At 41.0% G+C, this 114655-nt stretch overlaps 3 protein-coding genes across 6 annotated transcripts; 1 reads left to right on the forward strand and 2 right to left on the reverse strand.

Moving 5' to 3' along the window:
• Positions 1-51984: 51984 nt before the first annotated feature.
• FAS (Fas cell surface death receptor) lies at positions 51985-66956 on the reverse strand. The gene is made up of 9 exons (XM_086467046.1): positions 66926-66956; positions 59028-59193; positions 58311-58445; positions 54902-55013; positions 54397-54461; positions 53940-54017; positions 53730-53803; positions 53218-53242; positions 51985-52434 (listed from the first exon to the last, which is right to left on the reverse strand). The coding sequence occupies exons 1-9, from the start codon at positions 66953-66955 to the stop codon at positions 52019-52021; spliced, it is 1101 nt and encodes a 366-aa protein (XP_086323172.1). The 5' UTR covers position 66956; the 3' UTR covers positions 51985-52018.
• Positions 66957-85425: 18469 nt separating this feature from the next.
• ACTA2 (actin alpha 2, smooth muscle) lies at positions 85426-92168 on the forward strand. Of its 4 annotated transcripts, XM_009950157.2 has the most exons (8): positions 85426-85554; positions 87283-87411; positions 88734-88844; positions 89319-89403; positions 89495-89656; positions 89893-90084; positions 91051-91232; positions 92025-92168. In XM_009950157.2, the coding sequence occupies exons 1-8, from the start codon at positions 85426-85428 to the stop codon at positions 92166-92168; spliced, it is 1134 nt and encodes a 377-aa protein (XP_009948459.1). The 4 variants fall into 4 exon arrangements, with proteins under 4 accessions (XP_009948459.1, XP_086323559.1, XP_086323558.1 ...); XM_086467433.1 differs by lacking the exon at positions 89893-90084; XM_086467432.1 differs by lacking the exon at positions 88734-88844.
• A 2062-nt stretch (positions 92169-94230) lies between these two features.
• Positions 94231-105303, reverse strand: STAMBPL1 (STAM binding protein like 1). Its single transcript, XM_009950159.2, has 10 exons — positions 105220-105303; positions 104104-104321; positions 102623-102698; positions 101119-101214; positions 99431-99785; positions 98681-98805; positions 97677-97814; positions 96918-97030; positions 95222-95321; positions 94231-94287 (listed from the first exon to the last, which is right to left on the reverse strand). Exons 1-10 carry the CDS (start codon positions 105301-105303, stop codon positions 94231-94233), a joined length of 1362 nt encoding a protein of 453 aa, XP_009948461.1.
• Positions 105304-114655: the final 9352 nt, after the last annotated feature.

The following is a 114655-nucleotide window of genomic DNA, read 5'->3' on the forward strand; positions in this document are numbered from 1 at the left end:
TTGACTGGGAAACCAGCTGAGCCATGGTGGACATGGAGCCAAAGGAAATCACAAATGGGGAGTGGAACTGAGCATAATGCAGAAGGTACGGAGGTTGAAGTAGCAGGGCTGTACGATGTGACTGATGGAGTGGAAGGAAGATGGCTTAAGGTGAGCTGCTTGATCACTGATGAGGCTGGGGAGGAGGCTTGTAACAGTTGGTTACAATTGCTTACTGCTAAATTGCCTAAGATAACTTGTCATTATGACATAGACACCCACAAGAAGGAAAATGAAAGTACACTGCCATGGTGAGTAATTTCTGAGAGCTCATAGAAGCTTTTTCTCACTTAGAGGTTAGTGATGTGCTCCTTATCAACTCTACTTAATTAGAAATGTTCCTCTTACATTAAAAACTTAAAAGGGGAGTACTAAAAAATTGTCAAAGAAAATGGATCAGCACCATCCTCTCATTTGTCCTTTATGCTAAAAATTTAAGTTCCTTGCCACCATAAAGCTCTGCCTAATAGTTTGTGGAGAAAACTTCTGATACTTTTCAATCTTCATGTTATGAGAAATAGGGCTTTTTATGTCTCCTCACTAATGTATTGTTACATAAATCACTATAAGACAACAGCAGATCTTGGGTGGTACCTAGCATGAGGCCCAGGTCTGCCAGGCAACTTCTCAAAAGAAGTAGCAGAAGATTTCTGTAAGGAATCTGCTTTCCAGGTGAGCTTGGAAACATTGATAAGGAAAACTGACAAATTACTAATAATGAGATGACTCATTTTCCAAAAATCAGTTGACACTGGCTGATAACAAACATAGCAACAGGATCAGGAAATTAACTGGTTTTCTTGGGTCAGTCTACTTACAACATTACTGCTGATACTCAAACAGTGATACAAGACATAAATTTCCAAACTTCTATGGGAAAAAACATCCTACTGTTCCCACTCCCTAATCAGATCGTTTGCATCCTCACCCAAAATCCAGCTCTCAACCCACTGTCTGTATATGTTGACTTTTACAATTTTTTTATTTTATTTTATTTTTCAACAAATAGAACAGCAAATCCTAAGTGAATCAGTATGTACCTGTGAAAGTGGATTGGCACAACCATCTTTTTTTATAGACTTCTGAAAATCTGGGTCAGAGTGTATTCAAATTCTGACTGATGTAATCACTTCTGGTGACAGAAAGTCTAATAGAGTAAAGCTGTTTGTACTTGAATGTCAAAGCAAATGCTTCACATACCGACGGTTGTGATGTCCTCCCTGCCCCCTGTTCCTTCAGGAGCAGCACAATAATGAAGTCTGTGACACAATGTCTTCATTGTGCAAATGACTCTTGGCTCTTTGTCTTTTTATTCATGCACACAGATGAAGAGGCTTCTTGGTTTTCCAGCAGATGGTGAACTGCATCTGCTGAAGATGCAGTTCATTCGGAAGGGTGGAGGAATGAATGTTTGTATATGGTGGAGGTATCCCCAGTCCTTTTGATTATGGCACTATGGGCATTCACGTGGTGTGTTCAGCCTCGTTTAACTTGCCTTCTGTTTCTATAACTACAAACATTTCAGGCCCTAAAACCCATGAGCTGTCTGAGGTTGGCACAGGGACTAGAGCTCCCCAAGGTCTATGGGTGCTGTTTGAAGCTAGTCCTGCTGTGAGCAGGAGGTCGAACAATGTGATCTCCAGAACTCCCTACCAGGCTCCAGAATTATGTGGTTTCCAGTGCTGGTCTGTGCCAGGCTCTGCTGCTCCCTGAAGGAGTTGGGTGGCTTCTGAATTTTCCCCAGTTCTCTGCTGCCCCCCAGTATTTTTCACCCTTACCAGTGCTCAGCCTTCACAGTTGGAGGCGGAGCAATGAACCCCAGCAGGACCCCCTCCCAAGTGCAGAGACTTCTACATTACTTTCTGCTAGCAGGCAGAAGAACATTTTTTTTTTTTTAACCTTGGCGGTGTTGTTCAGAGTTACAAAACTGGTTTGTAGTGCTCCCTAAGACGAGTCCTGACCCCCTTCTCCCTGTTCCCATTGTGATGTGGTGCAGTGGCACCACTCTTCCTCCTTTTTGGTGATGTAGCTGAAGTCACCTCTGCTGGTTGCCTTTCCCCAGCATCTGCTGCAGGATCGCTGACCCTTTGAGCTTGTTTGCAGCCTGTCAGCAGAACATGTGTAAGGCAGGAAGTGCAGTCATCTCGATGGGAAAGTGCTTGTTGCGGAGCTCTGAATCACTTCGTGGGGCTGCTGGCGTGCTTTCCTTTCTTCGCCGCAAGCGCTGGAGCTCCTGACACACACTCAGCCAGGAAGGGGCCCTGCCAGCAGCTGGGGTGCCTCAGTGCAGGGGCCTGCTCCAAGTCCCCAGATGCCCTGGGAGGTTGTCACGGCTTTGGCCGCTCCTGTGCGATGGGTGGGAGCGGGGCTGAGTGCTGGGGATACTGGGAACTGAGCTGGAAGGAGAGCAGCTAGCAGTTGTGTGTGAAATCCGCACTGTGCTGGGATTCAGCACTCGCAGCCTGTTGCTGCTGGGCATGCTGTCACTCTGTTTATTATCATAGTGTCTAGGAACTGTGCTTATGGATTAAGACCTCTATTGTGACTGGAACAGTGTAAACATATGGTACCTACAACATCCTCTCTTCTTCTCACACCCCCTCCAATACAGTGTACACACTGACTGTAGAGCATAGGCTAATAGGAAGGTCCAAGCAGTTGGAAGGAGATAGGGAGGCAATTTTGGTCACAACTGTCAGCTGTGTACTGTGGCAAAAAGGATTGTGTATCCTTGGAAAAGGGTAGCAAAATGCTTTTGCTTAATTGGAGCTCCTTACAAGTGTGAGTTTTAGTGAGAGATGCCTTCCTGAGACAAACAGTGGTGATGAATAGGCTGACTGGTACTCAGAGCTAATTTTTCCCTGTGGATGGATAGACAGGCAGAAATCAGAAAGGCCTTGAAAAGGAAGATAAAGAGCTTCAATTTTGTGTGAGGGCCAACAGTGGAAGGATGTGATGGAGAAAAGATGAGTGCTTTCTAGGTGGATTGGAGCAGGACAAGACTGTGCTTGGTAAATCCTGAGAAAAGGATGTTGCAATATTGGACATAAGAACATGGATAGGAACTTTGGCTGGCTGGCTGGGGTAGGAGATGTCTTAGACATGTTGTGACTTGGCTGAGGGTTGAACCTGAAGACCTGAAGAGAAGCCAGTCTCTGAGACTCTTCCCTTGATTTTGGGTAGACAAAAGGCATAGCTTCAAGTGAGGAGACAGGAGAATAAGAGGGATTTAAAGCTTTACTGAGGATGCAAATACAGCAATATTATTTCTGCTTTTTTGGCAACACTTTGCAACCGACATCTGAACTTCATTATTCCTTTCACAATTATTCATTATTTTCAAGCCCAAACCAGCCATTTGGTGAGCTACTTAGTGATGGTTTCTTCTCTTTGTTGTCAAAAGCAGAAGTCTAGTAATTAACGTACTTGTTCTAATTATTTTTACTGATGCTGCCCTTTTGTAGTGTGAAAACAAACACCTTCTGTGACATCTAATGTTGTATGACTGATGAGCTGGAGTGTTTACATGGGGTTAGTTGGAATTGGTTGCTAGCTCTGACAAGGATACAGGGGAAAAATAGGAGATTGGTTTAGATTAAAAGTTAAGCATGTCTGGATAAAAGTAAACAGTTGGATTGCAGCTCTTACTTTACAAGAGGTTTTTTTATAGCTCTTCATTGAATGTTCTTACCCATGGTCTGCATTACAGTTCCTTGGCACTCTAGCATGGCGCGTTCTTAGGGGATTTTATTAGGAGCTTGCTTTTTAACTCATTTCCCTTTTCCATTATACATTAACTCCCTTTTCAGTTTTATGTATATTAGATTACAGCTTGTCAACAAACTTCTGTTATCTTTCTAAGTGGTCTGGTAAAATTATGAGGACAGATAACAACACTTAGAGGTAGAGGATAGAACTGGCTATTGGGGTGTGCCTTGTATATAAAGGAAAAGGAATAAGGAATGGAAGGAAGGTATACAAAAGGTCAGATCTGCTGAAAATAGACTGCGGTTACAATACTGACTCGTAGGAATATAGAAAATGACAAGGACTTAGTATATAGGTGGACTGAGCAGGCTAGTTTTTTTACAAATGTTTCAGTGTTTTTCACTGAGTATAAAGTGAAAAGCTGGGGGAAAAGATAAGCAGAGATCATGGAGTGTGACATGAGTTTAGAGAAAGCAGTGGAAGTCATAAGATGGAGAGAGTGCTGAACTACACTGGAGCATCTGGTCCCCAGTAATGAACAAAACCAAAATTAAATGTACCCTTGTGTACCCCCAAAACTCTGAAGAAGGAGGCATGGTGTTTATTTGCAGTACTGAGGCACCACTTGCCAAGTCTAAAGAAAGTATTTTTTTTCAAGGGTTAGATTTATCACATTTTTTCCCTATGTGTGATCTGGACAAATATAATGACAGTGAAAGTGATTAGAAGGTTAAAATGTACCTTGGGTTATCTGTAGTTTACAAGATACCAGTCAAGGCTAAGATGAATCAGTGCTGAATGATTCAACGACCCTTTCACTGGCTTCCTAGAGGGGCTCAGTTTCTCTTTAGCAAGGGTTTGTCTTCATCATACGCTGCTGGGTAGATGATAGCGTCTCATGGACAAACATACTGTTACAGGAAACTGTCTGTTCTGCAGGAAACTTGGAGGGAATTCTCTTACATTAAGCAGATTGTCTGTACCTCGTGTGTTGGCGTACCCAGCATCATCTCCACCGCATACACCAGAGGCAAATACATCAATCCTTGGGTTTCATTTTGAGGAAATTACTGTGATTTTATTAAACACTTTCAAATATTTTTTCAATGTTTTGGAACCTAAGTGTTATATTTGAAGACGGTTTGGTGAAAGCATAGAAGTAGGTCTTGCAGCCCTGGAATTTTTTTTTCACTTTAATAATGGGTTTGCATGTTTGTGTGCCAGATGCATTAGAAACTTCTAGAGTTCTGACAGATGGAAATGTAACTGGAGGCCTTTAGTGCTGGGATGTTACACTGCAGTTTGGAAATTCTCCCATATGAGAAAACCCCTTCTATGCCCCATGAGAAAGTCTGGCAACTGAAGTATGTGCTGGTGTTGCAGGTGGATCAACTCATGGGGTAGCAGCACATGTGAGTTTTAATGGGATAAAGCCAAAAAACATCTGTTCACCCATAGGTGAGTTGAAACATTTTCTTTTTTTCTCCTTTCAGCTGGCATGCAGATGCCAGGCAGGAAATTAATTCCTCATGGCCCTGAATTCAGTAGCCACAGGAGGTGGCTCCTGTCCTTGGATGACATGTGGGTTAGTCCAGTCACAATACAAGCAAGGACAATGACATGAGGGAATAAAATAAGGCAACATATTTCCTCCTTTCCTGTGCTGGAGACTGGACCTTGTCAGAGCAACGACATGACCACACTTTAGGCAGTCCCATGGGGGATTCCCCTTGCCTGCCATGTCTGAGTGGCTGGTAAGTAGGGAGGGACAGACCCCCCGCACCGCTGTGGCTGGGGGCTCTGCTTTCGTTTAGCCTTCTGAGTCTGAACCTGATTTTACAGTTGGAACCTGATTTTACTGATCAGAATTAGACCCAGAGTGTATGATTTTTGCTTAATGATGATGAAATTGTCCCATTATGTGCAAAGCACATAAAAAAGATTGAATTTTGATTTGATCAGATTTATGAGAGGGTTCAGTTCCTATGCAGAACAATGTACTGAAATACAAAGCTACAAAATTAAAAATATAAATAAGAAGCAGATCACAATGGTAAAAGCTGAAATTAAAATACAATAAAAAAAATCAAAGTATGTTTAACACTGATACTTGAACAGTGTGCCTTTACCTACAAAAATACAGGTTGTAAGTAGTCATTTGCTATAGAGGTTGGCAAATTCCTGAATAGAGGCTCTAACCTTTGACAGCTAAGCAACTACAAGGAACAATAAAACTTTGCATTACCTGTTTTTATTATAAGCTAAATGGGAGAAATTAGAGCCAAACTATCAGTGTAATTTTTTTTTTCAGTTTGACTTTAGGGTGAGCTTGACTAGAGAGAAAGTACTGTCTGGTTGGTTTCCTCTGACAGTGTAGCTTCTCTTATACTGAAAGGAGAAAATATCTTTTAAAGGAAAATATGAGCATAAACCCATGAAACCTGATATGGGAACTTTAGCAGGTATAGCACATAAAGCCATTTCTTCTCTTTTGGTTTTACACTGACTGGAGTACTTACTTGCCGTACTGCTTTTATGGTGCATTTCCTGGTATGGTTTTCAGTGCAAAAGCTATAGGAGGTTTTTTTTAAGAAAAATTTCCCAGTAGTAAATTTGTGTTTGTTTTTTGTTTTTTTTTTTTTTTTAAAAAAAGTAAGTTCTTCTGACCTACATTTGCAGATAGAATATGTGGTATGAAACAGTCAGAAATGGCTATAGCATGAGTGGAATTTCACAGCCTGGTGCCCCTCTGGTAAGCCCAACTCCTCATGGTTTGCATTTGTGCTTTGGCACCAGAGCATCTCAGGAAGCATGGTATATGAAATGAGCTGCCTTGGCGATGCAAATGTTCTCTGCTTCCTTGTCCTGCATTGTGGAAGGTATGTTTTGTAATTGAGCTAATTTCCTCCCCCCCCCCCCCCCCCCTTTGTTTTAGTGTTAATTTTTAGTGTTAATAGGTTCTGGGTTTATGGTTTAATAGGTTAGGATAGTGTTAATAGGTTCTGGGAGGAGAGGTCAGAATTGTTTTGCTATGAGGACAGTGCTATGGTGAGATCTGTGAAGATTTCTAGTGTGTGGGATTGAATTTTCCAATCTCAGGCAAGCAGCCAAAAAGGCCTTAGCTCCTATGTACACAGTAATGTAGACAGCTCTTGGACAACTCCTGGTAGGTCAAGGAACCTGAAATCTAAAGGTCAGTGCAGTTTAGAACATGGTTTTGAATTAATTGCCTGCAAAAGGCCTGAGCTTTAATCTTGACTTACCTATACTTTATTCATGACATGTATACTGTTAAGTTTCCATTTTGCCTTGCATTATTCAAAATCGTCAACCACTTGTCTCAAAATAAAGGCTCCACTTATGGAAGACAGGAGTGTGTCTCAGAGAAGTGATCAGTGCTTGATATATGTCAATGCCTTTCTGGTTTTAGGCCACTGGCACGCAGTGGACCATTAATAAGATGAGTCAAGTGGAGCATTGCATATAGGTAGTTATCCCTAGAGGTTACAAGTCAAAACTGTCTTCTGTTCCTCACTTTTCCCACTTTGTTCCAGCTCATCCTATGCCTGCTTCTTCCAAGCAATAGCCCCTCCCTTTTGCAGAACCAATGGCCGTATGGGCTATATGGGGTTTCTTGCAGGTCTTCTGCAGCGGTGTAATGGAGAAGGACCCAGGCCCTTCCCAGCTGTGCTTCCCCTCGCTGATGGCAACAGAAGGGTGAGAGGCCATGGATCAGGGGCCCTTGGCAGTCCAAAAGTTGAAAATGCCAGACCCTACTTCTCATATCAAATGCTGCTTTTTTATCAAGGGAAGGTGATTTAATATTGCAAGAGTCAGCTTGGAAGTTAACAAAGGCATTAAACTGCTGTCAGAAAGCTCATTATATGGTCTTTTACCTAGATGAATTATTTTATGTGCTGCTATTCTATGAAAACCCTGTGTCGGTGGAGAATCTAATAAAAATTGTTGGTCTGCAGTCTAGTTTTTAGCAGCATACACAGCCAAAAAATAGGCCAAATAGACAGAAAAAGGGAAGTGTGAAGTGACCTGCATGTGCATAGCAACAGATCTCCTTGACAGAACAAAGCATCCCATGGTAACAAGTTTATTCTAACTTTTCCTTTTGTTAAATTAAACTTCTTCCTTCTGCTATTTGTACCTTCATGTGCTTGCAAATAAGGATTTGTGGAAGATGCTTGTGTTTCTGTTTATATGAAAATGAAGTGTATGCTTTAGTTGCCCATTGATAGCAAGATGCCTGGGGTGAAGTTAGACCCAAGCAGTCCAACAGAGAAAGGATGCAGGAAGTCAAGCCCTGCTAGAAGAGAGGGGTTCAGGGGTTTGTATTAGTGTAAGCAGTGAGCAAAACCTGAGGAAAATCTGAGAGGGAACACCATAGAATCATAGAATAATTTGGGTTGGAAGGGACCTTTAAAGAGCATCTAGTCCAACCCCCCTGCAGTGAGCAGGGACCTCTTCAGCTAGATCACGTTGTTCAGAGCCTTGTCCAATCTGACCTTGAGTATTTCCAGGGATGGGGATTCTATCACCTTTCTGGGCAGCCTGTTCCAGTGTTTTACCACCCTCATTGTAAAAAAAAATTCTTCCTTATATCCAGTCTGAATCTACCCTCTTTTAGTTTGAAAATGTTACTCCTTGTCCTATAGCAACAGGCCCTGCTAAAAGGTCTGACTGCATCTTTTTTATAGGCCCCTTTAAGTACTGAAATGTTGCAATAAGTTCTTCCCAGAGCCTTCTCTTCTCCAACCCAAACTCTCTCAGCCTTTCCTCACAGGAGAGGTGTTCTGTCCCTCTGATCATTTCTGTGGCCCTCCTCTGGACCTGCTCCAACTGGTCCATGCCTGTCTTGTGCTGAGAACTCCAGAGCTGGATGCAGTACTGCAGGTGGGGTCTCATCAGAGTGGAGTACAGGAGGAGAATCACCTTCCTTAACCTGCTGGCCATGCTTCTTTCAATGCAGCCCAGGATACGGTTGGCCTTCTGGGCTGTGAGTGCACATTGCTGGCTCATGTATAGCTTCTAATCCACTATTAATTGCCACTGGGTTATTTGGTCTGAGAAGAGCAGCTTGGGAAATGGAAGTGAAGCTTGAGGGGAGGAAATTTGGAAGCATTCCTGTTGGAAATGGTGTTTACCAATCTCATGGCTGCAACCCTAATCCGTCTCCTGGGATTTAAAAACATACACCTTGTAGGAAGACACCACAGGCAAAGTGTAGCACACAGAAGCAAACAAGACTGGTGTAATTGTACCAGTCCCCAACTTCAAAGGGGTCTTTCCAATTCCAGAGACTTCCCTTGTTTTTCAGTCTTTGTTACATACAGCATGTAAAAACGTAACTGAAGCTGCTTTTTCCTCTTTCAATTCTGTTTTTCCCGTTTTGACCTGATGCATATCAGATCATTCTAGCTTTTGGGAACGCATTTAATTAAAAAAAAAAGAAATGCACACTTTTCTTTCAAGAATACAAATAGTTCTGCTTAGTAATAATTTTTTTCCAAATTAAGCATTCATTTTCAAAATCTACAGGGGGTAAAAAGCGAGCTTCACACATTTCCCACCTTGAAGTTATTGTTTTAGAAAATTTCCCCTTAGTGTACGAACTAAGATCTTCATTATCTCTTATCTTTAGGGTTTTGGGAAAAAATAAAATTAATGCAGAAATAACCCTTTCAGACTAAATATTTTTAAATTTCCAGAGGAGATTAGCAATAATGTAGTTGCTGAAATCACAATATCTCACAAGTAAGGTCACAACTAAAGAATGCAAACCCAACAAGCCCTACTTCCCAAAGGCTGTTTTAATTTAAGAGAATGCTCTTGCTTTCATATCAGATTTCAGATATGTATAAAATAAAGGATATTGCACTCTGCAACTGAAATAAAACCCCTGAATGCCCATTATTTTGGAGAATATCACCTATTCCAGTACCAAAATTACTTCTGTTCCATACAAATCTATTGTTCCTTCAGCTTTGATATCAGTAATTGCTTGTTTGAAGAATTGTGAAACATTTTACCATACTCTCACAGAATAACTCCTAGAGGAATGTACTGTTGTGGAGGAGCAACTCTTTTATGATCGTATGTGATGGCAACCTGAGTCCTCCTTTTGCATCTCGTGCAAATTCTTGGCCGTGGAAGACTGAGAAATTTAAACTGAAAAAAATCCAGTTTGTCTCAGCACAAAGGGATTAACTATTCCTTAGCTCAAGCTCAATGAGTAGAGCTAGATCTTGTAATGATTTATTCAGTTGACTTCATTCTTTTCCAGCTCACAAAATCTTCTGGTTTGTGTTTTATTTTTTATTATTACTGCCAGTATTAGTGCAATGCCAGGAAATTGTAACTATGGAGGAGGATTCTGTTTTGGCCACAGCACAGAGAAAAAGGTCCCTGCCTCACAAAGCTTGCAGTTTAAGTATAAAATAGGACGAGTGTCTGGAGGACCTATGTGCACAGACAATAGGGCAGTAATGATCGCTAAGAGGAACTGTGGTCGCTATATGCCAAATTGTTTTCAAGATTCTGTAAGTATCACAACAAGGGAAGGTTTTAAAGTTTCAGGTACCTGAAAGAGAATAGTAATTTTCATTTTGCAAATATTGAGAGATACTCCAAGTTTCAGGTGCAAAGTGGATATAAACACAAAGGCAGAAGTTTAAAAATGTAAAATGTAATTATTAGGCAACAAGCATCACTGTCAGTGAAAGCTAGTATTATATGAGTGATGGTGAGTACAAATGGATTGTGTTATGAAAAATCTTGAAGGTGAGGATCAATACTCTGATGTACTACAGTGAAGGAAAGATGCAAAGAGGATTGAAATTCAGAGGAAAGACATTAACTTTGAAATAGCATATAGGCTATGTATGAAAAGGTCAAGAAAGTTCTCTTTAAAGAGAAAGACATTACAGTGGCGAGATGATTACTTGAAGAACAAGTCTTAGATATGTAAAAGGTTAAGGAAGAATATATCTTGGTGGTGGTGTATGAGAAGAGTTGGCAAGACTTAGGCATAATCTCAATATGAGGACTTAAGGGCAAACCAATGCCAGAAATAGTGTCATGAATGTTCTAGGGTGTCTTGGTTTGAAAGACAGGTGTCTGCAGAGGAAGGCAGGAGCCTCCCTTGAAATGGAAAATGCAACCTCCTTCCCTCCAAATTATTATAATTTTGAAATTAATGGGCCTTCAGACAAAGATATGGGGAATAGGAATAACAGTTCTTTACTAATATATATATATATATATATAACACAAGGCAGGGAAAAAAAAAACAACCCACTGGTTTACACTGACAGAGTCAGAAATACAACCTGCCACCCTGTTAGGGTGGCAGTAGCAGTCCGATAAGATGGTGGCTGCAGTCCTCCTGAAGCGATGGATGTAGTTCTGTTGAAGCAGTGATCTTGTAAAAGGGTCTGGTCTTCCTCCGAAGGTCCAGTGGTAGGTAGGTAGCTCTTGTCCTCTGGAACTCCAGTGGGGAGGAAAGCTCCTCTGGGAATCAAGTGGAAGAAGGCTGCTAGGGTGTTCGAGATCTCAGTTTTTATTTGGCATGGACTGCTTGGCTCCTTCCCCCCCCCCCCCCCCCCCCCCCCCGGGCGGAGCATCTCACAATGGGATGGGGAGTCGTGAGGCAGTTCCTTGATGGGCCATTAACACAAGATAGTCCAGAGGGGGGAGGCAGGGAGCACCGCCCCACCTGGTCTCAACAGCTCCTGAAGATGGTAATAGAATACTTTTTCTTTTTTCCTTTTGGCACATTTTACACTGTAACCCAGGACATAGGGTTGGCAATGCATCTTAGCCATTATGCCTGAGAAAAAAGATGACAGATATTTAGAAGGGAATTATAAGCCTTTTTTAGATTCTGCTGAGCTTGAGATGTTGTCTTAACATCTATAAGAAGATGCTTGACACATGGAGGAAAGTTTTTGTTGGGACAGAAGTACCTGGTGCTTAGTGGTAGACCTGTAAACTGCCCAGAGATGGGAGCTGAGTTTGTAAATCGTATGGTTTACTAGAGATAAGGTATAAATGGAGAAGTCGGAAGGATTGTATATTTATAAGATTGGAAAATGGCTGACACTCAAGAAGGATAGGATTAAATATTGGTTCTTAGGTTACTTATAGCCTGGGAGGAGCTTGTTTTGAGCGCCAAGATTGGAGAAGAGGTAGGATGGCAAGGGAAGAAGCTACTTCCAGGTAGTCGTTGCACAGAATACACCCAATGAATTTGAAGGTGAAAGGCAGAAGGAAGCCAGGGATGTGCTTGGACATTGTTGATACTGGAGAAGTGAGGGCATGTTGGAGTCTTCAGAGGAAATATCCAGAAATAATTGGGAGAAAAGGGAAGTTACATGACTATACCTGGAACAGATCAAGGGACATGCTCGAAAGGGAATGATGGGAGCAAGTGAAGTAAGCAGGAGAGATCAAAAGAGAAACTTTGGCTCTTTCTGTTGCATGTAAATTAGAGGGCTTTGTGCTAGGATATTGAACTTCGTGAAAGTAAGTATGTGTAAATAGAATTTGTGTGGGTCAATTTATCTGGGGTTCAGCAGTTAAAAATTCATGTATGCAATTGTTTTGTGTGCAACATGGACATCTTATATATGCTTCTGGATCTGAAAAGATTAGTATCTTGCCTGTTACTTTCACAGGAACCTAGCTGTAAGGGGTTAGTTGCAAAGTTTAGTTTCTACACATAGAAATCTGATTACCAGTACTCCTGTTATAGCCAAGGGGACATGGCACCTACAAGGCTCCTGCTCTGAATGAGCCTCTTCAGAGGAATCTGTGAAAGCAATCTTGTGAGGTTGCTTGTCAGACTTCACAAATACTTTCCAAAATTCGCTCTTGTATACTCAGTAAAAAAAAATTATACTACATGATTTAAACTGTGTCTGAATATAGAAGCACCAATAAATAGTTTGCTGAGAGAGGTTCACATTATGTATGAAACTTCTTGAGCAATTTGGCTTAGACTGACCCAATCCTGAACTCAAACACAATGAAAGAATAGTCTTAAAACAAAAATGAAAGAGGAGAATTAAAATCCAAACTCGCTTTCACTATTGGGTTCAGGAAGGATGGAGATGATGGATTGAGCTAATTGCTTGAACTAATTTCAGCAAGGAAGAAGGGAAGGAAGCCAATCAGACCACAAATTAATTTAACTGTCATAAAAATGAGTAACAAAGTTTGTAGGAAGTTGTGTTTATCTTTCTCTAGACCAGCCAAAGTTGTTGGAAAATTACACACCTGCAATCTGGTGGGGTTTTTTTGTTTTTTTTTGTTTTTTTGTTTTTAGCAATATTGAATGGCCTAATAAAATATAATACCTGTCACAATGGGGTTTTCAATCTCATAGCATGTTCAAACCCCAGATACGTAATGTGGGGTTGGTATGAAATAAAGCTTTTTTTTTTCTTCAAGCATTGAAATAACTATTAGTCTGAAGCAATGTTTAACTTTATCAAAATAACATGAAAACCTAGAACCCAAGGTTTTGCTTACTTTTTAATAGCTTTGGGACTCTTAACAGTGTTTTTTGTCTCTAGAAAACATTCTTGATTTTTTTTTTTTTTTTTGGTTGAAACTATTCATGGTTTTGATTAAATTGGTTGTTGGTTTCAGTTGTCACAAAAAAAATGCTATTTGGGGGCTTTGTTTTTTATATTTTGGGATACTAACACTTCGACTTATCTGTAGTTTCAGACCTAGAACAAAGGCACCTTTGCAACACTTCTAGATCAGGCATAGGATGGATTTCAGTCAGATTTAATTTTAAAATTAATTTTATTTATATTTTACTATATTGTTTCTAATAATATTTAATGTATTAATATAACCTATAAATAAATTCTTATAGTAATTTTATTAATGCAAACATGTATCGTAAATTAATATTGTAGCTTGTAATATTAAATTAATATTTCAATTTATTTTCATTTCATTCTTAACATACTGAGAATTATCTTACTGGTAACTAAACTTAGTGAAAGCAGAAAACATCAAAGGGATGTTTTAGAGCTTAACTCCTGAAAAACGTCAGAAGAGATTTATAAAATTGTTGTTACTGTCCCAGCTACTGCAGGTAAAGAAACAAAAAGCAATACAAATGCCCTTAAAGAAAAAAAAGACTCTCAGAAATGACATTTTCTTTATTTCATTAATGACTTGACAGAAAGCTTTCTGGCATACATGTTCTTTCATTTACTCATTTTCTTTCAAGTGCAGTACAAAAGCTTGGCTCAGCAAATATAATGGGAAAATGTAATCAGCAATGTGAACCTTAATGAGGAAGTGCAATTATTGTCATACAAATTCTGAGTAGCATTTCTTCAGCCTTATGAACAAGACACTGTGCTTATGTCATATGACTAAAGTTAACATTGACATCATCGTATGAGCTAGCTCCTTTCCTGTCCCATCTCTTATCTCTAAGTGCACCCCTGAATGCCATTACATTATGTGTTCCTAGAAGACCCTGCCCGATTCCTACTGGTATAGCTTTCCCCTCTCAAGTATGTCTTGCTCACATGAGGAGAAAGCCTGTGCTGCCTGTAAAGATAGGCTTTGAACCTGTACCAATGGGAAAGTGTGGTTTACATTAAGTTTGATGGCCAGCCGGGATATCTATGATAGACCTAGGGATAGTGTGTTGTTTGGGAATAGGCTTAGTGTTTGAGGCAGCTGGAGATGGTGAGGAAGGTTTACTGGTGAAACAAAGAGGTGACTGACTGCTTCAGAAAGTATTATTTAGGTCTGGTAATGACTGAAGTGCTTAATCTCTGGTTAAGGAGATGAGTAAATTAGGGCTGTGGTTGACAGTTGAAGAAACTTAGGCTCAGAGAGGATGTTTGATGCTTCATGATTAAGGTCAACCTTAACTGCCTTAGTTAACTCTGGAGTATTGAGTTGCCCTTACCTTATACAGCTGGACTGAGTTTTCTTCTATCCTTCTGTGGATTTTCAAAATGCAGAGTTTTTTTTCTAGACCATTTAAGCTCCAGCTTTGTCTTACTATTATGTTTGTCTTACTATTATGTTTGTCTTCTATCAGCCTTACCGTTTCTTGGATTTCACAATTTCACCAACAGAGTCTCTGTATATTTGTGGGATATGGGTAGTAGTTATATTTTTTCACTTGCAGAAGGAGCTGTGCAGGTGGCAAATAATCCAATGAGTATATGCCTGTGTGGGAGCGAAGTAAGAGGTTGTCAGTATACGGGAGCTGACATAATTCATCACAAGGGTAGTTTCCTCATTTGTGCAAGTCATCAGAGATGATTGTAATCTCTATAGCCAAGACTCTTGAAGGAACATCTAATAGGTGGTTTTACTTCCACAGTGGATGAACTGTTTTTCTGATGTTGAAGTAAGGCTCCAAGGAATTTTTCAGTCATTTTGAGGATTTTCAGGAATAATTTGAAATAATTTGAGTAATGATGAGAACCAGTCTGGCTAGATACAATGTGGTAGAATCTGTCTCTAATTCCAAATTCATTCTCTTCACGTGCAATTTGTTCTTTTGAAAATAAGGGCAGTGGTTAATTTTATATGAAAGGGCAAACCTATTTGCAAAATACGTTTTGTTTTGTTTTGTTTTTTCCCAGTTCACACAATAAAGCACAAATTAATTTCTGCACAGGTTAGAGCGGACCCTCCTTCTCTCAATGGATTTCTTTCTGTTGGAGAGCTTGTACCAGCTTTGCCTGAAGTCAGGTTCAGTCTTTGCTGACATGAACAGGGAATAGGCTGAGCAGCAATGTCTCTTCTTTCTGCATTCCAGAAAATGCTCATTTCCAATATTGAACTGACTTGATATTAATATGTAAAAATTATTTTCATGCTATATTTCGGTTAAAAGAATTGATGCTTGCAACTTTCAGAAAACACAAGCATCTTGCCTAAAACTGCAATTTTAGTCCTACCAAGTGAATGCCCTAGCAAACATTTTTATTATTCTGATTATACCCTCTCTGCATGAGGCTTAGTTATAATTATGGGAAATCAGGGACTATTTCTGCTGTGGAAGCATAACAATAACTTCTGTTAGTGTTTTTAAATCTGTTTCAAAAATGTAGGTATGAATGATACTTGACTTTCAAATATCACATTAATCAAGTCTTTATATGCTAGGAAGCTCCTGGTTGACAGAGGCAGCCAAAATCTTTTTAGTAGGGTAGGCCAATCTGAATGTTCCTGCTCAGAGAAAGCTGGAGGCTTCCAAATTAATTTTTCTAGTAGTAGCAGCAAAAAGAGGATCAGCAGAAGAGGAAAAAGGGAAGGAAGGCTGGGAGCAGGCAAGTAGTGTTTATGTTGAAAGAAAAAGGAAGCTGGGAGAGGGAAAGGGCTTTGCAAGGAGGTTCTGAGAGTGAGATGAAGAATTAATAGTAAAGTCAATTTTGGATGAAGACAATATTATCGTTTATTTTTTCTCTCTCGCTTTTCTCTCCTTTCATGCAGTCTGCCCTGTGCCTTAAGGTTCACTTGCTGCTACCAGCACTTGCAAACCTGTGTAGTCCCTGCATCTGCCTAGTGCCACCACCATTCCAAGTAGCAGTGACCACACATGATTTCTCCTGTTCTCTGCATCTATTTTGAGGGTTGCCTTAGAGGACTAACATTCTTGGTCAGCACCAGTGCGAATGAAATGTATGGATTGTGATATATAGGAGGTCAGACTATGTGGCTTAATGAGAACAAACATCTCAAGCAGTCAGGAATCAAAATGATTGAATGTTGCATTCAAGTCCTGGATCCATTCCCTTACAGAGAAGGGCGTAGGATGCCATGAATATGAATCATCTTCTTTCTGTGAGATTCACAAGTAAAAAGTTCATGACCTTTTGTTTATCTAGTTCAAAAGAAAATGAGTGCAGGAAAGAAACATTTTAGCTTTGGAAGAAACATGATAGTTCCAACTTTGACTCAGGCTTCAGATCTGGACTACTGACAAGTTTCTGATAGAGCTGGCCTTATGCATTGTTGGTTATATCAAAACCAACTGTAAATCAGAGAAACCCAGAATAGAAATGTCTTTCTGTACAGATAATTTCAATCCCTTATTTAACATAGTGTCTTTGAATTACATGGACCTCTTCCCTAAGCAGGGAAAGAGTTACCACAAAAGTGCATTCAGGCAAGTGCAGTGACAGCAGAGCTGGAAGAAACTCCACAAAAGGTGAAGAAGGTGTGTTTTGAGAATATATCATCAGAGCTGTGTTCACCCGAATGGTGAGTGCACAGTTATCTGTATGTGTCACCTGGGCTGCTTGGTACATGCTATATGTAAAGTACTTCTTTTCTCTCTTAAAGATAGAATCATAGAATGCATTGGGCTGGAAGGGGCCCACAAAGGTCGTCTATTCCAACCCCCCTGCAGTGAGCAGGGACATCTTTAGTTAGATCAGGTTGCCCAGAGGCCCATCAAGCCTGATCTTGAATGTCTCCAGGGATGGGGCCTCCACCTCCTCTCTGGGCAAACTGTTTCAGTGCTTTACCACTCTTATGGTAAAGAACTTCTTCCTAATATCCAATCTAAATCTACCTGTTTCTAGTTTAAAACCATTGCCCCTTTTCCTATCACTATGTGCCCTTATAAACAGTCCCTCCCCAGCTTTCCTGTAGGCCCCCCTCAGGTACTGGAAGGCTGCTATAAGGTCTCCCTGGAGTCTTCTCTTCTCCAGGCTGAAAAACCCCAACGGTCTCAGCCTGTCTTCATAGGGAAGGTGCCCCAGCCCCCTGATCATTTTTGTGGCCCTCCTCTGGACCCACTCCAACATGTCCATGTCCTTCTTATATTGAGGGCTCCAGAGCTGGACGCAGTACTCCAGGTGGGATCTCAGTCATTCTCTGACTGTTTAGAAGGCTAGTAACTGAAGAGGAACAAGTTTCTTTCAATCTATTAGAGACTAAATATGTGCCTTTTGGAAGAAGAGAAAGATGTGAGCTTTGCCGTGTGCTGCTTGAAACCTGACCTATTCACACCTTCAGCAGAGGTCTGTACAACTTATACCTACGCATGTCCTTGCGAGGACAGTGGCTGTCTAACTGTGGATCTGTCTGACTTCTTTTCCAGAAAGACTTGGAAATTGTTTCATTTACTGTGTCGAAATTTGTGCCACTAGCAATAGGTGAACACTTCCTTCAAGGAAGACAGTATTTCTTGAACTAAACAGATTTTTGTGGAAAGCTCTACTGCCAAGGAACCCATGAACAGTGAGAAGTGTGTGTATCTTGGAAATGTTTCAGTTTCCTACAAGGAGAACCTAGGGCATTCTTCAGAAAATTAACAAGCACTTGACCTCCAAAGTCCTTCTGAGGGTGAAACAAGTGAATTAGATTTCCTGCTCTTGTAGCCCAAGCAAAAAATTTCAAGCGTTTCTTCAGACTTCTGAAATTTAGTTAATCATTAGATATGCCATGCAAATAGACTGTAAAGTAGTATTGAGAAGGCCATTTTGAAAATGCTCTTTGAGCAATGCTCTGTTCCAGCTGGAGTCACATGGTAAAATTCTCATTGAGTTTAATGGGAGCTCATTTTTCAGCTTCATCTCTGTAGAATACACAGTAACTATTTCACAGAAAATAATTGGGTAAGTCAATTATTGGGACTTTTTTTTTAGGTTGATTTTGAAGTTAGGGGCGTTTTTTAAGCATTAGGGAGACCCATCAGGCCATAGCTTCTGAGCTACACTGCAGTCATTCAAGCAGTTAAACTTTTTGGTCTGTCTCTTGGCACCTCTTTGGCCTCATGTTTCCATTCTGGGAGCAACATGTGAGAGGATAGGCACTTGTTCAGGGTATTTTAAGCCTCTTCCAACATGGGCAATGGAAACTACAGCAATGAACATCCAGTACAGTGATCTGATTAAGTGCTCTCCTTTGTTCCCATGCAGGAGCAAGCACACTAGTTTAAGCTAGGCATGGATTAAGTTCCCAGTGCCACTTATCCCTAAGATAATGGAGAAGCACTTCTGCAGCTGGGTGCCAGTTTTACTTTGGCCTCTTGGTGGACATTGTGTATGTTGCCTTTCAGCTAGGACTCACAGGCGGACTCTTTCCTTGTTAGGGCATAACAATAATGGACCAAACAGCTTTGGGACCTCACCCTGGCCTTTCCTTGTGCCAAACATGCAGTGGAAACTGGGTGGATTGGAATGCGAGAGTTACTTCTGCTTCTGGGAATTAAAGAGCATGAGTTCAATGACATGGTAGATCTTTCTGTTTTTCATGAATATATGAAAGTAACCCACAGGAGCTTGATTTAGAGGCATATTAGGCTGGGGATAAAAGACAGGACAATGCTACTTATTTATGCTATGACTACGTTTGGCACTATACCATATAGGTCAGTTCCTGCAGTTTTAATATTTTTATTCTTGGCTTTGAGAAAAGTATAACAGAAGTTCTCAACACCCTGCTGCCATAAATTTTTTGGGAGCTATTCAAAAGGCTATTCAAATTGCCCTTTTTTTTTTTTTTTTTTTTTTTTTTTTTAATTAAATGAAGGGTGAGCAATGTTTTGTTAATATGTTCCTTTGAAAGGAAAGGCAATGTGTAGTGTGGGCAGCAAGCTTTTCCCCCTCTTGGTTCTGGAGTAGCAATTTACTTCAAAATAATCATCTGTGCAGAGAACAATTTATTAGAAAATAATCCTGGATGGTAAAGAGTTCCTTAGTTTTGCAATTTCCTAGTGATGAGTATGTTGTTACTATTGCTATCAGTACTTTATTAGCAATCACTTCCTGAAGACATTGTATTCGTATGCTTAATCTCAGTTAAAATATTATTCATGTGTATTTGTTTCCCATAGAATTTCTTCTACCCTTAAAGTTACCTCATGGACATAAGGACTCTGCAGACTCCATCAGAGGCCGTCAGAATGGGCAAGAGTAAGTCTTGAGGAAGACTGAAAGCATATGTACTGATCGCACACATATATACTTCAGTTTTTAGCACGTTCCATTTTGTCCTACTTGGCAACATCAAAAGCTTTTGGCATTGATAGTATCCCATTTAAGAGTCTCACAGTGGCAGATGACATGGCTGATGTCTTTATTTGACTTCCAGGTGATATTCTAGATATGATCATAAAAACATGCTTTGTCAGAGTTTTACTTCCCTATTCTGTTTCTTAAGGAAATTACAGGCCTGATGACATTTAGGATATGTACAAGACCTGTAGTTTTAGATCCAGGCTCATGGTCTCAGGTGTGTCTTAGTAGCATCCTTTCTTCTATTTGTTTTCCTCTTGACAAAACTTTGATGCAGCCTGCCACTTTTTCTCAGAAATGTCTAGTGTCAGGCTATAATGTTGTCTAAGTTACCTACAGTGTTACTTAATTTTAGTTGATGATGCAAAATCTTGTATTAATTTTCTTGTGGTCCTTGCAGACTGGTTTTGGAAGCTCATTTTCTCTGTTGGCTCTCTGGTGATACTGTTGTTGCAAGTATGATGAGTGTATTCAAGACTAATACATGATTTTTAAGTAGGAGATTTATGGTATTAATGGTTTCAGGCAAGCCGATAACCATGAGTTTCAGTGGACAGACTGTTATGTAAATACAGGAAAAGCTAAACTTTAATGTATTTTCCTATAAAGGCAACGTTTACTGACAAATTGGGTGTCTTTATTTAAATTATAGAGTATATGGATTGCAAACAAACATTTTTGAGCAAGTCCTGCATGAAACTGACCTATGCTGCGACTAAACATTTTAACTTATTAAATAATCATGTAGTTCCTATTTCTATAATGAAGCTTTCCCGAAAGCACAAGAAGTGCTTGGGAAAGTTGTAGCCAACTCCACATATGAACTCCAACTGTGCATTTCAAAGCTGCTTTTTCAGAAACGTTGTTCTTTTATTATACAGTTCAATAACCCTTGGTTTCCAACTTATTGGAACAGTTGCTTCATTTCCAAACTCTCTCCTACTCATTTGAATGCATGCTTCTCCACTGTGTATAGTAGAGATGACCAGTTTCAAGTTTGAAGTGGTCTTTTGAGAGGTTACGCACTCTCTCAAAGCAAGTTAAAGGGTAAAGTCAGGAATGAGAAGGCAGAGGCAGGGAGGTATTTTAAGAGGATAATTGATTTACAGTGGTATCAGCTTGCAGAGGCATCTGAGAATTTCAGGTGTTCGTTACAGTGTGCTGAAAATCCATGGTGTCATTTATCAAGCAAGTTGAGAGTAAGAATAAAGTTTTTTTTCTATAGTGGTACTCACTGATATGACCAGAAAGGTGACGCATGTGCTGTCCTGATGTGCCAACCAGCTCCACTCTGACAGCAGTGGGCATCTCCTGGGGCTCTGTGTCAGCAGGGACATCCAAAACTTTAGGGTTCTTTTGCGAGGAACAGCAAAATAAGTAGGATCTAACCACAGAAAACACTTGTGTGGTGGTCAGCCCAGTATAAACAACATTTGGGGACAGCTGTAAGTCAGTGTTGAATTAAATTTCATTTGAGAAGTGAATGCTATAAAGTCAGAGAAATTTGTGTGCATTTGTAGTCTTCAAAGATTCAACATGCTCCCACTGGTTTCTTCCACAACTTATTAAATGTTACTGAGTCTGAGCTAAGACAGAACAATTTGGCAAGTAAGTCTTGAGACTCAGAAAATAAGATTAATTTGGTTTCAGTTTTCACTGTACAGAACCCAACACCCTTTGTTTTTAAGATTAAATAATTCTGATAAGAAAAAGAAGTTTCCATGACACACGTTAATCTCTGATAGATTCTCTGTATCACTCGCACTTGTAGTATGTATATTTATTTTCTTCACTAAATATAACCAAGCCATTACTTGCTGCAAAAAATTGGTCTTTCACTAAGAAGACTTTTATTTACTTACGGGAAGAAGCTAGGCTTGAAAGACTATGTTTTCCAGAACCAGACAAGGTAAAAAGCCCTTGATCTGTCCAGATGTTTCCTCTAGGGACATGCCCTTCTCTTTGGGATCGCAACATGTTTGGTGAGTCATTAAGTTGTCTCTTTCAGTGTTCATGCCTTTGTTAAACTATTAAAGGTTTCCTTTTTGGTGAGAGCTGAGCAACTGGAAAGTACAGAGGAGAGTTATCTTTTGAAGTCAGGATAAGCGTTTATTCTCATAAGGTTATTAATGAGATGTTTCCTCATGTGAAGTATTAGCAATCTAGCATTTCCTTAGCTGGAGTATTCACTGTCTGTGCATCTGACACCAACTTTCAGGAGTTCAATCCACTTCTCAGGTGTCAGATTTTGTGTCTAGCATTAAGCCTTTAGGTCTTTCTCTATTCCTCGTCTCTCAGCTTCTACAGCTAAAATAAATGCACGTAATCCTTACAAGTTTTTTTTCAAGAAAATGATACTGTGTAGTTTTTTTTTTTTTTAAACTTAAACTGCTGTAACTTCTCTTCTACCCTTCCCTTCAGAGCAGCTTCCTAGAGAAACAAGATTTCTATGTTCTTTATGTGGTCCTTACAGGCATCTTCCTTCAATTGAGTAGGTCCAAATGGTCAAAGACATTCTGTCCATGCCTGTGTTCTGCCTGAGCTGGCCAGGCCCAGAGCAACTAAAAACATTGGGTGATCTTGAGACTGATGCTTCATTTCCATATTGCTGATTTAGGTAGTTTGCACTAAGCCCACTATTCTGTTGCAAAACATGTATCTGTATGGCAGGCAATGCTGGGGTGTTTTTAGGAAATTTGTAGAAATGATCCTGAAATATCTTGCTTGATGTCAGTCACAAAACATAACTTTAATAATAGATGACATAAATGGGGGCCAAACAAGACCATCTGATGTAATTATATAAAATCTTTTTGGGAAAAATGAATGGTACTAGAGCTAGCCTCAAGTCATACAACATGAGCATAACTGTCACCTTGAGCTAGGCTTTGGTAGTTTTTGTATCTGTGTATGACTGTCTGAAGCATTCACTGTGAACCAGTGCCTGGCAAAAAAATTGGAGTTCCTTATGGGGTAATTTTGGGAGTGGAGCATCCACCTACCACCTCAAAATAGCACTTTGATATTACAGAAAATGCCAGTGTTGCTGTTTCGGGAAGGGAATCTTGCTTTTGTATGAGATGGCAGTGAAACATGGCACCAGGACACTATCACTCTCCCACTGAGCTTTAATAAATGGTAACCCCTTCTAAATGGAAAGCAACCCTCCCATGTTCTTCCCCGTGCTCTATGATATGGAGGGAGCCACAAGGCTAAAAGCCTCTGTAAAGTTTGTCTCTCTGCAAATGCAAACTGAGGAGTAATGTGATTGAAACCCTGGTAAGGGTTATGCTATGAATGTGGAAAGAAGGGATATTTTGTCAGCCAGTAAGCACTGGAAAGTGGGAGAGAACTCAGATGCACACTGGAACCCTTGAACTATCTAACTGGGCTCCTGTGAACAGTAAGAGCAAAAAGCAAGCATGAACACCTGGAAGCAGGATCAGCCAGTTCATTTTACTCTTTAGAGGAAGCTGGACTGTGGTAAGCCTAGCTGGATGCTTCATTGCATTGCAGAGATCTATTTTTGATTTCAGTAATGGCAGGGATGTCCAGTGGTGAGAACACATAGACTTTTGGATATAAAAAGAAAAACTTGTGTGGCTGCAAGTGGGGATTGGACTAGCTGAAGCAGGCTGTAACTCCTCTTTTTCTTCCAGGAAATACTTTTATCAGATCATTTACTTTGTGGTAGATCACATGTTTTATTTTCAAGGTGTTTGTTTTTAAACATGTAAAGTGGTAACACAGTCAAAAAGGGATGGAACATATTAAGAATAGGATTATTTCTCAAAGGAGTTTAAAATTACTTTTGAATGTTGAAATTAGTTCTGCAATTTTCTTTAATTTTATCTGAAGGGTTTCTTTCTTGCTATGAATCTGTAGCAGATAAAACAAGTTGACTGAAAATAGTGATAAGATTAGATGAAATGTGTTTCAATTTGTATTTTTTTTTTTTAAGAAACATGTACATAACAGCTCTAAGTTTTCCTCACGTGTCAGATTCTCCCTTCTGCACAGGCATCAACAGAGAATAGGTAATATAAATAAATAAAATCAAACAGCTCTGAGCCTTATGCCAACCTGCATGCCCTAACACATGGAAAAGAATGTGAGAGCATTCTTCTTAGCTTATAAGGGATTCCCATTTGTTGAAACTGAATAGGTGAATGGAAATTTTGCTAATAAGAATAGTTATCTACCCACATGTCCCCCCAGCAGTGCCAGGACCGGAAGACCTGCTTGTATTAGGCTTGTTTCTACTAGCTGATGTTAGGTGGTTGAAACTGAAGTAGGCCTGTGGACTTTCACCAAGTGAAATATAATTGTTTTGTACTTCGATGTGTACTTCTGTTAGCATTTGGAGATATTTTCCATTCCACCAGTGAGGTGCTCCAGAACTTACCCATGCCCCCCGATGGCACTTTGCATGGCTCTAAAGGTGCAGGGTGGTTATTTGGCAGACAAATTCTCTTTTCTTATTATGAAAAATAGTGAAGCTTTTCAAATAGCTTGCTGATGCCAAATTCTGCCTTCCTTGTTCTGTATTAGTCCCCAAAAGGTTTCTTGAGTCACTAAATAGCACCATGAGCTGTAGTTATAATACCATTTGGAAGGTTTTTATAGGTGAGTCTGTAAGCCTGAAGATACTGCAGAAGAAACTCCTCAAATTAATTAGTTGCTATTTAACCATTTCGGTTCATGTCATATATATGCTGGCAGCATTTCTTTTAGGAGTGTCTATTTGAATAAAATATAAAAAGTGCATGGTAACTAGTGCTGATGCTCAGTCATTGACTTTGGCCACATCTAGTGTAAGAGGACCAAGGCTGTACCACATGCAGTGTGCATGGTAAAGCCAACTGATATGGCAAATTGCAACAGCATTCCTCAAGGAAGGCTTTCACGGTGAACAACTACTGGAATAATAATATGAACCAGAGGTTTTTCAGAACTTGACTGGATGAGGCCCTGAGCAACTTGATCTGACTTTGAAGCTGGCCCTGTCTTGAGCAGGGAGTTGGAGTAGCTGACCTCCAGAGGTCCTCTCCAACTTCACTGATTTTATCCACACATTAATTGATCTTTTAACTGGTTAACTTCTTCAATGGTTTCATGAGATCTAATGGATGAAATAGTAGGAAGCTACAGAAGTGTTGTCTGTGTGGGAAAAAATCCCCCCTGTCATCAGCATACTTAACTGTAATGATGGAAGCACTTTTATAGGTAGTTGAAAGAGATTCTATTCAGCCCGTTAAAATCACTTTTTGTAACAGGCATAATAGACAATAATTTTCTTGTTTAAGACAGGCACTTGCTCCTTTTTTTTTTTTTTTTTTCCCCCTAGAGTATCCACTCAATTTTCAGACTCTTTAAATTAAAAACAAGTTTGGACATATGATTTTATTTTTTCTTGCCAGGAATATGTGAACAAGATCAAGTAGGCTTTTCTTTTTTCCTGGAAATGACAGGATGTCCTCCAATTGTTAAACTCGCTTCTAGACTACAATTTAGCCACATTTTTTACATTGTACTAACAATTCTCATGCACTTTTGATGATGCTTTCTACTATTTTCTTTTGAATACTAGCTATGTACTGCTTACTTGTAAAGCATCTGATCATCCAGTAAATCCTGCATTGCTGCAGCAAACTGATCATAGTGTTGTTTAATTCTATGATCTTTTTTTTTTTTTTTTTTTTTTCTGGTATCTGCTTGTAAACTTCTGACTTTACCGATTTCATCTGCAGAATTCTTCTCATCTGAGCTGAATACACACTTGTATCCACTGCTCAGATCCTCTTTTTGTATTTTCTTCACATCAGTGAGAAGGAAAGTAGGAAAGAAGAACTGAAGACTAAGACTCATAAGCTTAGTTTAAATTCAAGTCATAATGAACTATAAAACTATTTCTAAGCAGATTTTCTTCTAAGACGTTGTGTAACTGGCCTTGTGAGAATGGAGGAAGGAGTAGGTTTCAGATGTTTGTGATTTTACTGAGGCTTGTGATGCTGTTCAGATAAGCAACTCAGGGAAACATGGTGTAGATTAGTATAGGATGGATAAAGTGGAAGAATCTGGTGCTTCATGAGCCTGTCTTGTGTCTGATAGCATTCTCAGTAAATTGAGGTACAGTAGAATTCAAAATGATCTTGACAAACTGAAGAAATGGTCTGATAAAAAAAGGCTGTGATTTTAAAACAAATCAAGCAGTCTGTCACAGGTTTTGTTGGGGAGCAAATGGTTAAGCAGCAGAAAAAGGACTGAGTGGGTGAAAACATGAAAATGCGTCAACAGTGCTGCTACTCTGCAAATGACAAATCCTGTGTCATATAAACAAAGAGCTTAGCTTTTAGGGTATAACAAAGTTTTCCACTTGACATTAGCAAAATGTTAGGTGCAGTGCTGTGTGTAGTTGGAGCAGTATGGCTTTAGAAGGATGTAGACAGACGAGATAATTCAGAGAAGCGGGACAGCACTAAGAAATCTTCTCGGGTACATGATCTATGAGGAAAGATGGAAAAAACTTGCACTCTGGAGTTGCTTAATCAAAAAGGAAGATTAAGGGGAGACCTATTGGCCTTCAAAAGCATAAAGGGCTGTTTCAAAGATAGAAGCAATGACCTTTTTTTTTTTTTTTTCCATATACCTATAGTAAATAGGATAGAAATAGTGAGTTTTAACTGCAATAAAGCAAGATTTGGTCAGACATCAGGGAAACAGTGTGTATTAGGAAAATGTATGAGGGTAAGGATCATGAAATGCTGGAAGATGATTCTCAGGAGGGCTTTCAGTCACCATCATCAGAAAGAGCAGTTCAGAGATATCCACTCCCTACTGTGTCCATGTGTTTACCCCCATCCTTTTGTCCTTTGGGCTCTTTCAGTTCAGTTCTTGGTGAACTGCTCATTATATGCCTCTGTATAAAAGGAAAACCTGTGTAAACTGTAAATAGAATTACTAGTAAACCAGGAAAGTTAGTAGTTCCATTTCAGATAAGGAAAGTCCAAGTGGGCTGGAAGACAGCCCAACTGTGTTACATGAGTGCTAGTGTGTTCTAGGTAAACAAATTTGATATAACGTGGAAAGATTGAAGCAATGGTCTCTTGTGAATTTAAGTAATTTTCTCTACTGGCTGGGTTTTGCAGGTTTCTTGTGCTATTTCTCTGCATTTATAATCTCTTACTCAGTTGCTAGAAATGCACTGCTGGTTAATGATGCATAACTGTGTCTCTCCTCTTACATAATGTGTATTTGCTTTTGAATATGAACAGGGACATAGCTGGACAACAAGCCCTAAAATCTTGGGACATTCCCTGTTCTCTTTTGTGACTGTTTCTGAAACCTCATTTTATTACCAGTGTAGTAAAGAGATGGGAATTTTTCAGCTGCTTTTTTTTAAGCCTGTCAGTTCCCAGCAGTGTCAAGTGCAGTCTGTCTGACCTTCCTCTTATTTAAATACTGTAAACTGTCTCTGCTGAAAGCTGGAAATGTCTTCTGATTTCTTTTGAGAAAATTATTAGGGGTTCTACACTCTAATGTCAAAAAGGACTGTGTGGTTGACCATTTGCTGTCATAATTGCTGTGTGACATGAAGCTTTTACAGCTTGCACTGAGATCAGACTTCAACACTTCATCTCTGCAGACCACACACCAAAACCAGTTGTACTTCAGCAAGAATATATACACAGAATATACACGTATCTGTGCAAACATGTGTGACATACTATTAATTAAGGACATCAAGGGCCTGGTCAGAAACAACATCCAAAATCCTGTACACTTTGCACACAGCTTTACACGGGATACATGTTCTCTTGCCAAACTATGCAACACTGCAAAATGGACAGCTTTGCTTCTGGTATAAACTTTAAAAAGTAAAAATCCTGAGCCAGTCCCTCATGAAAGTCATTGCACAAAATCTGTTCCAAATACTTTAATGTCCAGTGTTCTTTAAGATCGGGAGGATAAAACTGAGAACAGTTAAAGACAGTGGATTAAGTCCTGTAATAGACAAACAGAAGGGATAAATTTACATTAGGGACTGAGAATGAGTTTGCAATGCTGAAACTACTCTGATGATACCTTCTTTCAGGTGGTCTCTTGTCCTTGTGCATCAGACCAGAGCCTCAAATGTCAGCAGAGGATGACCTTTGAATCTGTAACAAGCATGTTGCTTTTCTAATCAAAAATGTCCCATGTTTGGGCCACTGACAAATAGCTCAGCACTAGTTTTGTAAAATAAAAGATCAAAATTTTATGAAGGTCTCTTGTGGCTGAGCATGCTTGGTCCTTTCTGACTCATAAGGTCAAGGGTCTGTGAGCCAGTTCCCTGTGCTTGATTTTAATGCTGAGAAGTCAAGAGCCAGACCAGATGGTGCAGAGGCAAAAGACAGGAGTGGGATGAAGAGACTTTAAGGCTGCAGTTGGTGGGAAGAAAAGAAACATTCTCTTTCACTTTTTTAATCTCTGTTTTTGAAATGTGTTTCAGTGCATCCTGAGAGAGCCTGGGTGTTATACACCAGTCTGTGAAAAATATTGTCTGGAGCTTATGTCGTGAAACACACTCAGAGTGTGATACAGCATATTTTAAATATTGTGGGGAAGTCACCCCAAACTAACTGTTGTGTTTTAACCCCAGCCAGTAGCTAAGCCCCACACAGCTGCTCGCTTACTCTCCCTCTGGTGGGATAGGGGAGAGAACTGGAAGGGTAAAAGTGAGAAAACTCATGTGTTGAGATAAAGACAGTTCAATAGGTAAAGCAAAAGCTGCAAGTGCAAGCAAATCAAAACAAGGAATTCATTCACCGCTTCCCATTGGCAGGCAGGTGTTCAGCCTTCTCCAGCAAAGCAGAGCTCCATCGTGCGTAACAGCTACTTCGGAAGACAGATGCCACAACTCTGAACATCCCCCCCATTCCTCCCCCAGTTTTATAGGCTGAGTGTGACATCATATGGTAAGGAATACCCCTTTGGTTAGTTGGGGTCAGCTGTCCCAGCTGTGTCCCCTCCCAATTTCTTGTGTACCCCCAGTCTACTTGCTGGTGGGGTGAGAAGCAGAAAAGGTCTTGACTCTGTAAGCACTGCTCAGCAGTGATGAGAACATCCCTGAATTATCAACACTGTTTCCAGCACAAATCCAAAACGTAGCCCATACTAATTATTATGAAGAAAATTAACTCTGTCCCAGCCAAAACCAGCACACTAATGATCACCCTGAGCTGGTTGGTTGCACCTGGTCTCAGTCAAGGGCAATATACTTTAGTACCATTTAAAAGACAAATCATCGGGTTATCAGAACAAGGATTTTCTGATTCCCGCAGTAATTTCTGTAAAAACTACAGAATTCTGTCAATCTTGGATGTGATGAACAAATGTCCTTTTACCTGCATTTTGTCTTTAATCTGACCTTAGTTCAGCATTGGTTTGAGGTGACTCAGAGTTTATAGTTTATCCAACAGTGAGGATTTCCTCATCCATCTGTTTCAGGAACTGATGAGCTGGGACAAGGCCTTGTCACAACAACTACCACTTTCTCTAGTGCATTCTCCAGCCTACCCCAAGGGTAGCCTTGTGAATAACTGGTGGCCTGGGATGTCCTGGAAACTCCTCAGTATGCACCTCACTGCTGGTATGTGTGCTTCAACAGCAAGGACTGCAGAGCCCTTCTCACTGCTCACAGCTAGATGGGTCAGATCAACAATTTCTGAACTTTTAAGTTCTTGATTTAACAACCCCAGTATTTCTTTTAGACCTATGTGTCACGTTCTAAGTCATCTTTCTTTGCTTTGATAAGAACAGCTAATTATAAATTTTACCCTCTCTCTGCTCTCCTTGTCTTTCTTTCTTGTTCACCTCCATCACAATTTTATAGCCTTATTCTTCTAATTTTTGGTAAAATAATAAGTTTAGTCTGTCTCAAAAAGCTTAACTGAGACACAGGAACTTAGGTATCTAGACCTTCACTGAAATCACTTAGATGTTTGGCAGCTAAATAGTAATTTGGTGTTTATGTAAATATCTCTGTGGACTTGGCACTTGAATGCCAAAGTGGAGCATAATAGGTGGATATATTTTCACTGTCTTTGCTTGCTACCTAGATCCTCTCATTGCCCCGAAATTATATTAAAAAAATATTAATTCTGGGGCAACTACCACAAGTCGCCATTCTCTGCATCACAAAATGGGACTATGGCAGAAGATGAGTGAAGATGCTGTGGTAATGCTCCTAATGTTACTAGGAGATATACTGACCAATTAACTAAATACCATGAGTTCAGTCATCCGTCTGCTTTGTTGTATTGTATCAGAGAATTGAAACAATAGAAACACCTTTATGAAACTGGCTGAGGTAGAAGAACAAGCCCTTCTATTTGACCAAGAGAGGACATCAGACAGGAACATCCTGTTTGTGAGGCTCTGTGGCTTTGAGAGATACATGTGAAAGGCAGAAGTGTCACAGTAGAAGGACTGTTCTGATGCCTGTGGCAGCATTCCTGGCAAACCCAGGCATTCCCTTTTGGAATTCCTTTGTGGTATGGGAGGTTAAATCAGCATAAAATACCCAAGATCTCATCTGCAACTCGTTTCCTGGAAGGATAAACGGAACACTCACTGAATGGTTGATTGGCTTGCCAAAATTGAGAAAGAGTAGCTAGAAGAAGATGTGGCAGGATCTGCATACCATGGAGGAAGTCCAGAGATCAGTAAGGATGTGCTCTTATGAGTGCTTATAACATCTGTGCATGGCAGATCTGCCAGTTGAAAAGTTTTGAGACAGTTTAACGTGTGGTTGTAGTTGTATCTGAGTTCCTTTGGCCCAATGAGTATGGTCATATAACAATGATTTTGTGCTGGCATGAGTTAGACCTGTGTTGTGTCGTAGATTTCCTGGTGTATAATCTGTTCCCTTGTGAAGATTTTGGGGCAGTTTTCTTAGCTGTTCAGCCTTCTGTTTCTCAGATCAGTTACTGTCTCGGGAGGTAGCTTTTCTAAGTAATGTCAGAGCTAGTCACTATTTGCATCTTGTCACTAGTGTTGTCCTTTAGCTTCCTACCAAGAACTACCAAGGAATGCTGCAGCAAGCCTTGCAGCATGGATCTTGGCTTGGCTAAGCTTCTGCCAGCCTCTGCACAGAGTGAAATGTGCTACAGGCCATTGGCTTCCTTCAGCATTAGGCTGTATGCAGTGTAGGGAGATTGCAGAACTACCATGCTGGATTAAATCACAGATGAAGTCTTGATGATGCTCAGACACAAGGCATGTCTTGCAGCCTGCTGTTCGTCCACCAGATCATGGATCCTGTTGTGTTAGAGTGTGTGCTGGAGGGGTTGGGACCATGGAGGAGAGATAAGTACAGGTCTTGGAGAGGTGAAGAGATAACTGCTCCAGGGGTCATCTTATCACTGCACTACATCTCACACAGCCTTCAACATTGTCTTGCCCCATTCTGCTCCCATTCAATGCTTTTGTGCAAGGCCTCAGGGCACTTGTCATGTGGTTGTGACTCATGGCAGCCAAAGAATGATTCGATACTCGGTCACTGACAGGTGGCTTCCAGTCAATTCTCTGTGGCTCTACATTAGCCACTAGTGGTCATGCAGCTTTGGCTGAGGATGTCAGTACTCCTGAAATGAGAAAACAAAACCTGTCACTTTCTCCCTATTGGCTCTCCATACTACTAATTTGCTCAAAGTGCTGCAGTTCTCTGTTTAGGCTATCTTTTGTGGTGGCTGGCACTTACTGAACTGTTGTGAGCAGTGCTGATCCTCCGTGAAGTAAGTCTGGGGGAAAGTGAATGCTGCTTTTCTGGAACATGCATGATTTCATTGTAGCTTTAGCAGTACTGTGGTCCTTTGCCTGGACCTCTTGTGTGAGTAGGATGGGCTGATAAAAGGTGATCCAAGCAGTAAGGGAGTCAGATGCAATGAAGAAAGAAGGTTCCACAAGTATCTTTTAGCAGGCTAGCTTAATGCAGCACCTATTCATGTCAGGACTTGCCCAAGACAAGAGCAGATGGATCCAGGCCTTGTGAAGAGGGAAGTGTCCCCAGAGGGTTAACAAGGAAGCCTGCTGTCCTGGTATATACTGCACCCTTGTCATAAACTACTGATCAGTAAACTATTCCTGGGGCTGTGCCTGTGTTGTATCTGCATCTCTTCCCAAAAAAGATAATCCACCTGGCAGTGGAAGCCAGCAGCGTGCAACTGGAGGAGTATGTGCAGCAGGGAGGAAGGCTGCTGGGAAGGCATGGTGAGAGGTATGGCTCTGGGACCTGCTCCAGAGGTGGGACAGAAGCGAAATCTGGGACCAGAGTGTAGTGTGAGGTCAGGCTGGGAGTTGTCACAGAGAATGTGGCACTGCTCTAGTGGCTTAGCAAGCACAAAGAGGCTCAGGCTAGGACAGGGGAGCAGCAGCACTCTGCATGAGCTGTTTCTAGCTGTAAACCTAAATAGGTGGGAAGGACAAGATTTTTACTGGCCAGATAGCAGTTTACACTGCCCTTTAGGTATCTCCTGGAATTACTGGGGAACTGAGGTTAATCTGACTCCCAAAAGCCCTGTGGGGCTTTATCTATGAGGGATTTCTCCTTCCCTCCCAGTTCTCCCCCATACATCCTCCCCCCTGAGTGCAGAAAAGCACTAGGATTCTCCTGTGAAGTCCTTGCGGCCTCTTCGGGACATACAGTTCCTCTCAGGATGTGGATAATCTCCCAGGAATACAGGCAAGATGCCTTCCCCTGTATGCAGCCATTCCTGGTATCCCATGCTGTCCTGCACCCCAACCCCACCTTGGGCTCTGCTCTCTGCCAGCCCCCTTTGGAGCACATGTTAAGCTACCTGTGTGACACTACATCTCACTGAGGCCCTCAGCCTCAGAGGTGTCCTGCGATGGTGCTAACAGGTCTGTCAGCTCCACTGGCTTCCTGTGTGGGGCTCATGGTGTGGGATGAGACCTAGGAGATAAATAAGCCTCTGCAGTGCAGAGGGAGAGCTTCTGGCTTGGGGCTGTTATGCTGTCACATTGGCATGCTGGACACAAAACCAGGGGCTGGAGAGAGACGGAGGCAAGTAACTCATAAAGTCACAGTTGAAGAAGAAATCTGAGACCAAGATCTGGGTGTAGATGGCTAGAAATTGGGTGAAAAATTGAAATGGAAAACACAGGGCATAAACCTGTGTTTAAAGAAGAGCAGAAGGCACCAGAGGGAAATAATGGGTTGATGGAAATACATGCAGGATAGCCACTGATCACATGGGCAGCACCTGCTACTATAAATCCTGGGGGCACAGCTGCAAACCGGCAAAACTTTTTGGAGATGTTGGGATGTTTCTAGAAAGGATCAATCGTTGGTTTGACCTGCCTGTGGCATGCCTGATCTGGCAATAGAAGGCCACAGCTGGCTCTTGCATATAGTTGAGCTGGAGCCTGAGGCTGTGGCTTTACAGCAGGAAGTTCTGAATGTCATATCAGCAAAGATGTTCTTGCTTCAGCTTCAGACCCCAGGCACCTTCAGCGTGTTGCTGCTCTTTCAGGAGCATTGGTCCAAGTGTTTGCCCAGGTTTCCTGTGAGCCGCCTCAGGAAGTTGATCTGCCCTGGAAAAACAACTATAGGGAAAAAAGAAAAAGGGTCATCTTTATTTTTTCTAAAGTCAAATCTGTTCCTTGATATGGTCTGTCATGGCAGCAGGGGCCAGTGTGCCATGAGTAAGTGGCTGACAGGCCTGAGCAGGACTCCTTTAAGGCACTATTGCTGCCAAAGCCTTGTGTTACAAAACCATAATATGAATTTTCCTACAGATGCCAGAATGACCATGGTATGGTGGTGGATAACCACGCTGCTTCTTTATTTTTACTAGATCATTATAATGAACTTTCTCCTTCCCAGAGACTTCCTTACAGGCACAAAAGAGCTCATTATATATTTGATTAGTTACTGAATGGCAGAGCAGAAAATGTAGAGGAAGACAGGAGCCTGACAAACTGAAAGAAGTTTTCTAAAGAGTGCAATCCAAGATTTCTCATACAATGTGTGACTCTTCCATAATGCTGTCATGTTCAAAATAAAGAACCCTTAAACAATCTTCTGCTTGCATAAGGAACTTGTACTGCCCTGAAAATTTTGTGATCTTCATTATATTCAGATTATGAGAAAGCTCTGTGTTTAGAGAAGCTCTGTGTTTACAGAAGCTCCTTCAAAAGCAAACACTTCTAGAACTAGCTTTACTTTTTACCAATTACTTTTGTTATATTTTGGTAATCTTTGTCTAAACAGAATTATCTTAGTGACTAATACAGTTGTCCGCTATCTACCCACTCCCTTTTCCCAATAGCTTCCTACCCAGCCTTTGGCCACTTTCAAGAAAATATGGTGGTAGCATAATAATCTTAAAGACCGCAAGATTTTCCAGGTGTGAAAACACTGTACAGTGAATAACTGGTTTTGACTTCCTGTACTGATGATGTGCCCCCTATCCCCAGATAAACAGCGAAAGGGCTGAATGCTCCTGTGGGCATGACTGTCAAAAGTGTTGCACAAGCAGCAGAGTTAATGGCACGCCAGTCTTGCGGACTCATGGCTTGTGCCTGGATTCCCCAATGTCTAATCTAAGTGGCATCTACACTGGAGCCCTTTCTTCACTATAAAATGTCCTTTATCCTTTTCTGTTTTTCTGCAACGTGGAGAACATATTTTCTTTGGCTGATATCGTATTGTCATATTTGCTTGAAATTGGTCAGAGAGTGTGAAGCCATGGGGAAAAGGAGGCAACAGCATGAAAGACAGACAAGCAGCTGTAACACTGGCAGTGATCACATAAACCTTTATCTTGAATGTGACAGTTTTAATGCACTGTGATGGGAGGAAAGGGAAGCAGAGTGGAGCGGAGGAAGTGATTCAGGGGAATTCTCTGGCCCATGCAAAGCCTGTGTTGGATAGCTTTCTCCACCGAAACGGACAGCGGCATCTGCGAGCTGCCTACCTGTGGCAGTGGCTCAGTAGTCCTTGTCAGAAACCTCTTCAGTAGGTTGCAGCTGCGGTCTGCAGGAACAGCTGCCCCAGCCATGGAAGTGGCACAGGGTATTCTGCCTTTCTGCTCCCGGGGAGGCCCCCAGGTATTGAGGAGCTCTCATCTGCAGGACAGCAGGAACCCTTAAATCTTTGTTGCTATATGGAGGAGGGAGTGTTGGTGATGGAAAAGTCTGCTGACTTTTCCCTCTATCTCTTTCCAGGAATCAAGAAGCTAAAGGTCACTCCACAGAATTTCTCCATCCCCAGAAGCCCTTGCCTTGGGAATGCAGCCACAGGATCGATCCCTTTGTGAGTGTAAGCACAATCATTCTTAACATCTGTTCTCTCTTATCTCTATGTTTTCCTTTGAGATTAAAAAGCCTATTGCTGGTATTTGGCGGGATTTAATCCGGGTAGAGTGGAAGAAGCCAGGCTTCATCCTTTTATATAACTCTAGCCTAGCCCTAGGGTCAACTCTGAAGCCATAGGAACTCTGCTGGCTTCTCTTCATAACTGGTTCCAGTCCTCTGTGTGGCTTATTGGGCGTGTGTGAGATTAGTAAAATGAAACTCCGATGAAAAGATTTCTGATGGTGGTAACTGAAAAGTCAATGTAATGTGTAGAAATCATTTCCTATTCCATTAAGGTTTTTTGAGTAGTTTTTCTTAGTATCTGTTTGCTTCTCTACTATATGATCTATCACCCCTTGTCTTGTAAGTGTGCATTTCTATGCACAGCAGATACGTGGAGACCTCCATGGACCAGGAACAGCACACAGAGCATTTGCCAAGACCACAGGCGCATTCCCTTTGGAAAGGCTGAATAGAAATTGAGGGGAAGTTTCACCATTTGGTGTTAGAACAACAGCCGATGCCTAATGAATTTTTTGTTGGCAAATTGGCAGCTGTATCACCCTTACGTAAAATTGTTGATGTTGTTGACAGATAAGTTAGACAGCATAAATGGCATCCTTGAAGAAAAATACCTGTGGCTCTTTTCATAATTTGAATAGTATGTCCAGAGCGACTTGCTGAGACAAAATTTTGGAAAGAAAAGTAAGCAAGATTAAAAATTAAGGAGCCTGCCAACTACAGGCACCCTGTTGCCTGTGCTAGTATTTGCAGACTCTTAAAGATCCTGGCTGCACAATAGCTTCAGGAAGGTCTAAAGGTAAAGTTCTGGCCTGTGCCTTTCAGGTATGCAATACAAAACTTCAGGCTCGGTGGGCTATGGGCTGTGTAAGCCCAATTAGTGATGTTCTGGGAGCTGAAGGACACTTAAGTGTAGTTCAGTAGAATTGGGTGTTTATGTTAAGTGGTGGCTGATTTATGGTTCAGAATAAAACCTAAGTGTTTCATTGTATTGTCTACTGTGCAAATGGACTTCCCTACCCAATGGCTATGCTCTCCTTAGAGCCAGAACTGAGGGGATCCTCACCAATGCAAAACTGGGAATTATTTTTTTTTTTTGGCTTTTGGCAAGATAGGGGAGATGAAAATTTCTTTTCCACAGGCTTTTGAATATTTTGTGAAAATTAGTAACATTTAAGGCATATTCTTAAAACAATGATTCTTCACTAAAAAGGTTTTAATTTTGCTTATAATTAGTGAGGGTAGATCTGATCTGTTTCTACTTCCAGAGAACCTACTGGAATTACTCCCATTGAATTCCAGGTATACAAGATCAGACTCGCCTGGCTGTTTGTTGCAGAGTGAAGAATGCTTGTTTTTCCTGATGAGACTTCCTGGTCAGGTGATTTTATTTGAGAAAACGTATTTTCCAGTCACAATTCTATTTGAATCTGTTAATTTGCTATGGCAAAGTTCCTAAGTAGCCCCTGCTGCTTCCTGATCTTTGACCAAATGTTCTAATAGTTTCCCTATTACCAGTAAGCAAACACAGAATTTTGGATGATACTAACTTTGTAACAAGGATTATGTTTGTTCGGGTTTTTTCGGTTGGTTGGTTTAATTTTCCCCCTCAGGGACTGTTCTTACAATATATGAGTTTCATATGAGAGAAAAAAATAACACATAAGATGAATTGCTACATTAATCAACACATAAAAAAAATCATTATGTTAGTATACTATGAAAACCTTGTTCTTAAGAGAGTCTCTGAGATGGGAAAATACCTCTACAACATGAAGTTCCAAGCCCTTGTGACTGCTTATTGCAGCTTTTGCAGGGATCACCAGGTTTGATCTGTTCATCATGGTGTTAAGAACTAGAGTGTTCTCAAAGTGGCTGGACAGAAGACCTAGATTCTGATGATTTAGGTAGGTGCCAGCCCACAGGTTTAAGCAATATGGGCAGCAAGTCTTCTTGTGCATCAGTGTGGATGTATTGAATTTGGCAGAGCTTTTCCCATTTAATCAGCTGGGAATTCAGATTCTTCCAAATTTTGAAAACTTTGAATTACTTCTTACTTGATGGCTGGGAAACCCTTAGTGATTTCACTGTGAGCTAAAACTACAAGTGAGAGTAGAATTTGCATATAAGTAATTATTTTTGTAATCACTAAGTATGATTTTTTTTTTTTTTTTTCCAGTGATGTCTACGTAGTTTTGTTCTTCCAAGCTCTATATGTATGGAGGTAGGTCCACTGCCCAGTTGGCAACCACAGACCCTCTGGGTCAGCAAGGCAAAAAGCTGTGTTTTGAGGTACACAGTAGCTGTCTGTGATCCTCGAGAAAATGTTGGTACCCCAGTTTCTGGTGGGAGGACAACTCCAGCCTGAAGTGCAAGGAAAGCTAGAGGGACTTGGTGGAAACGGCATCTGTGGTACAGGGTTTTGTTGGCAGCTCCTCGCTGAGTCACTGAACCAGAGCTGCATGGGTGCGGCAGTGCCAGGCCAGTGCCCAGCACCTTCACAGTGAGCGGCCTTGTCCAGGGCTTGCTGTGCTAAGGGCTCCGGCAGCATCTCTGGGTGCATGGCATCCAGGGCCAGGGAGCTGGCACACCCTGCAAGAAGATTAAAGAAGTCTTGCTTAGCATTTGATGGGAGGAAATAAAGCAACTGTTCCCTGATTTTGAACAGCCTTATGCAAGGTCAGTTTAAAATAAAACAAAAATAACTTCCTGTAATATTGAGATGACACTCTGCTGCTGTGTGTTAATGTTTGTATTTGAACCTGTCTTTAAGAGAGCTCAGACTAAGGAAGCAAGGGATGCAACCTGTGCATAGTTTTATGGTGGTCAGAAAAAGATCTGCATGCCACTGCAATAAAACTTTTGCTTAGGATGAGAATTCAAAGTGGAGAAAACAGACAAACGGAGCAAGCAAATGACAAGCAAGCAGCCAGACAAAACCAAACCACTTCCATATAAACAGTCCTGGAAACTGTGGCCAGTGTGTCATGCCAAGTTTAGAGGAAAAGGCAGCACATGAGACCTTCACACACTGGTTCTATGCGCAATGTCTTACTTCTCTTTCTTTTTTGGCCACATCAAGTGGAATATCTGGCGGCGGAAGAACCTGTACGACCAGTGCTGCGGAATACGGAGACAATGATAAAACCCTGCTTGGGAGGGGAAGTGAGAAGTGGTGGAGTGGGAAGATGGAGGGACTTAATTAGCTCTAGTTAGAGTGACCAGACGTTTGGCTTTTAAGGGGCAGAGAGGGAAGACACTTCTTGTGCCTTTTTAAGGAAGGGGAAGATGTGCTGCTGGGTCATATGAGCACTGGAGGAGCTTGGGCTGAGATCCCTATCTTCCCCTGTCATGAAATAATGATGGATGCAGGATAAACATGCCTGATGCTGCTGCTTAATGGGTGAACACTCTGTACCTTGTTGGCAAAATGAGAACACACAGCATCCCAGAGCTGTTTGTCAGGACAGCAGAGCAGTCTATATACTTTAGATTTGCCCCAGTCAAGGGGTATAGCTGATCCTCCTTTTTGCAGTAGCCTATCCATTTCTACAGCATCTCTGTTAGCTATTGCCACAGAAACAGGTCACAATCAGTCATCATCTTTTGCTATTTACTCAAGTAATTTTCTCCCTGTCTCTGTTTCCAGTATGCTAGCTCTGTCCCTGTTTCCACTGATGCCACCAAATTCAGCTGCGTCACAGACATATCCTGTCTTTTATTTCATCTCACTGGTGTTAGCCTTGTTGCTCCCACTTAGTGCAGACCTCTTAAGACTGCTTTACTGAGAAGGCAGGAAACGAGATAGTATGACACTGTGGAAACATGCTATTGTTTCTTCTCCAGCAACACCCCTCTGGAGAACAGTGCTGGGAATAAGCTCTCCTTGTGGAGTGTTTTTGGGAGATGCATTGGTGGTGTATGTCATGGTAAATTTGCCAGGCGCAGAGAGTCACTGCCTTTCTCTGGGGGGAGAGAGCAAAGAGGCACACTAGACTGTCACAGTGGAAAAGCAAACATCTAGAAATGCTCTGCAAAGGTGCTTGAAATCTGTGTGATTTCCCTCAGTAAGGGTGGATGCTATGGGAGGAAGCAAGTGCTGGAAGCAATGTGTCCTGAAAGGCTGGACTTTGAACCCTTCTGCTAACTAGGAGAGAAAGTGGTCCCACAGCTTTTCTGTCCTAGTTACTGTCCTCGAATATACCTGTGATAGAGGAGCATGAATGAAGAATCTCAAGGAAAGGCTGATAAAATTCCTCTTCTTCCAGGGGAAGTCTGGCAGGATCAGTGGAAAGTTTCTGTGCAGACCAGGATCCTTGGCAAGATGCACAGCTGCCAGGTGAGAAGCAGATGCCCTCAAGACCAGGCAAAGCATTCGACAGTCTTCCTGTTTGCCCCAGGTATGTATTACCAGGTTGTGGGAACAAAGCTGGGAACTGTCATCTTGTCTGTCATCCTGAAAGGTACATGCTGGTTTCCATGATAAAAAAAAAGATGGGCATATATTGGATAGGAGGGGCTAAGGAGCTCAGGGGGGGCAAGTTCAAGCTATTTCTGTCAGCAGAACAATTCTTTGGCTCAGCTGCTGTGTGCTGTCAGGTTACTCCTGAGGAAGAAGGTGGCTGGCAGTACCTTGCACCAATTACTCTCGCAGTGGCAGCTTGTTCCTTGCTGGTGTCCTCCTGAGCATGCACACGCTTCACTGGATGGCTGCACCATACCTGAACAGTAGCTCCAGTGCTTTCTAGGAGCATCATGTTGACTGTGTGTGCATTGCACACCCAGTCTGTGGGTATGTATGCATGCAACAAATCCAGTTTTCTGCAAGAGCAGCAGACATGGTGTTCTTGCAGAAATAGCCTGTGCTGTTCCCAGCACAGCCAATGCAGTAGTGTGACGAAGGAGAGCTGTGTATGTGGCTTACCAGAGGGGGCCAAGGGAACTGGCTGGGCACTGCTGTGCTATGCAGTGATGTACAGGGCCGTTGGTCCTGCTCACCCAAGAGAGGTGTGGCAAGGAAACTGAGGACTGGGCAGCTGCACCTTGGGGAAAAGGCACAAGGCTAGCATAGGACTTTGAGGGCTTTAAGGTACAACTGAATCTATGACCACTGATTAACATTGGCCAAAAAAGCTTAGATGTTCTGGTGTATTTCTGTCCTCAATACTGGGGATGCTAGGGGCCATGACAGAAGTCCAAGTACAACCCAAGAAAAGAGAGAACCTGGTAATTAAGAATAGGTAGTTGAAGGACAGGGAGAAAGATATGTGGCCATATATGCACTTTGGCTATTGTTTTTCACACCTTCATTTAACAGTGAAGGAGGAAAAACAAATTTTTACAGCTGTAGCCTATGTGGAGCTGCTGTCACATTGTTTGTTGTGCAAAAATTTTATATTCCACTTGAAGTGGTATGGCTGCGACTGTTTAAACACTCTGGCGTTCTGAAAGACAGTAAAATCCTTATGCTGTTTCATTATTGTTTTTAAACTTCAAAAATGGAAAAACTGAATATTGACATCTATCTAATTAATAACAGCAAAACCCAAATATGCCTTTCTATTTAAATTTAGGTCCTAGAATTGGTTTGGGTCAACATCTCATTAAGTATCAAACTTGTATCCTTTCTCCTTCTATATTAGGTAATAGGAAGTTCTCTTCCTGTGATTTACCATGATGCAACACACTGTAACCATTGGTTTGGGCTTTTTCCTACACATCTCAAAACCAGAGTCATCTTCAGTTCTGTATTTTCATTCTTTCCACACACAGATGGAACTGAAAGTTTCTGCAGCCATTGCATAATGCCACAGGCAGCCATAAGGTGCTACCAGCTGTCTGGAAGATCTAGTTTGAGTCCTGTGGTAAGGAAACATTATCCTATTAAAATTTCACTCTAATGTACACTGGTAGAAAGTAAAAGTTATTCTGTTGGAATGAATGAGTTATGCCAGCCATCTAAATGTGAGGAAAATTCAATCTATTAATTTCCAAAGGACTCTTCTAATAAGCTTAGGCTTGACTTGACGCCTATTGCAAACAAGGAAGCACTTTCTTTGACTATAGCTAGGACTTGAGATCCTGAAATCTCTCACTTAGCTGTAAGAAGCCAAACACCAAAATGCTCAATGCAATCCTTATACTCAGCTTGGGGAAGGTATTAGTGTAGATATACAGGAGACTTTCCCAGAGGAAGTTGTCCGGCTCTGATGTTAAGCTAAGTTGGGTAATGTCCATCAGTAAACTTGGGGTGCTTACTGGGGGGGGGGGGTTGTAGTGTGGCGCTTGCATAAACTCTTGGTTCTGTTTAGTCAGCACTTCCAAGCTGCACCTTGCTTAGTTTAGTGTGCTTAGTATTATGAATTTCCAATAATCTAATTTAGATTATGGTTTTATTTTAGCGACAAGGTATTTTAAAAAGAGTTTCCTCTGGCACTAAGCAGTGTTCTTCCTGGAGTTCCTAACTACACACATCCTGAAACCTGCTTTGAATGACAGTGCTTGAATTTGTGTGGTTAGTGAAGGGGTTCTTTCCTAGGAGGCTGACCATTTGTTACTGATCTTCAAATGAAAACTTCAATTTTGTATCTAAAGATATTTCTATTTAGTTCATTTGTTGTTCTGTCTCATTTATTATTATTGTCTACTGTGCTGTGCTGTTGCCAGCAGAGTAATGATATATGGTGGAGCAGGGTGTGTTGGCTACCGTGGGGGCACAGCAGCTGAGGCAGGGTATGCCAGGAGTTATGTCTTAACAAGTCGGCACCTATTTTGACTGCCTGCAAGATCCCGACAGCAGAGGAGTTGATTAATTATGATGATTCAGAAAGAGCTGCAGTTACAAAGAGCATGAGAGTTGTGTTAAAGTTAAATTTTAAAAACTAATTCCAGGAAAGAACTGATTTTAGACAAGTCACAATTACATTAATTTTTCTAGTGGTGGTCTGGCTGTATCTTGTAACCAAATACTGAGAAAATGGGTAAAGCAGCAAAGATGTCACAGCACGGGGCAGGGGTTCAAGGACTCTGTTAGCACAAAATGTTAACATCTTGTTCTTGTAATTTTGAAGTCGTAACTCCTAAGACATTTCCAGTCATTTAATGATCCTATAATAGTTAAGAAATGCATTTAGGACCCGACACAATAACAGAAAAAGGCATTCATTTAAAGAAATAAACTGTGTATTTGTGGCCTTGTTACAATCAGGATGAGGCAGGAAAGAGGGGATTCCTTAGCAGACCCTTAGCATGACAGCAGAATAAAGGAAACAGATGCACAGATCTCTTTTAGATCGTGTATCTAAACTAGGTAAATACATCCTGATGAAAGCAATGTTTCCCCTGGAAATGAAATCCAAAGCATTGTAATGCCCAATGATTTTTACAGAGCCCAACTCCATGGGGCTTCTCACAGAGCAATATTTATAAGATATGTGAAAAAAGAGCCAGAATAGGCCAAGGTCTGGTTGTGACAGCAAACTTGGTCATGTGTAAAACACCTTCGCACTTGCAAAAGGTGCCTGGTCACAGGCCAAGGAAATAAATTTCAGCCATTATATTTTTGCCTACTGTTTGTGTAACTAAAGGCCTAACTGCATAATTTTTTTTTTCCTTAGCTGAGGTGGTAATGAATATAAGAGACTTAGCAGAATTAGACTGAAAATTTTTGAGCACAAGATTTTGAAAAAGAATCCTGGATTAGATATTATACACCCCTAAGCATAGATACTGCCACCTGAGGGAGAGTCAGAAGTCCCTACTTGTTTAATTCTGGATTGCAATGTACACAGAATTGTTTGCATCTGAAAATACACTCCTACTTTGGGGACTAATTAGCAAGTTCCAAAGACAGATAACCAAAGCAAAATTCAAGGGTAACTGAATCAGCATGCTTAATCATGCTAATGTGATCATGCAGAAAAGTAGAAAAAAGTGTTCTTTTCATTTTTGTATGCTTGTCATCGTGAAGATGATGCGCCCTTCAATGAGAGGCTGAATAAACTGCTTCTGTGTAGCCTAAAGGAGTAAAAAAGATGAGATGGGAAGCGTGGTAATAATATTCAGATATGTGAAAGACTATTTTAAAAAGGAAGGGAACAATCTCTTCTCTGTCTCATTGTGGGTGTGACAAGATGACTGAAAATACACCAAGGGTTCATTTTTGATATTAAGACAAACTTTCGAGAGTTTTTGAAGAGTAGAGGTCGTGAAACATCAGTATGAATTACCTACTGACTCTTGGAGTCTCCATCTCTGAGATAGGACAAAAACATATTAATTAATCCTGCTTCAGGGCAAAGGACTGGAATAAATGACCTTTCAAAATATCTTCTAGTCTTATGAGTCTCAAAGTAAGCAGTAGCTTTTAAAGCAGAAGCGATGTGCATCTATTTTAAGGTGGCTGGAATTTCCAACCCTTTCTTTTTAAAACGAACTCTCTCTGGAGTCCATTTTTCAACAGAAAAATTCTTGGGTTTTATCTTAGCTGGAAGACTTAATTTCCTGTTTGATATCATAAACAGTACTGTATTCTCAAAGAAGAAAGTCCCAGATACCTTATTAGGAGAAAAGAATGAAACAAAACAAAAATCCCAAAAGACAGCTTAGTGTGACAAAGTAAAAAACTTTGTAGTGTAACTTCGCCTTCACAGCATGTTATTTGCTCTTGCTACCTCCTGCAATCTAACTCAAATTAGTCCCACAGAAGAATTTGGGCACCTGGTATCTCAGTAGATGCCAGCGTCTACAAGTGAGTTCTCAGTGCTGAGCTGCTGAGCCCCTGTGCATTAGTTGGATTCACAAACTAGACAATTCCTTGGCTGCCTTTCCTGTGGCATGTGCTCCACTAGATAACTCATGTGAATAGCCTAATAGTTTAGGCATCCCCTGGAACAGAGATAATTAATTTCAAACTTACATAGCAATGAATATTTAATTGCACACAGTGGAACAGCTTCAATAAGAGTGATCCGGAAAGGGGTGCCCTCAAACAGCCCAGACACATGCTTCTGGGAGATGGGAGACTTGCATGCAATTTTCTGCTCCAGAGCAAAGAAGGGGACTCCACCCAGGTTCTGCCACATCTCCTGTGTATGTTAACATCTGCTGTGCAATTGGCATGGGCTTAGAGTGGAAGAAGGAGGAAGATCATCTGACTCATTTCTGTGTTTGATAGTGTGGCAAGACACCAAAGAGATAGGCATCATTCCATTTTAAGTTATGCCTTTAGCTCCAAGAAGGCTGTTCTTATATTTTTAGATTTAAGAAGTCTGCTTTGCTTTATGGCTTTGTCATGGACTCCCCTGTAGACTTAGCTATACTAAGGTTGCCTGTAAGTCTGACCAGACTTCTCAAGTAGTGAGTATAAGCTCATGACTGATTAGATCTTCAGGTGGAATGTTGCTTCGAAAAGAAAATTTATTCCTGCTTTCTAGTGATAATAGTTTGCCCCTTTGATCCCAATCGCTAACTTGAAACCAAGTAGAGCAGGATTTCACTTGAAGCCCTATTTATAGCTACTTGCAGCTTCTAATGCTTTCTTTTCTTTGCTGAAATTTTCTGGACCTGGTTGCTGTCCAAACATAATGCATTGATTTAATATAACCAACAATATTTTCAGTCACATTTGGAAGAAGAGTTTCCTCCATTTAAGTAAAAAATGAACACATGACTTTCTTTGGAATAGATCCACAGCTGAGAGAAGAAAGTAGGAAACCAGTATTTCTTTCTGAGAAATGCTTTTGCACGTTCTGTTGGTAGTTGGTTTGGACGTGAATGAGTTGGGGAATGTTGAAAACTGCATTTCCTGGAGCATCTGAGCATTTTTATCAGGATGTATGTAGGAATGTCTTTGGAGGAGGGTGGAGGAAGCTGGTGTCTGAAGATTGACTCCAGCCCTTTCACAGAACAAAGCTTTTATCTTGTGTCCAGTCCCCAAATTCCAGCTCATGAATTTACTCATCTGTTTTCATTTACAAATAAAAAGAAAGCCTAAAAACTTGCGCTGACAGCAAGTTAATAGAGCCTTACAGTTGTAAAGGCAAGCAATGATGAGAGGACAAATCACCCCACTAATTTTCTATACATCTCCTTGGCTCTCCCCTACAATGAATATTCCCTGGGCCACCAGGCAAATGTAACTCTGTCCTGCAGTCCATAGGGGCATTGAGCCCCAAGTACCTTGTAGCGGGGCCACAGGTCAGGAATCTTTGGCAGCACCTGTTAGTGTAACTGTTCAACCAACCACTTAACCCAGGCTTCCTAAGGGATGCCTAAGAGTACTGGCCCATGCAACCTATTATTATTTAAGTTGCACTGAATAACATTGCTCATTAATCTTCTTACAGCATCTTTACGGGCTGCTCTTCGGAAGTTCCTTACAGCAGCATGCCTGATGTCAGGGAAGGCTTTTGAGTGCTGTAGGGAGATCTGAATAAAGCTCCTACAACAAAGACAGACATCTCAGGAAAGACATCTCAGTAAATGAGCTGTGTACCTTGCACAGCTAGTTGCTGATTTGCTGTTTGCTAGAGATACACAAATAGAGCAAACTGAAAGCATAATACATGGAGTACTTTGCAAGCTCTGCTGTCTCATAGTACAGGATTATATATTTTCAAGCACTTATAGTTGTTCCGGTTTTTCTGATTTTGTAAGATTAAAAAAATCTTGGCGGCAAGCTTCCTCAGGTGGCTATTCCCAACATTTCTATAGCTAGAACAGAAGTCAAAACTGCATTTAATGTATACTTAAAATTATAGGCTAACTTACAAAACTGGAAGAGAAAGAAGACAAGACCATTACAATAGCATGTTGTAGCAATTAAGGGTATTATTCATAAGCCAGTTCCTTCAGAAAGCCTTTAAGCTGTCCCCACCCACTCCATCTCCTCCCCCATCTTCACCAGTTGCTTTTTCACTTGATTATGGTGATACAAAGACTACATTTCAGAGGGCCAAATTTCGGCACAGCCACCCTGTCTCTCCTAGACTTTCACAGCCACTGCTAATGCCTGCCTTTGATTGGTATCTTGGTAGTTGCATAGGTAACAATCAAGTAAGGTCTAACTCTCAACTGTATTTTTATATGTGAACATTTATTAAGGCTTTACTGCAATGCACATTCATGTTGGCACAGGTGATGTTGCACGTACTTCAGCAACAGTGCCAATTCCAGATTTGAGTGTTCAGTTTGCAACCCAAATGACTTGTTATTACACAGGTTTTTTCCATGTGGTATTAAACTTAAAACTGGTGATGCCAAGTCATCAGCTGTGCCGCAGCAGAGTTTGGCATTGCAGCGTGGGACTTTCTTGAGCTGCTTAATCCTAGTGCTAGTTGAAGGGAGTCAGGCTGTGCTCATCCTCTGATGGCAAATCTGAGGAGCCTTACAAAAGCTGTCACACAGCGTTTTATGACATTGTAGGTCTCAGCTCTAGCAGGGCAAGGCTTCGTGCCTTTGTCATAGCCCGTCTGCTGCTTGCTTCGTGTGCAAGCTCATTTATAAGATGTCCTTCCACTTCATCCCCCGGAGAGCGAGCCAGCCGGAGGGGGCGGAGGGGAGGGAGCTCTTGCGGTCTGTCCGTTCTCGCCAAGCCAGGCTGGGGGTGCGCACGGGGACCGCGGGGAGGGGACACGCGTGGGGCTGCGCGGACGCAGGCTGCCACCTGCTGAGCAGACGCAGGGACAGGCGGTCTGCAGCGCTTGGTGGGCGCTTGCTCTGAACAGAGGCAGGCTCTGGCTCTCGCCTGCCTTCTCCCCCCACAAAAACAAGCACCCACCCACCCCCAGGGTGGTTGTTCAAAGTTTAAACAACTTTAAAAGAATTTAAATCTGAAGAGCTTTGATTGAGAGGTTCAAAAATACTGAATTATTTAGTGACCGCTATCCATCCCTGGATAAATGAGGGGCCACTGTGGTATAAACTTAGTTGCCTCCCTATCCCCAAAGTACAGGAATAGGTGTCATCCTCATGTCTTAGAGACAGACCTTGAACCTCAAGACCCTTTGAGATCGGCCTGGATCACGGCTGTCCTTCCCCATGAACTGCAGTGACAACTGTGGACCCCTCCCAGGGCAGCAGAGGTGCCAGGGCACAGCCAGCCCCAGCAGGGACTGGGACGGAAGCTGGCTTGCCAGAGGCCTGACTATGCATCAGAGCAACTTGAGGAGTGTTGTAAAATGTTCCCTGCATCTTCAGCTATCCTAGAGACATGTCTGGAGAGGGATCTTCGTATAGTATGAAGGAAGGACCAGGAAAAGAGCAAGAAAGAGAACATAAATCTTCAGATATTGATAATCTGGAAAATGTGTCAATCCCATTAGTGACTGTAGGATAAACATGCAGTAAATGAAACTGGGTACTTCTGCCTCATCATTTCTTGTTCGTATCCCAATGACACACATACGGTATATTTAACTTCTCCTGTGAACAGCCAGTCGTATGGACAGCACTGCAGGAAGATGTATCGGAGGCAGGGTCAGTGACCTTTGTGTCCTGCGTGCCCCTGGGGTATGGGACGCTGAGTGCTGTCCCTCCAAGGAGTGCACCTTCAGCTCTCTCCTGCCACTGTTTTCCATCACCAACTCTTTTCCTGTGTTTGTTCAGGACCCTTTTTTTAGCATTCCTGCCATCACAGACATTTTTTGCTGATTCCCTGCCAGGCTGCTTGCTATGAAAATATCACTTTGTCACAGTTGCTGGTTTATTAGGAGAGCGAGAGACCTCTGTGTAAAGCTATGGGAAAGGGCCCTCAAGCACTCTATCTGCCTTAAAAGTCTTGCTTTCGGTTTGGAAAGGAACTTGAACTAAAACCACCAAAAAGCTACCCAGAAAACACTGATTCTTTGTTAAGTTTTGTGATTGTTCCCACATCCCTCATAATTCTCAACCGCAGCTCTGTACTAGAGGCTAGATACAAATGGCGGGCATTTTTCCTCCTGCTAGCAGTGGGATAGCAGGAATGCGAGCTTCCCTTTCAAGTCTAGAATCAAAGTATTGACAAACAGTAAGAGAGGAAAGAGTTTTGAGGTCGTATCTTCCCTCAAAACAAGAAAACTGTCGAACTGCAATGCTTTTCCCAGTACAGTTTTATTCTTCTCACAAAACTCATTTGTATTGTTTTCCTTTCTTCTCTTCCATACAGGAAATCAGCCTACAGCTATCTCACACTTTAATATGCTTGTCGTGCTATCTGTGCAGAAACATTTCAGACTCTTTGTACACAGAACTTCATTTCTCAACCATGTCTTTTCAAGAACTGGCAGCCTGCAGGGTAACTTTTAAAATACTTTATTTCATATTGCAGCAATCCTGTATATTAGAGCTGTCTTGAACCTCTCCTGCTTTCTTCTGGTGCCACACTGTAATAACGATCTTATTTCTGTCTTCTTGTGGGGGTTTGGTTTGCTTGCAGGGCATCAGGAACTATTCCGCAGTTTGCAGTGTGGGTGAGCGGATGGGGTGAGGGGGCACAGCAAAACAGTCTGTAGAATTTCTGAACGGACCCCTTGCTCGTGTGGTCACTTTTGATTTGCAGGGGACTTGAAGGAAGATCATCCTTCTGGCCTTTTATTTCTGTGTTCCTGTTCTTCTATTGTTGTTATTTTTAAATAACAATTGTTCTGGGTTTACTATTTAAATAACAAATGTGTTTGGCAAAGTTTTGGCTGCCTGAAGAGGGAGCTTCCCCTTCGTAATCTGCTTTTCAAAATGTGCCCAGTCATTCCCTGAGCAAGTTTCTGTTTCAGTTTCCCCTTTTCTGATGCTGGGTTTCCATAAAACAGGAAACATTTGGTTTTCAAAGCAATTTCTGTTGCTTTCATTTTTTCTTTTTTATTTATTTCCCCTGCCTAAAACTGAGAAAAGAGTTATTTTACGCTGCTTGTGACACAGCCTTGTCATCTGGGAGAAAGAGGCTGGTCATGGCAAGTGTGCAAAGTGCAGAGACTAGAGTAAAGATACTGGAACTATACTTCAGCTAAGGCGGTGGCAGTCACCTTGCTTATTAGTGTGAGACCCTGCGTGGACTTTTCTTCTAAGAATGAAAGTTCAGAGTGAAAGGTGAAACAGTGCTAATATAAACTGCCTGGGACAATTTTCCTATGCAGCCCTAGTTTGAAAATGAGGCCAGAAGCAGGAGGCAGTGGAAAGCTGGGTGTCTTACCATGGGGCAGCACAACTTTCAGTCTGTGGTCTGGGTACTTTAAGCTTGATCAGAGTGCTCTACACTGCACTGTAGACATATATGCATTCGTTTGGAAAACCAGCTGCGCAAAAAATCAATCTTATTTGATGCACAGTGTTCCAGTTAAGGAAAAAAAAAATTACGCTGTATGTTAACCACTACAGTTAATGGCAGTCTGGGTTCAGCCTTGCAGATGTCTCCTAAGGAGACTATGACTCACTGTTTGAGGACTTTTTTTTTTAACCATCCTCATTATACTGAGGTTGGGGAATTCCGGTGTGATGAAAGAAAAATGTCTCATTCTATTTCACTGCCATGAATTTATGAGGTTTGTTGCCTCCATTTTAATATCTGACTCGTCCAGATCAGTCATACCAACTGACCCACTGAAGCCCTGAGAGGTGGAAAACCTTCATTTCTGGTGGCCAGATGCCTTACTCTGAGAGATAAAGCCAGAAACCAAGAAAAGCCGAAGTTCAAGTCAAGCACCTGCCAACATGCCTTTAAGCTACATTCATGCCTTCCTGGGGCGGGGGTGGGGGGAGTGGGGGGGGATGGTACACGGCTTGTGGGAGCATGGAGCTTTCCTTCCTTCCTGTCCTGGCTATGTTTCTATGTAACTGCAGCCTAGGAAAGATGGCACAGCCTGCACTGCACTGCCATGCTGCTTTTCTAAAAGGCAGGTATTTTATTCTCATATGCATACAGAGCCTGGCCAAAACATGGCAATGAACAACGCACATGGCAACACAGATGGCACAGACACAAGTCATCTATACAATGCTATGCCTTAATCAGTCCACAGGTGCACAAGTCTGGTGCATGGCTATTAAACCATCCAGCTACAGCAGCCTGAAGGTTTTCCTTTGAAAAGCAGTACACTGTGGGGATTTTGGCAGTCTGTTAGTGGCAAGCTGACTGATGAGATGCTTAGAAAATGCAGAAAAGTTAGAAGCAGGAGGCTCCAAAGTGGAGTGGAAGGATTTTCCCAGTGCTTAGCATCTATGTGGTGCTTGAGACCTGTGGAAAAGCTGTACAACATAAACTGGGTCTGGGCTTGGCAACAAAACATGCTCTCTGTCCTTCTGACCTTTGATGGGTCAAGACTACGAAAGGCTTAAAATTTTTGAAGGTAATCTAAGTCCTGCCTTTCCTTTCAAGCTCCTACTTAATGCCATACACTGATTTCTAGCAGTTTTCAAGGGCCCTCACACTGCCCTCCCAGGGACCTCACTTCTAGCAATGTGACCTTTTGGAGCAACCCCACATGGCTGTGGGCACCCGGTGTTGCAGGGGGGCTGATTGCCAGCACCTAGCACCTTGCTGCCAGACCTGCCTTGCCCACACCCCCGTGGCCAGGTGGCAGCAATTAGACCCAGCCCCACACCACCGGCACACTATGGCTGGCAGGTGGGAGCAAGCCCAGGGAGGTGTCCTCATGTTTTGACTGAGTCTTGACACTGGCAGGAGATTCTCTCCAGGCAGCTGATGACAGAGCCAAAGAAGGAGTTCATCCTGCTTATGGCGTGACCTGGAAAAATCAAACCTTTCTCCTGAGGTCTCCTCTTCTGGTGAAAGATTTTGTGAGATTTTTGCATAAACAGGTGTGTAAGTGGGAAAGGCCTCACAGCAAAGCAGCCAGCACTACTGGGTCTTTGAATTTAGGAGCTGAGCCCTCTGCACTCTGTGGTGGAAGAAAGGTAAGGTGTGGGTTTTTTCATGAGATTGATCTCCCTTTCTGTGTTTTACTAACTGGAGTAAAAGAAAACCTAAAAATGACATCTATAGGTTGCATAATAAGAAGGGGAAATGGAAGTCATGCACTATGTGGATTTTTCTTTTTTTTATAATGACAATGATGTTTTCATTGTAACAGTTCCTGTAGTAGAAAACCTAGCTGCATTCTTGTTTATGGAGACTTCATAGCTTCTGCAGGCTGCCTTCCAAAAATCATGGTTCTGCTGTGCTGCTTCAGCTCCTGATTCTTTGAAGGGTTTTAACATTAGAAAAGGCTTGCAATCATTGCAGAGAACAAGGGAAATAATAATTTTTATTTAGCACTGGGAGCTTTTGCATAGAAAACTTACACGTACATACACACGTATAAATACACACACATATACAAAACTCTGTATACACACGCATAGAGGTGCTTTTATACAAGGGAGAAATCCTATTTATGACAGAGTAGAATTTAATTACACAGCAACACCTATATTCAAAACTAATCAGGTGTATATGTTATAATTCTTTTTGTTCAAGTATTCTTCCTGGTACACTTTATAGACTCTTAACAAGAGTTTTCACATTGAAAAATGCAACATCCTACAATTTTAATGTAAGCAAAACATTACATCAGTTAATTAATGCAGGACCATACATTTAGACTAAACCTTTTCTTCAAATAATGGCGGCTACTTTCTTCTCGTATAGCTGGATTCTTGTATTGTATGTTTTAGTAAACAGGCCATAAAACTTCTCCAAGTTCTTAACAATGAAAAAAATCTTAAACTTTTTTTCAAGGAGAAATATTGCTACAAAAATCATAATTATTCCTTGTTTGTATTATAACTTCCTTGAATCAATCAGAACTGCCAATGGCATTTAAAAGCTTTGTTATTTATATTATTAGAAAAATACTAATTCAGTTAGAAATAATTTTCAAATGTCTCTGCTATGTCTCTTCCAAACTACCAGAGTCAGTTTTACTTAGCATAGCGCTATCATTGTAAGAGTTTCTGCCTTCCTCAGTGCAGGTTTTGCTTAGCTCAGTGTCATAATTATAAGACTGTCCCCCTTCCTGATGGCTGGAAACAGCTGCCTTCATCTTTTCCTCAATTTTGTCACTTGCAGCGCACATCTTAAACTCTCTTAGGCTGCTGATTAGGGTTCCATAGGCTCCTTTTATCCCATGTCTTTGATACCAGACTTGAAACAACTTAATCTTCTGTTCAGATGTATCACTACAATAATCCCGAACAATTTGATCTATGACAGGTTCTGGTACTTTGTGATTACGAACAAATGTCTTGACTTCTTGGAGTGTCATCTCTTCTACAATACCAGCAATATGGCTGCTCAGGTCAACATCTAGAAGCATAAAAGGAAATTGATGCTCTTGGCACTTATATCTTACTGGTTTTTACCACCTGCGCTCAGGTTCATATCCACAACAAATGAAGTTTCAGGTATTCATGACTCAGTATGTTTTATAAGTGATTTTTTACAATACATAGCAGGTCTGCTTTTACATGTTCCTTCCAAATGCTAAGTAATTTGAATATTTGGAGTTGCATCCATATTGCTTTCTATTACTTGAAATATAATCATAGTTCCCTCTGTAACATATTCTGTCCTTCTCTAACATTAAAGTCTGGTCATCCCTCATTTACCTGTTTTGCTCAAAATAGGGTTGGGAAAGGTCCTGGAACAGGACAGGTCTTTTGTTGCTTATGTTCTTTTCCTATTGGGTGTTACTACTGTGGATTTTTCCTTGAACATAAGGCAGGTTTGTGTTTCTGTGATCCCACTGTTGGATGTGGGACTATGCCATTATCATAATTATCCATGATACTAGAAATCCAGCTTGCTGACTTCTAGTGTCTGTACACATGCAGAACAGAAATTTACCTCCTGTCAATTAGTAATTGCTTTCTATACAACAAAAACCCCTCCTGAGGCAAAGCTGTCATGATACCACTAAATGCCTTAATAAGCACAATACAAACTGGCATTTCTTTAATAAGTGTTCACTGTTGTGCTAGAATGACAGCTCTAGGCTGTGCGCAAAAATACCCTTTTTTTTAGTGTAGGATTCACATGTCTGTATTTTTTTTTCTTCTACTGAATTTTGAGAAATTACTTGTCTCTTACCTGTGTTTATGAGAGGTATGTTCTCCTGAAAAGAGAAGCAACACAGAAATGAGTACAAACACGTTTTGTAAAATGCTAACCTTGTATAAGAGGATAAACACATTTCATGACACTTGACGTCTGTAATTTTATTTTAGTTTTCTATGTTTTATGATCAAGGGAATCAGATTATCCAGACAGACCTCTTTTGACTTGGGTAAGATTGAGGAATCAGCCCACAATTGCTGTTGCCTAAAAGTATGCATGGGGACAGGTACCCTGGGTCAGTGGAGGCCCAATGATTCATGAAGTTTTGATCTTGTTTATGTAACTTAAGAATCATGTCAACAAATCCTGAAGAAATAATTCAGGTTTTCTCTTACTTCTCCCAAAAGAGTCCTCATGGTGAAATTTACTTCATTAATGTCAATGAAGAGATACATGCACATGCTTGAGGAGTCCCAATGTAATTTAAATGGAAAAAGTTCCTTGCATGAAGCTGTGTTTTTTGTGATCTAAGCAACAATACTTACATAAGAAGCCTTTGTTTTGGGGAGTGCTTCACCTAGGTTCTCCTTGCTAGTACGACCCCTCTGTTTTCTCTTCCCTGAAAAAAAAAAAAGGCATTTTTAAAATCCAAGACAGACACTATTTCTCCTCTAGACTCCAAGAATATAAAATTACAGCTGAGTATGCAGCTGAATATCTTATTCAGAATATAACAAGAATAAGGAATCACTTACACCAGAATATTGCTCCACCTAGTGCTAGCAGGGCTAATGCAACTATCAAAGCAGTGGCCCACGGCGACACTCCTGTTCCTGTTGGAACATTGGAAACACTACATAAAAGGTGAGCCAAGAAATGCGATATAGCAACACACTAAATTTTAAACAAGATTGTGTCACATTATAAAAGCCTTTCTGTTGTCTCCTAATGGCACAAGCTACCTATTTGTTAGTCTTACCTATTCCTAAGGTTTGCTCTTATCTTTACCTCTAAAAAGGATTAATAGCTCCTACATCTGCACAGTGGTCAAGGGAAAAGAGCCATCATGCTCCACAGATCAGTACAGGGTCAAGTAGATAGGATGCCCTACATTGTCAGGAATCACTATGGGCCATTGTGTAGAACAGTACAATTTCTATAGCCTCTCAAAACACAGCAGATGCTAGACCATGCTAGGTTTTAAAATGGTACCTTTCATTCCGCACACAGTGTCTGAAGTTGAAGTACATTGTTTTTCAATTATGCCATGTTCACATCTGCAGAAAACATGAAAAAATTAATTAGGGGATTTGTTTCTCTCTTCATAACTTGTCAAGAGAGCAAATCAAAATCTTCTAATCCTTTTTATCAGCTAAATATTTCCTACATATAAAGATGTTGGAGTTTGGAATTCAACAGGTATGAAAATTGTATGGAAAGGTATGGGAGTGGAAAAAGGTATGGAAATGATTTTCTAGATGAAATGGTAGATCATACAAAGACAACAGGAAAGCTCAGACACTTAATTACATTTTTTGAAAAGTATATACAGTCTCGGTGGTTATATACTCTGCGTACTTTTGGAAAGCCTGCACGGATGCAAGTTAAGTTGACTGTGCTAAGTCAGTTCAACAAGCTAAGTGCAAACGAAAACTAGTATGTTTTCCCTCAGTTTGTATTAATAATCTCATATTTAACAATGAAGGCATAAACTTACATGGTACATCGATAGCAATGGCTGCATGGCACAGAAGAATTGCAAAAATGGTTCTTTGTACAGGAGCATTTTGTGTTCTGTGCTGGGGTACAGTTCTTTGCAACCTCCAAACCTGCAATAAATTTCTTAAAGTTTGTTAGTTTGAAAAGGTAGGCCTTAAAAGCAGCCCATCTGATCACAAGCTCTTGTCCTCAAACTCACGTGCTTTTAGCTCTATCACTGCTAGCACTGGTGAGGCTTAATTGTAAGAACCACATAGCTTTCATAGGGAGCCCTGTTGCCGGACTACTGGAAATATGGAGATGGCAGAGACCTCTGCTGGCCAAGAGCTCAAAAAACTGATCACAAGATAAAGTACTTGCTAGAAGAGAGCTCATTTGGCACTGCCAAATGTTGTCAGCTGCTTTTTCCCATTCAGAAGTGTAAAGCCAAAGGAAACTCAGAAGATCACATAAGCCTGTCTCCCTGCTTGGTGTCAGAGACAGCTTCTTTACTCTCCCTGACAGACAACAAGTTTTATTTCTTCTCGGGGACCTCCAATGATGAGGAATTCCACTCTCTCTTTTTAGCTGACATATTCCCTGCTTAAGTATCAAAACAAGTGAATTAGTTTTCTCCTATCCTCAGTGTATGTGATGAAGCTATCTCCATCTATGAAAAACTATTTCTGCATTAAATATTGCTGCAAATAACTACCTACTATGAAAGATATTTTCATAGGCATAGAGGAATAGAAGTGAATTTCTGAGTTATCACATCCAGTGCCCTGCAGTAACAGGAAACCATGTTATCTTTAAAAATTTGATGAAGATCTGCTATGAAACCAGTGCTGAAACCATTATGGAGCAGACCGTCTTGAATGCCATCACATGCCACATACAGGCCAAACAGATGATCAGGCCCAGCCAGCATGGGTTTATGGAAGGCAGGTTCTGCTTGACTAACCTGATCTCCTTCTATGACAAGATGACTCTCTTGGTGGATGAGGAAAAGGCTGTGGATGTTGTTTACCTAGATTTTAGTAAAGACTTTGACACCATTTTCCACAGCATTCTCCTGGCTGCTTGTGGCTTGGACAGATGTACTCTTTGCTGTGTAAAACCTGGATGGCTAGGCCCAAAGAGTGTCGGTGAATGGAGTTCAATCCAGCTGGTGGCTGGTCACAAGTGGTGTTCCCCAGGGCTGAGTATTTGGGACAGCTCTGTTTAATATCTTTATCAGTGATCTGGATGAGGGGATCGAGTGCTCCCTCAGTAAGTCTGCAGATGACACCAAGTTGGGTGGAAGTGTTGATCTACTTGAAGGTAGAAAGTCTCTTCAGAAGGATTTGGACAGGCTAGATCAATGGGCTGAGGCCAATTGTATGAGGTTTAACAAGACCAACTGCTGGGTCACAACAACAACATGCAGTGCTACAGGCTTGGGGAAGAGTGGCTGGAAAGCTGCCCAGTGGAAAAGCACTTGGGGATGAGGGTCGACAGGCAGCTGAATATGAGCCAGCAGTGTGCCCAGGTGGCCAAAAAGGACAATAGCATCCTGGCTTGTATCAGAAATAGTGTGGCCAGCAAGACTAAGGAAGGGATTGTCCCCTTGTACTCAGCACTGGTGAGGGTGCACCTCAAATACTGAGTGCAGTTTTGGGCCCCTCACTACAAGAAAGACATTGAGGTGCTTCTGGAGCACGTCCAGAGAAGGGCAACGAAGCTGGTGAAGGGTCTGGAGAACAAGCCTTATGAGGAGTGGCTGAGGGAACTGGGGTTGTTTAGCCTGGAGAAAAGGAGGTTGAGAGGAGACCTTATTGCTCTCTACAACTACCTGAAAGGAGGTTGTAGTGAGGTGGGTGTTGGTCTCTTCTCCCAAGTAACTAGCGATAGGACAAGAGGAAATGGCCTCAAGTTGCACCAGGAGAGGTTTAGATTGAATGTTGGGAAGAATTTCTTCACTGAATGCGTTGTCAAGCATTGGAACAGGCTGCCCAGGGAAGTGGCGGAGATATGTAGATGTGGTGCTTAGGGACACGGTTTAGTGGTGGCCTTGGCAGTGCTAGATTAACAGTTGGACTTGATGATCTTAAAGATCTTTTCCTACCTAAAGAATTCTATGATTCTATAAATATCAAACATGAATGATCCTAAGAATGGTTCTCATGGCACTTCAGTGGTAATTTTCATCCTGCCTAATGTTTTCTACTGACTTCTCTTCAACTACATTATTGTCCATAGGATAATGTGACTAGTCATCCCATTCGTCTTTTTTTTTTTTTTTTTTTTTTTCCCCTTCAGTTTAACTAACAGTTTGCTTTGCGGCACTATTCAAAATACTGAATTGTTTTGTTGTACTCAACTTCATTACCCATCCAAAAATGGTTATTATAGCAGCTAATGAGCAGAAAAAATTCTATGCATATGGAGGTGTTACAGAAATGGAAAAGCACTAAAGATTGATATTGCAGCAGGTGACCCGAGTACAACCATATTGAGTTAAGAGCTGTCTCTCTTCTCACCGAACTTGATTTTGGATATGAGGAATGCAGAACTATCATTCCCTAAATCCAAGTATACTAGAACTACAGGACATCTGGTAGAACCGGTAGGAGATAATTTTAATGGATTAAAATGAAAAAAAAAAATCTATGATGGGTATTTCTGCAACAGGTAGTGACATTCTGGAACCTGGTGTCCCCCAGCAGGTTCATGCACAAAGGGCTCATAAAGAGACACTAAAATGACTAGGTAGGAATGGACCTTCTGATGTCCTTTCCCACAACTGTGGATGCTGGTAGACTTTGCAGGGAACAGACCACAGAAATCAGACATGTTGGTTTGTGTTTTCTCTAAATAGCATCTCTTGCCTCCGCTGCTGAGTGCAGAATAGTGGGGTAGGTGGATTGCCAGTCTGACCCAGTAGGGCATGCCTCAGTCTCATAATTTGACCTTATATCCCACACAGTATCTTCAGTGTGTAAAATATATCTCTCTATCAGCTCCAGCAATTTTAAATAATATTATTGATTACATGAAAGATTACTAAAGAAACCATTGGGAATTCTCCCATGTCTGGGAGAATTACAACACCCCTCTTCTTTTAAATAGAGGACAAAGAAGAGAGAGCTTTTCTTCTTTGACTCTAACCAGTTGGTACAGGATCTGCTTTGCAAGGACTTCTTTGGCTAAGTAAATGTGGATACAAGGAGAAATAATGGACCAACATAGCTTGTTTTTCTTCCTTTGTGCTTGACCACAGGGAATTGAAGGACAAACTTATGACTTTGTCATAAATTCCTTCATGTACTACCACTAAAATATTTTAATCAGCATGCTACCCATTATTCAGGGATTGTGGAGAATTTTCAGTCAAATCCTGTATCAAGAAAGAGTAATTGCTAGAGTTGCTATTTCTATAGATGTACCAAATACACTGTCACATGAAGAGCATCTCAAACACTTGTCCAATTCATTGGCATGATCTATGTACTCCTTTCCATTTTTACATGGAACACAGTGTTTGGCAAGATTGGTTGGGCACTCGACATTTTTAACAAAACCTGTAGAGACAGAAAAACAAGAATTAAGATTTGCAATACCTTTGGACAGAAGCCATCAGCTCTAAGACCTATGTCAGACTTTTTTTTTTATTCCCTAGAACTTTTTGATTTACAGATATGAACAGAATCTATATTCTTTACATTTATGCACTTCAGGAATGTTGTACACATAAGATTTGATTATCCTCCCTCTTCCTCTAATTTACGACTGAAGGAGAACACACCAAACACCTGTACAGACAAAACTGGAAAACCCTTTCAATATATGGAGACTTGTAGGCAAAAGCCTGTGCTTGCACTTTTTTAACCTTTTTCTAAGATGTGTATGTAATTCTTGGCTCTTTTGTGACAAGCTTGTTATGTGAGAACTGCTATCTGTAGTGAAAGGTTATTGGTGCACTGAGCTCAAGAAGTACTTTTGAAGTGTCTGATGTCCTGTAATAGAGAAAGATACAACTACAATGAAGCATTGCATCCAGGAAAACACAGCATGCCACTTAGTTATCCCAGAAGATGATAGTCGTGCACTTTGTGGTTTCCAATCTTAATGACTTTTTAACACAGTCTTGTAATGATACTCACCTTGTTCACATTTCTTGCAACATTGAACACCTAAATTGTATTCATCCAGGCTACACTTAACTTCCCTCTTAGCAATGATCCTCCTTGTAATTAATTTATTGTACACTGTGTGTATTGGAGCTTCAGTATCATTTTTGCACTGTGTTTCGATAATTAAGGCAACCACCTAAAAGAGAGGAACAGCAAGTTTTACAAACAAACTGCCAAGGACTGTAAGTGTGTTTTACTACTAGCACGAAGTTACACCAGTACTGTTACTCTATTGCTAAACATACTGATGTTCACCCCCTTATTAAAATTGTTCATTACTTCAGAAGTGTTAATGGACAATGAAGACACATACTAGATTTAATGCTATTAACACTACCAGTACTGATCGCTTGAACGTTAATGATTGAGAACCGGTCCATACATCTGAGTTGTAACAGATGACCTCACATGCCTAATTATAGTGCAAAGCAAAGGAACTTCCATTATTTTCTTGAACAGCTTTCTCTGCCTCAGATCACTGTACCTAAATCCGATGTTTCTTAGCCAGTAATAATAATCTTCCATACAGAACTTCCTTAATTCAAATGATATCTTTCTTAATTTCTTGCCACCCTACTGTTGCTTGCAAACTAAACAGTGTTAATGCATCTCTGAAGAAAAAAAAATGAAATGTTTTAATCTCTGCCAAAAATACCTGATTTCTAAAATTATCTTCTCACTTTGTTTCTCCATTCAATTATTTTTCATTTTCGTAGGCGTTGCCTATATATTCCTCAAAGAAGTATTACTCTCCTTTCAAATTAATTTATACCCTGATCCATTTCTTTGAATGCACTGTCAAGTTAAATTGCATAGTGCTTTTTTTTTTTTTTTTTTTTTCTCCTGTTACTGGTCAGTAGTAACTTTACTAGCTGTCACGTCCCACCTCTTTTCATGATAATAAGAAAGCACTGTGGACCAGAGGCCAAATCATTCTGGTTTTCTGTTTTGGGATTAAGGTGGGAGAATGAGAAGGACAGATCTGCTATAGTTTGTATTCCTCTTGGCCATGGTTTGTGGAGAATTCTGTATATACTTTGCATACACTAAGTATGAGATATCTATATAATGGAGCTACATAATGCTTCTTGGCCGGAGAACTAGATTCCCTCCTAGAAATACTATTACACAGGACAGCCTGCCTTTTCTTAACCCAGTTTCTGCTGATAGTTTGGAGCGATTTGAACACTTTCACTGTTTATTTTACTTGTGTGTTACTAACTATTTGTGTGGACCTGTAACAAAAAATTAAGACAGTCCTTGTCTTGAAGAGTTTGAAGTCCTAACACCTGAGCTCCGCATTCACTGTTCTTGCTCCTCTTTAATTAAAAAAAATACTGTTTCATATTTTACAAAAGATTCAGATATATAGTGTGTGGGATACTGAGGAAGGGGGTGAAAACGATGCCAGGGAAGAAACGGAGCAATGCCGTTGTCCTTGGCAAAATGAAAGAACAGGCCAAGTTGTGAGGGAGAGGGACAGCAGTGTACCTTTTTCAGAAAGGAGATTAGTGGGGAATGAGGTGCGATACAACCGAACTGCCAAATCCTCATACCAACGGCACACTGCACGGACTGATCCGCAAGGCCTACTGATCACAGATTAACTCACATTTTAAATTGGCATGCAAAATACCTCGACTAGAATAATTTCTTTTTAATTTTGTCTTTGAACTTTGAAAGAGGTTAATTCTGAATAGTTGGTTATCTTTGAACACTTTTGAATTGCAGCTTAATACAAATTTGACTGTATCTATTAATGTTAGCAACAAGTGACATACATGTTCAAGGAATTCTCTAATAATTTGAGGACTGCTTGTTTTTATTGCTATACTTTTTTTTTTTTTTTCCTGCCAGAAGGTGATATTTAATTGCTGATTAATTCAGTCTTCATGATTTTGTGTGAAACTGCTTGGATGCTGACTGTAGCTTTAGTTAGATGCAGAAAACTCTTTAATTATCTTAAATATTAACTTACTGAAAAATGGGTTTGGATTTCAAACTGGGCTCTCAGGTGAAGGAATTTTTATCTGTGGCTAATTAACTGAAGTAACCAATATGACGACTGTCTGCTCACTTCTAAAAGTAGCCACTTCTTTTGATCCTCTAGTCTATTCAGAGACAGGAGGGTGAAAAGCATTTTTTTTTTTTTCTTCTTAGCAGCCATCTGTTTTAAAGTTTATATAATATTAGTTACTAGACTGAAATTAAGAAGGCCTTTATTTACGCCTGGAGAAGAAGCTTCAGCTGCTAAAAAGCAGTTTAGCACTTGAGAAACTGTGGGTATGGTTGCTCAGCCCATAACTTCCCCGTTCAGCACTCTGACTCTTTTCCTTTGCTGTCAAAGCTTTGAGGGAGCTCTTCCCTGAATCCCAATGTAATGATGTTAAAAGGTTAAAGTTAATGTAAGGCTTTAACAGAAGCTGTCAAATGGATGTGCCAAATTAGTGACTTGTTTTCTTTTTGCTTGGGAGAACCGTCTCACTAAAAATGAGATAGAAAGTCCGATTAAAAAATCATTACTAAAATGTAGTCAGGGATGTGTATGTCCAGTCTGGTTTGGATTTCCCTGAAGCAAGGTGAAGCCCTGCACCTTCATCACTCCTCTGTTGCTCCTCTGCCATGTGTTGGGCTGGGCTAAGGGAGGGGGCAGTCACAGGACAAAGCTGGGGGCAACATGCATTGCCCTGGCCCTCAGAACTGGAGGATCATGACATCCTGACCAGCCTGCCTGCCAGGAGGCCCTGGCCAGCAGAAGGGTCTGGAAGTGAGGTAGTTGTCAGGGTAGGGAGGCCCTGAGGCAGTGTGATGGATCTTTGGCCACTCCAGGAAAGCCAATGGCACCAGAAGGCTTCCAGCCCAGAAGGTACGTGGTGTGGCTGGGGCACGAGCAGGCCAACGCAAACACCGCTCATGGCAGGAGGAAGTTGGTGGGGAAATGACTCCTTCATCTCCCCACGCTGACGGAGGAACTGTGACTCATTGGGGCGAGGTAGGAGCATGGCATCAGCCCTGCCACCCGCTCCCTGCCGCGCTCAAAGGCCACAGATGACACTCTGATGAACCTGCTCTGGCTTGAGGATGCTCGCCCTGCTGCGAAGGCTCGGCTCCCTCCTCCTCGCCTGCCCTCACAGCCACTCCTGGCAAAGCTCTGCACCCACAGGGACACCCTGCGTCCTGCTTTTGGCACCCAAATCTCCCCTTTTTAGACCAGAGAAGTCAAGCCACTCTACTGGGCAACAGTAAAGAGAAGAGGGAGAGTGAAAATTACCACAGCCCTAACGCAACCACAAATGGCACTTGGGCACAGCAGAGAAACTGCACATCACTGGCAAAGCATAGAGCACACACCAAGAAAGAAAATGTCCAGAGAGTCTTGCAGAAAATGGAATATAATGAAAGAAGGAAATGTTTTTCTAAATTATTAATATCAGTAAAACTTAGGTAATTTTTTTTTTGCATGTTTGTTTACTGAATGCCTGCAATCACAGTGCGTGCACAGACACAGCCTTCCCTCACATGAATTAACATCTCCATCTCTTGCTTACGCTTTTATACAAACAAGCTATGCTGATACAGTGAGGGAGGACAGAAAAGTAACACTTTTGGATGGAAGTCCTCTGGTACTGCTCTTGGAGATGAACTTCCTGGTATACTTATAAGAAGTGGGGATCACTTCTCAGAATTTGACACTTAAGCAACACCACACACCTACATCAGTTCTGCTGCCAGGGACGTCTTGCACTGCCTTCCCGTACAAGGAATAATGAGAAAACTGGAGATTTTTCAAAGCAATGCCCAAATTTTTTTCAAACTTTTTTTTTTTCTCCTCCTGGATATGCACCTTCTTAAAAGTAATCCATTTGCTATATAAAAATTTTGGTGTGTCTTACAGGAAATTAAAGTCATTAGTCATTTAGCTTCCTGCACACACCTTAATTGCTTTCCTTGTCACTGAGCAGCAGAGTGCTAGTAACGGAAAGGAAGCTCTTTAGGGGCTTTTACATAGCCAGGGGTGATAGGTACTTTTCTGTGATGTGTACATTCAAACAGCAGCTGTATGTTTTTGGGCTAAAATGACTCACAGAGGCTCTCTTCTACCTTTCTTATCTTAACCTAGAAAAAGAGTCATCATATCTAAACTGAAAACTTAGATTGAACTAAGCAGTCAATGAAAATAAAATCAATCATTCAGGGATAACTAGCCTTAGCAGAATGCATAAAATTACCATGAGTCCAAATTTTTTGGTTTCTATCCTTTTGCATAGCTCAGGCCTGTAAGAGGGCTTTCTACCTCTTCCCTCTCCTCCATTCCTAAAGAGTCCTCCAAAATGCTTTCACCAACAGACATCTCCTAAGGAGACTTATAAAACCTGTTTTCAGCTGTGTTCCTTAGGGCAGAGTGACAGCAACATAGTTCTCTGAAAACTCTTGTCTTTGGCTACAGGCCTCTGATTCTTCTTGTATCCGAGTATTCTTCATAAAGTGTCAGATTCCTTCAACTGAAAAGTGTCAGCAGACCTACGTCATGGGGATGTAATCTCAGCTTTGGAAGTGTGTGAATGTGTTACTTGCGTACAAGACTTTTTAAAGCTTTATAACTTTTTAACCCTGAGGAAAAAAAAAATTGTCTCTGCTTTCTCCTGTTATTTTTATGATACATTTTATTTTTAGCAAACCACTTCTCCCATTTCTAATCCACACATATCTATGGATGAGAAGGCTGGTGGCTTCAGAACTTAGTGGCCTTTTTTTCCCACTCCACACTTGTTACACGGGGCAACGTGCATGAGATCATCAGGGGCTTTCTAAGTGTTAAAAAGGGGGAGAGGGGATTTTTCTTGCTTTTTTGCTTAGTGGGAGCTGAGAAAAACTTTAACATATTTTCTGAGTTTTGATTTACTTCTGGTACTTTTGACAAGTAGTTGCTAGATTTAGCTCCACTTTAACACAGTTTTCTTTGTAATTAATCTCCCTCGAAAAGCCTGTTAGGATGGCTTTTTCAAAGAGTAAGTAACTTTACAATGCTTGTTAAGAGGATTCTCTACTCCAATTCTCTCCAGTATAATTTTTTCCCCATCTTCCCCCACCCTGCCCCACTAAGGCAGAAGTTGATAGTTAGCACCAAATTAACCACTAAAAGCAGTATTTCATGTTCTAAAATCTTTTATGAGAAGGACAAAAAGAATCCAGTTCCATTTTCTGAAGCCAAGCAATGGGAGTTGGTATCTCCCCACAACTAGAAGCAATTTGAAGTCAGATGCCTGTCTTCAGTGCTTGTGAGAGTAAGAAGCCTCAGTTACTGTCCAATGTCTTAAAACAGTCACTATCCAAATTCAATCCATTACTGTTTCACACCTCAGCTGACTCACATGCAAATTATAGCAATATATTGGGGGGCGGGGTATGTATGGTTGGTCACTTTGCTTGTTTGGTTTTGATTTTGGTGTTTTTAGGAGTACTGTACTAGTAAACACCTGATAAATACCATACAATTTTGGGAAGTTGGAGCAATATTAACAGCTCCCACCTCACTTTGATGATGTGGTGGCTAAGGATGAATAACAGCTGGACAGTGTAGAAATTTAGCAGCTTTCCCCCTTTTCTTTCTGTAACGCAATAAAGTTTTCTTGGCACTTTTTCTTTGTTCAGGGAGTTGCCTGAAATATAAAGGCAGTTAACTGTGGAAATGTGAGCAGACAAATGTTTCTAGAATTGAAGCCCTTTTACTTCTCACTTGAGTCTTGGGTCATCCCATGACTTTATGGCTGTTTATACGTATTACACGTTTAAATGCATACATTAGTTCTCTGGGAAATGAGAAAGAAGGGCCAGTGCAGTAATGTAGGAGTCTTTTCAAAAATAGGTCTTCTAAATTTCCAGAAAACAGCCTGCTCTGTAGTCATATCAGATAATTACAAAATATTTAGGTAACACTTGGCTCTCTTAAGATAGTCTCCTCCTTTAGAGTGTGTCTCTGAGTGGTATGTGGTTTTGCGGCTTGTTTTACAAGGTAAAGTTAGATGTTTTCTAACTGCATAGGCCACTGCTATTTTGCATGACTATCCCTGCAACTGCTTCTACTGTAGTGCAACATGGAGTTCTTTGCAAAATTGAAGTCTCACTCAACAAACTACTTTCATGTTCTGGTTTAATTAAATTAGTACGCCAAATGCTGCCTAGGTTTACTGGTTTGTAAGTAGTGGAACAACATGGTAACAAAATAAAAAAACCCCAAATTTTTTAAAAATAGAAAGTATGTGGGTGCGCTACAGTCTTTCTAAGGGGTTACTGAAATTTGGAAACAAGTGGAAAATAAGAATAGAAATTATATTTATTCTCTGGGAGCAGTGTGGTAAGAGAAAGTATTTTTTTAATCTTAATTTATATTCTGCATAGTTCCAAGATACTGAGGTAGGCTGACATTTCTGCCAGTTGTTTGCTGCTCCTGTACAAGAATAGACAATACACACTTCTGTCAGCAGATGAAAATCTTTCTTTGTATTTAACCCCTCTCTGGTGCTTTGGGCAAGGGCAGGGGCATGGATATAACCCTCTGAATCACTTTAAGTAGTTTACTACCTGTTACATAGTAAAACAGATCAGAATTTGAGTAAGTTTCAGCTTAACACCTGATTTTTAACCTGTCAAACCCCAAAGCAGAGTGCATTCATCAGCAACAAAACCACACTGTGAAGAGATTTTGAGTGTCATCTCCAGTGAGGTCTCTCTGAAATAGGTGAGAATTGGGAAAGCAATGTATATCGCATCCATGCTTCCAGGCCGGTCAGGACTCTGCTGTGCAGCAGGGCTTACTGCCACCCCTCCAACCTACCTCTGGGCTCTCGGGGCAGCTCTGCCAGAGCACAGGCAGGACCAGTGTGTCTGTACCTGCACACGTCCAGGTCTCCTGCCCAGGAGCTTGCTGCCGCTACAGCTCTTCGCCCCAACACACCTGTGCTAGTGGAGATCCCTGTGCTGCAGACACTGAAACATGTCCTTACCTTCCTTGTTGACAGTAGCACTTCAAAATGAGAGTTTGTGAAGGTAACTTCACTGATGACAGTTAGACATGTGACCTAAGCTCTGAAGCTGTGGAGACTCATACTGTGCATAGCGGATGATTAAGGCAAGAAAGGGAGGCCCTGCCCCACCACTTCCAGTAAATGCTGCAGCTCATGCTACCAGACCTGGACTATTTCTCTAGCCTTTTCTGGGTCACTGTCAGTAGTGGTTCAAAACTCCTCTGCCATAGGCATTTGCTTTTATGTCATTTTACCGGATCGCTTCGTCACAGATCACGGAGGTGCAGTGCAAGTCAGATTTCACTGGTGCGGACTTTGCCTGGGCAGATACCCCGCCACAGATCTAACCGTGCTGCCTGGGCACGGGTGCTCGCCAGCGTCTCCTGCCGGGTCTGGGTGGCTGCGGACCGAGGCCAACGCCAGCTGCTCCTGGGTCCCCCGCAGCTATGGCACACGACCCGGTGTCCCCGACGGCCACCTGCATCCAACCCCCTTTTCTTTCCCTCCGCTCTTCCGCAACGCCCGCTTCCCTTCACCTGCCGCCCAAGAAGTGACTGTAAAAGCATACAGTGCCTGAACTTGAAGGTGGGTGGTTTTTTTGTTTGTTTGTTTGTTTGTTTGTTTTTTTAAAGGGAAAAATCGCCCAAATGCATTAGCTGAAATCTCGAAAAACAGTTTGCTGCGGCCGGCGACGATCGGAAACCAGGCTCCTGCCACCGCCCGCCCCAGCGTCCCGCGTCCCCGCCCGGCTACGGCTGCGGAGCGCAGACCGGGCTCTGCCGCCCGTCCCGCCGGCCCCCGGGCGCCCGGCCCCCCCCCTCACCCGCTCGGGCGGACACTTACGAGGAGCGGGGGAAGGAGTCCCCGGGCCATGCCGCCGCCGCTGTCCCCGCACTCCCCGGCAAAGCGAAAGCGGCACGTCCCGTCCCGGCAGCCTGCCCCTGCCCGCCGCCTGCCCGGGCCGGCTCCTCCCATATTGACAAACAGCGTGGGCCCGCCCCGGCCCGGCTCTGGGCAGAGCGCGGAGGGGCCGGGGGCGGTAGCGGGCAGAGCTGCCCCTTCCCCACCTTGCCCGCGGGCGGAGGGAGCCGGCCCCGGGCGAGGGCTGCCAGCTCCGACCGACCCACCCGCAGGCGTGGGGCGGGCAGTTCTGCCCTTGGGCAGCTCCCTGCGCCGAGCTCAGGGCACGCCCGCTCCTTTTGGGTGTCGTGGGCACTATGCTCTCCGCGAGGACCTTAAGTATTTGGGCTGTGTGGGGTCGGGTGCACCCCCTTGGCAGCCTGTGAACACCAGGCGTGGCCCTGAGGTGACGAAGCAAAATGCCAACAGACTCTGGGCTGAGCATGAGGCATCTGCTTCATGTGTTTCAGCTGCGGGGTAGAGCAGTTGCCTCCCCACCAAGGGCAGAGACTCCGATTTTGTAATACGGGTGAGGAGAGGCTTGGGGCAGGGAGTCCTGAACCCGTTGAAGTGGAGCAGTCATTCCGACTAGGCTAAATTCACTGCAGCAGCAGACACTGCCTTTTCCTGTCCTGTTGAAAGGTGTGCTCAAGCCTGTGACTTCTATTTCGTAGCTGTTTCCAGTCACTCCTTGTGTTTTTCCTGCAAGCTTTCAGTGATTTCATATGCTGGTAGCCCGGCCTCCTTCATAGCATTAGAAATACTGTGATGGTGTCAGTTATCAATATGTGATTTGATCTTTCAGGTTTTGACATAATGCTGTTGCCTTGGGAAGACCACAGTTGCAATTGAGCTGGTATTTTCATTTTAAATACCATTTTTCAGTGGTTTCTGACTCAGATTTTCAAAAAACCTTCAGATTGTCTACTGGTATGCCATACAGATTGACTGGGTTCATAACATCATCAAAAAATAGATGCTGTTTTAAATGTTTCAGGCTTTTTAACCACTTCCGGATAAAACGAAATGTACTGCTGGCACATTTTTAGAGATGCTGCCTTTGGAGTATCCTTTAACAATCAACTTTTTGCCTTCCTAGTGGCAGTATGGAATATGATGAACGAGAAGCACCTGTCTTGGGTGCAATGCCCGTGTTACATATCTGTAGCTCCTACAAGGCAAACCCAAACCAGCATGTACCCAAGGCTGTTAATTTTCGCGGAAATTTGTGTGCAGGCAGGGGTGGAGCAGGGACTGCGAGCAGCATTGTCCGAATCTGGATGGCTGCTGCAGCAGAAGGCTCAGTAGAATTGTCTCCAAATCAGGGGATTATGGTTTGTCCTAAAACCAAAACCTGATGTGACTGAGCCCTCAGCAGGCATTGCTCAGCATTCAATAACATCTCAGTCTGCTCCTTGCTCTACTTGTCTGACATCTTCCGCTAATATGGCTAACATCTACTAGGCGCGTGTGGTTTACACTCCTCCCCACCCCGCTGGAGGTGTGATGACTGCGTGCCTATGTCTGTTTTGCAGTGGAGTGTTTTTGTCTTTGTAGGGAACTTTAAGAGACATTTCAGAAGCCACCAGATTCTTGTCAAAACAATAGTGTCTGCATATGTCTTGGAGTCGTACCTCATGTAGTTAATAACTGTACCTGTTTGGGTTTTTTTACATATATAATGAATACAAACCAAGAGACAGAAATGTGTTTGGAGGATGGTTTTTTTGTTGACTATCCTGAGTTGGTATCGGTGAGCACTGTAAGGCCAGTGCCTTCATCTTTGCGCTGTTCCTTGGGTTGCAGCAGCTTTTTCGGGCTGGTGAAAGTGGCAGCCTTGACTATTTTCTTTACTCACCCTTTATGTAAAGCTTAATTCAGGTGTCAGTTGAGGCGTGCTAAGTAGGAGTACAAGACGCTGCACTATTTTTTCTTACCAGCAGATGGCTTTGCACCTTTCCTAACATGCAAAGACTCGCAGAATCACAGAATGGTAGGAGTTGGAAGGGACCCCTGGAGATCATCTAATCAAACTCCAGGAACAGTTAACACAGAGAAGACTGACTTTTTAGTTCCTTTGCAATCCCACCTTTAAAACGTAAGGTTTTGGAATCAAAGTGAAGTTTTTTATTTACTTACTTTTTTGATTTTTATCGTTATTTTCTTGTTATTGTTGTTCTATGTTCACGTATGTGTACTGGTCATAGGAAATCTGTTTAAAATAGCTATGAAAAAACAGCCAAGGAATAATTTTGGATGCAACAAACACAGTGTTCTGGCTTTAAGAGTCACTGAGTTGGAATCTGTGATCGTGCCTTAACTAGCATCACACCTTCCTTCCCTCTCTAGAACCCTACTTGCACCTAGAGAAAGTGACTCCATCAGGGTATTATGACCTTATGCTAAATCTTTGAGGCTAACTTAGTTAGCCTCTCCAGGTGAAGAACAACTTGTCAAGGTGAAATAAAACATGATTGAGGTTCCAGAGGCCTGTGCATTGTATTGGTCTCATCTCAAAATGTTGAATCCATATTTATATTCCTGAAGGAAAATAACGGGAGAAGGGGAGAAGCATAAGATCTGACTTGCCTTCTACTACTTCTTTCTTTGTTAAATTGTTACAGGGTTTTTTTAATTACACATACTGTGGGGTTTTTTTTAAATACTTGTTTTAGATTTGTTTTGGCATAATAGTAATTATTTAGCAGTTCTTTTGTACTAAGATTGGGCAATTAGATTAATGTAATGTAATTTAAATTTTCCTTTGACCTACAGTACACATGAGAAGATTATTGTTGCACAAAAGATTTATGCTGGGGTACTTTGATATAACAAGTGTAGGAGCTGTTTAATTTGAGAAGAGTTATGAACTCCTCACTACAATTGTCTTCCTGTTAGCTTTGCGTTTTCTTGTCTTGCATGTGTTGACTTATTCCCCTGTTTTTTAGTAGATAGTAAGCTTGCCTTAAAATGTGGATTAGCAGACACAGCTGTTGTATTTGGACCACTTGATTTGGCTGAAAAGGGAGGAAAATAGGAAAGAATACAGAATATATGTTTTGCAGATACTTAAAATGAAACATTTTGTTATGTGATTCATGTTTTACAAATAATCTGAAGATTATTTAAGGGAGAAAAAGCTCAAACACTTAATAATTGGGCCCAAAGTAGAGTAATCATGTTTCAATGTCTGTCTTCATTTTGTTTTATTTTGCTTTCCTGTTTCGCATCTCCCCTCCCTCATGTATGTTCAGAACAACCTAATTTTCACTTTTGGTTCAAGTACTAGACTGAGTAATCCGTTACTCATGCAGGTCTGTTGCATCCCCTTCATCCTCGGTTCAAACCTGTTCCGTTCTGTGACTCTCTTTACAAGCATCAGTAACCCTGTTCGGAAATGATCGATGTGGCTTCAGTCCTTAAATCATCAGCTCCTACTGAGTTCAGTTTTATGGTGGAATGCTTCACTCTTTGTTTTCCAAATCTTTGGCGAAACATAAAATGGTGACTTTGTTTCACCCAACAGCTGCACCCTTTGCTCTATGGTCTTGTGGACCAGAAATGATCTGTAACTGCTGTAACTATTGGCTGTTTTGTTGCAGTGTGATATGGCCAGATTCTGACAATTTGAGGTTGTCCTTCTCCCTTTCTAAGATACTACTTATAATCACCTGGGTTAGTGGTATAGTGAAAGGTTCTTGGTTAGATGATGTGGTAACAATGCCCTGTACTGTCCCAAACACCCTGTTCTGCAGGTGGAGAATCTGGTATGACAGCATGGAAGTGGGAAAGCAGTGTGTGATCAGAGAGGTTTATGAACACCCCATGGTTTGTTGTTTTTTTGTTTTTTTTTTTTTTTTGTAAGGGTGCTGTGTGGTGTTAGACTAAATTAGATCAACAAGTTCTGGCGTGCTGCATGTTCCTGTTAGAAGTGATAGTGATCTGATACACAGGCCTGGGGAGTCATAGATGCTAGTGTTTACCTAAAAATCCCACACTCTGGCAACAAAACAGAGTGGAACAAAAGAGGGTGGAAACCGAACTTGTAGCAAGTCACTTGTCTCCTCTAGCAGTTCTCTGGAGAAGGTGATAAAGGAGAATTGGGAATAGTCCCTGTCACTCTGAAAGCAAGCTGAAACACATGCTTGTCCTTTCTGTCATAATTCAACTTCTTGACACAACCCTGGGTCCATGCTTTTGTTCAACAGACACAGTTTGATGACGTCAATGAATTCTTCACAGCAGGAAAAAAAATCGTTTTTCAAACAAACTGAGCATTTCCTTAGACTGGAAAAGCAAATTGGCTGGATGCCTGGTGGCTCCTACAGCCAATTGCTGTAACCTTACCATAAATGTAGATGTGTTTCTATCTTAGCGTTGATTATTGACTTTATTTTAGCCATGGGACCATCCTGTCCCAGTCCTCTGTGTGTGCACTGCACCAGCGAGTGCTGAGACCCTGAATGTGGCATTATTTAGCAAATATTTTGTACATCACATAGGCTCACTTAAAATCTGACTTTGTGACTTGATATATTGTAAATGCATCTCTTTCAATGTTTTGCAGAGCTCTGTTTCCACCCAGAACTTGCATCAGGCAGCTTCTATCTTCAGAGGTTGGCTGCTGCTCTTTTCTCTTTTTTTTTTTTTTTTTTTTTTTCCCCAGGCTAATTGCTCTTAGTTGCTTTTTGAGGATGGTATTAGTATTACTAAGATTATGCTTATTACTTGCAAAGCTTGGTGTACAGCAAATGATAACTGTCAAATGTGTAACAGATGAACTATAAAAGCTCTTGAGATAACGCACTAGGGAGGCTAGATATTCTCCAGAGGTGACTGAGGAAGTGTTCTAACCTTTTCCCTTCAGGTGCTGCCTGGACAGAGCACTGCTGGTTTAGTCTGTGAGTAGTATTAGTTTCCTGCATTTGTGAGTAAAATCCAAGCTGAATCCTCATACTGAGGATGAGAGAAGAAAGATTTGTAGAGAAATGTCTGGAGTTAAAAGGTAAATGTGAGTAAAAGGAGGTCTTTAGTTCTGCATTTAACCTTTGATCTGAAGATGGCAGTAACAGGCACACCAGATGGCTTTATTTCCGATGCTGAGTAAGTGACACCCAAACAGCCACCCTTCAAGGAATAAAGTTTTCATGATAATTTTAAAGTAAACTAAGAGAAATTTTATTGAAGGTGATAGTGGGGAGGAAAAGCTAAAGGAAATATTTAAAAAGATCTTAGCATACTGTAGTTGGTCAGAATTTCTGAAATGGTAAGAAATGTCTTTTGGGATTTAGTTCCACTGGTTTGCTTTGCTCTGTCATGCTCCTCTTTCTGGGATATCAGCTAACAAGTGAGACTAGCATGCTTAGATAAAGCAGTGCCTTGTGGCTGAGACTCCAGACTCTTTCAGATTTTTTTTTTTTTTTTAAATACTGCTTACACTTTGAAACTCTTGGGGGAAGGAGGGTACAGTGATGTGAAAAGTTTTATCCCTCCCACTAACATCTAGATGCAGTTCAGCATCCTCTGTGACATCAAACATCCTTCAGAGTGAGAACAGGATGCAGTGATCTTGGTCTGAATGTTTGTCTCCTGGCACTGCTGTGTGCTTTTAACCAGGGCTTGCGTTTCGGGTAGACAGGTGATCAAGAGCTAGATTCTGGCAGAGATGGGCTGTTGTGGTAGGAGCAAGGTTTGGAGGTGGTGGGGCTGTCACTGCTCCCTGCCTTCACCTACTCACCCACTTCTACCACACATCTGCACAAACAGACAAGAGGCCTAGGTAGCTCATGCAGCTACAGGAGTGAGTCATATCTTCTCTCTTCAGCTGCGTAGTCAAGCTTTTATGACCATGAAGCAACTGAAATGAGTATGTAGTACAGGCTAATTTATATTTCTGTCAAAATGCAGTTGATTGTTTTCTGTCAGTGATTCTCGTCAGCAATTAAATGATGGGCTTAGAAAGCTGTGCATCTCCAGGGGTGATAAAACAAGAAGGGATATGCTGATGTTCGCTGTATAAAGCAGTCTATTCCATTCCCAGATAAGACGCTAGTGATATTTTTCAGCTGAATCATTTCCCAAATACTACTTGGAAGCAAACTATTTCAGAAGAGGCATCCTTTCCACACTCCACAGTAGCTGCCTCTCCTGCTGGCAGCCAGCTTATATATAGGAATGGGAGACTGGATGGGGGACTGCAGAGGGGTGAACAGCAGAACATGCATTTCTGGTTCCCTGGGGGACTGCAGAGGGATGAACAGCAGAACATGCATTTCTGGTTCCCTGGGGGACTGCAGAGGGATGAACAGCAGAACATGCTTTTCTGGTTCCATGGGGTGGACAGGAGAGTCTGGTGCCAGTGCATGCCACAGCTTTAACAGCCACAGGTTTCCCATGCATTTCTCCCAGCTCCGGGGTACTCAGAAACCCCCCTGGCTGGAGGTAGCCTGCTGAGAGGAGATCGGTTCCTCAGTTTTGTGTGAGAAATGAAGAGGGACTGTCATCCCTTTGCTGTAATACTGTAAGAAAATTGTTTTAACTTCTTAAAATAGAGGTTTTGGACTGGATTCTGAGCTCTCCTTGAGTCACTTCAGTGAGCCATGATTTTACTTGAGGTCAATGGTGATTTCGGTGTTGTCTTGAGTGAAGCTAAGATTTCACTACATGTGCATAAAGCGGATGTAAAAATATGTTATATCAGTAACTGGGAACTTCCTTCCCTCCAGAAGGCAGGGCTGGCAGCCAGCCCCTTCTCCACCAGCCCCTCAAAGGGGCGGCTTGGTCTGCCCTGTACTTGTCGTGTGGCAGAGCCTGGAGCCTCGCGGCTTGTTGCAGTGGAGGGCTGTTGCTATGTGGAGCTTGTTCCTTGCTCTTCCACTATTTCTGAGTGACCTGGTACGAAACCCATGTTTTCTTTTCTGGGGGCCTACATGAAAAACAGGATCTGACAAAAAGAAGCCTACAGAAGAATGACTATAAATCATTACAATTAAGGTAATAGGGAAGGTCTAGCCCTCATGAAAACAGTAGCTTGTATTGTGTAAGCAGAAAAATAAACCCCAGATGTTAGCCCTTTTTTCCCAAGTGTGGTTGTCTCCTGCTCCCCCCAGCCCATTCTCTGAGAAGGCCTGGCCATTTGCAGTGCAAGTGGTGCTGAGTTTTTAATGCTATAAAATACTACAGCAACACTGTTTCATTTAAATACATTTCAGAAAGGGGGACATATTTATGCTGAAGACCTGCTAATTGCATAGTTTTCTCCTTTTATTAAACAATGTGATCATGCTTTGTAATGCAGACTAATCGGAGTGCAGAGGAACGATTTATATTACATTGAAGAGGTCTGAGCATTTGACCTTGTAAATGAATTCCCAGACAGCTAAATATAATGCAGTAAGTAGCAGGCTCTAATTAGGAAGCTGAAAGAGTTATGTGTAGTTCTGGTATCCTGATGTGGAAACTATCCAGGCATTTTCAAGATCCTTGGGCAACAGTGTTTTGCAGCAGTGAAAGGAGTTACTCCATCTATTCAAGAAATTATTAGCAAGGAACTGAAAGAAAGAGAAACCTGGGAAGTACTTACAGGACTGACAACATAACAGAAACCATAATTCTGAGACGGAGATATACAAAACCTTGTCTTTTATTTAGTGCTGTTACCGACTTGCAAGAAGAACAGAAGATGAATCAGCATCACTTAGTATTTTCTGCCTGTAGGTATTTGGGATATTCTTGAAGTCCTGAAAACCACAGTGAAAGCAGGCAGATGTCCACCTTCCGCCTATGGAATGGAGAGCTTTGTGCAGTGAGAGCTGTATCTGTACCAGTCCCTATGGGCACACTATATGAGTGTGCAATACAGAACAGTATCTGTGATCTTATCCTGGCTAAGAAATGGATCAAAAAGCAGCTGAGGCTGGAGAAATCTCTAGCTGGGCTGCAGGCAGATTAGACCTGAGTCCTGATGGTTTTCATCCCCCACAAGGCCAGTGATACAACAATCAGTCTTGAAATGGGCTGGAATGAGCAAAAGCTTTGCAGAATTCTGTGTTTTTCTTTATTTCTGAAGGATGATTGTCTTTATTTCACAAATGCGTGTCTAAGTCTCTCTTACAGTGGTAAAAGGAAAAGTCATTAAACACCCCACCCCCTTCATTGTTCTTTGGTCTGATAGGGAATTTGAGCAAACAGTTAAAGTTGGGCATGTAAAACACATTTAGTGGAAGAGGAAAGAAAACCCCTACATTTGACTGGAAAATGCTGACACGCTTTCAGAAAACCAACCAAACTATTAAACAAAACCAGTATGTTATCTGTACTTTTCCGTATTTTTATGACTGTGAGAAAGAGGAAGAAGAAACTACCTTATGTAACTAAGATGCATCTGCAAGGGCAAAAAACCTGCCTGCTTTAGTCGTCTTGTGAGGAGAACATTGTCTGGGGAAAGGTTTGTAAACCGAATGTGCCAGAGCATGAATAATAGCGATGTGTTGAGTTCCTCCTGGCTAAGTGGCTAGCCATTGTCAGCTGTCAGTCTACTGGAGCACCACAGTAGATTACAGGAGGGTCTCCCAGGCCCAAGCAGCAGCCAGGATGTGTGCAGGAAGGTGTGACAGAGGTAAGTTGACACTGCACAGAGGGCAGAGGAGAGCATCAGTGAAGTCCTGTCCTTCCTGCAACCTGTGGTGAGTTAGGCACACTTTGCTAGGAGTGTTTGTCTGCACCTTATTTCAGTCAACCAAAATGACATTCAGCAAAAGTGTGATGGATGGGGGTAGGCATCCTTTTGCACAGGTCATAAAGGCAAAGAGTTTTCTCACAGCTTCATATTATAAACAGGAATCTGCTGGGGAGGACTCTTTTATCCTAGATCTATAATGTAGATTGTAGCAAGTTATAAAAACACACACACACACACACACACACACGCCTTATCTGTGACATTTATCTGTAACACGTTATTGTTCAGATCACTGATAAAGGCATTGAGGTGCACAGCCAATGATGAGTTCGGAAGGTCCTACAGAATCACACCCACTCAGCAGTGATTTGCCTGCGCTGCTGTGCTGTGAGACTGCAGCTAGACAGTTCTCATGTTACTCTGCATTTGCCTTATTTTTAATTACTTCATGCTTTAGAAAGTAGAAGGCTTTAGAGGGCTTTTACAACTAAGTTTGTGATATTTCTCAAAAAAAGCTTGACAAGAAGTAATTTTTATAAAGTCTTTTTCATCAGTATTGATTATATTATATCCTTTTACTTTTTATTATTTGGATTCCATATTGGCAGCTGTGATAGTTTGACTTAGAGTGGTGTGTTCATCTGGCAAGTGTGTAATTAGCTACTTCTTGCCACTACGTGCTTGAAATTTTTGGTAAACCCTTTCTTCCTGTTTTGGGAAAACCCCTTAAGCATTTTCAAGGACTAATGAAAATAAGTGTTTATCGTTCTGGGAGACACTTTGGCCTGTTCTCTGGAACACCTGGATGGATGCAGGCTATCCAAACCTGCTGCACGGTGCATGCAACATATGCATGTCTTTTAACACCCTCCTGCAATGGAGTTGAAATAGAAAACCCCAAGCTGGTTTGCAGTCCTTTGAATTGACATCTTTTTGCTGCTACAGAAAATGTACATGTATTAAATGTGTTGGCATTTGCCACGTTATTTTTGACAATTCCATGTAACAGCGTATATTTCTATGTAACAGCATGCCTATTCTGAAAGTACATTTCCTCTTTATCCTAAGGTATTTTTTAAAGTATGTGTTCACTTTGGTTGTCAGGTTGTGGATATCCCCTTGTACTTTTTGTATGTTCCTTAGTTTATTGCCACGTAATTCTCATTTCTTTACTGTGATACAGTGGTTCTCATGTAGGTTAAAAAAAAAAAAAATGTTCAGCTATGCTCTCAGGAGTTGTTTGTTTATAGGTTGTGCTATGTGGCTCATACGAAAGATGAGGAAGTTGCATCAGGGCCATGTCTCCTTGTCCTGCCCAGCAGCGACACCTAACTGCTCTGAGTGCACGGAGCCCAGGTGCCAGCAGAAAGGGGCTGGAGACAAGGGCTGGGCCATCTGGAGAGGCAATACCTGCTCGTTGACATTTGTGGTGAGGGGGACTCCACAGTTTGTCATCATCCAGAGCCCATGGGCAAAGAAGCTGTGTCAGTCACAAAAAGCAAAATTGGCGATACGGAAAATTATTAAATTCGATAGTGAAAGGAATTACCCTGTAGAGGGCCTTTTCCTCACTGTTTGCTGGAGGGCCAGCCAAACTGGCTGATAAAGGCACTTGAGCTAGTGAAGCTGTGTGATGCAACTAGACGTGAAGAGCCCACAGGTTTAATCTGTAAGTAATAGACTTATGAAACCTGCTTCCAGCAAATTTCTCTGATGGGAAAGATATGATTTCTCATACTGTGCAAGCTCACTTTGAAACCTTTCTTTTGGTGAGATAATAACAAGACAACTATTTCAAAAAATGTGGTGATAACTTGGTCTCCTTGTTGCTGTCAGTCTGGGAATATGTTGGTTGGGAGCTTGGAAGTTATTGTGGAGGAAGGACCCCTATGCTCTGCCTACCCCACGCACACGCTGCGTAGGTCTGACTTCCTTAGGAGTACAGGGCTTGTTTTTCACAGTGATACAGTGGCAAGATTTCATTTCATGTACATTTTGACAAATTTAGATAGCATATTACTGGAGAGGTTCTGATAATCCTCTAGGGGGTTGTTCTCTCTGAGCAGTAGGCAATATGCCAATGTAACGTTTCGTGAAGCCTTGTCTACAGTGTCATTTAGGACAGATACGTCTACATGAACTGTGAACAAACTATTGAGGTGCTGCTAAGAGTTTATGCACAGTGAGGCAGAACTCAGCCTTGGTCAGTGGCCTGAGGGCTTATCCAGGATCTCTGGTGGATTTGCAGCTCTTGATCTAAAGACAGTGTTCCTTTGACTATGCTTCTGATATATTTGATGTTTTCTTTTTACCATTAGGCACATCTACACCAGCTGGAGCATGAGCTGTGGGTGCTGTCTTGCAGATAAAATGTAGAGCTTATTTCCACAAAAAATCACGGGGGGCACTCTATCTCTTTGCGTTTAAATTAGGCAAATTTATGGAGAAAAAAATCTGTCCGCATCTATTATGCATGAAGATACAGCTACAAACTCCTGTCTCAAGAAATCCTTATGCTGCACCTAAGGAAGCAGAAAGGATATAGGAAGAAAATTATCACTGTAGGCGTCCCATTGCTTTCCTAAGCATCTGCTATCAGGAAATCTCAGAGACAGGATACTGAGCTGGATGGATATTGGCCTGACCCAGCAGCGCTCATTCTTATGTTCTATTTATTTACCTAAGAAGGATGGGGAGGGAGCCATTAGCTCATTTTTACTTTGAATACATTCCTTTGATTTTGAATGATGGATAACTTTACCACATTACCATGGAGGAAGATACCTTGTCCAGAAGATGAAGGAAGGTTGTGAATTAACATCCTTCATCACCCTGCTCAAGAGGCCCAGGAAGCAAACACTGAATCCTCTAGCTCTTGAACAGGACTGGCAAAACTAATTTCCAAACTTTGTACATTGAAAACGTCCGTATTTGAGAATGATTAGAGCTGTTCTATCCTAGTTATTAGAGAGAGACCAGTGCAAGAGCCTGGCAGTCATAGAGAAAGCTAATCTATGGGTCTGACGGCTTACGGTTGATCTGACACTTTACAGATGCATACTGTGTGACAGCTGGAATGAATTAGGTTATTAGAGGGACTTTCTGCTCCCTACAGCTTATTTATTCCTGTCTTTCTCAAAACAGGGAGTGGGGAAGTGTAAAGCCTATCAATGAGATAGAGGAGAGGGCTTGAAGCCAGACAAACCAAAACATTTAGAGATTCTGCTAATGCTACGAAGATGAAAGGAATCCCCAAATAAAAAGGAGCCAGAGACATATTTAGCAGAGCCTCATTCCTAAACAGCCAATTGTATGTAGGCAGGAAGGTCTCCATGCATGTCTCAGAAGTTGTATTCCCTTATAAAGTAATGGCTTGTAGTTATGAGCAAACGGGTTACTCTATTCCTGGTTTTCTATAGCAGTTGGGATAAGACTGCAGCTTCTGCCCTCGTTTACCAAAAAAGAATGGCATCTATGAACTGGTGCATGGCCTCTGAGCTGGCATTCTTCAGGCCAGCTGAAGCCCATTTCCTAGGCGTGGTGGCTATACAGATCCTGCTGCTGTGGAGTGCCAAGCACATTTTGCATCTATATGGCAATCTGCCCAAGTTACTGAAAAACAAAGAACTTAAGGAACTTAAGGAACATATAGCTAAGTGTTTCCACTCATATCTTGAAAGATGCTTGAAGTCAATAGGGAAGTCCCAATGTGCATCTGAACTTTGCTAGCATCACTATAAAGAGATCAAGGAAAAGGGTAGGAAAGAAAGAGGCAAAATTACTTTTTCTGCTTATTTTCCTTTCTCTGGCCATACTCCAGACATACTTCTGTGATGGAAACTGCAAAAGGATTTAGCATGGACAAACAGAGAAGTTCTCATGGGAGCCAAATAAAAACCATAGATTTTGGCTATGAAAAGATACGCCAATGAAAGAATTAGAACCTCAGGGTATAGACACACTAGGCAAATTGTGCTGCAGTGGTTTCTATACAAATGAGTGGGATAAGTACTGAAAGATAGGCAGAAGAAACTGGTGATGGAAGTGGCCTCCAGAAGGGAAGCTAAACTACTTTCAGGAATGGTGCTGTGTTCTTTTTCTTGCAAAAAATTGTTTGGGCTCAGATGGTATGTGTCCGTAGCGTAGAGGAGGGTTCAGAGGTTTGGTTCCCAGCTTTTAGGCTTGGTTCTCAGAAAACTTGTTCTGTTCAGTTCTCTTTAGGTTCTTATTCTGTCTCATGCCAAGTATATTCTCCCATTCCCCACCACCCCTCTGGCAGTGACCTATGTTGCTGAGAAGAAAGGTATAACCTACTAATGTGATTTTTTTCCCATGTGTTTTTATCTCTAGTAATATCTATGTGATCATAACTTGAGCATGGAATTACTAAAAAGAAAAGAAATACCTATATTCTATAATATCCTTCGAGCCAGACTGACCTCATTTCCTTGCTTAGTTCACCTGTTTGCCTGCCTTCCTTCCTTCCTGCCCCAGGACCTTCCATAACGTAACGCCCCAGAGACGAGCTGCCTGCTGAGTGCTGGCTCTCCATTGTGTGCTGGAGGCACAGTTGTGCAGCATCTCTACGTTTTTCCTGTGCTGTTCCTGTGTATCCATCACTACTGCTCAGCCTCTGGGCTTATTTCTCTCTTCTAGTCTGCATAGCCCTGTCTCTAACAAATATCCTTCATATGGTAGGTCCCACCAAACAGCTGGTGTTTCCTCTTTATCACCATATCAACAATTGCCTGCTCTGAATGAGACTCTATGTGAGCTGTATGTTTTTCTTGAGTACCCTGAAAGCTAGGATTCCCAAATCTTTGGTGCCAGTGACAGGCAAGGCGACATGTGATCCCCACCCAAATAACCATTCCTCACAGCAGCCAAGGGGCTGCTGCTGCCATCATTGCCACCACTAGTAATTGTGGTACACACCAGGCTAAGTTTACAGGAACTTGGATGAAGCTTAACAGAGATACAAAGGTATCTGTGGTGTGGCCACTGCCTCCTATAATATCTATGGAGGCCTCTTGTAGAAAACTGTCACCTGTTTTTCTAGCTATGTTGAGGTGCAGTGTGAATGGTGTACCAGTTCTACTGAAGGGCTGTTTACTGGGCTCTTGAAGCTCATACACGCTGTATTTGCTATAGCACCACCATCAGTAAGTTTTTTGCTAGTGTGAACCTCTTCTCATTAAGGTGAAGAGTTTGGATTCTTTTGGATCTTTGTCCCAGCCTTGGTATTTCCAAGGTGTAGTAGTAGATGATGCTTCTGAAAACCTTGGATTATGTTTCCTCCAACCTAGGAGGTAATTGATGTTTGTATCAAAATCAGACATGATACTGCAGTGAAGGTTTCTGCTGTGTGAAATTCTCCTTCCCCTTTACATGAATTCCCTCATCTAATACCATACATTCTATACAAGGTATGCAGCTTTTCTCAGCTATGTTTTTGAGTGTTGTTTGAAAACTAAGAATTTGGTTTTGGCTGCCCTTTGAGTGTCAGTTGGAGATATGCAAAAAAGGATCTGTTTATGTCCATTGTTTTAGGTTGCTTGCCTTGGTGGGTTCCCCACCACCCTTTTTTAAAAATATGTCTTATTTTTTGCCCCAATGCTGGAAGTGAAATAATAAATAGCTTTTGCATGGCTCATGTTCCAACACTTGTTAGCTTCTGTTTCTGACCCTCAAAGGCAGTTACATTCCTTAAAAGTTCCTTTCCTTAAAAGTTAAATTCCTTTTGGTCTTCAATCCATAATTCTGCCTATCTGCTATCTCTGCTAGTGGCCTAATCCTTAAATCTCTACATCAGAAAAACTCCCACTGTGGTTTTACAGGAGGTTTTCTTGCATTAAGACTACTCAATTATGCAGCAAACACTCTGTAATCAAACACATGATGCCCCTCCCCATTGTAACAACACTCAAAAAGCAAGGTTCTCATTTGGATTCTCACATCTTTCTTGGCTTTTGTATGTAGAGCAGTTTTGAATTTGTAATGTTTAGTATTGGAGTTTAGAGATGCTGGTTTCTGGTCTTTCGTACAAACTTAATGACAAAATGTTGTTGACTATGAAAGGACTTCTTCACAAGAATCAGCCTGTCCAGAGAACAGCTGGCTACAGCTGTAAAAATCCAGTCCCTTCCTGAAAATAACTTGTACAGTGAGAACCCTCGCTTTATTTGCTAAAAATATGTTCAACGGAAAAGCTAGTTGGAGGTTATAAAATTCAACAACTTCATTATGAACAATTTGAGATGCGAGTTTATGACAGCCCAGACTCGTGGCCATCAGTGGAGTAGCATTAGGGTGAAGTTGGCCTGCAGGTCCTAGGGTTTTGAAAAGAAGCTGATGGAGAAACAGAATGTATTCTAACTCATCACAATTCAGAGGGGATCATAACAATCTTTTAACAGAACATTTTCACAACCTTCAAAGACTTCGCTGTGAACCCTATGCAACAACAGGTACTTTTTTCCTACCCTTAACCCTGTGGGCAATGTTTAGCATACAAACAAAATAGAAGCTTTTAAAGAGACTTTGTAACAAACTTCAGCAGCTGTTTAGCTTGCCAGAAATATTTTCATTGTTTTTGTCAAAAATCTTTAATGAAAGCAAAGGATTTCTTTGAAAACACCTTCCCTATTATAAGTGACTGCTCTTCCAATTTCTCATTCTATCTCTTGGATGTTACTATGGAGGCCTGGACTTTTCTTGTTTGAACACATGCTCCTCCTGCCAGAGCGTGTCTATTGTGGGCACACTGTCTGTCTGTATTTTAGCAACTCTCCTGAAGTTTTAAAGTGTTTATCTTACACAGCTGAAAGTCTCCTCCTGTTTCACGAGCTCTACACTGGAATGCAGTGGAAAAGACCCAGGGCCTGTGGCCACCCAGATTAGAGGTTTTTGTAATAAGGTCCCTATATGGTTTTGTTAGAGACTTCAGCTCTGTCTCTGTCTGTCTCTGCTCCTTGTTTGGGAGGCTAGTGGGAGGAGAAGAGCTGAAGGGGCTATATAACCTCAGAGCTTTCAGATACAGAGTGCATCATCCCAGAGCAGCTATCCCCAGCCAAGCACTGTCAGGGTAAGTGGCACTGAACCAACAGCATGATTTACAGATTGCTGGAGGACTTCAATTAAATAATGTCAAACAGAAGCTATTCAGGAAGATGTACTGCAGTGCTATAGTTCACTTAAACAAACTTACTTATTAGAATTGAATTGATAAAATGCTTGTAGTATCTATACTGAGTTGTCTTTATTTTATAGCACTTCTGAAAGGGAAAGAAAAGTTCTAGATTTTGCTGATTCCCCCAGCACTCCAGCAATTGTATAAAGACACAGTCTGTGTAATGCCACAGCTGGAATTACAGCTATATTCATGTTTAAACGAACCTGTCTGAACTTGGGGTGTTAGTTTGGGACAGAACAGAGGTCCTGAAGGGGTATGTAGTAGCATTTCTCAGCAGGTTTGCTTCAGTGCTGTTAACTCAGTGTAAGGTGACGTGAGTGTTTTGGGGAATGTGACGGTAAGAAGAGCTGGAATTGTGCAAATTAACAGCATCTAATAGGATACAATGAGGATGTGTGTGAATTCATCCTTGTGTCTATGTACATGAAACTACTGTTCTGTAAAATGCTAATCATTTCATTATGGAACAAGCTACACAGTATTTCTTGTGGGGCTGGAGTTCTCTTAATAGCTTGTTCTGGAGATTGATGAGGTGATTGGTTATCTTTAGATGTTAAGCAGGTAGAAGAAAGAGGCTAAATACTGCATTAATTACTTGGGAGAAAAATTTCCTTTCTTCCACAGTACTGAGCGAGATCCACTGCTGTAAGATGTTGTTACTGCGTGCCATGGCAGTCCTGAGCTCTAACTGACTGGTTGGCATCAGAGTCCTGTCTGAAATAATCCAGTTTTGACTTTTCAACTTTTTCTGCTATATTACTAAATATGGTTTTCACTTAGAGTCCACTAAGCTCAGAAACGTAGCCTTTCCTGCCCCCTTCTTTCCCCTCCCCTAAGTGATTTTTGGCATTGCATTATCTGCATGGGTTTGAGCAAACCCCTGACCTCGAACTCTGTTCCAAAAACAGACAGTTGAAAAGCCTATTTCCTAATTAGGAAATGGTTTGTCCAAACCAGTCTGTTCATTCATGTACTCCATTCAGTAAATGTTTGAATATAAAGAGTGTGTTTTCCCAGGAGTTTAATAAATGCAAAAATTGCAACCTACTTTCCTGTCCCAATAATAATGGTAAAATATCTGTAATATATCAAGTTAAGATTTCCCTATCCTTGTCGTCTCCTGGGAGCTATGCCCGTGCAGCCTGCAGGAGTGGTGCTGCAGCCACGTCTTGTGACTGCCTGGCTGGGGAGAGACAGGGGATCTTAAATGAAGGATTTGGGAGAATTTTCTATGCTTGTTCCATCCATTGTAGAGGCTAAACAGATTGTGGGCTCCCTTGTTCTTCGGCCATGCTCTTGCCGACTCCATTCCCACTTTGTTCTGAGCTTCCAGTATTCCCATGGCAGGAGGTTTTGGAGACTGCATGTGGAGCCAGCTGGTCTGTGGATGACAGCTGTCTCCTTTAGCTGTTAACACATTGCAATTTGTTGAACTCTACATGGAAGCCCCAGCTCAGAGCTAGCCAAGTGATTCCCTACCACGCTATAAATTGTGAGCAAATAGTTCTTCTTGAGTCCTGGTATTCAGTGCTTGTTTCTGTAATCAACTTTAATACAAAGCCTTCAAAGCATTTTTATTACCCATATTATCTTCCTGTTGCCAGAGGAGGAAAACAGTTTCTTTTTACTGAGACAAGGAGCCAACATCAATTACTCTGCCACTCTACAAATGCAGTTTATTAGCTGATATAAATGATGGCAGAGCATATGTTATGGCCTGTTTTTAAAACACATACTGCCCCTGACTTCATTTTAAAGGTGGGTTATTTTTTCTGAGTGAATAGGGGAGGGCTGGAAAATGCCTTTTTTTTTTTTTTTTTTTTTTTTTTCCTTTTTAATTTGGAACATTTAATCTGTTTTGAAAGGTTAAATGTAGACTTAATTGGGCATCATCACCCAGTGGATTAATACCTGCATCAGGAAAACACCCCTGGTACATACAGAGCATTTAATGTGGTTAGTGTTTGGGAAGCCCACAACTGAAGAGGGAAGACTGAAGAGCTCTTACCTTTGACAGCTTTCCATGTGTTAGGATTTTGTCAGGGTGATAGAAAAGCAGGAGAAGTTGTGCCAAATCTGATGCAAAGGGATCTTCATTTTTGCAGCTGTCAGTCCAGCGTTCTCTTTATCTCACACCCACCCCCAGCCATTGATTTCTGTGACCAAATTTAGATAAATATTTGCTGCTCCCTGATCTGTCTGCCTGTGCTGTAGGACTGGAAGTCTCCTCTGGCATCCCTTGGATAATCTCTAGTGCATACAGCCCTCTGGCAGATGTGGCTGAAACCTCTAGCATTTTCAAAAGAAAGCCAGTTTCCTCATACAGCCTTGCAGGCCTTGTGAATGCCAAACTGGTGCCATACCTCTCTTTACTGGTGTTGGTTGCTTTCATACAACCATGTCTGTCTTCAAGGGTGGGTCTGCTACCTGAGTATGTTTGTTGTTGTTGTTTTGTTTTGTTGTTGTGGTGGTGGTGGTGGTGTTTTGGTTTTGTTCTTTTTTTAATTCTTTCCTGCTATTTTCATAGGGGCCATTTTCTGTCTGGAGGGCCTGAGCACGTTGACGTAGAAGATGTGCGAGGAAGAGGACAGCACTGCCCTTGTTTGTGACAATGGCTCAGGGCTCTGTAAAGCTGGCTTCGCTGGGGACGATGCTCCAAGAGCAGTTTTCCCTTCCATTGTGGGTCGTCCCAGGCACCAGGTGATGAACTGCTTTGATTATTCCACACTGGGCTTGTAGAAAGCTTTGCTGCCCCATCCCCAGCTCTCCACCCCAGGGCACCTTTTCCTGTGTCTGGGGCTAGCCCAGCCCTGGGTGATCTGTGTAACACAGTATTTCCAGGCAAAATGAGTCCAGCAAGTGCGCTTACCTGAGTCAAAGGAGATCTTCTGCTTTGTGAGAGGAATCCTTCTGACATTTTTCACTCTCTTCTATGCCTTCTTTTCCCTGCCTCTTAATTTTGGATCACTGAGAGAACTTGGCAAGTAAAGCTAGTTTAAAACAAAACAAAACAAAAAAGCCCAACACAGAAGTATCTGGAAATTCTGGCTGCTCTAAAAACTGCTGATAGGTGATGCGTGGAAAACTAAAGGAGTAAGGAGAAGTTTTCAGTCAGCTTCCTATTAACTTTCCTGACTTTATTCATTTAGCTGTATTATAAATGGGCACCTGGCTGGGGTTGAGTTTCTTTAGCTTCAAGGTTTACATTTGAGTATATGATGCATTCCACTCTTGTATTAGTCTGCAAAATACATTTATTCTCTAAGCTGTTAAATACAGAGAGTTTCTGTGCCAGATCGTCATTAGCATGAACTAGAGCAGCTTGGCTAGGCCACAACAAATAAATCCACCTGATTAGCAGATCCACCTAATTGCTTCTATGCCATCTGAGGCCCTGGTGAAGTGGAAAGAGGTAAACTGGTTGTAAGATGCAGCACATTATATACCCATCAAATGCATTTTAAGATCCTCAGGGCTGGAGAAATGTCTGTCTTCTTTCAGTATAGCAGCTAAGGCTGGAGGTCTAATTGAGGCCTCTGGGCATTACCATAACTAAAAAAATATATTCAAATGCCAGCCTCTGTAGATAGTGCGAATAGTATTAATTGCTCAAAACCAAGCCATACAGTCACAGTGGAAACAAATACAGATTTCTAGAACATTTCTTTCCTGATCACATACCACAGATAGTATTAGTCCCCTAAAGGAAGGATCATCCCACCAAAAATTGCAAATCCAGGTTGCCCGTTTTTAAGAAAGTTAGACCTGCCAAGATTTGGAGTCTGTAATGACTAAGTCCTGATAAGAGTATTATGCATTCAAAGCATCCTACTATATACTGTTTTTTTTCCCCAGTATTTTTGACTTTAACAGAGACTAGTGTATATCTAGAGTAGTTTCCAGCTTCTGGCCCATGGACCATTTCTACAGGATGCATAAAAATACCTAAAAAGAAGCCTGTACCAATAGATTTAAATTGCCTGTCTCTAATGACAATATTATAGTGTTCAAAAAAAAGATAAAAAAATGTTGAAATTTAAGCTTTGGGAAATGTAAAATGTGTATTGCTCCATCTTGACCCTTAGATGGCACAATATTACCTTCTGCTTTCACTCCACTTTATTATAGTTTAGCAGACGGTTCATCCCTAAATAATAATGAACACTAAAACAACCCTATTTTTCCACTTTACCTTGATGCATTTAACATTGTATTTGTTCTGTTTACTTAAACTGTAGTGGAAACATGACCTCCAGAAGTTTAAGTGAACTAAACATTTGATTTTGTCAACTAAAGAGCAAGTAATTATCTATTCATTAGTATTTTTAACTAGTATAACTAGCAATGGGATTTCTTTCACAGCTAATGTTCTATCTACTTTGTGACACCTCTCCCTGAGAGACTAACTCCATTTGTGTTATTTTATAGGGTGTGATGGTTGGTATGGGTCAAAAAGACAGCTACGTAGGTGACGAGGCTCAAAGCAAGAGAGGAATCCTGACGTTGAAATACCCCATAGAACATGGCATCATTACAAACTGGGATGACATGGAGAAGGTATTTAAGCTTTGAAAAGTTGATGTGTATCACTGATAAAAAGAACTACTTGAATGAAATGTTTACAGAATACCCACTAAATCTTAGATGAAAGCGGTTTAATGAGAAGCTTGTTAACACCAAACGTTAACTTGCACGTAAAGCTCAAGTATCACTAGGAGTGCATCAAAATAAATATTGGGAGTTCTTTGACTCCAGTCTGATCTATAAATACATGCTAAATACTGGAGGGGAGGGTGGGGGAAGGAAAGAAAAGGGATATCCTCAATTTACTATTAAGGAAATGGAATTTAAGAAGGTGTCTGTTTTTGCAAAAATGCAAAGCATGTATGTAATTCTGACGTGGAGGGCACTGTTTACACACATACTTTTTAATGCCTGAAAGATTAGCAATATTGCAGTGCAATGCATCTATTTCAGAGCCAGTATTTGGATGAAAGGCTTCCAGAACCATGTTTATTGTCACAGTGTGTACGGTTGATATATTTTCCAAGATGGTACCTCTGTCTAATATTGTGCTGTGGAAACAGGGCTATTTGGAACAGCTGGGACATCACAACACACTGCAAATGTGTGGAGTCACACAGGACTTACTGACTCTCATAGCACTGTAGGTTTTACTTGGAAGCAAAACCTTTCAGATGCCTAACATATCAACTGGTCTCTAATCACCACCAGCTTGAAAACAAGCTTAGGAAAAACTTCTTGGCCTTTAGACAGTCTTTGGTGCTTTTACTTCTTATTGGCATATTAACCTCCTCATTGCGGTCGACTTGGCCTCAGATTTTTATAGCTGGTAGGAATGAGTTGTGTGGAGGTGATAAACACAAGTTGACTTTCAGCCTCACGAACCATTTGCCTTCATTCCTGTTTATGAATTCTGGGGCTGGCCTCTACAAACCAAAAGATGAAACTGTCTTCAAGAGGCCCATTATCTATTGAACTCTTGCTATGTGGGTCTGGATGTTCTGGAGTTGTTCTGGAACTGTTTTACCTTCAATCATTATTCAAATAGTGTTGCTGGAACCAAGGCTGTCCTGCTCTGTCTCTTCTACTGTAAGAATAATATTTATTTTCATTAACTTATGTGTCCTTGAAATAAGTCATATATTACTAGCAGTAAAACCTGAGGATAGTGCTTTTTTGTTCTCCAGTTACTTTGGTAATCTCTATGAAGTCAATAAGAACAACTGCATGAGAAACATTACTAGCCTGTCTCTAGGGCTGTAAGAAGAGTGCTGGAGCACAACACCTGTCTGGAAGTGATTCTGATCTGCTGGCTGATGCTGTTTCTTTCCTTTGGCTTCTCCCATTGTCCTCAGATCTGGCATCACTCTTTCTATAATGAGCTCCGTGTTGCACCTGAAGAACACCCGACTCTGCTAACTGAAGCACCACTGAATCCCAAAGCCAACCGAGAGAAAATGACCCAGGTAAGCTCACACTAAAGCTAAGGAATAATTCCAATTTTGTGATTTCAAAAGGGTGTGAACTTCATTTCAGTTAGTCATGCTGTCCAGTATTCTATCTCTCTTAGTTATCGAAGACCACCTGTCATATTTGTATATTATTACATTTACTTCAGAAAATCAGTGTACCTGCTTTGAATGTGAGTACTTCAGTCTGTCAAAGCTTTATGTCATCTTACTCTGTTTTTATGCCAGACCTATTACAATATTATCTTTAATATGTGCATGTGTCTATGTTCGTATGTTAAAGATATGGGCCAGACACAGGGAGATGTCTTATAGGACACTTATTTTTGTATTTAGATTTTGTATTTTCCTTCCTTGTTATTACCAACCATCAAGATATATGAAAATCTTGTCTTCTCCTTCTCTTTCAGTAAATTGCTTCACTAAGCTAAAATCCCTAGTGTTAAGGCAATTATTTTAATTGCATTTCAGATTATGTTCGAGACTTTCAATGTGCCAGCCATGTATGTAGCTATTCAAGCTGTTCTGTCCCTCTATGCTTCTGGACGTACCACAGGTAGGCCTATGGGGAACATGACATAGATGTTTGAAATAGTGAAGTGTGTTGATGTGCACCTGGGAATGAATCATGTGTTATCTTCTCAAAGGGATTGTGCTTGACTCTGGGGATGGTGTCACCCACAATGTGCCGATTTATGAAGGCTACGCCCTGCCACATGCCATCATGCGTCTGGACCTGGCTGGCCGTGACCTGACAGACTACCTCATGAAAATCCTGACGGAACGTGGCTACTCCTTTGTGACCACTGGTAAGGACACGCTGCTGACTGAGGAGAGTTGTTTAATGTGCAATGCTTCTAGTGGCTTGGAAGGACTAGCAGTGCCTCTGCAGTTGAATACACACAAGAAGGAATCCAACAGGAAAGTCTCCTGCAAGACTAGCAGAGGATTTGTTTAAAAAATGGGGGAGGATAAAAGTGAACAACCTGTCAACATGTCTGGGTCCTTCCTGAATGCCATTCTAAAGATTGAATCCTCTTGACAGCGGAGCGTGAAATTGTCCGTGACATCAAGGAGAAGCTATGTTATGTGGCCCTGGACTTTGAAAATGAGATGGCCACTGCTGCCTCTTCCTCCTCTCTGGAAAAAAGCTATGAGCTTCCTGATGGTCAGGTGATCACCATTGGAAATGAACGCTTCCGCTGCCCAGAGACCCTCTTCCAGCCATCTTTCATTGGTAGGTTCCATGATTGTTCTGCCTTGGTAAACTGCATATAAATATCAAGTCCCTATTTTCTTTTGATTTTGTCCCATTGCTGACTCATTCAGACCTACACACAAGTATGTCCTAGCACTCGTTATAAAATAATCTCTTAGAACAGCATTATTAATATGGTGGGAAGAACTTCATGTGAAAAAATAAGGCAAAATGCTTTCCCAAAATAAACCCTGAATATTTATTCCTGACTTCTGGCATTCGGCCAGTGCCATTTGTATGCTATGCGGTTGGCTACTATAAGAAGTGCGGCCACAAAGTCACTTTTCTAAATAGTGTGAGGATTGTAGTTTGAATGTGCTTGGTGGGGGCAGGCAGGAAGCACTACTTTTATTTTCCAGAAAGACTGCTTCAGATCCTGAATCCATGGTTCATCACATTTGCAAAGCCAAGACAATGCCATGCTAATCAACAGCCATGAAGGCAGACTTGCAACGAGGTCACACAGAAATCCAGTGTTAGTTCTGCCAACTGGCAAAATTTCAGCTCAGAAATAGATAAAGTAGTTGCATACTTTGAGGTATTAGGACATATTTTGACTGTTCTGTCTCTGAGCGGGCTTAACTGAAAAAAAAAAAAAAAAGAAAAAAAAAAAGACAAGAAAAAAGAAAACAAATGATCCAAAGCCCATATAAGGAATTCTTAGGACATTTGAGATTGCCTGCAAAAGCCTAGTGGAAACTTTACTATTGCACACCCCCAGCTTTCTTTTTAAGGAGGAGTTGTAAGTGTAAGGGGGAGAGGAGGGCTGTACACCAAGGAACGCCTAAGCAATTTAGGCAGCTGCAGAACGACTTTCCAGATTTCCACAGCTCTGAAGACTGATGTCTTCCAAAGAGACACTAAAGCTCATGTTGTCAGTTCTATGTAAACAATTTTAAGTGTCTAGGGAATTGCTTCCTTAGTGTTCTTCTGTATCTTCCCCAGGCATGGAGTCTGCTGGCATTCATGAAACCACTTACAACAGCATCATGAAGTGCGACATAGACATTAGAAAGGATCTTTATGCCAACAATGTGCTGTCTGGAGGCACTACAATGTACCCGGGCATTGCAGACAGGATGCAGAAGGAAATAACTGCTCTGGCGCCCAGCACTATGAAGATCAAGGTATGGTGCAATCAGTTGTAGACTATTTGAGTTGGCATGTACAAAGTCCTCAAAAATCTAGTGAAACATAGCAACACTTTACAAAGTAAGTGCTTTGTACATATTTTGACTTATGTCTGTACCTTCTAGCAAATAACTACCGCCTGGTAACTTTGTTGCTGGAAGAAGAGAGCCTTCTCTCATTTCCTTGTTCATGGTGAATTCTGCAAACTGCCCTAACATAGCCAAAGAAGAATAGCGTGGACCTAGCAGCATAAATTTTCCTCTGGGGTGATATGTGAGCTTCTTCAGCCCTTTTTGGCTGGCGGAGATGGGAGAGTGGAAATGCTGGTTTTGTCCTTGGCCTACAAGCTCAGAAAAGAAAGACCCACTGACAAGCCAATCTTCCTTCTGCTGCTTCAAATCTTCCATTCCTTGCTTTGTAAACATTTTATCAGCTATATCAGTAAGAGTGCTCCATAGGTCACTCATTTTTCCAAGCCCTCCTGGGCTATCATTCTATGTTTCTAAAGCAATTATCTCCCCTTTTCTCATATGCAGCCATGAATACACAAATGCACTGCTCTTACTGGCAGACTGACTCAGGCAGAGAAATTTAGGATTTGGACTCAGACTCAAATAACAACTTCTTAACTTTACTGCTTGCAGCAATGGCTAACTGTAATGCCAGGGATTACACACAGATACAATGTTTTTGTTGGTATCAAATATCACTGCTTTAATATTGTTGTATAACAAATGCATTTTATTCACAGTAGACAGTTGTACTTCATGCTTTTATTTCTTAAACAGATCATTGCTCCTCCGGAACGTAAGTACTCCGTCTGGATTGGAGGTTCTATTCTTGCCTCCCTGTCTACTTTCCAGCAGATGTGGATCAGCAAACAGGAATATGATGAAGCTGGCCCATCCATTGTTCACCGCAAATGCTTTTAAATTGCTTTATATGTCTTCTTAGTGTATTACTGTGAATGTATTCAGGCAAATACATTCTTATAATTTCATTCCATAAATTCCTCATCGTACTTACTCTAATTAATTGGATACTGTGTATTTTTTTGGAATAAATTTTAAATATGCTATGAAGTTGCTGCTCCTATTTAAAAAAAAAAAAAAAAAATCACACGCATTTGTGGAGGCACCATTACAGCTGGTTTGAAGCTCCATCTTGTGACACGAATTTGGTACTACACTATACTGGGCTTAATAGAAAAAGCGGTACCTTTTGCTCAATGATACCAATGCTAGAAAATTCTTTGCTATCAGGCTGCATGTTGTCAAAGTTTAGCCTCAGAAAACATTTTAGTCTGCAAACAGAACCAATCTTATTCTTCCAAAGTTATGGGCAGTACCAAAGGAGCATAGCATCTGTTGGATATCAGGATGAGCATGTGCACTCTGCTTTGCATCTGCTCTATCCAGAAATATTATCTATCCATATCACTTCTTAATTCACAGCTGTCATGCTGAAAAAGCTAATTTCTTATAGGGTATGGCCCACAGGTGTACAATGCATACTACAACAACTCTGTGTGTCTTGTTTAAAGAAACAAAACTGGTTTCTCTGGGAGCATATCTAAACACTAATATTAGATTGAACACATGACTTTCCTATCATATGCCCTCAGGATAAGTGCAGACTATCATTTTTGTGTTGTGATTTCTGGCAAGGTCTAAAGGGGAATCAAGCTGGCTTAGCACACTTTCTCTTCAGAACTGTGTTTTTGGGGGAGGCAGGTAGTATAATCAAAGTAGATAATTTAGACAATTTTCTTTTTCTGTGATTTTTGCGATTCCATTTATAGTCTTAAATACATCAAAACTGATATTCAACTAGAAGTATATGCAGAGAAGCTGAAGCCAGTAATAATGTCTTAAGAGTGTGTAAGTAATAATGTCTTAAGAGTGTGTATATGAATAAAGAATTCACTGAGACAGACCTGGAAAAGGTCCGTTCTAAGGAACTTGCTGCAATCTGTATTCATTAGAGTTCAGGCTAAAGGATGCTATTTATTTTTGTTACCTATTTTCCTGTCTAAATGCAATAGTTTACCTCACTTGTCTGTTACTTGTTATCTTTCAAACTGTAAGCTCTTTGCAACATCACCAGTTATTTACCATGTCTGCATAACCCCTGGGTTCCAGAGCTTGTCTGGCTTCTGCCTGTTACCACACGTTCTAAAGTTTTTTGTACTAACCTTATTATTTAAAGTATAGGTCATCTAGGTTCTTGGAACAGATACTAAATAAACTCTTGTAAGAGCAAATAACTTTGTATGGTTCTTCCTTCTAACTCTTATCTAGATCTTTTTACCCAACTCTAGATAGATCCAGGAAATCCCTTTCAGGATAAGAACTTGATTTCAAATAAAAGTTTCTACTGGAGGGTTGCTGAAGAAGACACATTTCTCCACTGGACTGTGATTCAGCTTTGCTATTCCAAGATGCAATGAAGGTCAGCTCTCAGGCAAAGGACTTGTGTTTTCCTAAGTGTTTTCTGCTTAATAACTTAGCCAAAACTTGAGCTATACAATGATGGAATGGGGAAAAGGATGAAAAAAAAAAAAAAAAATCACCCAAACTCATGCATTTACCTCTACTACATATAATGTCAATTCATTGAAGCTGTGAAGAGATGCACAGAGCTGGAAGTCACAAAAAAACAACCACTGTTAAAAATCTCTAATTCTCAGAAAGCAATTAATGCCAACTAGTGACAAAAGAAACATTACTTATTTCAACACAGTTACTGTCGTTTGAAGTTCATTTTATTGTGTTTTATAGGTGAGATTTGTTTACAGATTCAGAGGTAATGCCACTGAACTCCATCTTGACAGCGCAACAAAATAACTCCAAAACAGGCTACAGCAATAAATACCAAACCATTCAATTTAAAATGTATAAATATAAAAGTAATTTCTGAAAACGTAGGAAAAACAGGAATCCATTTTTCTGGTTTTGGCCATTTGTATAGTAACATCGCTATCATCCATTCGTATCACCTCAGATCCAGCACAATTATCTTTATGTCTTTCCCGACCACATGGGTACATGGCTGCAGAAGAAGTCAATCCATTACTCACAGAAATCAGTTGCAGTAAAATAGCATATGAAGGCTATTGTTTCCTTTTAATTTTCTAAGCCTGCTTAATACTATGCCTATCTATCCAGCTTTGATTGTACCTGTCACTGTGCCTGTTCACAGGCAAACCTGACCATCACAGGTATAGACTGCAAGGACTGCAACATCCAATCAGAAATAAATTTCTAAAGTGGATGTTTAGTGCTTAGCCTGTGAAACAGATTATAGTTCTGTGCTACCCTCTCTGTATCACAGCATGGAATACCTGAAACAGAGAATGAAGATGTGGTGGCTGAATTAGAACAAGTGCACGGGGACAGCAGAAAGTATGAACTCTGTTCTCTTCCTGCAGTGACTTCAGATGTATCTGCCCACATGACTGACTTTTTTTTTTTAAGCATGTAGGATAGATTGTGTCTTCAGACACAGCTGGTATTGGATCTGTAGAGAAGAGTTTTTACCAGCAACCAGATGCAGATTAGGATTGTTTTAGTCAGGTTTCATGAAGCTTCTTATATTATGACCCTGATATTTTTCTCCCAGCAAATGAGGCTCTGATCTTACTATTTTCATTGGAAGATCAGTGTGTTTTGGGGATTGTACTTCCCTGCATCTCTGCTATTCCAAGATGTGATCCTTGCTTCAGAAAGTAAAAGTAGTGGCTGATGGTAGTGGCCCCTGGTTAGCCACCATTTGAATGGCAGTGTGTAACAAATCTCATGGCTGCTGTTGACTGCTTAAATAGCCTCCTCATGTCTACCTTGGTTAGTGAAGTAAGGGTAATGAACTATTAAAATGGGACAAAAATGATAAAGAAATCTAATCTGAAGCATGTATAATTTCTGCTTGCAGCAGAACCATGGACAAGAGTTTGAATAGTCAAAACCATGCTGGATTACATACTCACATTAAATAACCTAGGGTCCTTTGTATGTGGATGGAATCCCTTCTTTTTACACGCAGAAACTTCTAGCATGCCAGCATTAGTAAGTCTGAAGATGCCAGTGCTGGAAAGCAAAAGATGAAACTCCTGTTACATACTGCTCCCATAAGACAAGTCCAAGGATTCAGATACAAATTGCTCAGCTTAACAGGACAACAAAATGGTACTCAGTGACCTTTGATATACAGGAGCCAAGGATGAAATGGATTCTTAAAGGTATTTGAAATCAAGGGGAGTTGTTTTCCTGTAAAGGAAGAGATAATGAGGGGAAGGGGAGAAAAAAAAAAAAAAAAAAAATCACAGTACTGGTGCTATTCCCATTAAGCAGGTTAGCCTACTAAGGGCTGAGGCTAGTTCACACAGGAACAGATACAAACCAGACTTAGCTGTTCTGGATTGTATTTTACTCACTGAACTCCAGAGGGGCAACTTAAAAGAACAAAGCCTTCAAGCTAGCTGTGTAAATGACTAGTGAGAGTACGCATCCTCCCTCTCTTTCAGGTAATCAAGCAATATAAAGCACTACAAAATGCACTTCTGCATATGTATGATTTAATACTTTTGAGCATTGAATAAAACACTAGAAACCCACCCTTCTGTAAAGAACACTGATACCTAATAACTACAGGACAGCACCTGATTAATAAATGTTACAGACAGGAACAACAGGTTCGAGTTGGTTACAGGCTATCAGCATAAACTATGACAGAATTTTGGAAGACTAGATATTTGAAAAGGTACGCAAATGTGCTACAGGTTACAAAGCCTAGTGCTTGTGCCCTTGCCACCTAATCTGTATTTACAGCTCTGCTACCTGAATGGCCTGTATAGGAAGTTAGGCAAACAGACTGGGATTCATAGAAGTTATCCACAGAGGTCGAAAGCCAGAAAGAAAGGGTGAAGAAATGCACAGTCTAAACAATGGAGTTAGGCCTGGGGCCTCGAAATGCCAAGCACACCAAAGCAGAATCACAAAATTGCTGAAGTTGGCAGGAACCTCTGAAGATTTTCTAGTCCTACCCCCCCCTCTCCCCCTGCTCCAGCAGAATCACCTTGAGCAGGATGCCCAGGATCATGTCCAGTCAGGTTTTGAATATCTCCAAGGATGTAGACGTCACACCCTCTCTGGAAAACCTGTTCCATTACAAACCTTCACATTAATACTTACACAGTTCCAGTTTTCTTCCAGATACTTACTGTTTGTTTCATGAAATACAAAAATAGGACCTATTATCAAAAAAGCTATCTTTATCACTCTACTCCCCAAACTGCAATTTTCATATCACCCTAGAAAAATATGTTTAACCCCTCCACACTTCCTCCATCAGACAGAACGAAGATAGGTCTGTGGCAGGACACCAGCAATGAGGTCTCCAGAAGAATAGCTCCTGCCATTACTACTCGGTTGAGCAGAGTAGAAAAATAAATAAAATTTAAAACCTGGGGCTGGGAAGGGCGAAGGAGAGAGAAGCCAGAAACAACTGTGTGTAGAGGCTGACTAGAATGCAGTCATGAATGAACAACTTTAAAAAAAACAAACTCACAATACAATATTCCTGCTTTTCATCCCAGTTGACATGTGCTGTTTGCATTTGATCAAATTTTATGAAAAGGAGCAGCAGAAAATATCTAAACATTACTTAGAAAAATCAGAACTCACTCATTATGCTTTGGTGAACAAACAATTGCAATGGCTTCTGGCAACATTAGCTGATAAGAACAATGAGTATGAAGATCGACACTGGATAAGAATGCAGTTTGTGTTGGATGTGTCTACAAAAAGAAAGGGAAAACTCAACATCATGAAATATTTCTTACAAATCAAGGTTGACATACATTCAAGAAGGAACAATAGTTTTTAACAAGTGAAAGCATCAGTACTTCCCCAGGTTGGTTTCTTAAGTTCCTATTAACCCAGATTCTACACTGTCAAGGTGGCTCTTCAGTACGAGGTTTATGGAGGCACATTCACAATCCGATGTATAAGCAATTTTCTGATCATGGGGGGAAAAAGGTGAAATGAAGAAGCACAAGACAAAGGGAAATAACTCGATTGTTCAAAATCCCTATGAGTGAAATTAATAGAAAGTTTAAACTACACAATACCCTGCTGCCCAAATTTTGAATACAGTAGAAAAAGAAATGGCATTAGAAAGTAATAAAATATGCCTAATTCGACATAAACAAAAGTTGCACCAGCAAAAGCAGGCCCATTGTGTCAACAGGATGCCTCAACTGCATTAAGAAATACTCACCTGTGGAGAACATTAGTGCTCATTTACATCACTAGAATTAGAATTAAGTGAGCAAATTAATTTAGATTATTCCAGTTATTTCTTTAGATTGTTATTTCCTGTTTTTTTTTCACATAGTATGTAGAGATGGCACAGAAAAGCCAGAGTCTATGAGTCATACGTACATGGATCCAACCCAAAGTGAGGAGATCATACTGATCCTGAATACCAAATAATTCTTCCACGTTCTCCATGTCGCAGTAGTCTGGTCCTGCAGATTGTTTTGGCACTATTACATGGGTAATAGTAAATTCATTACGTGTCTGTAAAACAAACATTGACTTAGAGTGGAACAAATGAACTAACGAGTAAATGCTGAATCAGAATCTGAAAGATATCAGCCGATCAGCTAAAACAAAGCACTATGGTTGCACTGATTCCAGTGCAGCTATACTGACTTACTGCACCTAAAAATATGCTTTAGCATTTTATCATGAAAACAGAGGGTAGTGCTCGTAACGACACGAGATTGTTGCATTGAAATGTTCTCAGAGACCAGTGTGAAAAGGATGTCCTTTAAAATAATTACAAACATGAACAAAGAGATTGAGATTATTCTAATTATTTTCTGTGAAACTTGGAATGTCACTAGTCTTGTTATTCTTTCTCTTTATACAATTCAAATACACTTGGACATCATCTTTAAAATTCTTTGGATGCCAGCAGCAGCCATGACATCTTTCCCTGCTCTGAAAGGACATTAAGGGTTATCTAGGTCAAAGGAAAAAAAACCAGCCTAAAAATCAGATGTTCTGCAGCTTGATGGGGGGATTTTCTTCGTCTTTTTTGTTGTGCCATTATGAATTTGATGACTCCAGTAGATTCTAACAGTCTTTATATTTCATTGTCCTGTAACTAAACCTCACTTACCTTAGATGAAAGCCAGAGAAAGTACTCGAAAAAGCCTGTATTGTACAGCATGCTGAAAAACTTGCTACATTTTATAATGACAGCAGTGTACTTTGATCAGATGTTTCCCTGATAAGGCAAGCCCACACTGCTGAAGTGACCACTCAGGTTATTATATTAAAGACTAATAGTTTATACCTTCTTTTGCTCTGAAATTGACACATTACAGGAAAATACAGCACTATATCTTCCCCATACAAATGTGAGGGTTAAACTGTACCAGTTTTCCACAGAGAATTCCACATGTCTCTATTCCTCTTACTGTATTTGCCTCTGCTAGCAGCAGAAATTTGGAACAGAGATCCCTGGGCAAAATGACGCCTCTGAGTGCTTCAGCCAATTGAGCTAACAACGAACAAACAAACAAACAAACAAAAAAAGGAGAGAGAGAGATCAAAAGGCATTTGCAGCTTATGCAGTGAAGTTCCCTAAAATAAGGAAATATACATATTTACAGGATATTATTAAAAGTGAAAGAATTATACTTGGCACATCACAGATTTCTAATGAGAATAAAAATACAGCACAAGCACTTCACCCTAAATTGAGGTCACCAGCCCATAAGATATGCTTACTAGCCTGCCCCTGAGGTGACAGTGAGCTGACACCATCTCCCAGGCCACGGCTTTCCAGGGTGAACCACTGCACGTTCTGCATCTGTCCCCTTGAAGACCACAGCAAGACTCAGACTTCATACTACAGGAACACTAAGGCTTAATCTCTAGATCCACCTATCAGTACTCAACTGGAAAATGTGAAACTCAAACTAATCTCCTCTCTTAAAATGAAGAACTATATGGAACTGTAGTGTGTACATCAACCTGTTCATGCTTATTTCACTATGGACATCCTCATGGAGAATAAATACATATGCATATGTAATATGTGGACTGCTATAAGCAGCAAAGAGGCAGATAAAATAAAAAAGGAAAAAGAAAAAAAAAAAAAGAAACCAAACCTCTGCACTTACTCTGAACAGCACTTAAAGTAGCTGCTGGCTTTAAAACCCGGTTTACTGGAGGCGATTGTCCAGTGCAGCCAGATGTGCTGCTCCTCTCCTTTTTCTCAAGTAGTGCAGTAGATAAGGAACTGTTCTCCGGTACAGAAATACAAGATAGCATACTTCCATCTATCTGTTCAGACATAACCACGCTCTCTTTGATTTTCTGATCTCGAGCTAGTTCTTGCTTCTTAAGTTGATCCTCAAAGAATTGAAACTGTTCTGATTCAAGCTGCTGTTGCCGCATATGTGCAATTCGTTTCTTCTCTGCCTCTATTAGCTTTTGATGCTCTAGTTTCTTCAGAAATTCAGTTTTACATTTGTTCTGAAACGTATGCAAAATAGTGACATTCTTGGAACACTAGAAAAAGCTACAAAAAATTAACGGAAAGAAGCAATCTAATTGCTTAAGAAGACAAACAAACCCTGCCATTATAATTTAAGTCTTTTGGAACCTGTTTGCTGAACTGGTAAATATAACTATATCCCCAAAAGTAGTATGATGTAGAAGGAAACATAGTAAGTAAGGAACTCCTAACACAACGCTTCCGATCTGCATACCTGTGACGCATTCTGGTTTTACTTCAGTAGTGATAGTACTGGCTTCATTTACCCATTATAATAAAGTCATTATAAAAAGACTTTTCAGAATGGTGATGGTAAAGAGACTAAACAGAAATGTCAGCCCCTACAATTTTCAACGCAACAAGACATCCATGAACACATGGGTTTTCTGGGCAGATTTCATAATCCATTTTGTTATCTGGTTTTGTTGCTTATTGCTGCTATTCGGATAGGTTGGTCGACTTCCTTCTGCTACTTTCTTTCCTCAGCTTTCCCTGGATTGCTTAACCTGGCTTTGGTGCATAGTCTCCCCAGCCTCAGACACAGTAGGTGCCTTCTCTGCTCTGGTCTATGCCTCTATGCCCCTTTGCCCCAAAGCCCCTGCTGTTCCATGAACAAGCCAGCCCTAGTAGAGGAAAGCATCAAGCATCTTCAGAAGCAAATAAAAAAAACAGAGCAAAGTAATTTCTTAAATGTCGTGAACAAAACAGGAAAGAAAGCCTCAAACCAACCAGTGACAGGAATATGGGGTGTAGGCGTTTTGGGGGTTTGGTGTTTGTTTTGATGTTTGGTTTTGGGTGGGTTTTTTTTCATAATTCCCTAGGTCAATTTTAAGGGAAGGAAAGAAAAAGAAGGGTTTTTTTAATCAGATGCTCTTTCCAAGACAAGTTTTTAAAACTACAGATCCTGTTTGCAGTGACTTTAATACACAAAGTGCCAGTATTTATGGTTACTTAAAGTCTCAAACAAGGTCACTTCAGCACATTTGGAGCCAAGAGACCTTTTCCACATACTCATGTAAGTGTATCAACAATATCTTCTACACAAAACAGAATCAGAGTGTACCAAAGACCTATTTGGATATTTGTAGACAGTTATTAAGTAAATATCACAGCACATTTATTTCCAAGCACACATTTGCATTACTTATTCTCAAATGACCAACCAATTAGATCCTGAGAAGAAGTGAAAAGTCATTCTAAGCAGCCTCTGAAATGATTAGATTCTTGTAGATCTGCCATTTTACTGCTTAATTTTTAGAGGACAGAAAAATATTCATACCAACAATGATTAAATAACCATACAAAACTTACTTTGTGTTGCATGTATTCTTGATATTCTAAGTTATATTTTTTTAAAAGATCTCTCTTCAATTCATCTGTCCGTGGAAATGCAACCTCCTTTAATTTCTTTGGTGTGGGATGGGGGAGAAAGAGAGATAAGTTTACTTTTCACTTTTAAAAAGAACCACCTGGAAAACAAACTCAGCTGTAAAAAGATAGAAACTAGAAAAAGATATAAACCAGAAAAAGATACTGCTCATCTCCCAGAAAAGAAAGGAAGAAATCTACACTAAATCATCATCTTATAAGCTTCCGTAGTCCACTGATTTCAATAAAGCTGTATTAATTTATGTCAGTGAAAGGTGTAACATGACTACTTAACTCAAGGAAAGATTAGTCCTTTTTCTAGCAATCTGTTATCCCTATTTTGCTTTATAGGTGTGTGATGACTAACATGTTTGTTGTAGGTGTAATTTATAAAAAAACCACCTAAGTACAACTTTCAATGTTTCAGGTAGGATTGTCACATTTTTCTCTGGGTCTTCCTGGTCAGCAATATGACTGAATATGCCCACTTTCAGGTGTGAAAAAAAATGTTTATTTGCAAAGATAACTACACTGTAGCTTCCTGTGAGAGCCCCTGCAGACAAAACAATTTTGTTTGTAAGACAAAAACAATGCCCAATGTTTTCTACTGATGCAGAGGCTACTACAAAATAATTTAGAGGCTGCAGGCAAGGGAGGGAAAGAGACCATGTGCTTAATCTTACTGAGGGAGATAGGAGGGAGCATATTAGATGTTCTTTCTCAACAGGGATGTTTTTCTAGATTGTGGTCCACAGTCAAAAATTTGGCATGAAGCATTTTGGCTCTGAATATAACATTATTCAGCTCTAACAATAGAGAAAGCATGCAAATACAGCAGCATAAAGCAAGAGATGCTTGTGCTTACTCTAACAGCTCTCATTGGGCCATTCCAGATATTTTAAGCTCAGTATAAGGCTGTATTTGAAACTTCTCTTTAAGGGGGGGGTGGGGGGGGGGGCGGGGGGAGAAAAAAATTAAAACTATTTTGCTTACAAGTGGGGGAAAAAAATCTGGTAAAAACAAAGTAAATACACATTTGGTAATCAAGAAAGCAAATACTGTACAGGCAGCAGTAATGTCACACATCTCTCTCTTCCTCTGTTTGCAATAGTCAGTTTGGACCATTATCCACTCAAACTCTAAGCACAGTTAAATTACTGTACTTTTAATACGTAAACATTCAGAAATAGATGCACCTTGGTTTCCAACAATCTAACAACTTATTCAGAGACTGTTCTTGTCCACCTTTTAGAATGATAATTTAACTTCCAGTAATGATTGATTAAATCACAATAAAACATGAATGAATAGTGGAGAAAGGTATCAGAAATTCAAGCTGTGGTGGCTGCTGTGGGCTATGTGTGCACTGGAGGAAAAGGAGTGCTAGGAAAGAATGGAGAGATTCTGGTGGAAACATTTCTTGAAGGCCAGGAAACCATAACCCTACCTTAATAATATCTTGTTTTTCTGGTACTGCACATTGATGATAGTCTCGGTGACTGGGCAGCTTTTCTACAAACAACCTAGAAAATTAAACATGCATGTGTTTGTCTCAGTAGCCACAGGAATATCCACAATAGCTTTTATGTTGGCAGAAAAATCAGTTTCACGTAACTGTTGAACAGTGAATTCCAGATGACTTGGAGCAGGTTTCTACACGATTGTTTAAACTAACACTTAAATTCTTGTATAGACTTGTATGGGACACATAGGGTAATGACAGGAGATTATTTTCTACATCTGAATATATTTCTGGTTTTCATTAGTAGTGGGTTGGGTTAAAAAAGGACTAACTAGCAGCCAACACCTAGAAACAGCCCTCAAAAGCACCCTCCACCCTATCCAGTGTTAGTAATTCCTATTTCTGCTGATATTATCTGTCCTTAGCTGAAATGCTAAATCTTAAATGGGAAGTCCAACATGCTAGTACTGATAGTACTGACTACCATTAAAGCAGTTATTTTTACCAGAACAAGCTGCATAGCTAACTGCAGTATTATTGACGTACCCAGACATGTGAATTATGGCAACACTCAGCTGCAAATGAGCTTGGAATACACAGCTGCTATCGTTCTTTCAGCAATTTGTGCAATGTTACCTCCAGACTCCCTGTTTATAGATTTAAAATTATGTGGAATAAGAAAGATCTAGTCTAGTTTTCAGAGTATGAGGAAAATAAGAGGGGAGGTAAGGAAGTCTCCTATTATAAAATTTTTAACATGTGCGTATAAAAACCCCACCTTTCAGAAGTAAGAAAACAAACCAATCAATCCTGCAGCAAAACTAGCTAGTTAAAAAGTTTAAATCTGCCACTGACGCATTTTTCAGCTGGATATTTTGAGAGCTGTAATGAAAACTGTCCAGATTTAGGTTTTTTGGGTGGGGAGAATAATCAGACAATGAACACATAGTGTGGATTTTGCATTTACTCCTGTAAGAAGCAATAAATTATACTTAATACTTTTGGGGAAGAAAAGTAAAAAGAAGCAAAAAGCCATTTTTTGGTGTTTTTTAAGTGCTGTGCAATACTACCATCTTTAAGATCAGCAGAAGCTCATAGGGCATAACTATTAAAGGCTCAGATATCTTATCTAAACATCAATTTTTAAGCCATAAACTGTATTTAACCAACCTGCTGACAGATACACAGAATAATCTGTGGGAAACAGTGCTTATAGTACAGCCTGGTACAGTAGTAAACTTACACCTATGTGTATTAGGTTAGTTCAAGCCTGCCAGTTAATAGATGCATGGCAGTACCATACTAACAGTTGAGATGAAATTATAATAAAGCTCTCCAGAGAACAAAGCTATTCTGCAAGAACAAACTAAATCTCCTAATCTAAATGGGTGCCCTGTTTTCAGTGTAACTCTTCATTTCATTTTACTCAGAATTATAAGCTGTAATGACTACAAATGGTTTCTTACGTTATGAATTTATTATAAAAAACAAAAGCATTCTCCAGGTTTCCCTCCTCCATATATACTGACGCCATTCGCTCCATCTCTACTCCAGATCTAAAGTAACGACGTGGAGTGATATCTTCATTGATTGTGATATTGCTGCCAAGTTTGCTTAAGGCACGTACTCTCTCTTCTGGGGTCACAGAGATGTCTGTGTGGTCAGGAATAGCTACCAGCTTTTTCTGAAAAAGAACAGAGAGGTTAGCAAAGAGAACCAGATATTACGTTTCACTTTCAGTAAGTGATCTCATTCAAGAAACTCAAGTGAAATCTTCAGCTTTTTTCTTAAAATAGGCATTGTTTCCCCACTGCTAGTCACAGCTGAAACATTCCAACGTGTTTCTCAATTGCAAATAAATTGTGATTGCAATTACAAATATAAAGTGACCTTATCCATCTCCCCAAATCTTCAAACCACAAAAAAACCCCAGAGATAAAATTAAGTAAACCCCTGTAGAAATGATCAAAGGCAACACAAAGTGTGTCCTCTTCAGAATCCCCCAACACGTGAAATTCTACAAGGTTCTGCCTGAAGTTATTGACAGAATTTGGTGGAGGGCCTGAACACTCAGCCTCCTATTACACGATACATAGGTTACAACTGCTGGGTATAGTTCACTAGCAAAGAGCACTAAGTTCCCTTGGTCAACAGTTCACTTCAAATGTTCATTTCCAGTATCAAACGAGGCAGTTAAAGCTTTAGAAGTTAGAACTAGCTCTAATGAAGAAGAAGCATAACTGCTTACTATAATCATTACCTTCCTGTTAAGTGGCTAAATAATTGGCTACTGCAAGTTGTTTCCCCTTACACCGAAGAAAATTTTTACTCTTTTTATTCAAAATGTTCACTTTGACTTCTTAAAAACCTGATCACTGAAACAAGCTAAAACCCCATAAACCACATATATAGAAATAAATTAAATTCCAATAAAACCATCAGGCAGAATGTGGAGGAACTGGCAGCATGCAGGAAGAGACCCTTGCAGCTGACAGCCAACACTGCTAGATAGTTCTCTTGAATTGTTTCCTATTTGAAAGAGAGGGTGCTCAGCCATTAAAGCATTTCTTTGTAAGACATACCAATGAGCTGACAGTGAATGGTTGTTCCATGATGTTGTCTGTGGGCAAGCCAAGGAGATTGCTTTTCTCCTCCAAAGTCTCCATCTGGCTGCAAAGGGCAGTATCAATCCAGCGCTCAATATTTGCAGCCAGCTGTCTCAGGGAAACTTGAACATAGACACTCGATTGTGGTTGCGTGCTGGAAAAAGTATGACATGACATTCAGATTAGAAATACATTCAAATGCCATGTAAGTTTGCATGCCTGCACCCACTCATTACTTTGCTATCACAGTACTTACGTATTTAAACATAATCTAAAATTTACCAGGCATCTACAATTTAAAATGAGAATGCATGGGGGCTTACAGGACAGTTGTGGACTAGCTGACCTGTTCTAAAGCTATTACAGTGGATTAGAACAGCATATAACAAATTATTTTTACAATTCTTACAGCAATTTCAAAAAACCCCCAACTTTCAAGCATTAAATGAAAAATTCAAATGTCAAAGACTAATCACAGAATCTATGTTTCCCTAAGCATATGTTTTGACAAACATACCTATAAACAGTGTGAATGTGGCATCTTTTTTCCTGTCAAGCCTATAATTAAAAATAAAACAGCACACAAACTCATATCAGTAATTTAAAGCAGAGAAAATATTTCAAGTGCCACATGTTCCATTTTCACAGTTTGCTGACTTCAACAACACTCAAAATACAGTGAATGCTGATGAGTCAACTGATAGTAATTGCTTCTTGCACAGCTCAAAGTGAAGACAAATATTTAGACATGTTGTGGTCATCAGCAAAAAAACCCCACCAAAACACCCCAAAAAAACCCTGAAAGGGAAATGATTTAATTTACACTGGAAATATGAAAATGAAGCTCCTAATGTGATTTTCCACTTCTGTGCACTCAATCTAAACAGATTTCATCCTGAACGTCAAAGGCACTTTATACATAGCAATATGTTTTATGCTTTTGTAAAAGCATAAAGAGTGGGTTCAGCAAAGATATTTTCTCAGCACACCTCTCTCCAGAGGCCAGAGGACTCTGGGTTAGAGGAAAAACAACCCTAGTGTGTTTTTAGCTGGCTGCATTTCTCAAGTATTGATTTCTGTTCCTCATTTTTTTCCAAAAACTAACAGTATCTATTAGATCAGTCTTTAATTTTAACCGTTAGTGCAAATATTACAGGAGACATTAAATTAATTTAAGTAATACACTTTCTTTAAAATAATCAGAATCATCCTGTTTTACTTGTAAAAGCCCTTACTGGTATAGTCATTCCACCTTATTAAATCAATCCTACTCCGCTTTTACATATGACCTCCCAATCTCAATGAATATGTTCTTGCTTGATTCTGTACCCATGTTTTCCATTTTCAAGATGTTTATTCTCATCATCAGGCATGTCACAGGTCTGTGAATTCAATTTCAAGACCTGCTTTTTTTCAAATTAAGGTATTCAAAATGCTTGCACAATTTCTGACCAAAAAAATGGTGCATGGCTTATACATCCAAGACATCAACATTAGCTGTGGTTGCACACAACTAATGGAAACAGTTGTCTAAACAGTTTAATTTTACATACATGGAGCTCTGGTGTAAAGGATTAGCTCAGCAGGACAGCCTATTCATTGCCTCTTCACAGACTGAGGAAAGGCTCCATGGGGCCACAGTAATTAAATATTTTTTTACTTTAGCCTACACCAAGAAACATACTGCTCTATGGCTAGTTCCACCTGAAACCCTTCTTCAGCTGGACCACTGTAGACTTTGAAAGGAGAGAGCTAAAAGCTTGACCAGCACAGAGCTCATGTTAGACTTCTGCCCCTGCAGCTTAGATTCTAAACAGAAGTAAAAAGAGTCTGCATTCATATGCTCTGTGTGGCTCAGGAACAATAATTTTTAAAAAATAAATCTGAGAGCTAAAAAGTATAGATTGTAAAACCATTCATTCACTCACTTATCTAACACTTGTGGATTTTTTTTTTTTTTTTATTTCCCCTAGAAGCAACTGGGAGATCTATGATAGTTGAATGGAAGGCTGGTTTTGGTCTAAAGTATGGATTCAAGTATGACTAACTGCAAAATATTCTAGTCATTATATTTATCAAAAAAAATATTGTTCAAAAGTAAAGGGTGCAGAAATGTATTTCATTTCAATTCCCAGTGGATCAGGAATCGGCTGGATGGTTGCACTCAAAGAGTCACGGTCAATGGCTTGATGTCCAAGTGGAGACCAGTGACAAATGGTGTCCCTCAAGGGTCAGTATTGGGACCAGTGCTATTTAACATCTTTGTCGGCGACATGGACAGTGGGACTGAGTGCACCGTCAGCAAGTTTGCCGATGACACCAAGCTGCGTCGTGTGGTCAACATGCTGGAGGGAAGGAAAGCCATCCAGAGGGAACTTGACAGGTTGGAGAGGTGGGCCCATGCCAACCTCGTGAAGTTCAACAGGGCCAAGTGCAAGGTCCTGCATCTGGGTTGAGGCAATCCCAAGCACAGATATAGCATGGGCGATGAGTGGATTGAGAGCAGCCCTGTGGAGAAGGACTTGAGGGTGCTTGTGGATAAAAAACTGAACCTGAGCCAGCAATGTGTGCTTGCAGCACAGAAAGCCAACCGTATCCTGGGCTGCATCAAAAGAAGTGTAGCCAGAAGGTCAAGGGAGGTGATTCTCCCCCTCTACTCTGCTCTGGTGAGACCCCACTTGCAGTGCTGTGTTCAGCTCTGGGGCCCCCAGCACAAGAAAGACATGGACCTGCTTGAGTGGGTCCAGGGGAGGGCCACAGAGATGATGAGGGGGCTGGAGCACCTCCCTGTGAGGACAGTCTGGAAAGAAGACTCCAGGGAGACCTTATAGCTGCCTTCCAGTACTTAAAGGGGGCCTACAGGAAAGGTGGGGAGGGACTATCAGGGAGTGTAGTGAAAGGACAAGCAGTGATGGTTTCAAACTGAAAGGGGGTAGATTTAGATGAGATATCAGGAAGAATTCTTCACTGTGAGGGTGGTGAGACACTGGAACAGGTTGCCCAGAGAAGCTGTGGCTGCCCCCTCCCTGGCAGTGTTCAAGGACAGGTTGGATGGGGCTTTGAGCAACCTGGTCTGGTGGAAGGTGTCCCTGCCCATGGCAGGGGGGTTGGAACTAGATGATCTTTAAGTTCCCTTCCAACCCAAACCATTCTAGGATTTTATCAATTAGCAGCTTTTGAGCAAGAAAACTGCTTTTCAAGCACTTTCTCCCTCACAGACTTTCTCCAAAATCTAGTGAGGAAATGGACACTTAAGAGAATGCTCTAGAGATGCTTCCCTATGGAGGACATGGGATATGGATCCTATGCTTCTTTCAACTATTACCACACCTTGAAAAGCTTTCAGCCTAGCTGGCAGGCAAGTGGAAAAATGTTAGTGCAACAAGTGCAAAACACAAAAGCCACTAATTGGTGGTGGGTTTTTTTTTTGTCGTTTTTGTGGTGTTTTTTGTGGGTTTTGTTTTGTTTTGTGTGTGTGTGTTTGTTTTGGTTTTGGTGTGTGTGTGTTTGGTTGGTTTTTTTTGGGGTGGGGCAGTATTCCCAAAGAAGTCTTTGTTAAAGAAGACTCTGGTATCCCCCAGCCAAAATCTCTTTGAAACAGGCACAGGCAGACACCATGGAACCCTTTACTTGCAGTTTCTTATCTTGGTTGCCTCTAAGAATATTGAAGTTATAAATGTAAGTTATTTCAGTGACTTTTTTTTAACCTAAAAAAGCATTAAAACTAGAAAAATTAAGTGTAATATCAGGTATTTTATAGAGCAGACATCTGGTAACAGCAGAAACTCACACTTCCTCAAAATTGTGTCAGAGCTTTGAAAGGATGAAGAAGCTCTGCAGAGAGTACAAGTCAAGCCACAGTGCAAGAGCGTAACAGAAGAATCACTGCAAATAAAAGAGGAAACTGACTTTTAAAATCAGCTTCAGGAGCACATTGAAAACCAGACACTGTAAACAAAGAAGAACTACTAGGATGAATTTGTATCACTTTTACAGAAGTGTCAAATAAGACTCAAACATATTAGCTATTACAGGTGGCAGCGTAATTAAAAAAAAAAATCCTAAAAAGAATGTGGGCTGTCTTATGACTGCACTCCAATATATTATCCTTAACATATGGACACACTGGCCAGAATTATAAACAATTAAAATGCAGAAAGTTAAGCTTTACTAAAAACACCACCACAGGCATATTTGCCAGTTCCCTGGAATGCCTCTGTGCATAATGTTCCTCATGGTACAGCTTCAAAATCACCTTCAGCTGGTTGAAGGCCATGATACTCATGATACTGCCAAGGGGCTCCCCTCACCCCCACCATACTTCTTTGTACTCCCACTTTATCGACACTAGTGACTGCAAGGCAAGATGTAGCTGATCCAAATTAAAATCAAATGGACTTTTAAAATGAAGTACTTCCTTCTCAAACTCATTATGCAAGGGAGGAGGCAGAAACATGAAGCCAACAAAACAGACAAACTTGCCCATTTCTGAGGCAGTGCTGTCTTAGACTGGTATAAGCTGCCTTTGAAAATGCACCCTAAGAGGTTGTACAGCACCTATGAGAATTGCCCAGTCCTGATGAGTGACTCTTTGCCTTCTGGAAATACACCTATATTACACTCTACATGGGCAAACAGGAATTTAAATATCAAACCTCTCTGTAACTGAAACTAATTATATTCAAATATACAAAATAGTCATGCTAATACAGTGAACTGCACTCCAACTCCAAACATGGGATAAGTAGCAATGCTAGCTTGGAGCTGTCTCAGTCTATTAGAGTGTAAAGTGCTCTAAATTCTAAAGGTAAAGATGCATTTTTCTGCTTTACAATTTCAGGCACTCCAGCTACGATGGCCTTTGGTAATGTCTGATTAAGAAGAAATGTCTGCACATTTAACATGGAAATCAAGCTTTTTCTAATGATGAATTTTCTGTGAGTCATGATCAGAATATAAGAACTTAGCATCTATTCAACATTTAAAACACTTTTCTTGATTTCATTGGTAACAGCACTCCTCACCAAACACCATTTCCTCCTCAAAACCCACTTGTTTTCCTACATGATCCAGCTTATTATAGAATCATAGAATCATTTTGGAAAAGACTTTTAAGATCATCAAGTCCAACCATTAACCTAACACTACCAAGCCCACCACTAAACCATGTCCCTAAGCACCACATCTACACATCTTTTGAACACTTCCAGGGATGGTGACTCCACCACCTCTCTGGGCAGCCTGTTCCAATGCCTAACCACGCTTTCAGTAAAGAAATTTTTCCTAATATCCAATCTAAATCTCACCTGGCACCACTCGAGGCCATTACTTCTTATACTCACATATTATTACTTTATATACTATGCGTTAATCCTTTGTAAAATCCAGCTTTATTAAATTGCCTTCAGCCATGGAAAATATAGCAAAGTGAGAAAAACAGCATTTTAAATGGCACTGAAAGTCATTCTTTCTGTTCAGGCTAACAAACATAGTAACAAGTACCAAGGAAGCAAAAAGCAGAGGCAGCAATTTTAACTTAGAAGTATATGTAAATAATAGTACACGAAGATAGAATAAGTATATCAAGACATATCAAGTACCTCAAGAGTAGGCTAATAAGACAGAGGTGGTATGAGAAGATCTGGAGAATGCATACACAAACTTTCATGGTTTACTGAGAGGTATAATATCATAATTCATCACAAATTCTCCAATGCCCTCACAGTTTGCTGTCATGTTTCAAAAAACTGCCAGTCAGATGGATGTGGACAAACAAGAGGCCCTCTGCCTGTGCTTAGAGCCCAAGAGGCACAACCCAGATAAGTTTGCAAGCTACATAACTGTGCTCTGTGGTAGCGAAAGGTAGTACATGTGGCTGCACAGCAAGGGTTATTAACTCACCTGCATATGAACTATTTAAGTTACACAGTTTGTGTTTGTAATGCTTTCTGTGGAGCCAGCTCACAGTTTGGGCAGAAAGGGCTTCTATCAGTCTTCTTGCATTCCTATGAAAGGCTCTGAAACGTCTACTTAGCACGATAAGTCCTTCACTGACATAACCTAACTACGTGAGACGACTGTACCAGCAAAGAGAATGAAGCCAAGCAGGACCACACTCTGCCAAGTGGTGCACACAGCAACTGGTGGGACCCCAGCGGGAGTTGCGCTGCTCAAATCTTCTGGAGATGACACAGTCACAAAGAGGTGCCCAGAGGACCAGTACCTCCCAGAAACCAGCTGACTGCACAGCATGAGGACTGAATTTCCACTCCTTGTCATCATCTCCAGGCTGTTTTTCCTTCTTCAGTTCTTCCTTCAGAGGATTTTAAATACTGAATGAGCTTTTTAGATTTATAAACAAGTAACTGTCTAAATTCAATACGTATTTGATTAATCATTAGTTTCCACTTTGTAACAGGAGTTACTTCGCAACATTGGTATTTGTCACTTCACAACATTAGTTTCCCCTTTGCAACATATTTTTAAATTCCAAGGGAATTAGTGGTGACACACTGACTTACTGCTGTCAGTATCTTGACTACTGGTCTTACTAAAAAGCTGCATTAAAGAGATCATGGGTAAAATTTTCCAAAGCACTTTTTCTATTCAAAGCTTAGGCTCTGTTAAGAATAGTGGGGACTTGGGACACTAGCAATGATTTATTCTTTGTATATTTTTAAACAGTGAGTTATTTCAGAAATACTCATCCTTTTGTTCGATATTTTGATGAAATATAAAGTCCAGATGTGTCTCCCATCAAAATCATTCACTGCAGTTCCTTGGGATCAGGATCCTTACAGTATCTCTAGAAATATTTGCTAATATAAGAGCTAAAAAGTTGCATAGTTCTGTTTTTTATAAACCACTGTTGAGATCACTGTTCCGCATTCATCCCATGGTAAAAAAAAAAAAAAAAAAAGCTTACTTTAAAATTGTCATGAGAAGTTAAAACAGTAATACTCTGTTTTGCTATACTAAGAAGTGTGATGATTAAAGAAGCCTGGAATAAAGATGCAACTCAAACCATAAAGGGGTCAGTTCTCATTAAAATAGCCAAATTCGGAAGAGCAAAAACCACCTTTTAATTACCCATAATGGAACTAAATTGTCTCGGCAAACTTGAAATAGGGCACATCCAGTGATTGCCAGATGAAGACAGAGGACTGTTTCATGCCAATAAGTCATCCATGATGCAGATACTTGTACTTCTGTACTCTGAAGTGGATGTTCAAATTAATTTGGTGAAAAATAGGTTAGAAATACAGGGACCTAACTCATTCAGCTCTTTCTGAAATGACAGGCCGTGTATTAGCACACCACATAATCATTTATACACACACTTGGTTTTGATATAAAATGTGCTAAAACCCAGCCTAAATAGTAAACTGCCTTCTGTTGGTTCTTTCCAAAAAGAAACAGCATGTTCATCTGTCAACATGTTTTTTGAAACAACTGTTCACTGTTACAGCAAGTGATTCAGCTAGTATAGCAAGTAGTCTCTTCTGGAAAAAAAACAGCAAAGCATTGCATGTCACGGCAAGATCATTCTCTTGTGTAGATAAAAAACCCCAACAAAACAATCAACCAAACCCAACAGAATGGCCTTTCAATGAAAAGAAATACTGCAAGGAGCCACTTGCTGAGAACTCTGTGTCTTTCAATGGAGAAGTTGCTCTTCATAGTAGGAGCTACTTAGCTTGGTTCTAGAAAAGCCTGACTCAATAACAGTTCATAATTTAACACTGCCCCTTAGCTCCATGGCTCCATTTAAGCAGAATTGCCAAGACCTCCTCCCAGGCTCCACTAGCTCCCAGAAGCAGTTGCTGAGCAATACAATCATCTCTCCTAGAAGTGGGTCAAGGTTATATCCTCTTTTTCACCTTACTGTGAAGCACCAGTCCCACTCACCTTCCAGCACACTGCCTAGAGGTCTCTCCGCAGACTGTGTCAGTGGTGTACTGGCAGTAGCATCTTCACCTGCTTGGGTACTGAGAAGGAGAAATCACGTACAGAGGAGATCCTCCATGCACAGATCTGCCAAATCCAAGTCTTGTCTATAGGGTTACGCCACTCAGCACTGTATCTTACATCACAAAACTGAGCTTTACTTTCATCTAAAGAAAATGTGCATGACACAAGGGTCTGTTTTCCACAGTTAAAAAAGTTAGAACAATTATTTGAAGACTTTTAAAGTTGTTCTGCAAATATTTGGATGACTGCAGTTCATTAATGTAGCTACTTGAATATCATTGACTGGCTGTTTTCTAGGGACAGTTTTCCTTTTGGAACAGATGTGAACGTTACTGCATTAAGAAGCTACATCAATAAAATAAGATTGCTACTGGGTCTGCTAAGACTCTGAAAAACCACTACAATATGCAGATAACACTCAACACGACATGCAAAAACCTGACTCTTACCCTTACAGAGAATATGAATGTAGAACCTGCAGGCTTTTCCCATTGCTTCAGAGCACAGAGAAGAACTCTGACCTTCACCTATTTTCTCATTCATTTTTATGCAGACTATTTTGATGTCAAGATCTAGTACGTCCTTCGCATTTGAACTGCATGCATAGGTGATGGCTTGCTACCAGAATTATTAATATGCTCTGTCTACAAAGATATTAGTCACTTTTAAGGCAATCTGCTGAAAACCAGACTGGAAGTATTGAACATTGAAACATGCATCTGTGAACTGCTGACAGTTTTTCTCTTATGGCTTCTGGTGTCAAAACAAAACATAATCCCTCCCTCCCTCCCTCTCCCTTCTTTGGCAACACCATTCACCAGAAAAGCATTTTTAACATAATGAATAAAGTATCAACCATGTCAGAATGTCTTGGATTATACGCAGTAGCTGTCTTCGGCAGTCACTGAAATATACTTACGCAACACAGAACAGTATCTTTCCAGTGACCCACTAAAAGGATGTTCTAGACGTGATGTAGAAAAACAGTGCCATTTCCTTATTTTAGGAAATGCACAACCACCCCCCATCAAAATTAGTGTGCCAGGGCACAGTAAGCCAGAAGAGGGCAAAAATAAAAGAAATTGCTGTTGTTATTTGTTCTTTGATGGTTCAGATGAAATACTGAGAAAAGAGATACCTGCAATACATAACAACACTGATAAAACTCACTTTCACCATGAAGACAAGAAGCTGTGTTGCCAAGGGAAACGAATGAGAGGCTAAAATCAGCACAGAGGTCTGCAACACTTCACAGACTTCCAAGAAACAAAGAAAGCATGATTCCTTGTAAATCTTCAGGTTTCACAGATTTTTCTGCCTGTAGCCCTATTTGTCTCAGAGGCAAAGTTGCACTAGGATAGAAGGGTTAAAAATGTTCCTGTTCTTCCGATAAAAGGTAATGATTTTTCTGGCAAGGTTTGATGCCTAATTTTATAATGCT

Source organism: Leptosomus discolor, chromosome 6 (assembly GCF_034619465.1).
Source record: "Leptosomus discolor isolate bLepDis1 chromosome 6, bLepDis1.hap2, whole genome shotgun sequence".
Lineage (NCBI taxonomy): Eukaryota > Metazoa > Chordata > Aves > Leptosomiformes > Leptosomidae > Leptosomus > Leptosomus discolor.

Excerpts from the sequence above, each read along its gene's own strand:
- ACTA2 (XM_009950157.2), top strand. The coding sequence starts at position 85,426 with ATGTGCGAGGAAGAGGACAGCACTGCCCTTGTTTGTGACAATGGCTCA. Across the intron at positions 89,657-89,892 it reads CTACTCCTTTGTGACCACTG|CGGAGCGTGAAATTGTCCGT; the intron begins GTAAGGACACGC and ends TCCTCTTGACAG. Across the intron at positions 90,085-91,050 it reads CTTCCAGCCATCTTTCATTG|GCATGGAGTCTGCTGGCATT; the intron begins GTAGGTTCCATG and ends TATCTTCCCCAG.
- FAS (XM_086467046.1), bottom strand. The coding sequence starts at position 66,955 with ATGGCCCGGGGACTCCTTCCCCCGCTCCTC. Across the intron at positions 53,804-53,939 it reads AGGTGGAGCAATATTCTGGT|GGAAGAGAAAACAGAGGGGT; the intron begins GTAAGTGATTCC and ends TTTTTTTTTCAG. Across the intron at positions 52,435-53,217 it reads CATACCTCTCATAAACACAG|ATGTTGACCTGAGCAGCCAT; the intron begins GTAAGAGACAAG and ends TTATGCTTCTAG.
- STAMBPL1 (XM_009950159.2), bottom strand. The coding sequence starts at position 105,303 with ATGGAGACTTTGGAGGAGAAAAGCAATCTCCTTGGCTTGCCCACAGAC. Across the intron at positions 98,806-99,430 it reads TACTTTAAGTGCTGTTCAGA|CTCAATTGGCTGAAGCACTC; the intron begins GTAAGTGCAGAG and ends GTTCGTTGTTAG. Across the intron at positions 97,815-98,680 it reads GAATTCTCTGTGGAAAACTG|ACACGTAATGAATTTACTAT; the intron begins GTACAGTTTAAC and ends TTTGTTTTACAG.